The 142,395-nt window shown below is 40.6% G+C and overlaps 6 protein-coding genes, 1 long non-coding RNA gene, 2 other non-coding genes and 1 pseudogene across 25 annotated transcripts; 4 read left to right on the forward strand and 6 right to left on the reverse strand.

Moving 5' to 3' along the window:
• The first annotated feature begins 17,684 nt into the window (after positions 1-17,684).
• LOC103714936 (chitin-inducible gibberellin-responsive protein 2-like) lies at positions 17,685-22,397 on the forward strand. Of its 5 annotated transcripts, XM_039127432.1 has the most exons (4): positions 17,687-17,785; positions 18,501-18,597; positions 20,342-20,388; positions 20,556-22,397. In XM_039127432.1, exon 4 carries the CDS (start codon positions 20,605-20,607, stop codon positions 22,219-22,221), a length of 1,617 nt encoding a protein of 538 aa, XP_038983360.1. In that variant the 5' UTR covers positions 17,687-17,785; positions 18,501-18,597; positions 20,342-20,388; positions 20,556-20,604; the 3' UTR covers positions 22,222-22,397. The 5 variants fall into 5 exon arrangements, with proteins under 5 accessions (XP_038983362.1, XP_038983360.1, XP_038983357.1 ...); XM_039127434.1 differs by lacking the exon at positions 18,501-18,597 and having other exon boundaries at positions 17,685-17,785; XM_039127429.1 differs by having other exon boundaries at positions 20,342-22,397.
• Positions 22,398-36,151: 13,754 nt separating this feature from the next.
• LOC120111067 lies at positions 36,152-40,809 on the reverse strand. Of its 2 annotated transcripts, none has more exons than XR_005512193.1 (3): positions 40,035-40,809; positions 39,447-39,491; positions 36,152-36,711 (listed from the first exon to the last, which is right to left on the reverse strand). It is a non-coding gene; the product is annotated as an uncharacterized LOC120111067 (long non-coding RNA). The 2 variants fall into 2 exon arrangements; XR_005512194.1 differs by lacking the exons at positions 39,447-39,491; positions 40,035-40,809 and adding exons at positions 37,671-37,699; positions 37,810-38,643.
• A 2,121-nt stretch (positions 40,810-42,930) lies between these two features.
• On the reverse strand, positions 42,931-54,393 carry LOC103714938 (WRKY transcription factor SUSIBA2-like). 4 transcript variants are annotated; one of them, XR_003387129.2, is made up of 7 exons: positions 54,022-54,393; positions 52,049-52,240; positions 45,436-46,000; positions 45,171-45,333; positions 44,921-45,079; positions 43,225-43,994; positions 42,931-43,105 (listed from the first exon to the last, which is right to left on the reverse strand). XR_003387129.2 is itself a non-coding variant. In XM_008802418.4 (7 exons), the coding sequence occupies exons 1-7, from the start codon at positions 54,319-54,321 to the stop codon at positions 43,424-43,426; spliced, it is 1,869 nt and encodes a 622-aa protein (XP_008800640.2). In that variant the 5' UTR covers positions 54,322-54,393; the 3' UTR covers positions 43,120-43,423. The 4 variants fall into 4 exon arrangements, 3 of the variants coding, with proteins under 3 accessions (XP_008800640.2, XP_008800638.2, XP_026663441.2); XM_008802418.4 differs by lacking the exon at positions 42,931-43,105 and having other exon boundaries at positions 43,120-43,994; positions 45,436-45,787; positions 45,869-46,000; XM_008802416.4 differs by lacking the exon at positions 42,931-43,105 and having other exon boundaries at positions 43,120-43,994.
• A 5,990-nt stretch (positions 54,394-60,383) lies between these two features.
• LOC120111068 (putative yippee-like protein Os10g0369500) lies at positions 60,384-70,230 on the forward strand. Its single transcript, XM_039127436.1, has 3 exons — positions 60,384-60,836; positions 65,271-65,379; positions 69,963-70,230. Exons 1-3 carry the CDS (start codon positions 60,694-60,696, stop codon positions 70,044-70,046), a joined length of 336 nt encoding a protein of 111 aa, XP_038983364.1. The 5' UTR covers positions 60,384-60,693; the 3' UTR covers positions 70,047-70,230.
• A 727-nt stretch (positions 70,231-70,957) lies between these two features.
• Positions 70,958-75,416, reverse strand: LOC103714940. 7 transcript variants are annotated; one of them, XR_005512196.1, is made up of 4 exons: positions 73,877-75,416; positions 72,238-73,676; positions 71,725-72,146; positions 71,293-71,627 (listed from the first exon to the last, which is right to left on the reverse strand). XR_005512196.1 is itself a non-coding variant. In XM_008802421.3 (3 exons), exons 1-3 carry the CDS (start codon positions 75,304-75,306, stop codon positions 71,197-71,199), a joined length of 468 nt encoding a protein of 155 aa, XP_008800643.2. In that variant the 5' UTR covers positions 75,307-75,416; the 3' UTR covers positions 70,958-71,196. The 7 variants fall into 7 exon arrangements, 2 of the variants coding, with proteins under 2 accessions (XP_008800643.2, XP_038983365.1); XR_005512197.1 differs by having other exon boundaries at positions 71,725-71,807; positions 72,063-73,676; XR_005512198.1 differs by having other exon boundaries at positions 71,293-71,465; positions 71,561-71,627; positions 71,725-73,676.
• On the reverse strand, positions 74,250-74,339 carry LOC120111236. Its single transcript, XR_005512314.1, has one exon. It is a non-coding gene; the product is annotated as a small nucleolar RNA SNORD96 family (small nucleolar RNA).
• On the reverse strand, positions 74,597-74,687 carry LOC120111257. The gene has a single exon (XR_005512332.1). It is a non-coding gene; the product is annotated as a small nucleolar RNA SNORD96 family (small nucleolar RNA).
• Positions 75,417-99,114: 23,698 nt separating the features above from the next.
• On the forward strand, positions 99,115-101,711 carry LOC103713354 (probable serine/threonine-protein kinase WNK11). 3 transcript variants are annotated; one of them, XM_008800252.4, is made up of 4 exons: positions 99,115-99,232; positions 99,421-99,596; positions 99,692-100,251; positions 100,983-101,711. In XM_008800252.4, exons 3-4 carry the CDS (start codon positions 99,739-99,741, stop codon positions 101,433-101,435), a joined length of 966 nt encoding a protein of 321 aa, XP_008798474.2. In that variant the 5' UTR covers positions 99,115-99,232; positions 99,421-99,596; positions 99,692-99,738; the 3' UTR covers positions 101,436-101,711. The 3 variants fall into 3 exon arrangements, with proteins under 3 accessions (XP_008798474.2, XP_008798473.2, XP_017699817.2); XM_008800251.4 differs by having other exon boundaries at positions 99,117-99,232; positions 99,688-100,251; XM_017844328.3 differs by having other exon boundaries at positions 99,117-99,232; positions 99,441-99,596; positions 99,688-100,251.
• A 12,345-nt stretch (positions 101,712-114,056) lies between these two features.
• Positions 114,057-115,494, reverse strand: LOC120111191. The gene is made up of 3 exons (XM_039127750.1): positions 114,911-115,494; positions 114,534-114,839; positions 114,057-114,323 (listed from the first exon to the last, which is right to left on the reverse strand). The coding sequence occupies exons 1-3, from the start codon at positions 115,331-115,333 to the stop codon at positions 114,057-114,059; spliced, it is 996 nt and encodes a 331-aa protein (XP_038983678.1). The 5' UTR covers positions 115,334-115,494.
• Positions 115,495-129,414: 13,920 nt separating this feature from the next.
• LOC120111192 lies at positions 129,415-142,076 on the forward strand (annotated as a pseudogene).
• Positions 142,077-142,395: the final 319 nt, after the last annotated feature.

The following is a 142,395-nucleotide window of genomic DNA, read 5'->3' on the forward strand; positions in this document are numbered from 1 at the left end:
AGAGCCGACTCTTATGCTTACAGTCTATAAATTTAAAGGAACGCCAAGGAAAAAATATGATGAGGGAGATGATCAAGTGAGAAAATCATATCACCCAAAATCCAAGCTTCAAAAGATAAAATTCTCACAAAAGAGCCTTGCAGGAAAAACCATATTGTGAGAAAATCAATTGAAATATTCAACAGAGAAATTGCTGATGTGCTATCAAGATCTTCGACTGCAGCCAACAACCATCTTCAAAGCTTCTGATCTATATTTATTATTTCGTTTACCTTGAAGCTTTGTTTAAATAGTTACAGCTTTTATTACATATTCCTTAAATTCTGCTGTAACAGTTTTATCGGCTCTAAAACTGATAAAGGTTCTTCCAAATCTTAATTGGAAATTGTTGAATTAGGAGATTCAATAAGGTTAAAGGTTTTGGTTGGTAAGCCTGTGAAAACCGACTGGGTTGTTTGTGAATCCGAAAAACAATCGTGTAAGATTTTGGTTGGTGAGCCTGTGAAAATCGACCGGGTTGTTTGTGAACACGAAAAACAAACGGATTAAGGTTATGGTTGATGATTCTGAGAAAATCGACTGGGTTCGTTGTGATCTCGAAAAAATAGCGAGTTGGGTTGTGAGCTCGTAAAACAACCATACTGTAATCTGGGTGGTTATAATGAAATTTAAAAAGAACCAAAAGTCTTGGAGAGTGGATGTAGGTGTGGGTTACACAGAACTATTATAAATTCTCTGTATTTGTTTATGTTTTTCTCCTGACACTATTGCACTTTAATCTCTGCCATTATTTATTCATTTCTTAAGGCACATTATATCTTTCATATTGAATTATAGTTTATCCGCTACATTCTAGTTAAAGATTTTTTAAAAACCCAATTCATCTTTCTCTTAGGCTGGGGCAACATAAAATAATAAATTTCAATAGGGTGTGTATGCGAAAGCAAGATTTAAGAGAATAGAGATCACAAGATAAAGAGCTGGATGCAATATGAATGAACCATAGTTCTTAAAGAAGGCCATAGTGGTTTACTTAGTCGGACATGGGCTCACCCGCAATAGTTACTCGACCTTTGGAACTAAAATGAGGTGGGTTGGGTTGGGTGGGTTTGGGTCACAAAAAAACATTCAGACCTTATCTAATCCACCTAGATATACACCTTAATCAAAGAAAAAATAAGGCCAAAAAGGATTTATGATCGGACAGCCACATAAAGTGAGAAAGTAAGAAGAAAAAATAAAGTGACAAGCAAATATGATAAATGGTGAACATGATATCCCCCTTTACTTTTTCTCTTTGATATATTCAATTGATTCTCTTAACCACTACTACGAAGTCTTTCAAGTCATTCTAATTCTTGACTAAGACATCAGTGGTACTACTGACTCGGTTGCTAAAGTCACTAGATATTGATACCAGTCTAGGGTTAGCATCCTTCCTCACCTGATATCAACAGGGCTTCTCTTATTCTAGTTCTTAAAACAAAAAATTAAAAAAGAAAGCATGCAATGGAGATTTTGTCAAGAGTCCAACAGAATAAATCATACATCAAATTTAAAATCTTCATGCAGTTTTTGGCGTCTCATGTGCTCCCTCCACCCTTGCTTTGCACCATTTGATAGCCAAGAGGTTCTCTAACCTTTGCCAGTGATTTAGGAAGATAACATCTTATTTGCAGGAAATCTCTACAACTATATTATTCCATGAAGAATGCACCTCTCAACACAATTTCTAGGATTAGGGGCTTAGGAGTGATGCTTTTCACCTAGAATTGGACCGTATGTTGTTTTAGATGACCTTTGGCCCAAGATGTTGCTTTTATTGGCCTAGTGCTACTTATATTGGATAAAAATACTGCTTAGTGATACGTTAGTTATGGCTAAATTATCATTGGGATTTAGCAACCATTTGGATGGTGGGGTGGTGAAGAAGGCACTTGTCATGGAGTGATCTCTCATTACCACAAATACCTTTATTTAGAGTTCTTCTTGCAAAGAGCAAAAGTGAGAAACATATTACACTCAAGCAAAACAAAAAGATTTCCATGATTTGGATTAATGGATACATCCATTGGTGGAGACAAATAAGGAAGCTCCACTGCAAGGCCTTAGATATTAACTCATGGCCTCTCTATCCATGCTTTTTTTGTATTCATTCTCTAGAAACCAATAGTTGATATCTTGCATATAAACCTCATGAAAATACAAACAAGTTATCTTTTTTAAAAAAAACGTGAAACAACTTGCTTCCAGTGGGCCTTAGCTTTTTTGGAGGCCTCTATTACCGTCTGTCAAAGAAGCCATTACAGACAATTGAATATATGATACTGTTTCATTAATGTTGTTTTATAAGTGTGCCAAGTTTTAATTTTACTACCAACTGCCACAAGCAATGATAGATAAACATGACAACGAATAATTATATGTCCCGTTGCATATTGTCTTTCATAATTCCAACTTACATGCATCATAATGCCATTAAAATTACAGTTTCCTAGTCACATGTGGCACCTACATATTAATCCGATGACATAGCATCTGCAAAAAGAAATATTGGACTTGGCTGTTTTCACAAGATCTGCAGGAGATCAGGAATTATTTCTAAAGAGACTTCTAACTGCAAGTGACCTTGTTGATGAAGCCCTAGCAGCCCCATAGGTTAGGAAGAGCTTTGTTTGAAGTGGAAGATGAGAAGAATAAGATGTGCAGTGAATTTGTGATGATCTATCCACAAGCCCATGTCCATAATTCTTGGCATCACCAAATCTAAGATCTTGGAAGGGTTTTGAGTGCTTCACCTGGATGTGTATGTTCCTATCTATTAAATGTTGTTATCCACTATTACTTGATGAGGAGATTTATTTGGTAGGCCACAAGTGATTGTCTCTTGATGTTGATAGCCTTTAATTTGATCTTGAGAAGGTTATGGTCTAGGAGAGGGGGTCTCTTAATATGATGATCCTTCTTAATATGATGATCCTTGGCTTGGCCAAGAAGAAGAAAACCATTGTAATCTTATCATCGGCGATAGTGAAAGTTTGATGTAGACTTGGGCCATGTCCCCCATTGTGCTTTTTCATGTAAAAATTATTGGCCTCTTGTTATTTTGTTGATTTGAGGCATTTGTTATTGCTTTATTTTCGTGATCCTATCATTCTCATATAGAGGAAAAGAGATTTCTTGTACTGCCAACATTTTTGGACCAAATGCACTAGCTTTGGGTATATAGCCGAAAACCTCCCTTGTATGTATTGACATCCTTCACTATGTGCACTAGTTCAACAGGAGAGTTTATTTCAAAACTAGTTTGGCCTTCCTTTCCATCTTTATCTTTCTTTAGGAATGTCATTTTCTATTTTTGACCAATTACAGCTTGATTCAACCACTGCCTATATGCACAGAATTTCTCTTGTTATAGAAACTGGCAAACCATTCTAGTACTCTGTCTTTTAGTAATACATCATGTTGCGATAGGCATGGAGAATAATGAAATAAGAAGAAAAAAGAAAAAATAATAAGAGTATACAATATTTATGTAGTTCGGCCTATTGACTAACGTCCATAGGCAGAGATAAAGCAAAAACTTCACTATAAAATTTTATGGAGATTATAGAGTACATAGATTACCTCACAAATTCTAGTCCCCAGTACACCCGATCTCTAGGATACTTAATTACTCTTTTACCTTGGGGTTACAAGATATATATATATATATATATATATATATATATATATATATAACAAAATAAATTGATTTAGATTTGAACTGGTATTCCTATAATAATCAAGTTAGGTCATTATATAACTGGTGCTCTAAGTCGATGTGGACTTACTAGTATTCTAAGTTGACCTTCTAGAACTGGTACGGACTCGACTTTCTAAAACTTGTAAACTCAAAACATACTCTATAAATACTAGCCTTGGCTTGAAGTTTACCAAGTTAAATATATTAAAACATTTTTTACCGTCTATTCCACACCTATCTCTAAGGGTATAAATCTCTACAAACACCAATTAAGTCTAAGAAATGCTTGAGCTTGTCAATTGAAAGTGGCTCAGTCAACATATCAGCAGGATTCTCTGCATCCAGATATGAGGAATGTTTCTTATCCTCAATACTCTTAGCTATTGAAAGATCATAAGCAACCATGTCTACATATCATAAAGATGGTCTAATCTACCTTCTCTCCCTGGGAATAACAATATTGTACTGCTGCTATTATTGCGACAAAATCATTATAGTTAATAATTAATTACTTTTGAAAGATTTCATGTGAATAGATTTTATTAAAAAAATGTCTAACATGACCATAGGTATGACCATGATCTGCCGAACCGGTCGGTACGAACTGACCGGTTTGGCCCGATCCGGCCTGAAATCGGTATCTGGACAGCATAGATACCGATTCCAACTATTTTCGGACTGGTACCAGTCTCGTACCAGCCCGTATCGGTGCGAACTGGCCGGTTCGCACCGGTACCCTTTTTTTTTTAACTATAGCACGTGCGTTGTGGATTTTAAACCACAGCGCGCGCTGTGGTGTCAGAGCGCATGGCCCAAAAGGGCCACGCTCTCCCTCGAGGCAGAGTGCCCTGCGCGGGCGCAGGGTCGCGTGCAGTCCCCCCATCGCGTGTTTTCGCTCGCTGTTCCATCGCGCGCGGGCGCGTTTCCCTGCACTAGGAACCGCCCCGTGCGCAGTACCCTTGCCCGCGTGGGCTAGTTCATCCGCGCAGCGTGCTCGTGCGAGTCATAAATGCCACAGAGTGGCATTTCTATGGCAAGCCTGTACGAACCGGTCTCGAACCGATCCGGTAGACGATCGATACGCTTATCGGTACCAGTTCAACGTACCTTGGGTACGACCATAATATCGAATGATGAAAGGTCTAACAATGTATTAGTACTCATTGACATTCAATTACATTGGAGTGATAGGGGACCAAAAATCTAAGTGCCCAAGTAGAGGTGCCCAAGGAAACCATGGCACCTCTCTCATCTATACAATCATAGAGGAGATGCCCTAGGGTTGTGGTTGTGGCACATGGGACAAGCCTTGGTATGAAGAAAAATAAAGAGAGGAAGAGTGTGGCTTGAGGGAGCTTCTTCTCCAAGAAAAGAGAAAATAAGAGAGAAGAAGGCTTATTCTAGAGTAGTAGAATAAGATCTTTTTATAGAGTTGTTCGCCATTAGATTCTCTATTTAGAGAAAGAACAACATGGCATACCTAGCAAGTTTGTGCAAGTATGTGGATGTGCTATGGGTGTTAAGAATCGAAAATAAGAGAAGGTGAAGGGTTGGTAGCACACGTCTTGATATCTTAATCTTCAAGGACTTGACTACCATAAATCATAATATTGTATGCTCAAAAGAGGAGAAGATAAGTTGTAGCTAGGGCTATGATTCTACTCTAAGAACTATAGATAAATTAAAGAAAGATAACTATATCAGATAAACTAAAGGTAAATACGAGAGCAAAGTAAAATAGAAAGATAAAAAATAACACTAGGTGTCTGATTGGCCAAAGGGGTCTTTCTTTAGAGTTACATCTCCATATTTATACCTAGAATGATAAACAGTTTGGTAAACACCCACTTCTAGTGTTGACACTTGCCACATTTGGTCTCCACTTTTCTTAATGATTTTGCTTACTAGGGAAACTACTCTTCCTATGCCACTTTCCATTACTATCAGGTCCTATACTATATCTGATAACTATCGGGTCTTGTACTATATTATGACCCTTTTTTTTAGGTTGATGGTAAAAGACTCGTAGGTCACCGTACTTGATCAGCCTCAAACTCAACTCAACTAGTGTTCTCTCACTTTGCCTATCTTTGATAGCTATTCAACCTATCCAAGCTAATGGTCTTCTCACTCGGTCTATACGATATGCACGCATTAAGCCACTCTCCTACTACTTAGTCCATTCCTCAAGTAAAACTCTGTAATGTCAGAGCTTTGTCCTCTAAGTACTTGGGCCAAGTACTTGGTCCAAGACCCCCTTGATTTGAGAATCCTATTTGTTTTACCTTATCTTAGTGCTACCATGCGTACATTTATCTTCGGTGTCATGATTTATCTTCAACCTATCAATCATCGATCATGAGGGTGATGAGATGTACTAAACACCATGTCCACATTTCATCGGGTATTAGCAACCAAGTGTTTGAAATAAATACATCTTTTGAGAATCTAGCTCCCCTAGAGGTTTTCTCTCTATTTATGATACTTGCTAATACATTTTCTCTTTTTTAAGGATTGGCCACATATCAGCATGAGGCATCTCACCATTTGATTAGGTTACTTCCTACGATATTGTAATCAGTTAGAATTCTTCTAGGGTATGGTTTAGTACGATGCAAAGATCTTTATAAAGCCTCAAAATATAATTTTCCACCTTTGATTGTCCTCAGCAACTTCTATCTTCTAAAGTCTCCTTGTCTTCGCCAAATTCTTATAGAGTCTTGCTCCTATCTATGGTAAGATGAGTTAGGATTTGTTTCACTTCATGCTCTCACTCGCCAAGGGCAAAAGCAGCTCGAGCTAGCTCGTTGTTTTATAGGCTTTCTCATATTCAGTCGGAAGAGTTTAGGTAAGACTTTCAAAGTCACTCTCGACGGGAGAATCGAGTCTATTCAGGAAGAATCGCAGCAATTCTCCAATCCTAACGAAGTCATTCCTCCGGAATCCAATGAACAACAACGATTACTTAGCAAGTCCTGGTTTTCCAGGTTTGGAGTTGTATTCCGGGGTTTTATGATATGTGGATCCTCAAATATTGACTAGAGAGCTCTCGATCTCTATATGCTTGTTCTTGTCTTTAAGTCTAGTGTGCCCGAATCTCTTTCCTCCATCTTTCTTTATCATCCCAAGAAAACTTTTCTCTATGAGAGGCCAAATTTTAAAACTTTGATTTAGAAGAACTCCAATCACTATTAGCCATGGCCCACCTTGTGCAACCTTTGGAAATATTGGTTTGATCATGTTTCCCAACAAAAGTTATCTATTCGGAAAAAAGAATGTTATCTAGGATATATTGGTCTTTTGCAAATTTTCCCCGATAGCTAATTGATTTTGATTCTTGTTGTTCTGTGTTTTTGGTTACCCTCAACCAATACTTTTTATCTGAATCATGGAATGACCAGCCCTAGTTTGCTAGACCTAGGGATTCTTCTCTACCTTAGATCCACCGGCGAAGTATTTAATGCAAAAACTCCAATTGACGTTCCTAACAAATTTGGCTTGGACTTGAGTAAAAGGCTAGTTATAATACTTATATACAAATCTTTTACCAGAATACCAAGCCATTTTCTCATCAAGATATGCTACTTTTTTATGGTTTGGGTCTGGAAGTATCTTTTATGCTCTTAATCAGTTAAGGTTGTGAATGCACATCTTATATTGGCTGCAACCTTGGTTGAAGATTGACCAATAATGCTAGCTTCTCTTGTACTGACCTATCTTTACTAGGGTCTCAGGGAGATCACTTTGAGAAGCTAGAGGCATGAAGATTCTCTGTAGATCCTCTAGATATTGCTTTATACTTATTTTCTAGAGATTCTACTATATTTATTCGATATCCACTAGGTTACTCTTATCAGTTAGCAATATGCATGCTTGGAGGGCCCTTTTGTCACTTTTGCATATTACTTTAAATGATGGTCAAGCCTGCAAAAGCATAAATCTCTATTTTCCCTTTCTTCCTTCTCCAAAACTTGCTTAGTTAGTGTTCCCATAGACCAACATATCCATAGATGAGACCAAAGCTATAGAGGTTCTCTAGAGGGACTTCCTGGTCCCTAGAGATCTTTATATCTGATTGCTCATAGAAAGATCGACCAATAGCACGTGCAAGATTGTATTGATTTCTTTGCCTACTAGCTTAGTCTCGTCTGAGGAATTTCTTGTCCATCCTTCCATTCTTTGAATACCTTATTCTTTGATCAACTCTTTATCTATGAATCAAATTTGATCTCCTTGGCAGATTTCTTGTATGTACAATTATACTTAGAATATAACTTTGTCCCTTCTACCGTCGGTTTGCCATGACCAAAAAATTTGCGAACTGGTGGAATGTTTATATTATCAGAATCCATTCAAAGAAAGCTACCGCTATCGTGGCCTGAATCAACATTAGCTCACCTCTTGCCTCAGTGGGTGGAGATCTCCTGCTGATTCTCAGCTGATGGAAGACAAAGTTCCTTCAAAATTTATAGGCTAAAGAACTTCGGCTTTCCCTGAGTGCAAGGTATGTTCGCATACTCCTAACTGTGCTAACTTAATTTATTAGATATAAACGATATGTCTAAGCTTACAATATCATATCTAACTAATTCCTATATAATTATTCTTGCAGCTCCAATGAAGGCTCTTTGATTCAACTTGCAGTAGCAAATGCTGAAGTTTCCACTCCAAAGAGAAGAAAAGTGCAAGCCCATGAACTTAAACTTGTCTCTCTTCTCTTGCTATAGCTGAGAGGTAAGATGAGACACTTGACATGTACAGGTAGGGTTGCTTTTTCTGGATCCATGGTGTTGGACATCAGCAAAGACTCGAAAGAATCACTCGGGGATGATGGTGTTGATAATACTACTGATTCGCCACAGACCGAATCTTCTAAAGACTAAACTTAGCAGACCATGGAACTGACTCATCCTTTCAATGGGCTATCTTGTTTATTTTCTCACCCCCTTATTTTAGAAGTCCCTAGGAGCTTCCTCAAATATCGAAGCATCCTTTACTCCTACAATTGATATAGTGACTAAGATGCTCGAAACATAAAAAGAATTTAGACCTCTCATTAATCTAGCCCAATGCCATCTCCAAAAAACATCGCTTTTTAGCTACCATCTATGAGGTATTAATTGTTATGTTTTTGATAACCAAACCTTCTGCCAGTACCCTAACTTTATCTCATTTTCATAGTGCATCTGTAGCTATTCAATCTTTCAATCTTTCAATCTTTAGCTAGTGCCAAAGCTAGACTATTAGCCTGCTCGACCAATGTTCTTTACCCTTCATCTTCTCTCCAAGTTCTGGCTAAGGTGCAGAAGGCCAAATGATTAGTACAAAGTATTGTCGAGAGGTCAATCATTGAGCTCATCTCTCCAAAGATGCCCAAAATCTTGAGTGTAATTGTGATTTTACAGCACTTGGCCTACCTTTCGACAGATCATGCTTCTGATCTTCAAGAGGTTGAAGTTGCTTCTTTGGAAGAAGAGGTTAAACCCACTTTGGATGCATATCGAATGGTCTAAGAAAAAATCGATATCCAAGGGATCTTGATTGCATCCCTCAGAGCATAATTGAATGAGGCACATCAACAACTACAACTTCGGAGGACAAGCGAGCTGAGCTAGCGAATACATTATGGAGAAGTTCTAGAACTTGAATTTGGAGCGCAGACAATTAGAAGAATGCAAATCTAAACCTCCAGATCTCCTCATCAAGGTAGATGAGTCCAGCGATTATCTGAGTAACTCTAGGACAAATGGAAAAGAATAAAGAAAACTATAAAAAGTCTCTAAAATAGAGTCCATACGTTCGTAGAAACATAGTCAATACTAGGTACTTTTCACTTGTATCAGTCTCTTGACCAAAAATTTTATCATACAAGCTAACCAATTTGCTGGCCAATCAAATTTAATATTATTATGTACTTTATTTATAATGTCACTTCTGAACCAAATTCAAGACTTCCACTACAATCCTTATATAGATGCTTGCAAAATATGAGAACCCATCTCATCTATTATTAATGTATATATGGTTCATCTATGAACCTAATTGTGAGGATCCGTGCGGGCGTGTGTTTAGTCCCACGTCAGTTATTCGTTGGGTAGATCTTGGATACTTGTATAGGATCGAGAAACTCAAATAATATCTTTCGGCTAGTCATTTTGGGCGAGGTCTGAATTGTTATAAATAGTATCAGAGCGGAGCTGACCCATAACCTATGTGAACTAGGGGACACTGCAGCACGGATCCATTGAGGCTGATCATGGGCCGATCATGATGTCTGTGATTAGATTTGAATAAATTTGAATCCTTAGCCTGACGAGGACGTCAGGGCTTGAACAGAGGGAGTATATGAGGATATGTGCAGGCGTGTGTTTAGTCCCACATTAGTTATTCGTTGGGTAGATCTAGGATACTTATACAGGATCAAGAAACTCAAATAATATCTGCCGGCTAGCCATTTTGGATGAGGTTCTGAATTGTTATAAATTCTGGGTGCCTCACGTGCGTCGCGCAGGCGAGAGCGTAACACAAATGATTGGATCCTAGATTGAACAACATATTTTTTGAAAAAAACTAATGTGATGTTGCCTCTTACATATGAACTTAGCATGCATGATAACTAGAGAGAGAATGGTGGTATCCATGGACATGGTTTTTCCACAGCTTTGACAATAGAGGTAGATAGTATTACAGGGTGATAGTAGTGTAGCTCCACATCCGCTATCATTAAGAGATGACCGACTTTAATAATAGAATCTTGTGTTGGTGTGGTTCTACCAACTTTCTCAACATCATCTATGAATCAAGATGACCATAACCTTAGATCTAAATGTTGGTCTCATATCGTCCGGGGCATCAATGGCTCCTTTCCTTGGTCTGTGAATTCCTAGGACTCTATAATACAGTCTTTAGCTTCATCCTTTCGGTAGGTTGGAAACCAAAAGTCAGGCTTCTTATGGATCCTAATATTTCTATTTTATAAATATTGATAGGCCAATTTACCCATCACGTGGGTGTGATTGATTGGGTTCACCATAGTACGTACTGGAGTATGTTGGGAACATAATATTGACCCTCAATAATAGAAATGAGCCTTTTGACTTTCCTTGCCACCAAATTCAAAGTTATCTTGCATCCCATCATGGGGATGTGATCGGTTGGGTTCATCACAGTATGAATGGGAGCATGTTGTCGTGCGTAATATTGACTCTCGATAATAGAAATGAGCCTTTTAACCTATCTTGTCATCAAATTCAAAGTTATTTTGTATCATTCAACAAATGACTTTAATACAATAGCCACTTGACATGTGACTACTTTAAATAGATCATGCTTACTCTTGTTGATGTAGAATTTCAACTGTATGACAATCTTTTGTAAAGGACTCGCTAGAGGATGGATTAATTCCATCTGAGGAATTTGGCTTTTGAACCCAGGCTCCTTAGGAAGAATTGCACCAAAGGCTGTAACCCCCTGTCGAGCTGTAGGAAGTGGTCCAAATGGCTTGGGAAACTCTGAGACTCCTTAGCATGGTGTAGTGGACTCCTCGATAGTCTTGACAACTAAACATCAATCCTCTTTCTTAGTGGCATGATGATAGCTACCTGTATAGTCCAGTCGAGTGTGCTAGAAGAGACATGTTGGCCATTGGATCCTCTACTAGGGGGGAAGAATGGCACACACGTCTCTAGCAAGTTCGTGCAAGTCCACAGGCATGTTGCCAATGTCAAGAACCAGAAAGAAGAGAGGGTGAAGGGATGGTAGTATGGCTCCTGATTTCTTGAACTTCAAGAACTTTCAGTAGGTTGTAGCTAGTGCTACGATACTACTAGATTGTAGCCGAAGGGTATGATTCTACTCTAAGAACTACAAATATGTTAGGATAACTAAAGCAAAAAAATTAAAGATAAATGCAAGAGTAAAGTAAAGATAAAGATAATAATAGATATTTAATTGGCGACAAGGTTCTTCTATGGAGTTACATCCTCATATTTACATATAGAATTGCAAATAGTCTACTAAATGCCGGCTTCTAGTGTCGACACTTGCCTGTATCTGATCTCCACTTTTCTTGATAGTTCTAGTAATTGGAGTAACTGTTCTTCCACTTGCCACTTTTTGATAACTGTCAAGTCCTATACTATATTTGTTAACTGTTGGATCTCATACTTCGTCACAACCTTTTGGTTAGGCTCATGAGAAAAGATCCATAGGTTATCATATTTGATCGACCTAAAACCTAACACAGCTAGTCTTTGCTTAGCCTATCTCTAATAGCTATTAAGCTTATTCAGGCTGATAGGTTTCTTACTCGGTCTATAAGAGATGCATGCAGCAAGCCGCTCTCCTACTACTTAGTCCATTCCTGAGGCAGAACTCCATATGATGTTGGAGCTTTACCCTCTTACTTTGCCTAGGTACTTGGCATATATAGCCCATTGCAAGTGTCATCTCAAAATTCCCCTTTGCTAGTTGCTTCTGAGAGAAAGAGATGCATGTGAAGCTCCTCTTTAACATAATGATTATTGCACTTGTGGACTGCAGGGTGGACTCTAATCTCGAATTGTTGTTCAACTCCAAAATATAATAAATTATCAATTGGCTTGTGACGCATGGCCTATTTGAATGATCTTGGTGGAGTTGCTACAATTTGACAATCTCAGACATTTTGGCCATATCACAATTTGAGATATCAACTTCAGCTAAGGTAGGTGGCAAATATAAAACTGGTTGCAATTGACTGGTACAACAACCTCATAATTTACTGTTTACTTCACAAAACGAAGATAATATTTGCGACAATGTTTAACTAATCCATCACATTACCGGGATCATTGGCTTTTACTTTCCAGATACTGATTGCCTAAGAACAGAACGCAGGAACTAGGTTTGCTTTGGATTTTCCTCTCTTTGTTTAACAAAAATTACAACATTGCATGAAAGGGAGAGTGAAAGCTTCATTTGGAAGAAAATAAATAGGGGAGGCGGCTCAGGTCAGAGATAAAGGTATCCAGAAGCTTATGTATGGTCGTCCATGTATTATGTATTATGAGAAGTTGAAAATAATAATAATAATAATAATGTTGATGATGATGATTGATGATGACATTAATAATGATGATAACCACCATGACAACAAGATGATGAAATGATGATGAGATTAAAAAAAAAAAAAGGAAAAAAAAAAGAAAGAATGTGTTGGTGTCGCTAGCATTACCACCAAAAATATTTTTTTAAGTTTCAAACAAATTAATTTTTTCAAGAGACTCCCCTGTCCTTGTCACACACATAAATATATATATATATATAAAGCTCTCATCCTACGCGAGACTCACGCTTGTACGACCCAAGAAAAGGCCCCTCTCTCTCTCTCTCTCATATCGAAGGCAACAAGTTGAAGAGGCGTTGAAGACTTGGGCTGGGAGTGGGCCTTCCTCCATTAAAATCTCTCAACATTCCCATCTCCCCAACTGCCCTACAAAGCGAGCAAGCCATTGGTACAATTAAAGTCAAGCACAGCAATAAGCATTTTTTGTCATTTGTGCCTTGGATCATTGTGATGGCAAAGACTTTTGACTCACCAACTTTAACATATCATTCTTTACATTGAGAGAAGTCTAACATTCCGCTTTACCAGGTTCAACAACATAGATTCCATTTTGACTAATAAGATTGATTGTAAAATTTTGTCTTTTTACATATCATTTATCTCACAACCATTTCCTTTGAGAGGATATTGAGGGCTTTGGTGACGGGAAATGGAAGCAAGAGTTTTTCGTAGCTTGAAGAAAGCAACTTGCCTCTTCCCTTGGGAGGAAATGGAGACCTTATTTAAGTGCTTGTCCATATCTATTTGTTTAGTTAGACTTGGATATGGACAAAAAAATATAAGGTCTAGCTAGGGAATTCAAACATGACGTGCTATGTCAAGATTTCAAAATATAACTCCTCTCCATGGATGGACAATATTAATTCAAGTGGCATAATATGTGAAAGATGGAAAAAATGGAGTATTAGGTGATTTACCTCGACTGTTGATGGAGGCTAATAGTCCAATTGAATCTGAATTTGACTTAAGCATCTTTCAGCTCTGGATCGAGCAGTTGCCCTCCCCCCCCCCGGAAAATTAAAAAGAAAAAAAAAGGAAAAAACCAAGAGGCAAAATAAGCTAGAGAACAGGAGAAACCCTCCTAAAATAGGTCACTTAAACTATGTAAATATACCATGCCACTAAAATTTTGTCATTCCTAGGAAATAAACTTGTAGTTCTATTTTACAAACAAGCCGTTATTTTTTATCAATTGAGATGTGTGATGCGAAGGCACTAAGTAAATTGGTGAAGGCTCTATTAATTGTTAGATTTGGGCTTAAATCCTGCCTTTATTGAGGTTTGAGAAGGTATATAATTTGAGAGAGGTTTATCTTCTATTGTGCAGTCCATTATCTATGAATTTTTTCTTATTTTAAAATGCAATAATGCTTGCTCTCTTTTTTTCTAATTTGTTCGGTTAATACTCCACAATCCAATCGTCTCACCTTGTTTATTGTACCTTTCCTATCCTACCATCCCCCAAAACCTCGTGGCAAAACCATATTCCAAAATATATTTGTTACAATCAATTCATGGTATTCTACTTCTTTATTATGTCAGTTACAAATTCAAGATGAGATTGAATACGACTAATTCACCGTATTTGACCATTACTGCTCTTAAAAATTTATGGATTCTCTTGAAACTATCAAGAAAGATCCTTGCATCATAAAGTGTGATGTCAAATGAAACATATTCATCTGGTTGCAAATTGATTCCAATTTAGTAAATATGCCATACATGCTTTTCTTTCCTGCTTTTCTTCTTTTTTTTCCTTGAGAAGAAGTTGGCTACATCCATTTATAAATCATCGAGATCAGGAATTGTAGTGCCTTGAACCCAAGTCTCTTGTATTAAGATTAGGAGACTTTATCAACTTAACCACTTGGTACCCTCAAATATGCCATACTTAGACAGCATGTAGAAAAATTACAAACTTTCCATGGACAAGTTTGACTGAGAAAAACTGCAAATATTATAATTCCATTTTAAGTGAAAAAGTCGCTAACATTATGTGTTATAGTGTTAGTAATCATATCTTTGCTTAATTAGAAAATCTTAAAACAACCTCTCCAAAAAAACCAATAAAAAAAAGGCAATCCTCAAGGAGTAATACTAAGAATGAGCAATGTTATATGACACTTGTTTTGTGTACATGTAAGTCTACCACATATCAGAGAAAAGTGTAACTGATAAGAATTAGTGTGATACAAGTAGATGTGCAACAAGTCACTAAAAAATTAATGTCCCTAAGCATTTTCCTTTAAAAATTATTCCCCATATGCTTTTTAAAGATACAAGTAGCTATCAGAGAGATAGGAGGAAAATATGAAGTTCCAAAAGATCACTTTCCATCTAAATGGGTTTTGTAAATATCACAACCGAACTTTCCCTTTCCCAATACCCACTAAAAGTATCAGATGATCATAAGCAGTGACTCAGATGTCTTATCTTACAGCGTCCAACCTTTTCGTATGAATTCATCAAACACCAATTGACTTACAAATGGAGCTATCGCTTCACCTTACCTAAGTCCCGTCCTATGGTTGCCTACTTGTCCCACCCAACCCCAACATGAGGGCTATCTCACTTGCCAATCGCCACTTGGCAAGTCATCGATAAAACAAAATAGCTATTTGAGATAAAATGGTCTAGTTAAGGCCTAAATTTTTGCCTACCAAATTTACTTATTTGTGCAAACTCTCTCTCTCTCTCTCTCTCTCTCTCTCTCTCTCTCTCTATCTATATATATATATATATATATATATATATATATATATATATATATATATATATATATATATATATATATATATATATATATATTTGTTGAATCAGACCTTTCTTATAATTATTCTTAAATAAATATAACTATGAGAATCAGCACATAAAACGTTCAAAAATTAAGAAGGGGCTATAAAAGTAGAGGTCGATAAAATGGTTTCTACGTGACTGGCATAATATACTGCAACCTAATCTAATGTAGTGTTCGTCTTCATGTAAATATATATTGCCTCAAAAGATAGAAAAGTAAAGATCAAATGACAGCGGTCCTATAGTAGAATATGAGAATTCAGGTACCTTATATAATTAACATCTGCTAAAATATACCTTATGTTTGGCATTTGAAAGCTAGGTTACCATACTTTTATTATGTACATTACATATGTTAAAAATCATGAACGGATGATTATATCTTTTATAATCATCGAGAAGCATGGCTCCCACCTTAGGAAGAAGTACCATTATGATGTTGGAAAGAAAGAAATTTAACTTTTAGAATCAACAATATTTGCTGCTTTGTTATCTGTCAATGCTATGATGTTTAGCGTCCTCAACCATGGCAAGAGTTATATCTTTCGCACGGAAGAAAGATTTACAGTCGTTGGATCATGCAATAGTTGTTTTAAGATCTGTGCATGTAGATGAGTAAAACAGTCCAAAGTGTTTTTGAGGTCTGTATGTGGTGCGATCCAATAGTTCGAAGAAGACCAATCATTCTTTCAGGCCAAACATAGGTTGTAATAGTTCGAAGAAGACCACTTCATTACAACTATTTTCGCTCTATTAACCTTTTCTTTTTGCCCAATAGCTGATAAGATTAAGGCAGAGATAAGCCTTTCCACGCGCTAAGTGATGATTGTGGATGGAGGAGGAAGCATTTCTTTAGATGCTGCAAAGATAAAAGCATGTCCCGCACTCCACGGTCAAATTTTACACGCTTCCACTGACTTTTGCAACGGGTATGCGCATGTGAGTGAGAGGAAGCTCTTGGTTTTGTTTTCTAGTTTTCTCTTACCGTATGATTCTTTTTCAATTTTTCAGGATCATCCACTGTTGATCTTGTCTTTCTCCATTTCCTTCAAAATCACATGATAGCTTAATTGAATGACCAGATATCCAAGAGTTGTTTGTGGTATATGATTTTATATAGATCATAAATAAACAAAATAATGTGAAAAAATTATCAAGAATTTTTTCCCCAATTTAAGAGCAGTGTAAGAACATGTGCATGCTTATGTTTTGTCCTATATTAGCTATTTGCTCAAGTTTTTGGATATTTATATTAGGTTAAAAAATTCAAAATTTATCTTTTGAATAGATATTTTTGAATAAAATTCTAGTTATTTTAAATGGTATTAGAGCATATTCTCTATAGCCCATATAATTAATAATATATTAAAATATAATATACCATAAATATAGTATATATAACATCAATATAATGTAATATTATATATTATATCATCGAATTGGATAATAATGTAAGGAATAGAGATAATTTAGAGTTATTATTATGTATAATTAAATACGATGATCTCATCGGCCCTCGATTTTGGGATGAGCACCCTCATCAAACCCCTCTATAGGCACGAGAAAGCTGCCATCCGTTAAGAAAAATTATCGGGCACGAATTTCCATGTACCAGTACAAGTATGGGTTTCCGCGGAAGCGTGTGGGTCAAAGCTTTGTCCCGGTCGCCCCCACCTTCCGGTTTCCGATCCCAGTCAACTTACAATATACCCCTCGGTTTGGACAAAACTAGACATCCGCCCCCGGTTTTGGGAGATGCTACCCACTAGCTCCATCACCTATCTGTCCCTGGTTTTATCTTGATACCCAAAAATACCCTCAATAATTGGTTCCAATCATAAAAGTACCCTTGAGAAAATCCACTCCAAAATTATTAACTTTTCCTACCATAAAAATTCTATTTGTTCAAAGTTTAAAAATAACAAACGCAGTGCGAAGGGATAGCCGTGTCTTTACCTGAAATTCCCAGGTGCCACCGAAGAGGCAATATGGTAACTTTAGACAAAGGCAGGGGTATTTCTTTTTTGTATAGTTCTTTAGGATCAGGGGCCTTTCTCTCTCAAAAGGCAGGCTGGAGTAGGTGCCTTGCATTCTTTGAGCTCTGTTGGAAGCTAAAACTGAATCAGAGATATTCACAGGTATGTCAAACTTGATATAGAACCTAGAATTCTTCATCACAAGCCTTTATAGTGGTGGATTTATTTTATTAGTTTTATCCATAAATCTATGTTCTTCTGGTTCCTTAACTTTCCTTTAAGATCTATAAAGTTTTTCACTGAATTCTCTGCTTTGGTAGGTGTACAGAATGGACCTTGTCCGCCGTGCAGTATTATCTTTGTTTTCCATAAATTTCTCTTGAGATCGATGTGTTTCGGTCTTTTGTTTAGATGGTTTTGTTGCTTGATGGTTTTAGTGCCTTTCTTGTTAGCTTCTTTTCCTTTTTTCTTCCCCTTCCCTGCTCTTATTTTGGGTGCGAAATGGATTTCTTGAGTCCTGAGTTCACCAGGTTTGAGTGGGCAAAGTTGTTGGTGGGAATCTGCAAGAGAATTCTCTTCATCTGGGATAAAAAAAAAAACTCTAAGGGAAGATGGTTCCTCTTTACCTTTTTCCTCCCTCTTTTATTCTTCATGTATGATTTTTAAGAGAGGAAATTGCATTCTTGATAATAATCCTGGTATTTTTTTCATTTCATTAGTCTTATGTTTTCATTAGGGATGTTATCTATTTGGGGCTAGGTAATATATTAGTTTCATTAATTATTATTATTTATTTTTATTTCATTCTTTATTTTTATTTTTGTAGTGTAAGTTGCCCCATGTCTGAGCTCATTCTTTTCACTTCTTTGGCTTCTAGATTCTGGATAATGTTGGTGAGGGTTAGTTCGATGTTTGCGACCAAGAATATGTTCTAGGATGGGTGATCTCTTATATTGGAGATCGTATTTGCAGTTGTAAGTTGGACATCTTCATGACAAATAGATCAATTTCAATTTGCTTATGCTACTTTTCTTTGAATCATCAAGTTCTGGTTGGAGTGTAGGTTAAAATGTCAAAGGTATGGACCATCATGAGGTGATATAGCAGATTCTGTATCGTAGTGGAACCCCTTGGCTAATATTCTTCTGTGATTTTTCTTATTCTGTCTATATTGTCACTCGGACGAATTGGAATCATCCTTCGTAAGATATGCCCCATTAGTCCACCCCAGAAACAAATGGAGCCCCAGATGTCAAGCTACTTAAAAGTTTATGCAGCAACAGTAGTGATCATGATATTAATAACATGTAGTGAGTTTCCCTCATGATGTAGAGAGCAATCATATGATTCAAGCTGTATCATTATAATATCATTAAGTCCCTTAAATTAATAACAGATACAAATGTAGATGCAAAAGACTTTTAGCTAGGTGGAATTCATAAGCAAATGATTAATAAAAGAAGAGTTCAGGATGGGTCAGTAAGCCATCATTACTGCAATACTTAGTGAATAATATTCTATATGGTAAATGTGATGATTCCTGAAGTTACAGTTTTTGACCTACAGTTTTTATAGATTTAGTTTAAAAATATTTTTGATGGAAAGTTATTTAATAATTTGCTGCATTTTCTTCAATGAGGCTGCAAGTAGGGTGGTGTTGTTATATGATTCATTCCTTCTTCTAGTTATAGGTCTGAAAAAAAAAACTTAAATTAGCTGCTTTATGTCACTCATAGCTTGTTTGAAGCATTCAGTTTTGATTTTGATGGGTTGAGTGTGCTGGAAAAGCTTGCTTGCCACTTGTTGTGGAAACTGCCTTGAAATCACCTCTAGTATATACATATGTTCCAGAAAGCGAACACTATAATCTAGAGATATCAATGAACTAATTCCAGGGTACAAATGTATGAATCATCCGAATTTATTTGATTATACATATCTTTACATTTATTTCAATGTATTTAGGGGTTTGGTCTGTTGGGAAGACAGAATCCAAAACCCAAGGGACTTGACATACATGTTGGAATCCAAGTTGACTCAAAAACTTGAGCTGTTGAGTTTGGACCCAACTAGTATATCAACCCCTTCACCTTTGTTTTACGATCTGTTGTAGGACTGTCCTTTGACACATGGATTCCTAGCGTTGGTCTACTTTTCAACTGGAAAGGATTCTTCAACCATTTGATTTGTTTAATAATGGATCTTGTGGGAGGCAAATTCTTCTTGATAAGTTTGTACTTTCACCTTCTTAGATGTTTTATTCTCCTGACATAATGCTTTTGTTTGCCATGGCTCGACAATTACTACAGCAGCACGAAATTGTAACTTACCATGACGAAAGTAACAAATGGTAACTCACTAGTAAATTCTTTTGGGATTTTATATACTTAAGAACAAAAATTCTGGATGTTGCATAGTTTCAGTCGATAATCTTGATTTACATTATAAGTCTTGTTAAAGTCCCTTCATAGTAACTATGCTAAGCATACCCCTATTTGCATATCAATTCCATGTGAGGTGATAATGAAGATTCCATTGCTTTCTTACCCTTTTCTGTCACCTTATTACCACCTCAGGTGAAATGAGATTTGAGTACTAAAACAGCTTGATCACTGAGAAACTTTTTAAAATTTCACATGGTGATGCCCACACTACTTGCTATTATGCTGAACCTTTGCAGTTATGGATATACTTATATTTACCTAATTCTCTTTGCAGCTATTAGCTTGCTCTTAAACCCCAGAGGGAGAAGGATGCTGATAATGGTGATAAGTTTTTTTTCCTTATGGCATGCTTTAGTGAGTTTGGTGTGAAAAGAGACGTCTTAATTGTTGTCAGGTTGATTCATATAGTAAGAAACAAAATGGGAGCTCTTGACTGATGACTAGAAATGACCACCATCTCATTCTTGATTTACTCGCTGTTCATGGAGCTTTGAGATGCCAGCTCCTCCTGTATGACATTCGGTGGGATATATATTGATGCAAGCTCCCAAGAGGTACGAACATTCAAATAAGTCCCAGAAATCATACTATCCTCACAATTCCATGCCTGTGAGAGAAGCAGAATCTCATTTGCTTCCCCAAAACCACCAATCCTTAAACTATGTTTCCTCTGATGATGGGTCCAATCAAAGGAATGTTCACCCTCATACAAGTGGACAGTTCTGCACCCTAGAATCCTCCTCGGCAGCTGCTGGGTATGCTACTCACAACTCTCCATCTTCTCTTGCTTTCTCCCCTAACAGTGGGAGCCCATTATCACAGCAAGAATGCCAGTCAGACAACACCTATGGATCTCCATTAAGTGTTTCATGTATTACTGAAGACCCAAATGATCTCAAACTCAAGTTGAGGGAATTAGAGACTGCCATGCTGGGGCCTGACTCAGATATAGTTGAAAGCTTTGAGAGCACCTACCCAAGTCACACCTCATTGGATCCGGAAAAATGGAGACAAGTGATGGGAATTCCCAGAGGAGATTTGAAACAGATGCTCATAGCTTGTGCAAGAGCTGTGGCTGAGAATGATATTCCTGTAGTGGAATGGCTAACTTCAGAGTTAAGGCAGATGGTTTCAGTTTCTGGGGAGCCAATTCAACGGGTGGGTGCCTACATGTTGGAAGGTCTTGTTGCTAGGCTGGCATCCACAGGGAGTTCTATCTATAAAGCTTTGAGGTGTAAAGAACCTACAAGCTCTGAACTCCTATCCTACATGCACGTCCTCTATGAGGTCTGTCCATATTTCAAGTTTGGGTACATGTCAGCAAATGGTGCCATTGCCGAAGCTCTTAAGGGGGAAAATATGGTTCATATTATTGATTTCCAGATAGCACAGGGAAGTCAATGGGTGACTCTGATTCAGGCCCTTGCAGCGAGGCCTGGTGGGCCACCACATGTAAGAATTACTGGCATTGATGACTCTGTTTCAGCCTATGCGAGAGGTGGTGGACTTCACATTGTGGGGCAGAGATTATCTCGGCTTGCTCAGTCATGCAATGTGCCCTTTGAATTCCATGCAGCAGCCATATCAGGCAGTGATGTAGAACTTGAGCATCTTGGTGTTCAACCTGGGGAGGCATTGGCTGTGAACTTTGCTTTCCAGTTGCATCACATGCCAGATGAAAGTGTGAGCACAAGGAATCACCGTGACAGGCTCTTGAGAATGGTTAAGAGCCTGTCTCCAAAGGTGGTGGCTCTTGTGGAGCAAGAATCCAACACAAACACTGCTCCTTTCTTTCCAAGATTCTTGGAGACTCTAGATTACTATACTGCCATCTTTGAATCACTTGATGTGACTCTCGCAAGGGAGAACAAGGAACGTATCAGTGTGGAACAGCACTGCTTGGCTAGGGACATAGTTAATGTCATTGCTTGTGAAGGAGCTGAAAGGGTGGAAAGACATGAGCTTTTTGGGAAATGGAGGTCAAGGTTTACAATGGCTGGGTTTAAGCCATGTCCGTTGAGTCCATTGGTCAATGCCACTATTAAGACACTGTTAGAGAACTACTGTGAACACTATAGGCTTGAGGAGAGAGATGGTGTACTATATCTTGGTTGGAAGAACAGAGCATTGGTCGTCTCTTGTGCATGGAGATGAACTACCGATCTGACAAGCTGCTGATATATCTATAGTTTTCCTAATTTGCATTTTAGTTTATGAGAATCTGTAGCTCTTTCTAGAATTTACCAACTTCTTAATTGTAATCTCGTAATGTTTCCTAATATCAAACATAAATTAAGAAGAAAAGAGCTTGGGATATGATTGTGTCATCAGACTCATTCTGTCTGTGCATGTGTTCGAGTTGTTACATTTTTGCTGATAACTATTGTTCTCATTGGGATATCATTAAAAAAAATGCTGAGAAGGCCATAGGCATGAAGACAGAGATGGCACTTCTCTTGGATGCATGAGAGAGTTTCAGTTGTTTCATATTATGGAAATGAAATTCTGATCTGACAAGCTGCTGGTATATTTATTATTTTTCCTTTACTTGTTAGTTTATAAGCAACTGCAACCTTCTGCCATCTCTAAATCTGAATGGCTGATTTTTAACAGCTAATGTAATTGTAACTTTGTTCGTTATAATTTTCCCAGTTTATTCTTTGTGCATTTGCTTTACAATTTATAGATGCATCAATAAGATAATATGTAGAGAGTGAGCCTTGGCTCAATGGCAAGGTTGGAGATTGCAGACTCAAAATGCGGAAATAGCCTCTTTGCACGTGGGGTAAGGCTATGTGCATCTGACCCTTCCCAAATCCTGCAATAGCGGAAGCCTCATGCATTGGGCTGCTTTTTTTAATCAATAAAATAATGCGTATAGCAGTCTATTTTTTTTCCTTATGTATATATTTTTTTTTGATTCTTTTGTTACCATTGCATGGATGTGGACAGCGTACTCCTGCATTTTCAGGCATTTTTGCTTGTTATTTTGAATTTGTCGAATTTTGACAGGTCTGCAGAAGGATTTATTCATGAACCTTTTGCTGAAAGGTAACCTATGAGGAGATATTATGATATTATTCATTCTGAAATTTGGCTTCTATCAGAGTGCCATATTTTTTCAGAAATTTGGATATTGATATTTTTTTTATTGACATTGAACTGTGTTAGAATTGATCAGTTATAAGGATGGTGGTAAACTGAAAGTTTGACTATGTCATTACAAATAAGCTTCAGGGCTTGTGCCTGTTGAGCAAGAAGAAGAACTTTCAGGTAATGCTGATCTGTTATGCATAACTTTGTTAATTTAATTTTACTTGCAAGTGCAACATATTATATTTCTACTTCTTGTATTTGTCTTTCGTAGGTTCTGAAAGTGCTGGTGCTATCTTTTTTTTTTCTGCTATTCAACCGCCGTAGGATGTTTTGATGCGATAATGAATCAGTGTAACTTTAGTTTATGTTTCTAACTTGATAGCAACTCCAAATGCCAATTCTAAAACCTCCAGATATAATAGGCATTTTGTCTACTTGACATACCAAAAATTCTTTTCATGACACTATGCTCTCAGAATGGAAAAAAAAAATCTGAAAAACAGTAAGGCTATTAGTATTTTATCTAAAAGTGAGGACTAGGGCACTGGACCCTGAGAGAGACAATCATTTTACAGAACTCTGTATATTTGATTAATAAGGCCTGGTTTCCAAGTGAGATGCTTCCGCTATGATAGTAATTGCTTCTGTTACTGGTAAGCTTAGGTTGAAATTTTAATTTCTTCAAATAGCAAGCTACATTGTTACTAAAACAGTAAATATAATTGTTATGCGGACAACAAAATAAAAAAGGAGGAAAATAGCCACCAATTAGCAATATTATTGTTTAGTTTTGAGCAATGATGGCAATAACCATTTGAAAGGATTATTATTGAGAGGCCACTTGATTATCAGGTGTATTTAGTTTCAGTTCAGCAATCTAGTGGAATGGGGTAGCTGCAACAACATCCAGGTGATGAGTTGATACTTGGGGAATCAGTGGATCACTTCTTTTTTCTTCTTTCTGAAGTTAGACAGTGTAACACATGCTAATCAAAGACCAAGTGACCATTATTATAGTATTCTATTGATATGGAAGGCGAATCAACCTCATCAGTGTCCTCCATCACAGTCATCATTTTGGATTTGTCAAGCGGTATGCACAAGAAATACGGAATTATCTTAAGGTAAAATGCAAAGAGACTATTATATACTTGTCATTGCCTGTGGACTTCAATCTTAATATCTTTTTCATGTTTCTTGAAAGCATGAATTTATGTTTGATTAAGTGATATAGATTTTGGTAGAGCAAAAGTTATCAGATGCATGGCAAAAAGGAAGCTTCATTATGCTTGTTGCTGCGCCAGAGGCAAGGGTTCACATTATCTATTACATTCCTTCTGTCTTTTAACTTTATGTTAAACAGGCTCCATTATTTTTGAGTATGTTGCTCTTTTTCATTTTGTTACCCAATTCTCTTATGGACACTGTTTCATGGAATTGATCTGGTACCCAAGCTTGGGAACTGCTTCATCAGATGGCCAACATGGTACGGAGTCATGCTCATTCTAACTTATCTGTGCAAGGTGATAGCTTATATGTGTGTGGTATTGTTGTATCCCGAGATAGAAATGTTATGGGATTGCCCATCATGCTTACCATACCAATTCTCTCAATAGGAATACACTGTGGATTAGTAGGAAATGAGATCTATCAGAAACAAAATGATTTAACTTTGTATTTGGTTGAGAGAGTTCTTTCTTAGTCTTCAACATATTTTATATTGAGGCTTGGATGCTTGCGGTGAGATGCTTCAGCTATTACTAAAGAGAGCATTATTAGGTGTTCCTTTTTCTAAAAAATATTTTATATTGGACCTTTGAAACCTGCTTATATTTGCTCAGTTGTAATGCTAGGCATATTTAGGTTTGGATTCTTTCGACCGAACCTGAATGAAGCTTGATTTGTTAGGAAAGAAGTATTAACCAATATAATAGCAATCCCTTTTATTTATTTCACACATGGTATGCTGTATTGAACTGGGCGGTATAGAGCGTATCGTACCAGTTCGTTATCGATATATAATAGGGGGTGAATCGATATTCCATATGCCAAACCAGTCTTTGTACTGGATGTACCGATATAGTACTATGGGATCTGGCATTGAAACGACATACCTTGATTTTTCCCATTTTTATCAGTATTATCTTAAGCCTTTTCACCGCAATTGAAGGCCCATAAGGTAAGGTAGTTTTACCACCTTGGCATTCTCGGCAAGAATGAATAATTCCATAACTTTGTTTTCATTGGTTTTAAAAATTCTATTTTCTCAAGATTACTGGTGGGAATGCCGCTAACCATTTCATAGAACTGATGGAAGAATTATCAATGTCAGACACAAGGCAAAGTACCTTGGAAGGATCAAAGAGGAACCTCCCAATGGGACAGGGTGCAGTGACTAGGAATATAAAATAGAACCTCATGAATGTTGTTGTGGTTGAAATCTGGTGTGAGGGTGACCACGCCAGAGAAGTCGGGGGAGCCACCGGTCGGGGTGGAAAAAGGTGTTGTCGGCGCCCCGCACCGGAACCCACTCACACCAGCGCCGCCACCGACGTCGGACAAGCAAGAGAGATACAAACGGATAAGCACTCTCTCGCTCCCTCGACTCCGGACTCAAGGATCACCTCTTCGCTCCGCCTACGAAGGGCAAAAGATTACCCCGTGGTATCAGTAGGATAAAACACTTGAGCACCGCAACGGATTATCAAAGATCAAAGGAAGAAGAAGGAAGAAAATAGCAAAGCAAACACAAAAATGTAACGAGGTTCGGCTACAAATAGCCTACGTCCTCCACCGCTCCAAATCTCAATAAGGATGAACTGATTACAGAGATAGCACACACCCGAACGATCACAAGCGATCGATCTACAAGAGATTCACACAGAATTCCCTTTGCACAAGAAGTAGGATCCCAATCCTCTTCTTCTCTAGAACCCTAGCCTCACAAACAAGAGTCTCTCTCAAATATACGGCCAATAATCTTGCCCTAGGGCTCTCATGAGTCCTATATATAGTCTCAAGACCTTCAGATGATCATAGCCGTCGAAACGCCACCAAAAACACCAAAAGAAAATCGTCCGTACGATTTTTCGCGAGCCCGAGTCGACTCGGCTGAAGTCCGAGTCGACTCTGGCACGTCTGAACAACTTCCAGTTTAACTGGCACGATCTCGAGTCGACTCCACTGTATCTCGAGTCGACTCGACGATGCTCCGAGTCGACTCGACTGTAGTTCGAGTCGACTCTGACAGTCCAGACAGAAACATGGTTTTTGCGGCTTTCTCCTCTCGGGTCAACTCGACAGACCTCGAGTCGACTCGACTGTTCCCGAGTCGACTCGACTGAAGCTCGAGTCGACTCCGACAGTCCGCCAGACAGAAAACTATGCAGAATTGATTTTCCTTCAATTCTCTTCATCACCAAAGGTCTCCACATACCCCAACAATCTCCCACTTGGAGACCTTGGGTATATCCTCTTGTTACTTGGCTCTCCTCTGTGCTCCCACTGAAACTAAATCATCCTAGTGAAATAGGTACGATGCCTCCTCAACGTCTTCAAGCATGAAGACCAGCAGAAGCTGAACAACTCCTCAGCTTCTCCACCGTGACGACCTTCGTCAACATATCTGCAGGATTCTGACTTGTATGAATCTTCTCCAACTTGACGAGTCCCTGCTCGAGCAATGACCTCACGAAGTGGTACCATATGTCAATATGCTTCGTCCTTGAATGGAAAGCTGAATTCTTTGCCAGATGAATTGCACTTTGACTATCTGAATATAACATGCAATCCTTCTGTTCCTTCCCAAGCTCCTTCATCAAGACTTGAAGCCATATTAGTTCCTTGCACGCCTCTGTGGCTGCCACATACTCCGCCTCCGTAGTCGACAATGCAACAACTGGTTGCAACCTGGAAATCCAACTGACGGCTCCACTGCCCAAGGTGAACAAGTACCCTATCGTGCTTCTCCTGCCGTCCAAGTCCCCTGCCATGTCTGAGTCCACATAGCCCTGTAACCGGATCTCAGAACCTCCATAGCACAATGACATGTGCTCAGTGCCTTTCAGATACCTCAGTATCCATTTGACTGCGCGCCAATGCTCCAAGCCTGGGCAGCTCATGAAGCGACTCACAACTCCCACTGCTTGAGCAATGTCTGGTCTCGTACACACCATAGCGTACATCAAGCTCCCCACTGCCGATGTATACGGGATTTTTGACATATTGAGCTCCTCCACCCGCGTCTTCGGACTTTGCCCTTTTGAGAGCTTAAAATGGGCACCCAGCGGTGTGCCAACAGGTTTGGCACCCTCCATGCAGAATCTCCTGAGTACTCGGCTGATGTACTCCGCCTGAGATAGTCTGAGGATATGTTTAGACCTATCTCTACTGATCCGCATCCCAAGGATCTGTTTTGCTGCTCCTAGATCCTTCATTGCAAATTTTCTTGACAGCTTCAGCTTCAATTTTGCAATCTCATGCATGCTAGCTCCTGCAACTAACATGTCATCAACATACAATAGCAAGATAATGTAAGATGTACCGAAGTCCCGGAAGTAGCAACAGTGATCCTCCTGACATCTCCTGTATCCTATCTCAAGCATGTAACTATCGAACTTGAGATACCATTGTCTGGGTGCCTGTTTCAAACCATAGAGGCTTTTCTTTAGTTTGCAGACTAAGTCACCCGTGCCAGCTGCAATGTATCCCTCCGGCTGCTGCATATATATCTCCTCATCGAGATCTCCGTGGAGAAAGGCCGTCTTCACATCAAGCTGCTCTAAGTGAAGATCCTCTACTGCCACCATGCTCAGCACCGCTCGAATAGTACTCATCTTGACTACAGGAGAAAAGATCTCTGTGAAGTCGATACCTGCTCTCTGCTGAAATTCTTTTACAACCAGTCTGGCCTTGTATCGCTTCTTCCCGCCTTGCTCTTCCTTCAGCCTGTAAACCCATTTGTTTGACAGTGCTTTCTTCCCCTTGGGCAGATCCACCAAATCCCACGTTTGATTCTGCTCCAATGACTTCATCTCATCATCCATGGCCAACTCCCACTCCTTCCTGGTATCAACCTCCAATGCCTCCGTGAAGCATTCAGGTTCGCCATTATCTGTGAGCAGCAAATAACTAAGAGTCCCATCATACCTTTGAGGAGGCTTCCCATGAGTACTACGAGTGGACCTTCTTAGTTGTGGAGGGGGTGCCAATGCTTCAGGTTCTTGCTCTGACTGAGTCTTCTGACTAGAATTTGTAGACTCCTCTTCAGGATCCACAAAACACGGCTCAACAGGTTTTGTTTCTGATTCAGTGCTCTGCTGCATTTTCTCATTGAATACCACATCATTACTACGAATGATCTTCTTGTGTTCGGGATCCCAAAGCCGGTACCCAAACTGTTGACCTCCGTATCCAACGAAAATACACTTCTTTGATTTGGCGTCTAGTTTGCTTCTTTGACTGGAATCAACATGGACATAACTGGTACAACCGAATACTCGTAAGTGCGCCAAATCAATCTTCTTCGCTGTCCATGCTTCCTCAGGAATCCCAAATTCAAGTTTCTTTGATGGCCCTCTGTTGATCAAGTAGGCAGCAGTGTTAACTGCTTCCGCCCAAAACTGCTGTGGCAATCCAGCATGTATCCTCATACTCCTGGCACGCTCATTAATTGTTCTGTTCATCCTTTCAGCAACTCCATTTTGTTGTGGTGTTCCTGGAACTGTCCTTTGCCTGACGATCCCAGCATCTGCACAGTAGTCCTCAAACTCCCTGCTACAATACTCACCACCGTTGTCCGATCTCAGGCATTTCAACCTCTTTCCTGTCTCGAGTTCTACCATCACCTGCCATCTCCTGAAGACCCCAAATACCTCTGACTTGTGCTTCAAGAAGAACACCCAAAGCTTCCTGGTAGCATCATCAACAAAAGTAACATAGTACTGAGATCCACCAATGGAAGAAACTGGTGCAGGCCCCCACACGTCCGTGTGCACGAGATCTAGCTTTTCTTGCTTCCGAGGTTTACCTTCTTTGTTGAATGAAACACGCTTCTGCTTTCCGAGAACACAATCCTCACAGAAGTCCATCTCAACACTCCTGAGACCCTGCAGCTTTCCCAACTGGTGCATCACCTCCAGTCCCTGATAACTCATGTGCCCAAGTCTACAATGCCATAACTTGGTGTCCACATCTGCTGCAACAACTCCAATAGAGTTCTCCGTGCCGTTGGTGACATAAAGTGTCCCAACCTTCTTGCCACTAGCCACCGTCAACGAACCTCTGGATATCTTCCACTGATCAGCTGTGAAAGTAGCCTTGTACCCCTGGCTCGCCAACTGTCCAACAGAAATCAGATTCCTCTGCAGTTGAGGTACGTGCCGTACGTCCTCAAGCTCAAGTGAAGATCCAGAAACCAACTTCACTTCCGCGCTTCCCCTTCCTTGTATGGTGCAAGGCTCTCCATCCCCTAGGTAGACCTTGCCAAAGTCTCCCTTCTCATATCCTTCAAGAAGCTTCCGTTGGGATGTAGCATGGAAAGACGCGCCCGAGTCTATCACCCAAGACTCGTCACAGGTAGACAAAGATAGAACGAGGGCATCCATATCACCGTCTTCAGCAAGATTTGCCAGATCCTTGCTGACTCCTTCGGTGTGGTCGCCTTGCTTCCCTTTAGGAGATTTGCAATCCCTCCTAAAGTGCCCCGTCTTCCCGCAGTTCCAGCACTTCGCTCCCTTGTTCTGAGGTGCTCGAGACCTGCTGGATCTCGACTTCGAGTCGCTTCGAAATCGACCGTCCTTCTTTTGTCTTCCCCGGTCAGAGGTGTTTAGTGCACTTCCAGACGACTCCGTAGCTCCAGAAGATTTCCTTCTTGCTTCTTCACTCAGAAGCACTCCCACAACGTCATCAAAAATCAACTTCCCCGTTGCCGAAGAGTTGCTCACCGCCGTCACCAGGCCCTCCCAGCTATCAGGCAATCCGGAGAGGATTAGCAATGCCCGAATCTCATCGTCAAAACTAATCTCCACTGACTCCAACTGGGCCGTGAGTCCATTGAACTCGTTGAGGTATTCTGCTATGCTGCCGCCATTTTTCATACGAAGATTAAACAACCTCTTCATGAGAAATACCTTGTTTGATGCTGAGGGTTTCTCGTACATCCGCGACAATGTTGCCATCAACTCCATCGTCGTCTTCTCGTTTTTGATGTTGAATGCCACTTGGGATGCAAGTGACAATCTGATGGTGCCGAGCGTCTTCCGATCGAGGACCTCCCAGTCTTCATCGGACATCTTCTCTGGTTTCTTTGCTCTACCTCCAAGAGGTAAATAGAGATCCTTCTGGTAAAGGTAATCTTCTATTTGCATCTTCCAAAACCCGAAGTTCGTGCCATTGAACTTCTCAATTCGCAACTTCCCTTCATCCGCCATTGCAGAATAACCAATAGCTCTGATACCAATTGTTGTCGGCGCCTCGCACCGGAACCCACTCACACCAGCGCCGCCACCGACGTCGGACAAGCAAGAGAGATACAAACGGATAAGCACTCTCTCGCTCCCTCGACTCCGGACTCAAGGATCACCTCTTCGCTCTGCCTACGAAGGGCAAAAGATTACCCCGTGGTATCAGTAGGATAAAACACTTGAGCACCGCAACGGATTATCAAAGATCAAAGGAAGAAGAAGGAAGAAAATAGCAAAGCAAACACAAAAATGTAACGAGGTTCGGCTACAAATAGCCTACGTCCTCCACCGCTCCAAATCTCAATAAGGATGAACTGATTACAGAGATAGCACACACCCGAACGATCACAAGCGATCGATCTACAAGAGATTCACACAGAATTCCCTTTGCACAAGAAGTAGGATCCCAATCCTCTTCTTCTCTAGAACCCTAGCCTCACAAACAAGAGTCTCTCTCAAATATACGGCCAATAATCTTGCCCTAGGGCTCTCATGAGTCCTATATATAGTCTCAAGACCTTCAGATGATCATAGCCGTCGAAACGCCACCAAAAACACCAAAAGAAAATCGTCCGTACGATTTTTCGCGAGCCCGAGTCGACTCGGCTGAAGTCCGAGTTGACTCTGGCACGTCTGAACAACTTCCAGTTTAACTGGCACGATCTCGAGTCGACTCCACTGTATCTCGAGTCGACTCGACGATGCTCCGAGTCGACTCGACTGTAGTTCGAGTCGACTCTGACAGTCCAGACAGAAACATGGTTTTTGCGGCTTTCTCCTCTCGGGTCGACTCGACAGACCTCGAGTCGACTCGACTGTTCCCGAGTCGACTCGACTGAAGCTCGAGTCGACTCCGACAGTCCGCCAGACAGAAAACTATGCAGAATTGATTTTCCTTCAATTCTCTTCATCACCAAAGGTCTCCACATACCCCAACAAAAGGGTGGCGCCTCTTGCGCTCTGGAGACCCTGCACAAAGCCTCACCGGTGGATTTCGGCGAAGGCCCTCCGATGATTAAGTTAGAGTGGATCTTAGTTGGTCCAAAAGTCCCTAGGCATTATCTGATGTGGGCTATTTATAGTCCCTGTAGAGGTGCCCAGATGGCGGAGGTATGGTCTGTTCTCATCATGAGAGGAGATGGCGTTTGGCCAGGTAGCATGCAGCTAGGGCTTGCTTGAGGCATACAGTATAGGCTGTTCTTGTGAACGACATGGCGTTGATAAAGGTGGTAGAGGTATGGCCCTTGGTTGCCATGTCGTGGAGTGGCCAGTAAGTAAAGCATAGCGTGGTGAGGTTGTAATATACGGCCACGTATGCGAGCGTAGGGGAGCGCGTAGGTGCGCACGTGGATGCGGCCGTGGGCGAGGTTGGGCTCGCTTGAAGGCCGCAGCATTTACTTGGTGAAGTTAGCTTGATGAGCACTGAGGTCGGGCCGACTTGGGGGCCGCGACATATGTTCGGTAAGGTCACCTCGGCGGACTCTGAAGTCAGCCCAACCTCCTCTATTCTTAGTTGACTCTGCAGGACGCTTCCACTCAGATCGGGGCGCCGTTACCTACGGTCGATTAGTATGTTTAGCGAGATCGGCTCAGCGGACTCTGAGGTTGGCCCAGCCTCCTCGATTCTGAAGTCAGCTCGGTAGGGCGCCTCGAACTCGGGCTCGGGGCACCCTGCAGGATCGACAAAGAAGAGGCCCCATCGACCGCTGGTATCTACAATGACGCCCCTCGAGCCGGGCTTGGGGCGCCCTGCAGGATCGACCAAGAGCCGAAGAGAAGTTGCATCTCCGCGCGAGGTATTGTCCGCTTTGAGGTTTGGTCACACTCGGGCCTCTTCAACTCTTTGGGTGCCATCACCCTTCACGGCTTTGTTCTTTAAAAAGGTGCCTCGCGAGGGAAAAGGGGATAGAGACTCCTTTTAAATACAATCATTTCCACTACCCAAGCAATATGGGACTAAGGGTATGGCCCCCCTCCACCCCCAACACTAGCCCCGCTAGTGGGAAGGATTCGTGCGGGGTCATGGTGGGAAGGTCCATGCACCTTCAGGGCGCTCTATCTGTTAGAGCAGGAAAAGGGGTTGCGTCTCCGTGCGAGGTATTGTCTGCTTTGGGGTTCGGTCATGCTCGGGCCTCTTCGGCTCTTTGGGTGCCGTCACTTCTCATGGCTTTATCCTTTAAAAAGGTGCCTCGCGAGGAAAAAGGAGATAGAGACTCCTTTTAAGCATAATCCTTTTCACTACTCAAGCAGTATGGAACTAAAGAGTATGCCCCCCTCCACCTCCAACAAATGTGGACGCAGAATTTTCCATTTGATAGCCGAACAGATGTTTTAGGACAGGAATGCTGTTCAAGATGTGCAATATGAACTGTAGCATGGGTAATATATATCATAGTTGTCTTTGATTAGAGTTGAGACAGTACTGCTGTTAGTGGCTTTAAACCTTTCAATAACTTGACAACTTGGCAGAGTTGAGTGCAACTGGTTAATTTGCTACATGTCCCACAAAATTGCGAGACCGCATAAAACTTCCTGTTATTCAAGACTGTAAAATTGAAGTTAAGGACACACTTTAATCATAATAAGTATGAAAGAGGTTATCTTTATGCCTCGACGAATATCAATCATTAACTTAAATGCAAATTTTTGTAGGTGGAGGAATCACACATCCATGGAAACAGGCTGATATACTTAAATTATCATATCAATCAACATAGAGGGCATATAACAAGGTTGCTGACTTTTAATTACCATAGGAAACAGTTTAGAATAAGCCTCCACATGGATCCTTGAGACCATGAAGACATAGAATGACATGACAATGGAGAGTTACAGGAATGCTACCAAAGCTTCTTTTGCATCAACCATCTCCGTCAGGAGATTGGGAGAAATTCACCATGGTGCCGTCGACTTAGGCCTTGACAACTTAAGCAGGACCTCCATCAACAGGTCTCTAAACTTTAAATTTCCAGAATGTAGTTCTGAATAAACCTCCAAATGAGATCCTTAAAACCATGAAAACATATAACAACAACAAAGAGTAACAGGGATGCTACCTAAGCTTCTATTGCATTAATCATCCCCCTCGTGGAGATTGGGAGAACCCACATTGGACACTACTAGAATCACCATGTATCTTTTGAAGAAGTCACTTAGTCACAAGGATTCAGAAATGATGATCTCTCCTAACATCCTGCTTAAGACGATATCCTCTAACAGTGGATCCATGCAAGAACTAGTATGTATTTGTGGCATAGAAATATGGCCATTATTAGCTACTATACAATAGAAAATACAAGATAATCTATCCATGTTAAAAGGAGAGAGTATTGAATTTTAACCCATATCCATTCAAATTATGCCTTTTTTTTCTGAGAATCAAAACCATGCATCTTTCTTTGACCAAAATACCCACAACCATCTTCAGTTATTATACCATTTCTCCAAGTCAAAATCCTCCTCCTATTATAATAGTCACAAATCTTGCTTAATGTACCCCCTCCCCCTCTCTTTGACTTTCTCTGCCCCCTCTTAATGCTCCGTCATTTATCATATTTCCTTTTCATTTCTTAAATTTTTTGTAATTAAGTCTCCCCACTACAATATTCAATAATTTACCATTCTTTAACTCATCTATTTTTTTTTTATTTTTGAGAACTAATAGTCTAAGACAGATTGAAACTCGGCCGAAAACGATAGTGATGGGAGGACTGAAATTGGATCTCTTGTATCCATATAGGAGACTGTCAAAAACCGATTAGAACCCTTTTTTAAACTCATCTTTTTATGTATACAAATTTCTTGTCCATATAGATTTCATATAAAGGATTATAAATAATGAGTTAAATAGAATATATTAAAGATTTATTTAATTGACTTATGAAATTTTTATTCTCTTTTATCATATTAATTGAAACATTCTTGCAATGCTAGTAAAAGGTAAAACATGAAGTTATCTGATTATATAATTGCTCATTGAATAAAATATTATATTTCAAAATTATATAATATTTTAATTTAATATATTTTATTTAGATGAGATGCAAATATGCCAAATCACATTAATTATTCTTGTTATATAATGGCTATTATGATAATTAATATAATAATATAAAAAATATAAAATTAAAAAAAAGGGTCAAAACATGAGATCAAGCCCTAGCCATCATACAACTTAAATGATGATAACATCAAGGCTGTTTTGAGACATTGAAGAACAAACTTAAATGGCATCCTATGATAAAAGACTCTTGGGACTGTCAAGAAAAATCCCAAAAATAAATTGCATCACCTAGAATAGTCAATAATCACACATAAGATGAGGGAGTAATTCTTTGGAGAGAGGGAGGGGTGGCAGCAGGCCTGGATTTTGTTCTACATCTGAATGTGATGAAATGAACATTTTCAGGCTTCAGCAAATGCGCATGTTCAACAAATTGAAATGTATCTTTTTATAAGGGACTACATTATTCCAACTGCAAAAGAACTAATATACTAATTATCATGTTTCCTTGAGGAGATCATTTACTGTTTAATCACAGTGTTGCTCTTATCTCTTATGTGACGAACTACTATAGTAGAAAGTAATCTGAGGCCACTAGCTGCTGCTGCTGCTTCTTCGAGAGAGAGAGAGAGAGAGAGAGATTAATTTAGGTACTGGTGATATGGGACCAATCATTAAAGATATGGAATACTGTATGGAATGGATTTTGGTAAGTGGATGTCCTCCAAGGAGGAGAAAAATTATTTCATCGAAGGGTTGTCTGACCAAAGATAAGAATTCTTTCTAATCGCATGCCTCCTATAGGTGCTATTTCCTTTTACCTTGCATTTTAGAAAGTTCTGACTTGGTTGCCAATTAGTGGAGCATACACAGTTGTCATTAATACCTCGTTAGTTTAGAAATTTCTATGAACTCTAATTGTGCACAATTAGGTACAATTAATTGGATATAACATGTTGCATCACTTCATGGGTTTGGAAACTTCATGATACTTGCCAGGCATTACTGACAGTAATTGTAGTATAAATTCTAGTAAGGAGGTCCAATTATCCATAGATAAGTACAACTGGTTAACTACATACGTACAACTGGTTAATAAATAAAAATTCTAGAATATGAGCAATTTTAATTCTCCCTCTAAAGGCACTGCACCAGCCTTTTGATTGTAGCAACTTGACTCACCTATAGAGAAGGCACTTTTCCTCCTCAATTTATGTTGTCCTCGTATCGATACTTTCTATGCACATGATAGTCTTGCACTAAAAAGAATTTCTGCTTTGGTGTTTACATTAGAATGAAATATTTCCTATGATTTTCACATCAATAAGCACAAGGCTCAGTATTTTCAAGCATATGGTTATCAGATAGCATGGGAAACAATGTAAAGTAATGATTTGAAGGGAGAAATATAACACCAGAAGAGGATCACAGAGTGAATTCAGCTATGTTGTCATAGAATTAATTTATTGAGAATTTCTTTACAATCACCCAAACCATACATAATGATTCTCTCCACCTCATCTACTTTCAAATACAGAACAGATTAGTGGAAATTATTGTAAGTGAATATCCTGACTTTAGGTTCTACTTACAACAAGAAATTAGTACTGCAAACGAGTATCAATCAATAAAGATTTACATGAGTCGGCTTATAGCCTGCATCCCCAAGCACTTACTATTGAGGAAGCTCTACTAAGAAGAAGTGAGAATACTAATAGATGGTTCACTGTACAAAAAAGTCTCAGAAACCTTAATTTGCCACCTCTAAGTAAGCACACCTCCAGGGAGGCTGATTACCCAACACATGCATGAGATATGTGACAACCAAGTACATGTCATCTCAGCAGAGTCAGTAACTTAACCATAAGCTTGCAAGACTATACAGTTTTGTGTGGACTGACTTCAGCAGCCTCAGCAAATGTGCACTTTATACTGATCGTTCTGAAATTTTTTTAGATTGGTCTTAAGATGTCCTTGTTGCAGCATTTTTCCTGATCTGAATCCTTTATCTTCCTCCCTCCCTGTGGCTACAGTCACATACTTTCTTTGCCTTTAGCAGCCGTTGTTCCTTGTTCTTTTTCCCTGTAAATGAAAAAGAATTATGAGTAATGTTATTTTAACATAATTTTGTTGTTCTAGTGAATAACGTAATAGCCTGATAATTACATTGCTCCTCCAAATGGAGGAGATTCCTTGTTTAAATCTTGAAAAGTGTTTCCCCAAGTATCTGGATCTAAGTAATTGCACCAGGTGAGTCTTTCTTCCTTTTGCTGCCCCCCAAAAAAGGGAAAAGAAAAGGATGTCTGTTGCTTTAGAAAGAACCAGTTATTCAACATAAATACTATTAGTTTTACATACGTGATAACATAGCTAATAATCCGATTACTTATCAGGTCTGGATTAATGGATAGATGGTTTCACTTATGTCTCTGGTAAGGGGCTATTGACAACCAAAAAATCTGACACCTGCAACTGCGTTTAGTGCTTTTTGGTTGTGTATGGAAATAATTTCCAAGGGAGAAATAAGAACGGAGTTTTTTTAGATAAAATAAGCATCTTGAAAAGCTATAGGTGATAAATACATTCCCCACCAAATTCACAAATTCACAAATTCATTACATAAAATTCACAAATTGGAGGCTGCTTCTTAAATCAAGAAAGATTTAATCTAGTGAATTATCTCCCTGAATAAGAATACATGGTGAATTTTTCTCAAAAGAAATATTGCCAAATTACCTCAAAAAATAGTACATGGGAATGATTGGTGAGGCTCGAAACATTTGAAGATGGACCTAGTCTAAGAAATCAAGGGAGGTTAGTTGGAAACAAAACTCATATGTATTTGAATTAATGGAAAAAAAAAATAAAAAAACAGATAGTATGTCAATCTACTTTTAAAAGTCACTAGTATGACTTGGCAATCAGTTCTGTAGAAAGAAAAAAAAAATCCATTGCAAGTTTGAGACTATAGGATGACACAAGGTTATGAGAGAGAGAGGGGGAGAAGGGGGGGGGGGGGGGGAGAGAGAGAGAGGACTTACCTAAGAATAGGTATCCCTCTCTGTATGTACTGCAACATGAAAGAGAACAATTGGTAAGAACCTGAGGACAGGTATAACCAATAGGAGAGAAGTTGCACAAAGTTAGCAACAAATAGAAATGTATTAGAAAGAAAATTACATTTTGGGATGGGATCAAACTCTGGGCCTCAGGGTAGTGCATGCCGCAGTGAGAGGACTTGCAATTGTTGATGTCACAACCTAATATGAGAAGGCACCACCACAGGCTACACTGGTGAAGATCTTCTACTCCTACAGTATATTCCATAACAAGCATCCACAAAGTTGTGAAGGCCGTTCTAGATTATCTACTGTCCTACAAACAAATTGATATGGCTCTTTTTAACCCTATTCTCCTGTGCTTTCTCCATGACCCAATTTATAACCTTCTTCTTCTCATATAGAATCATCCATGTAGGATAGTTGGTAAGTGCAAGGATGCATTTGCACCTCCCAATATCTATTGTCATTGTTTAAGCAAATATAGCTAAGAAATCAAGACAAGATTGTCATTGTTTCAACAAATATAGCTAAGAGTAATGACCCATATTTCCTTGGTAATCTTTCTAGAATTTGGTTTAGACACACATGCATTCACTCTCAAAATATGCATGTGCTCGGGCTCTGAGATGATCTTTCCCCAAGATCTACGTTCCTATTAAGCTTCATCCGCAATTGGTATAGTGTAAATGAAATAATCAGAGGTGATGTCTCCATATCCACTGCATGATCTAGTCCCTATTTGGTCTAGACACAATCAAGCCTTGCCCCTAGTGTCACGCCCCGAGCCCGAGGCGCGGCAGATGCCGCACGCCCGCACGGCGGGCCGCACAGGCGTGCAAGGCAGCAGATTATATCAAAGCAATCACATATGTTTAAAGATGACATAATTATTTAAGTTGGTCAAAAGTAGTTTTACAAAATTTCAAAATAGCATATGCCAACATAATTCAAATGTCCAAGCTAATCTAACTAAAATGTCAATAACTGAAGGAATCATTGAAAAATCTAACGCACTCCCCCAATTCCGTACGATCAAGTCTCTGGATCTGAAAAATAGAAAATAGAATAATGAGCTACACTAGCCCAGTAAGCAACAAAATACCCCAGAGTGGGGTCAAAGCATATCAGATCAAAATATAAAATAATGACTGGGAATAAATCACAAATAACATCATTTTTCTCTTTACAAAATTTATTATCATTTTTACAAAAACTCTAATATCATAATCTCAACATAATAGGCTACGGCCACGTGACCCAGTGGCATGTGTTCCACAAGGTGCCAAATCCACTATTTTTATCCACCGATGGCAGCCGGTGTTATACAAAAGTGTTAAATCCACTATATTTATCCACCAATGGTAGTCGATGTTGCATACAAGTGCCAAATCCACTATATTTACCCACCGATGGCAGCCGGTGTCTAGAAACCACTATTCTAATCACCGGTGGCGCGGTGTCGAAACCGGTTCCTCACAGATTATAAGTCGACAGGTCCAACGTATAATCCCCATTGACGGGGCCAGAACAGAACAGATCATAGCCATACTAAGAATGCATATATATAGAAACAGATTTCATAAATTGTCCAGTCATAGTTTATGGATTTTAGAGCATATAACATAATTTTCAAATAAAATTTAACATACCAGACTCATTTTACCAAATACAAAACATATTTCAAAATTTAATCCACTAATAATTATTTTACTAAATAATTTAGAAAAATGCACATTGAAGCATTAAGTTACTTACCTCTTCTCGCTTAACTCCTACTTCAGGTAGGCGGATCAGGTTCACCTGTTTACATTTAATTAATTTTTTTGTTAATTTCAGGCTAAGAAAAATCAAAAATAATACTATTGGGTTTCGGGTTTCGAATTTTGGCTTTCGGATTTTGGATTTCGGGTTTCGAATTTCGAATTTCGAATTTCGGATTTTAGATTTCGAATTTGGACTGGGCCCAAATTGGGCCCACAAAGGGTACGACCCAAATAGGGCCCAATACGGCTGACCTGGGCCTAAGTTTGGCCCACAATGGGTATGGCCCAACAGGGCCCAAAGTATTGCTCACGGCCTACAAATGGCCTCTCTTCTTCCCGATTCATCCAAGAACAGGGGAAGAAGGGCACAAGGAGGAAGGAGCAGGGAGCCCGCGGGGTGGCCGGCTTGGGTGGCGGAGGCCATCGCCCGGTCGACGGCCAGCCGACCGCAGTGGTGGCCCGCGGCTGCTGTGGCGACCGGCGTGAAGAAGAGGCCGAAGTGGTCTCGGTTTGGGGCCGAAATAGAAGAAGAAAACAAGGCTATTGGCAACGGAACAAATAGCAAAGAGAAGGAGCTTACCGGCGGTCGACGGAGGCGGCGGATCTCGGCCGCAGGTGGTTCAGTCCGGCGGTCAAGCTGCGGCGCTTTCCGACGAGAAGTCCCAGAGGCAGAAGCTCGGAGAAGAAGGCTTGAATCTCGGCGATTCTGGTGATGGAAATCAGAGGAGGGGAAAGAGATCTCGTCGGATCTCAAGGCGGTGGCCGGAGGTGAGGAAGGAGGAGGAGGAAAGGGAAAAGAGGGAGGAGAGGCTCAATGTTGGAACAATCACAAAGGAGGAGAGATTTAAAGGAAGATCCAAACGTCCCACCGCAGAACGGCCGCGGGGATGCTGCGGAACGGTCGTGGCGCCTCCGCTCCCGGTCATGCCGCCGCCGCTCCCGTTCATGCCATGGAAGGAGGAGCAGGGGATCGTGATCGCGATCCCCTGTTCTATTTCCTTTTTGGGCCAAGGGCTGGAGTCGGCTAGGCCTGCCGACTCCAGTCCATTTAGGCCCTATTCTCACACCTAGTATGATATAGGAAGCAACAAAGCCTTGTTTTGAACTAGAGAAGAAAATGTGTGATGCAAACATATAATTGCAGTTTGATGGCAGCTCACAAGTATCTAAAGACCTATAGTGGGTTGGGAAGGTCAATTTCTATCTTATGGGGGCAGATTTGTGCTTATACTATATGTCATTGCTTCCATCACTCCTCATGTACTCTATATGTCATTTTCTTGGATGCTGAATTGTGTTATAAGTTGGATTGATGCCATCCCACAAGACATTTGCAATGGCCTCCTCTACTTGACCAACCTAGAATGGGTTGGACCGGCTTGAACTGGCCGCCTGGCTCGAATCACTCTTCCTCGAGCCAAACACGTACTCTATAAGTGCTGGAAAAGTTGAGGACTCTTGATGGGAGTCTTCTTCTTTCTCAACTCTCAGTAAAAGACGGACACCTAGAGGACCCCAGAGTCTACGAAAACCCTAACCTTTACTTCTATTTAAACCTACTCGAACCCTCCTTCGAGATCCATCACCGATCACTGGCCACCATTGCTGATCTTAAGGCAGCTGTCACCGGTAGGGCCGGCCCAACCCTTAGGCGACATAGGCGGTAGCATAAGGCCCCAGCCCCAAAGAAAGCCCCGGTTGGCCAATTCTCTTCACATCCCCCTCCTACCCGCCTCAATAGCATCAGTGTTGTGCTCCACTGGATCGCACCGTCTTCATCTCCTCTTCTCTCCGGAGCTCCAGCACCATCACCTCACCACTGGTAGCGAGGCCTTGAGAATCTTGAGTACAAAAGTTTGATTAGTAATTTTACATCTCAAAAAAGCTAGACGAATTATTTTTAAATAAAATTTTAAAGTATTTTATACTTATTAAAAAAAATTATCATTTAAAAAAAAAAATCTTCCTTAGTAGGTACGTCTTAGGCCCTAATTCCATTGGGCCGCCCCTATCACCTGTCAGATTACTGATTGATGGATGCGAGAACCCATTGCACAAAAACTCCCATGTTCTAGTTTTCTTCTCCCTTGTTCTAGCTTCTCCATCATGATTCGAAGCTGAGATTCTTACCAGAGCTCTGGGATAGACTTGTTCTAAAACAATCCTATTCATAGCTGAAAGCAAGTTGAATTATATTCATTTCCATATTCGATTTGGATTGAATCGGATACTATTTTTTTATCTGATTGGATTCAAATATGAATTCGAATAGTTGATTCAAAATCTTTCGAATATGAATACGAATGCGGATACAACTGATTTTTTTGGATTCAGATCTAGATCTGAATATATGTATAATAAGAATAACTAAAAAAAAGTTTAAGTTAAGTTAAATTAAAGAACCAATTAAGTGATTAATCAAACATAAACTAAAAGAAACCTAAATATCATATGACCGTCACTCAAGACAGTAGCCTATGGAATACCCAACTTAAATAAAATCCTTCGAATCACCCTGCATGCCTCGAAAAGGTTCAAACCTCTCGTTAGTCCGTTTCATCCCTCTTTTCTCTTCGTTGGCTTCAAGCAACTAGGATTTTCAAGGTCCTGTCCATTTCATAATTTCCACCTTGCAATTACAACTAGCGATAACCGTAAAATGCCTTGGAGGCTCATAGATATCGTCTACTTTGGTAACGACCAACCTTGAGCGATATATCATTTAAAAATTTGTTAGTTTTTATTATTAATAAATTCTTGTTAAAATTATATTTTTTAAGGTCATGTCCATTTCATAGTTTTCACCCTGCGATTACAACTAGCGATAGCCGTAAAATACCTTGGAGGCTCATAGATCTCGTCTACTTTGGTAACGATCAACCTTGAGCGGTATATCCTTTATGAATTGGTTAGTTTTTATTATTGATAAATACTTGTTAAAATTATTTTTTTTAATTGAATTTTTCCTTTATGATCATATTCTTATTGCTAATTTTCATTCTTGAATTTTGCTCAAATATAATTAGTATCTAAGAAAATATTCAATTTATATCCGTATTTGGATAAGAAAATATGAATATATTTAATATCTGATTCATATCAGTATTCATTTATAACAAATATGGATATGCTTAACATCCGATTCGTATCTAATTAGAACAAATATGGATGTTAATTTTAATATTTGTATCTATATTTATTGATAAATATGGATACAAATATAGATTTCAATATACGATCTATTTTCAGCCCTATCTATTTCTTCTGATTCCCAAGTTCACCCTAGCACTGTTTCTTCTGATTCCCAAGTTCACCCTAGCGGCCTAGGACCAATGAACGAACCCTGCCTCTTGTCTCTTGTATCCACTGCAGTTGCCCTGCATCCCTTTGTTTTGTAGCTCCTCTTTCCTCTCTTCCTCTCTCCCCCAGTCTAATAAAAACTATGTTTATCTTTTAAGGATTGCCTTAAACCTCAGTAGAATGTTTAACCATGTATATGTTTATCTATTAAGAAGCAAAACAAAGCTGGCAGATACAATCAGAGAGAGAAAAAAACAAAGCTTCAGAAAGCTGGCAGAATTGTTTGAGCAACCAGTTCAGCTTTAGTTAAAAGCATAGAAGTTTCTTCTCCCCCTCACTTTTTCTCGAGAGCTGGAAAAAGAGAGTTAAATGAGTATCAGACATATTTATATCAACTCATGAAAAAATTTTATACAGCAATCAAGGGATACAAGGTGAATCTAATCATAATAGATGCAGCATCAGCATACCCACAATAAGACCTGATCTGTGAACTTTCGCAGAATTTTGCTACTTGACTACACATGAAGCATTGTAATGAGTTATGGTACAACATGATAAGCCTGCGAAGAACATCCACTGTTTTTATTTTGGCCTGAACAGCAGAAGAAATCTGTAATCGCAGGCAATTTAAGCCCAATGTTCTGTTCAACCAGGTTACAGAGTCTCTCATGGGCCCATTACTAAACTTCCTGTGCTTGCATAATAGAGGTTAGATGAACGGTCTATAGGTGCGGTCCTGAACATAAAACCCTCGCCTTTGTCTTCACTAGTGCCATAGATGCCATTGCTTGAATTTCCATACAGAGTTGATAATGGATTTGCTTGAATTACCACATTACCACAATCAGAACCAACAGATTGAATCTGATGGCTGTGGATTTGGTCTCTTGCTGGAGATTGGTGCAGCTCAGTTGTGTTGCTGTGATTCCGGCTGATCCCAACACCAAGGTCAAGGCTGATTGTGTCGCTCTCCTCCGGTTGAGTGTACTTCTGGGAGATAATCATTGTGTCACAAGTCCTCATAAAACCTCTGAGAGCTGCTGACGTGCGAGTCGTCGTAGTGTTGGAACAATCTGCAATCATTGGTACAGATGTATCATGGTTGACAGTCTTTGCAGCAGGTACATCATGGTTATGCTTGCCCTCATAAGTGGTTATCACCGCTTTTGGATCGTGTGAAGCCCTCTCCACGTGTTTCCTAACAGGGCACCCAGCATTTGTGCATTTGTAGTAACTCCTAAATTCATGCAAGAATAGCATTAGAAAGATTACGTAGCCCTGAGAAGCATTAAGGATGCTCATCAATAACAGGATACGAAATTTAATAGATCTTTGAAAAATGACAGGCAAGTTTAAGATTTAGTATTTGATACCAACAAGCTGGCATCAAAAAAACATTCTTTGCTCTGATTGATACAATACCATATGTTTTGATTGTATAACATCAAAATTTGATATACCCACCTCTATTGTCAAAAGAGCGGAACATTAATAAGTACTTCATATACCCACTAATCTTTTATGTTACATAGCCTGCAAATTTTTCTTCGAAGCAGACAAATGACACATTTTAACAATATCTATCAGCACCAAATTTAGTTTTATGTATCTAAAAACAAAACACGTAAGCTTCCGAAACAGTTCTGGAATCCGTATCTGGCCCGACAACATATCAGATACCATTTACATCAAGGTATGCCGTACCGGCCCGAACCGGGTGGTATAGGGCATACCATGCCATAGTGGTTCGATACCAGTACCTAGTACCAGTGGCGTACCAATACTCAGTATGCCAAAAGAAAAAAAAAAACTATGTACCGCACCGTACTGTCACTGCTAGTGTGGCACTGGTATAGGGTCTAAAATAGACTAATATCCTAATCTATAGCAAATGATTACTGCATAAGCCATGTTTTCCATTGTGTTTTTCCATTGTGTGAAGATGCATTATGCAAGTTCAAGACTATGAAAACTTCTAGTTTCTCATAAGAACAACCATCTCTGAGTTACCTGTTTAAATTTTCTCCAAAAATAAAATGCACCTGGTATATACTTGCAGAAGTTTGTCTACAAATGAACTAAATAAAAATATATTTGAGGTAATTAAGAAAGAAAATGTTCAGGTAAAAAAGAATATCTAAAATCTTCAAAGCTGAGACCTACCGAGGATTTGGATTTCCTTTCACTACTTTCTGCCCATATTTCCGCCAGCGGTACCCATCATCCAATATATCAACTTCACTCACTGTTTGTACAACAACCCGTGGTTCACGGTTAGGTTTACCAATTGGAGTAGCATCAACACAAGTGGCATCCATTTTCCTGTTTACAGATATTAGGAACAGTAAAATATTAAAGCAAGTCACATTGTCTCTCACATGTGATTTCTAAATTCAAGTGTAACCCAGGGCACCTGCGCTTTGACTCCGGATCATCACCATCAATAACCTCATCGCCAGTATAGTGGGAATGTGCACCTCCAATTTCCACATCATCATCACTGGCTGAGATAGGAGAAAGCTGAGGAGCACCATTTGGATCAATTGGATGAGATATGTGCGCAGTGGATGATTTACCTGCAGATATTATTTCATGGTATAGAGAACTGTTAGGTGAGAATACAGAAAAGCAACTCACTCAAGACATATGAAGTAGGTCGGTGGACAAAGTTCCCTTACCTTCTGGACTTGCTACTGAAGGCAACCCATCAGGTTTTTCCTCTCCTTGGGCAGAAAGGATGACACCCACTGCTATTCGACGGCTAGGCTGAGGTTTAGGATGATCATGCCGACCTTTATAAGTAATTTCAGTAATCTGTCCATCATGAGAGCGTTCCAGTTGCTTTTTCATTTGACAATTAGGATGCGTGCATTTGTAATAGCTTCGAGGATATTCACTTCCTTTAACATGTTTCTGCCCATATTTCCGCCAGTTGTATCCATCTTCTAAAGACTTTTCAGTTATAGTTGACGGCATATATCCATTATGATCAGATTGCAATGACTGTATGCCATTCTCTGAACCGTTGATCTGTCGTAACTCATCAGACGCAACTTCCGGGGGTACAACAGCCAAAGGAAGTGTTTCAAGAGGTGGATGTGGATTTCTTACCGACAAAGTCAATTCATGGGAAGAAGAAGCTGCCTTCTCAGCTTTAGCTAACTGGGAAGATGTCTGAGTTTGTGATTGACTTTGAACTTGTAAAGAAGGCTCCTGCTCTGGTTGACTTGGATTGACAGAAGCCTACAGTAGATAGCAGGGATGAAATAAAGCCGATAACAACGTTGGACATGTTATAGAAATTGGATAACAGCAGTCTTCTGGATCAAAATCAGATGAATATTAACAAGCTCACATCACTGATACTTCTCATATGCACACAAAGTAAGCAGACGATACATAATTATAGTAGCATAACTTCAATTTCATGTTATGTTACTTGCATAGAAGCATAAATAAGATGTAGCTATTGAAACAACATATAAACATTCATACAACCAAAGAAAAGGTTCATGACTCTATTTACTTGGAGAGTTCCCGGCTATAAGCAGCATGACTTAGGTACGCAGATAAGTGAAATGCAAATTGAGAATGCATGTTGACTACCAATCCTACCATGTCAACTGGAACCAAAACTGACTCCAGAACTTGGTTTCAATCAGTTTCAGCAATTCCTTGTTTTAGATTTACATAGTTCATTCTCACCTGTTAAAATTATTAAGATGCTTAGATTGTTCTACCAAAATGCCAGGCCTTTTTGCTTCTTCTTTAACGTAAGATTGCATTGGTGCATCATTTTAAGAAAAAATGCCATTGGATAATCAACTCAAACGAGCAGAATATAAAGTTCTAATGCTTTTTGAGAGCATTGGGCCCCAAATACCTCCTCATGAAAATGAATAACAGCTCTCGTAAAATGGGAATCTACACTGTTGATCACAATCTACACTGTTTTTACAATACCTAGATACTAAAAAGTTATATTGCAGCCTCTATAATTTGAAATTTGTTTTGGAGGTCTCCTAGGTCTTTCCTATGTATCAAGTAGGCACAAAATGAATAATAGCAATATAGTTAGTGGAAAAAGTGTAGACTACGTAATCTGAAAATCCAATCCATTGATCTTGATGTAGATATCTTAAAGAGGAACACCACATATACTCGCGCACGTAGGCCTTCCTATCCTCCATGCACTCTGGCTGGGCAACATAGCACTTCGCTAGAGCGATATTGAATGCCCTTGTTGTTTCTTGTTCAGAGATGGTGAATTACAAGCTAGAGGCGGTTTCCTGTAGTGGAGGTCTCCCAACTGGTCAAAAGTGCAGCAGCTTGACTGCAAAAATGACAAGACTATGAACACAAATTTATTTAAATTAGATAACATCATAATGTCTCAAAGCAATAGAAACACTTGATATCGCCCATCATTTTTAAGACTATTCAACTTGACCATCTTGATGGATAGCTGCGACCAAGATGACCAAGATTTTTTATTTTGGCCAAGAAGGAAGGCTGGGATTGAATGGAAAGATCAAATATTGTTCAAGATTTTGCAAGATTATTGGTGATATTAGAGGAACCAAGATATCAGAATACGAATTAATAAAATAAATCTAAAATTTATTACCATATTAGGAGACCTGATAGGTATATTTAGCAATTAAATCTTGTTTTAAATTTTTAAACTATCAATCAGGAAATCTCCTGATATATTGATGTTGTATCTACCAAAATATTGGAATATATCAATATGTATTGACTAAGGTGATAAGAGCTGATAATATCAATTTTACTGTGACAGTGAGTTCCCAATATGAATCCAAATCGACAATGTGACAGAGATATCAGACAAGATGCAAAACTTGAAGTTATCATTTCCTGTTAAATAGAGAAACAACTTGAATATGAGCTATTTCCATTGCACAGGGACATCAAACTATAACGTTCCATATTGTTTTATAATCTTTTAGAGAGAGAGAGTGCTATGCATGATGTTGGTGATGGTATCTTCAAAAGAATAATTTAAAGAAATTCATTTTGCTGGGGTCTTGTTAGCAATTTAAAAGTCAAATGCTACACTTGGTTGGCAGACCTTTACATCTGGGAAAACTCTCCTAGCTGGTAATCCATGGTGTTTGAATTAGAAACAGTGGAGATACTAAGTGCTTCTTGAGTGAAGCACCATTTGCCCCATCCAGCTCAGTCTTGGAGAGAAGCACCTACACATGCGAGTATATGTAGCAATCCAAACATATAAAGATCAAAGTTCAATTGATTTGGACACTCCCGGAGTATAAGTCAAATTAAAACACATAACATATATTAAAGTTGCTCATTTTGCATCCAATTGACATATAGATAGAAGTCTTTATGAATACATGATTTCTTTTTTGTTTTTAGCTAAATTAGACATCCAATCATGATCAGAGGTATGGATTTTATTAGCTGGCTGGCTAGTATTTGTTTTCATTGGGAAGCATTCAGGGCCATATACTCTCAAAAGCATTCTCACTTTCTGTATAAAGCTAGAATACTTTTGTGAATATTTGGCTCCAGATGCCTCCAATGAAATCAACAATAAGTCTCTAAAATAAAAGTCCGCACCATTGCTCATGATCTACAAATGTAGAAAATGCCTAGAAACTTCTTTCTCTCTTCTCTTCCATTCTTCAACCCCTCCCTTCGGCTCCTCTATACCACCTCCACCAAAAGCATAGTTGCCTAGTCCTTGATTACTAACCACCTCTCCAATGCCCTGAACCCTCACCTGTATTTTTAGCCCCTTTCCTTCCATGCCAAACCCCAAAAAACCCAATCCTCAACCACCAGCAATCCCCGATCCAATTACTCACATAACTCACCTACACCCTAACTTCAACCACCAACACACTTTCCCTAACCAAAACCACCAGCCTGACCCCCAGTAACCCTAATCAGGAAATTCTAGGGCAAGCTAGACGCTTGGAAGTTTGAGCTAAGTCCAAGTCCAGGCCTAGTCTGAAAGTCACAATTTTAGTCTCAACCAAGCCAAAGCATGCCAATAGCATTTTGAGCCAAGCATGAGTGCTAGGTAGTTTAGCCAAAGCCATATTAGCCTAATCATATATTGTTTTGATACTCATGCATAAAACATGAAAATGATAGATCCATCAAACTCAACAGATCTAATGATAGTTATTACTAATTTTGAAAATAAAACTGTTGAAGGAGATCAAAAAGACGGTGGACCATGCCTTGTTATAGTACACATGGGCCAAGGCGACCTAGCGACTGGAAGGGATCCCGTGGGAGGTTCGGGGCCGGAGGGACTAGTTTTTACAGGCCATGCGCCGATGTTCGGAGTCCCCACTACTCCGCCAAGAAGCAGCTCGAGCAATTTGTATGTCTTACCAGATTTGGCTGGCTAGGAATGCTCGAACCTTTGGCGAATGCAATATGTCGCCGAGACTTGTAGTGGAGAGTGCCCGTGTGCAGGCGACGACCTTGACAGCTTGGGACATCTGGGGTTCTTATTCTGCTTCGGCAGCATCTCGTACGGTGTTTTTCACCTGGGAGCCCCCACCCCTGTGTTTCCTCAAAGTCAACTTCGATGAGTCTGTTTTGGACGGAAGTACGAGGGGCAGCGCAGGTTTCATTATTCGGGATCCGTTTGCCAGAGTCGTGGATGCAGGAGGCAATCAACTATTTGACATATCGGTTCTGGGTGCAGAGCTGAAGGCCGCTTGGGCGGGCCTTTGTCACGCTCGGTGTGTTTTACGGGCCAGTTCTATCGTCCTGGAGAGGGACTTGGCTACGGTCATCAGCTAGATCTGGAGAGGTCCAAGGGGTAATGGTTGCGTCCACCCTTTGCTCCGAGATATCTAGGCAATGGTAAGGGATGGAGGGGCCTTCCAAGCCAAGCATGTCTTCCGTGAAGCTAATGGGGCCGCAGGCTGGGTGGTTGCTTATGTAGCCAGTCACTCGGGTAGTACACTGTGGGCTGAAGATGGAGAGTTGCCCCTGGCACTCCGAGATATTTTGTTTTTTGATTTTATTGGGTGCATCCATACTCGTCTGGTATGATCCACCCGCCTTAGCCAAAAAAAAAAAAAAAAGGAGATCAAAAAGAAAATCCAGCAAGGCTTGTAATTGTTCTAGTTGATATGAACTTATTATTATCTCTTAAATAATGAAACTTGTTAGGTTGATAAATTTAGGGATGTCAAGAAAACAACTGTAGGCCTAATATTATATTGTTTCAAGTCACATTGCAAAGTTACGCCAGACCATTTTCATGTCTATCACCAAAACCTTCAAGAAATTTCAACGAAAATGGAACCAACACAATGTAAATGGTTTTAGAAGTTTGTCACTGCTCATGCAACCATCTTTAGTTTCTTCTTCATCAAGTGAAGAAACCAGCTTGATTTTTTTCTTTCGTCTTGCTAATCGAAGGTAGAAAAAAAAATGGTTGGTTACCACCTAGCTGTATGTCTGTAATAATCAATAGAACTCTCAACAAAAGGAGTGGATGAAAGCAAGTTGGCTCTTCATGACATGGCCCTGCTTTTTCTGAAAAACTAAAAATTAAGTAAATATAGCTTCAATACCATGGTAATTTTTTTGGGAGAAGATGGCTCAATCACAATGATGCTATCCCTCAACCTAAAATAGAGCAAATAGGTTCGTTGAAATCTCCCATGTATCCCATTATATTACCAGAATCACTGATAATGATGAAGTTTTTAACATGAGTGATGATCTTGACCAGTTTGGACCTGAACTAGAGAGGGCTGAATCTCCAATCATGGGAACGTCCATCACTTGCACGACAGCCGTGATTAGATGGGCTCCAAATGGTCTCATGAGGTGCACTGCCCCTTGTATTGTACGGGGCCTATCCATTCACAGCCGACATGGATCACATACAGTCATAATAGGAAAACTAGCCCTCTCCAGTTCAGGTCTGAACTTAAGAGGATTTGAACTATTTTAGCATCCCTTCTTGATCAGAAAAAATTGTAGAAGGAGAAAGACTTCACTCAAGCCTTGAAGAATGAGCTTGCTCAATTTCTCAAGAAGCAAACTCTTAAAATGCATAAAAAGTTCAAAATCCTAATGTGCAAAGTAACAAATTCAATCTGATTGAAGCTGTAAACTCACTATATTGCTATTTCAAATGAAAGAAATCTTCAAAAGAGATAGCAAACTGAGAAGAGTTATGGATGGAAAAGAAGAGGGGGAGAAAAGGTGAAATACTTGCCCATGAACACATTAAACATTTCACGTAATTCTACATTCAAAAATAAAGTTTACTCTATAGCCTATAGTCTATAACACCCTAAAATGATCTTTATATAAAGCTTCTAGGAAAAGAAAGAAGGGAAGCCCAACATTAAATATATGATATCAAATAAAAGACAAACTATTCACCATTAGAATATTCCAAAACAAACCTATGAATCCTTTAGAAAATCATATTGATGTACTTGAGAAACATAGACATGTTTTTAACCAAAAATAAGGCAACATAAGTTGGCTTCACCTAAAAGCACAATAGCTATGAAATTGTCATTGCATTTAGTTCAACGAGCTTCTCTCAACACCAAGTTCCTTCAAACTGTTCTGCCCATGACATTTAAGTCTGGACTCTATTTTAAGTAATTCCCTATGTATTGGGAAACTTTTCTAAAATAATTATTTAGACATAAATGCTTTAAGTCAAGGTTGATCAAAGAAGAAAAAGAAATCTTGGTCAAGTGTTCTTTTAATTATCATTCTTGAAGAAAAAATTGCATTGCTGGCTGGTACTATCCTTGGACAACAACCCCTACTCATGCACCAAGACCTTCATCATGAATGTCAATTGACATCTATGGCAGGGTTTGCATTCCATGTAACTCTATGATTCTCTTGGTCATATGACATCTACAGGTTTGTTTCACATTATTAGGTGGTTGATTTAATATAAAGCAATTTGTTTTAAATAATTAGCAAGAAGTATGAAATATCAATAGTGGCCATGTTCAATGCACCTAGTCTAGCAATCCAAGGAATCAATCTTATCGAACCTAAAACAAGAGTTTTCATGAGCTGGCTGAGTTTATGTCTGATTCACTAATTAGCACAGTTTTCCACATTCAGAATATGATATGGCTTTGATCCAGAAGTCAATTTCAAAGAAGTCCAAGAGGTCAATTCCCTTATCCTTGGGCTGCCAAACCATGGTGATCATTTCTGGTAACTTAAGCAACAGAATTGATATGCATAATTTATTTTACAAGAAAATAACAAGAAGGCAGTGGGAATTACCAAAGCTCCCAATGGAGACAAGCCCGAATTTATAGATGATCTCACAGGGCGTTTGAACTCAAAAGCTGCAGAATTCTCTTCAACACATGCACTAGTGTTGGAATCCCTTGGAGATGATATTGTGTCAGAACAAACAGTTTTATTCATCACTAAGGCCATGTTAAAGGTACCGGTAGTTGGGGAAGGCTCTGCCTGCATGAAAGAATACGACAAATACGAAGCATGAATTCATTAGCATGATCGAAGTGTACATAATTTAATTAGATAATTTGCTTTTGAGAAAAGGCAAAAGGCAAAGCAACTTCCAATGTTGCAGTCCATGACCGCTAAACATCTAGAGAATGATGGTTTGGTTTGACTATTATATTGAAGAAGAGACCTGGAATTGACGAGAAGTAAATCTTCCTCCAAAAGCAAAAGGAGTTTATTTAATACAATGCACCAAAATTCTTTCTTCCTCTGTATTTACAAAGCAAATCAAAGATGTACAAAGAAGAGGTTTTGCATGGGAAAGTAGAAAAACAAGAGAAATATTATTCCAGCTTGCTTATAGTAAAATTCCAGTTTCAATAGATGCTAGTACTTTTACAAAAGTGAGTAAAAAGATAGAAATTTAAACAGAAACAGGACCTGTATCATGATTATTGGCAGTAACCTACAAGACTAGCTTCAATTTCTTCTGGGCAGCTTATCTTCTATTTATCTTGCAGTGTTCTTGAATCTATAAGATCATAAACGATGATACACCTAGAAGACTATAAAAGAATAGCATTTAGCAAGCAAGAACAACAAAAATCATTTCATTTTACTTGTTACTAAAACAAAGTAGATAGCACATGTAAAATCATTTCCAGAATTACTCCAGGAAACAATCACTAAAGTATCACCCTTCTGCCAACTTCCTTCTCCTTATTTCTCAACAACTTTTCACAAATGCTTTTGCCTTACTGAAGCGACCTCTAGTAACTGCAATAACAACCTAAAGACTCTCACCATAGAAAAGCGTTTCTTGAAGAACCTGCGAGAGCCATATGAAAGAGGCACTTAAATGATTGTTCTCTTCTCTACTTTAAAGCCACAAGTCCTAAAAGTTGTACACATATGTTCATGTGCCATCACAAATTAAAATCACTACCCAGATGAGCTCAGAGGGCATAGCAGAAAAGGGCAGGCACCAAAAAAAGACAGTCTCTGGAAACCCATTTCCATTTTAACAAAAAGAAAGTGGGGAGTTTTTAAGAGAGAGACAGATTCCCCATCAAAGTCAATAACAAAAGCGGATATTTTGATAATAGCTTCATGTCACATATACCAGAATAAAGGTGTAAAAAAACAGAATGGCGTAAAGTGGGCATCAGAATCTAGTTACGGCCACGAGTCATAGTTCTGCAGCCCTTTTTTTCATGACAATAGAAAAGTTCCATTGATAAAAACAAAAAGAAGAATGGAATAATCTTACATAAAGCAGAATAATATCATAATCAGTGAATAAACTCATTACAAAATGCATATCCATTAAAAACAGAACTAATCATGAAATTAAATTTCTTTAAAACGAAACAAAATAAAAAAATTTAAGGTAAAAGCACATATACATGTTTGTCAATGTTACTAGGCTATTCCTACTGTAACTATAACGCCGGTAAAGCATTACAGTAGTTCATAATCCAAGCTAAAAACACTAAATTTCCACATGTACAGTGAGATTCAGAACAATCGTTTAAACTTTCATTTTTCTTATATCAGAACCAAATAAACTGCTAAAAAACGATAGACAGATACCAAGCAACTCCACGTCGCATCGTACCCAAAAATAAATAAAATCAGGAAAAAATGAAAATTACGCAAGTAAGACAAAGATGTCATCGTGAAATGCAGAAATAATAACAGAAAATTCATCGAATTTAACAAGTTTTAGCACCAAAAGAATCATAGATAGAGAAAGGTAGTAGGGGATAGATGAGAGCCCGTGCCTTCATATTGGTGAGGAGGACCGGCGACTCGAGCAGCGCAGAAGGGCTGAGGCCGGAGGAGATTGTGAGGCACGGGGAGCGCGCGATCGGGAGGCGCGCCGGCGACATCGACTTGTACCTCGCCCCGGAGAGCGACGAAACCCTAGGATCCGCCCTCCCTTCCCTCCCGCCCCGCCCCTCCCACGACCCTCCACCATTTCCCTCGCCGAAACCATCGAATCGAAGCTCCGGCGCCCGCGATGCCACCAGCGGCACCCCGACGGGGAGATCTCCAGCCTCGGCGTCAGGATCCTCCGCCATTTTTGGATCCACGAGAGCAAGGAAGCGAGCGTACGAGAGCAAGAGAGAGGAGTGGAGGGAGGAGTAGCTGCTGAGAGAGAAGGATCGATTCGGTTTTAGGGGGAGGTGAAGGGTATTTTGGGAAAACAACTTGTCTGGCAATGTGTTTTGGTCGCTTGTCGGCGACCGACGCTGTTTGACTGAAGCCGATTCATTCATTGCCGGTTTTTATTTGACATAAATGACCTCCTCAAATTCACCGAATTACTCTTGGAGCTTTGTCCCACCAGGCCTGTTGAGCATGTGGAATTGACTGTTATGCCCTCCAAGTTGGACGGTCAGGCTGGGAGCGTGCGTTGCGCAAGCTCAACACAGCTTTTCAATATAGTTCACATAGTTTTTCTACACCCATCATTAGATTTCAGCATAGCATTTTCATCTTTAAAGAAGGATGAGAGATGCATCATATTTTGTTGATCCTAAAAAATTAATTTTGATGATATAAAATAATTGAATAAAAAGATAACTAATCTATTGTCTTGAGATTAATTGATCCATTTCAGAATGTAAAGAAGAAAATCTTCAGTTACTCTCAAATGAAGATCATCTATCTGAAGATCTACATCAAGAAGCATAAAACAATCCTTAGAAGCTCACATGCAGATACAAAAAAATTTATCTAGAACTACCTTAAGAGTCGACTTTAAATTTGCAACGAGTCGACCATGGCACACTGTCGTTGACTGATATACCTTCATAGTCGACTCCAGCAGATTGCAAGTCGACCCAGAACAGTCTCAGAAAATAAATAGAAAGCCATAAAATTCAACATAGTGGCTAGTTGACCCAAGAAATACATGAGCTGACTCCAGTCTAATAAGAGTCAACCTTAGAAATAAGCGAGTCAATCCCTAAATGGCCATAGAGAAAAGACAGAGAGATGAAAAAATTATCACATTGGCGAGTGAACCTATAGGAATCACAATCTGACTCTAGTCCAATAAGAGTCAACCCCAGAAAATAATAAGTCGACTCCTGATTGGCCACAGTGGAAAGACGGAGAGCAGTAAAATTAGTCTATTGAAGAATTGACTCCTGAAAATAACGAGTCTCATGTCACCAGACAAGTCAACTTCTAAACTGAGAGAGTTGACTCTACAGTATATACAGAAAAAAAATAAAGTGTAGCAAAAGCAAAAACAAGTTCGAGTCGACCTCTGAATATGACAAGTTGATTCCTGAAGATCATGGGTCAACCTCTGAAGATATTAAGCCAACTCTTCTGCGCTTGACAACAGTAATAGCTAGTTTTTCTGTGAATCGGAATAGTTGTTTTTCATGTCATAACGGCTCTTTTACATATCTAATGGCTAGGAGTGTGTTCCAACCTCTTCCAAAGAGTATAAATACATAAGAACAGCAAAGGATTAAAAGAGCTCAAGCGGTACAAAAAAAAATCCATCAAAGCAAGAAAGAGAAAGAAACAGAAAGAGAGTTGCAAAGAGAAAATCATTCAAGAGCATTCATAGTAAGCTGAATAATCATATCTTCTATAATTGAGAGTTGGTGAAGCGCATTCAAGATCAATCAAAGCCAACCAACAAAATCAAGCTTCATTTATTTTTTTATATTTATTATTTAGGCGATGTATTTTACTGTGCCTATACTTAATTCTTTCTATACTTTGCTGTAACAAATTTCAAGAACTGAAACTTGAGGAAAGGTCTATCCATACTTTTAATTTGATTGTGTTGAGTTAGGATAGGCTCAGAAAAAAATTTGGTTGATTGTCTGCAAAAATCAATTGGGTTGATTGTAAGCTTGAGAAAACAATCAGTGGAGGTTTTGGTTGATTGCCTGGATAAATCTACTAGATTGATTGTGAGCCTGTGTAAAACAACCGAGCTATAATCCCAAAAAGATTATAGTGAAATTCTGACAAAGAAAGTTTTGGAGAGCGAACATAGGTGTAAAGTTGGCAACGAACTACCATCAATCTTGTGTGTTTGGTTTGCTTGTGTTGCTTGCATTTATTTCTTGTATATCTACTTATACTCCTTTACTGAAATTAATATTCATCTATTAAGATTTTAATTCTGCCACATTACACTTAAATTTTTGAAAAAGCCCAATTTAGCCCCTATATAGCTGGACAAAAAGTGGTATCAGAGTCAGGTTCTTAAGCCTCTCATTGACCTAACCGTCAAGAGTTAAGGATCTATGGCAGCTCCAGTTAGAACCTCTCTTGCTAAGGGACGATCCACAAATATATCTTCACTTTTCAATGGCATAAATAATACTTATAGAAAAGCACACATACACATTTTTGTTTAGGCACTAGACTATAACACGAGGAGTGTCACAGTTAATGGACTTCACACACCCATAAATGTGACGTATCTCGCTTTTTGGACTATATTTAGCTACACCTGTAGTAGCTAAAATAGTCCATATCGAGTTTGATAATCTTCCGGATTAGGATATGAAAGAAAATTCTAATAGTATTTGGTATGTGGATAGTGGTTATTGTAATCATATGACAAGAAAACTAGACTTATTAGTTGATTAAAACAAGTCAGTGAAGGGTTATATGAAGATAGGTTGTGGCTTTTTTAGACAGGTACATGGAACATACATAGCTGAGGTAAAAAATTTTGATATTAATAAATTATGTTCCTAGATTGGATTCAAGTTCATTTAGTATGGGCCAATTGTTGAATGAAGGGTATTATCTTATTTTATTTATGGTGATAGAAGTTACGAAGTTCCCAGACTAAAAGTAAAGTTCTTTTCTTTGCATATTACTACAAAGTATCATTAGATAATAGTTGGTTATGACACTTTAGACATGGATCATATCTTAGTTTTAAACGACTTAATGACTTGTATCAAAAATATATGGTAGAACGGTTATCTTTAATTCGGCATGATGGTATGATTTCTGAAAGTTGAATGCTATGAAAGTGTCGTCAGGATGCATTTTCAAAGAAAAGTATTTCAATGACTAAATATCTGCTAGCTTTAGTCCATGCAAATGTGTGTGCTTTGATGCATATACCATCATCGAATGAAAATGTTTATTTTATTGTTTACATGGATGATTATAGACGGATACTTAGATTTATTTTACCAGAAAAAATCTGAAGTATTTTATATGTTTCGAAAAATTGAATCTCTTTTAAAGCATGAAAGTGACTACATGATTAACCCTTCATAAAGATAAAGGAGAAGAATCTATTTCTAATAATTTTGAAAAATTTTTGTGAAGCTAATGGCATATTGACGCAATTGACAACAAGCTATTCACTTTAACAAAACAATATAGTGAAGTGTGAAAACAAGAGTTCAGTTGAGATAAAAGGTATACTGAAAGCTATAGGACTTCCTAACAAATTTTGGGTTGAGGTAGTATCTACAGCAGCCTATATCTTGAATAGGTGTCATGCATCATCTTTAAAAGACATCACCCTCTATAAAGCATGGTCAGGATGGAAGCCACAGGTAAATCATTTCAAAGTATTTAGTCGTCTTGCTTATATTCATGTTCCCTCTTAAAAGAGATAGAAATTGAATGATAACTCTATTATAGCTTGTGGGCTATTTTGAAGAAGCAAAGCTTATGTATTTTATAATCCTACTTTTTTTTTTTTTGATTATTAGCGATGATGCTATTTTTTGATGGAACAAAATGCACATGAGCAGAAGTAAGTTGTGCAAGAAAATCCTATTGGTGTTCTGGATTAGTTGCCTTCGACAGTGGAAGCAAATGATGATGACAGAAGTCATAATCTTTCTCAAGCTCCATCAAGCCCCTCCTCATCTAGTACTATTTTACAAAATTGTTCTACAAAAGATCTCTCAAAAAGGTTTTAGTCTCTTGCTAAAATTTATGAAAGATGTCAGTCTAGTCAAATTGTTAAGCTATGCAGGTTTGAAGATATAGCAATACCAAAGGAATCGTGCAAGGTGATAGATGAAGAAATTCAGCACCGGAGAAAAACCACATTAGGGAGCTTGTAGATCTTCTCTTGAACAAATAAGCTATTAGTTTGAAGTGGATTTTTGAGACAAAGTACAAATCAGATTGGTCAGTTCAAAAGCTGAAAGCAAGAAATATAGCGAAGGGATGTCTGTAGCAACAAGATATTGATTTTGATGAAATTTTTATTCTAATTTTTAGATTTAATATTATTAAAACTAGTTTGGTCTTGGCTACACGTAATAATATATAGAAAATTTATCAATCTGGTGTAAAATCATCTTTTTTAATAGTTTCTTGGATGAGGAAGCGTATGCTGAGCAATCACAGAGTTAGGAAATTAAACGATAGGTGGAAAAGGTTTATATATTAAAAAATATTTAAAGGGCCGAAGCAAGCACCAAGATTTGGTACGGCAGGATTGATGCATACTTTATTTAGAACAGGTTTCAGTGCAGTAAAAGTGAGCCTGCACTCAACATCAAATTTGAAGGTATAGAATTTTGATTGTTTGTTTTCATATGTATGATTTGATTTATACTGGGAATGATTGATGAGTTTAAGTCTCACACGATTAATAAATTTGAGATGACAACTCTTAATTGGATTAATTTTTTTCTTGGTTTGGAGTTCAAACAATGTGATTGTAGAATTTTTATTTATCAGAAAAATACATAATTGATTTGCTCGACAAATTTAGAATAAAAATTAATCTGGCGTAAAATCCAATAGGCACAAATATGAAATTTTCTCTTTTTTTTTTTAAAGAAAAGGGGTAGGAGGGAGGAAGGGACAAGCCCACCCCCTGTAGCAGCCCCCACTGGGCCCCTGCCCCGCCAGGAGAATGTTCGATGCGGGCAGAAATGGCCGTGGGTTGGGCACCCCGACCGGTTTTACTCATGCCTTCTCCACCCATGGGCCCGGCTCAGCTATCCCTCTGGGCTCTGGCTCGAGTTCCAAGTGTGAGTACGTCACACCTGGCACCACCCCGGCTACTAGCGGTCCAAGAGCGGTCCCATACCTCATGTCCAAGCAGTGGCCGAAGCCATATTTTAGTCGTCGCCGCAACGACTCGAACTTGGAATCATGAGGTTAGAATTTTCGCCCAGTACCACTAGGCTACCACCTTGGTGGCCAAAATTTTCTTTGAATGATGTTAAGGAGAAAGTTGATGCCAGCAGTTACAGAAATTTGATTGGGTGCTTATTTTATGTGACAAATACAAGAAAAATATTATGCAGATAACATGTTTGCTGTCTAGATTTATGGAAAACCTGAGTAGAATTCATTGGAATGCGGTGAAGAGAATCTGGAGATATTTAAAGGGAAGTAGACCTGTTCGCTGGCTGGTCCAGGCTTAGTCCAATGTATGACCTAATTTAGTCGAGCCTAGGTTTAGCACAAAGTATCACAATATGAAAATATCATTTTTTATCAAATTTTTTTTATAAAAATAATTAATTATTAAAATATGAACTATCGTCATATATTTCAAATAAGTATATCCTATAATGTGAATAGTTTGAATAAATATAATAAACCTTGATCATATAATAAAGTAGAGTATTGTTATGATGTTAGGGTGGTTGTTAGTTTTCAGGTATAAATATTTTTATTCGAATCCATTTTGAATTGGATACAAAAATGAATACAATTGGATAATATTTGATCTATTTTCAGTCATAATAGAAAAAAATCTTGCGAGTACAAAAATTTAAGGAAAGCCCAAAGTGAAATTCAATAATTTTAGGATCAGTGTGGAAGCTGCCACCATGGTGTGAAATGTTAAACTCAGGGGCGAAGCTAAACTTGCACGCCAAACTTTGCTTCCACATTCAAATATACAATTTTTTTCCGAAGAATCATATAGATTTGCCGGAGAGCGCTTGCCTCGTAATGTCGCTCCGCCGAAAAAACTGAGACCCGATATAAAATATAAATATATTCTTTTTCGAACAACAAAATCATTTCGATATTTTACCAATGAGAACTCGCCACGTATACCCCCCAACCAAGCGAAACACATGCCTCCGAAATGACCGGCGGTTATCCGAACCTCCCCCTGCTCCCCTCTATAAAATACCTGCCTACCCTGGCACGCTGCGTCCGCCCCCCTTCGTTCCAAACCGTTTTTTTAATTCTTCCAGGGGCATTACATCAGGCCACTTCTCTACCTTTTTCGTGCCCCCCAAAATTTTTCTCGATTCCGAGCGCATACTTCTCATCCACTGTCGATTCCACGAGAAATCTCTCCGACTTCTTCGACTTCGCCTCCTTCGATTGAGGTTTTCCTGGTGCTTGGTTGGTACTTGGTGGGGATCGGGGCCGCTCCGGGGTCTCTGGTTCGAGGAGGATTGGAAATTTTGGGTTAGGGTTGGGGCATTCCGGCTCTTGAGTGCTTGATTGATCCGTCCATGGGGATGCTCTTCGTAGAGTCGCTGCCCGGGCCGAAGGTCTTCAAGTGCGGGCGCTGCAAGGTCGATTCGGCCTCGCACGATGCCATCATCTCCAAGGACTTCAGCGGGCGGTATGGTCGAGCTTATCTTTTCAAGAGCGTGTGAGTTGTCCTTTTCCTCACCTTGAACTTTTTCTTTTGATTTTAATTTTGGTCTTTTTGGAGACGTTTTTGGTTTGGGTTTCTTGGGAAATTTGATTGCTTCTACTATTATGTTAATGAGGATTGCTGCTATACGATTGCTGCCTCTTTATTGATGCACTGATGCTGGGATTTTCGTAATTTGGATTGTGTGAGTTACTAAATGGTGCGGGTATATAGTGTTTACATTTCCAATTAGCCTGAAGTGGATCTTGGATAGGCAGATTATAAATCTTATTCTAAAAGAGTTTTTGCTGATGGTGTATGGCTCGAAGTTGATTGGTTGGACGTGAATCTGTCTATCTGGATTGCGTTTAGCATTTATTTGACAAAGATCTTTTCTTTGTAAGGATGCATGGATGGAAACAGGCTGCTATGATTTCACTAATGAATGACGATGAAAACAACATGAGATAAGATTTTATTAGAATCCTGTAAGCATCTATATTTTTAGGTTGCCTGGTAGCAATTTTCCAGCATATGCCTGGATTGGAGGATACAGATTGCGGAGTGAATGACTGCTGTAATGTCAGATGTCAGATGAAGTTCAAGAAACATTCGTCACCATGAAAAAAGAGATTGTAGAAGATTTCGAAAGATGATGGTAACCTGTAGGAGGAAATAAAAGGGTATCAGTGCGGCAATGTTTGTCATCAAAAAATGAAAAAATTGTATTGCTTAAAGTGTGGTTGGTGGTGAAAAAGATGCCAACAAGAATTCATTTGGCACACATTTTATTAACATTTGAATCTATGATTGTCTCCCTGAATTGTTGCTGGAAAGATTTTTACATTTTGAAAGGCTGCAGATTTACTGGATATTTGTTTGACTTTCTATAGAGAGTAGCTCTCTAAGCTGATTAGTCATACATTGATTGTTAATTTTTACCTGGTTAGCTGCACATTGTCCCCTAATAAGACATGGTGGGAAATAGAAAGCTCAATATGAAATTGCAACATAATTGTTATAAGTTAACCTAGTTTTCTCTTTTTCAGTTAAGAAAGTCTCTTAGTGCTATCTCTGATATGATTTAATACTTAATGCAGCCTATCAAACATGTATATACTGCTATAAGACGAAGTAACATATTTGGGATTACTCTGTTACCTGTTGAGAAACTACAAAAACTTAGGCCTATAGAATCAGTCGGTAGAAGTTCTAATCCAACCTTTTATTACCCTCCTTGTTTGTAAGGTTGAGTATTTTCTTTATTTAGGCAATTTAAACCCTCGATAAGGTTTCTGATACCAGTCCTTCACCAATATGGTACTTTTGAGGAAACTACAGTATTGTTCTTAGAGGAAGTAAAGTCAATAACATGTTAAATATATATTCAATAGAATCATGCCACATCCTTTTTAAATTTTCAGTTCAACAACCCAATGAGCAAAAGAGATTCTAAAGCTGGATTATGCCTAGAGTTTCTAAAGTGGCCATATAAGGGGAGACCTTGCTGTCTAGGAAATCATTTAGCAATGATTCTATATTCCTTTTTCTCGTAATGTTATAGTAGGGGTACCAATTAGGTCTGGTCAAACCAAATATGAGTTGGGTTAGATTAAAGATAGGTCAAACATATATTAACCCTAAACCAACCTGTTTATCAAATAGGTCAAAAAATCAAACCCGAACCTGAACATTTTACTGGCAAGGTAACCCAACTCGATCTACAACAAGTGGAACCAAGTTAAATGGATTAAACGGGTTAAGCATTGCCACCCCTATGTTATAGTTTAGAAAATGCTGACCTATCTGATTATAAGCTATTTCGAATGCTGTATTGCTATGAATGATAACTATTGAAGCTCATGCCTATCTCTTGGCACCGATAAGTCCCCAAGGCCTGATCGAGAATTTATTTCATTGCAATTATGAATTATCCACAAATCTGTTATATTGTTAGCTAAGATAAGATAGATCTACAATCAAACACTTGAATGATCTGAGTCCTTTTGGTTCAGTTGCATCTTGTTTAAAGTAAATGGGATTGCACTTATAGAAAGACTTTCTGACTTTTTGTTTAGTTAGAACTCTATAAATGCAAAAGAAAAATTGGAAATTTTTTCATCTTCCAGTCTGTATATCTAGACCATCTCATACATAACATTTCTCATCTCATAATTTTCCACAATTTGATTTGAACTCATAATGCTTCTCCGAAGTTTTCCTAAGTACTGCTTATCTATAGTTTGTTCTCAGTATTTTATGAACTTATATGCTTTTTTCCTTGACTAATTGGATGTCCTAATGTTCAACTTCTATGCCTTTTTAAATTTGTTTTTTTTCTGCCCATGCAACTTGTATTTAGTTACTTCCAAAAGCGGCATTCCGTACTGAACCGGACGTACGAAGCATACTGTACCGTACTGGTTCTTTACTGATATGCAATACGGGAGGTGTATGACACTCGGTATGCTAAACCAGCCTCTGTACCGGATGTACCGACAATGACATGGTGGCATCGGTATGGGGCCCGGTACCGAGACAACGTATCTTAGTTACTTCAGTTATAGTCATTGGATGTGCTATTAACAGATCTATTCTATGTTCTTATAACATTTGAATCAGCATTTGTTGACCTAGATTTTGTTATATTTACTTCCTAAGATAGCTTTCCTTCAAAATTACATTCATGGTTTTCATTATCTTATATTGGCAATTTTAAGTGTTCGTGGATGAAGAATAGTTTGTTATCTAAGAATTCAGATAATGTAACTTTCTTTGTCATTTTTTGATAAATACTTTTACGTTCATATTTTCTCTGTTAGTGCTGCAGAAGCATAGAGATTTATGGCAAAGTTTTTGTCCATATTGTGTAATGCATTTGTTCATAGAACTGATTTTCAACTAGATTGATTTTTGCTTTTATTTTGGTAATAAAAGTTTTGGATCTTCCATAATGTAATTATGTAAAATTATAATTAATTGGATCCTCTTTAATATAGAGTTATAATTATTATTATTAATCTATGGTTTATCCAAGATGCATTATTTTGTGAACAGAATCCAGATTTTTTTTATTCTAATCATTTGTTATCATTTTGATTCCCTTTGATGATTCAATATTGAATTCTAGGATCCGAAGCTCTTAGTGCAGCCATGTATTTCTGTAGTTTCTTTGAGCACCATCTGTATGTGATAATTCTTGTTAAATAAAAGGATATCTAGTATAGCATAAAGTTGTAATGCTAACCCAGCTGGGGACCTTATCTGGCATTGAATAGTTGAAGTCCAGATTGGGCAAGTTGTATTCGGCTTTTCTCACATGATACAATTTTCCTTCCTGGAATGGCTTGAAGAAGAAGCTTTCCTTATTCCTGTCCTATACAATACATGTATATATCTGCTATATTTACATCAGTTACCTGATTGTATTACCAGAATTTTGCTTAGAGATATATGCAGCTACGAGATTCTGACTTTGGTGAATGTTGCTAGATCTATATTATGAATTAATATCTAAAAGAAAAGGTGAACCAACTTGCTATATTGATATGTCATTTTTAGGGAACACATGCTTCAAGCTTATTAACTAGAGGATCCAGGGAACATTTTGAATTGTGTAAAGCTTGCATTTCTGTCTTCTAGACTATTTTATTTCTCTTGAGGGACAGGATAGCATTACATCTTTGTAGGTGCTAGCAGCATTCTTTCCCCGGAATATGGATTTTGTATAATTTATTTTTGCTTGATGTCTATATAAGATGCAGAACTATATCACTAGTGTACTGTGGAAACCAACATTGAAATCAAAATAGGGCAGAACTGTATCACTAGTGTAGTGTGGAAGTCAAAAAGCCAAATCAAAATAAACCAAAAAGCCAAATCTTTATTTGAGAATATTACTTCGCTAGTGATATCTTGGTGAACGTGCACTTCAGCTCTTTTCTCAGAAAGAAAAGGAGGGAAAATAAAGATCATGTGCTTTCGCTCGCATCATAAGTTTCTTTTGCATATCTTTTTACTTATCTCTAGAATAACTAGGAATTGAAGTCATCAGCTGGATTATCAATTTATGATGGTTTTGCCTTTAAAACACAATCTATCATTTCATTGATATATTGCTGCCCATGTCAAATTTTTGATGTTTTTGTTGATTTAGACCTTTGACTATGAAGGTTTGCCACCTGATTCTCACATTCAAAATTTACATATTTGAGAATATTTTAGTTTTTTATTGAGGCAAAAAAGTTCTTCAAAAACATATATTCTGGAGATTCCTCCTTTGTGTATTCCTTCATTTGAAGATTATCTTTTTATAAAGCTGTTACATCAAGAAAAACACATGGAAATCAAATAATGTTTGATTTATTTTGGTATTGCAATTGGGAAAACTTATATGGTGGATCTTCTTTTTTTAAACTTCTATCTTGAACATTTATTATGAACTTTCAGGGTGAACATTTCCTTGGGTCCCAATGAGGATCGCTATCTCTTGACTGGATTACACACTGTGAATGACATCTACTGTAGCTGCTGCCAACAAATTCTGGGTTGGAGATATGTAAGTGTGAAGACAAATTAATCTTTCACTTTATTTCTTCTGAATACCTATCTTCATATTCATATGCTTATATGTGGGTGAAATATTATAGTAGACATATTTATTAGTGCTCCTTTCATTTCTCCTTTCTATCAGTACACCTGTGGATGATGGTAAATCACCATTGAAACAAATTATGCTAATAATGTGGCATACTTGACAGCAGAGACTTTCAAGTATACCTTCTGCCTTTTTTTCTTTATCTCGAAAACCTGCAAACTCATTCTAGTGACTGCTTTTAGAAAGATATATTACGTTTATTTAACTTTATTTAACAGTTTATGAATGTAGAAATGCACCATTATTATAAGTTCGTATGAACAGATCAAAATTACATTTCAAATGTTCTTTAGACTCCTATGGATTGATGAATGCAGCAGTGTTTAAGCAAGTCGAAGGCAACTCTTTCCTTTTCATTTCCCAAATTTTCCTAACTGAGGATTCTAAGCAGTACATAGTTATGTTAATGTAAAGACTACAAGTATAACAGCTAATTGCACATGCATATTAATTTATTGCACATAGGTTATTTACCATTTTAAATCATTATTGAAATTTTTGTTTTTGAGGGGTTTTCTCTCTTGATTTGTTCTGCTTTCAAATGGTTTACCTTCAGTGGAAAATTTTGAAAGTGCGGAAAATATAAACAATCTACAAGCCCCACATCATCTATCCCTGATGGAACTATGAAAATTCTGACAAGCTACATTGCATGCTTGTAAAGGCATCATATAAGTGCTTCTAAAGAGTGGTAAATGGTAATAATGTGTTTAACCTTTTTTTTAGAAAAATAATTTTTTGTGAGAATGTGATGATATACTTGGAGGCTGAGTAGTGCCTTTCTTCTTTAAGTTGTCAGAAAGATTCAAATATTACTTCTGAAGCATCTTTCAATGGTATTTCTTTTAGAAATTCAGGATTTTTGTTTGTTACATTAATTTGTCATGCTCACATTTACTTGCATCCCCTGAAACCAGTCTTTAGGGGATAGAATGTGGGAGTTTGTTCTCTGGATGTGATATGTCAGTTCACCTACATTGATTTGGTTGCTCCTTCAGTTATGCACTTGCCTTTTTTATTATAAAATATATTTGCTGCCTTCTGTATGTAACTTCACACTTTTTTTCATGATTTGGTGCTTAATCAAGTGTTCAAGAAAAAGTGGAAATGAACTCCAGGAAACATCTATCTAGGGCAATGTACTGTAGTCGCTCTGGAAACTTCCTGGAATGCAGGAAACTGCTGCTCAAACAAGCTTTTCTTGGACATATGTTATACTTCTCTATGGATTTGTGATCCTTCAACAGAATGCTTGTTTGAGTAGGGCTGGCAGTTGATTGAGACTGTTTATGTTTGGTTTAATCAAAGAAGAAAATAAAAAAAAGCTTAACTCAAGCCTGACCTTTATTTGACCAAGCACTAGACCTTGCATAGGTTCTGGACTTGCTAGCTCAATTTATCAAGGCTTAAAAATTTGAAAAATAATAAAATCAATGATGAAATTAAAAACTATATCCCACCAATGACTTCCCTCAATTCCTGCCCCCGCCCCTCCTCCTCCTCCCCACATGCAATTCTACCCCTCCAGCGCCAGCCCACTTTCTTCTCTCCCTACTTCGCAACCTGCCCCTTTTCCATTCAAAGACTACCTGGCCTTGCCTCTTAATTCCTTCTTATGAACTAAAATTGGCTTAGGCTTTGGGCTTGCAACTTGGTACGGGTGTAGTTGGTGTTAGTGTTGATGGAGAGGGGCCTCCTTCCCTCTCTCTCTCACACACACTGGCTTAGGGTTGGGGCTTGCAACAATCAAGTTCCTTGGTTGTGGTGTAGTGGGTGCTAGTATTGGGGTAAAGTTCTCACCTTCCGCCCCCCTTCCCCCTTAACCTCATACTCTCTCTGTTCATATGTGGCTCTCCTCATTCTTGCTCGACCAAGTTGGTCTGTAAGCTTGCTTATAACCAGGTAAAGTTCAAGTTGACCCAAATTTTGGCTGCCTAGTGGAAAAGTATGACCTCTTAAACTTTTTAGGGATTTTAGTTCTCCATGAGTTAATTGGACATCTGGAGCTTGCTTATCAAAGTTAATAGAATCATTTAACTTTTAATTTGTTTTTCTTTCTTTCAAGTATCATTTGGCTGAAATTGGAATATGATGGTTTGCATTTACCTTGGAAACCTTTGTCACTACCTTCAAAATTTCTTTGAAGGGCCTGGACTTTGTATGTTGGCTAGCATTCTTCAAGTCTCAAGTTTTAGCAATTTTATTGGTTTGCTCTACTTAATGCTAGAGATGCTGAAATTACTAGTGTATTTTTGTTACCTTTAGCATAATTTTATTAATGTTCTTTAGTTTTCACCTTTTATTCTCCTTAGTTTGAAAATTTATGTACAACAGATCTTATTATTTTGGTTGTTGGGCTCTCAACTTACCCCTTTTTGACTTCTTGTGCTTGATTGGATTTACTTTGATACACTATGAACATTTTACTGCTTGAAGGACCCCATTGATGATCCTGGGCTTTGTAATGTTGCTTTTGCCTTTAAAAAAATGGTTTTCACCTCTGTACCACAAAATAATGGTTTTCACCTCTATCTTGTTTTTTGTTCTTCATAGTCCAAAGCTTCTGGTGTCATACTTGCTCTTCTCAAGCACTCTCTTTTGTTGCTGCAGTTGTTGTTCTTGATTCTTATACTTTCTAGACCTTTTAGTTGTCAAATCATGGTGGAAATTAGACTTCTTAACTGATTCTTGACATGTCTCTTGTTACCTTTTGTATCTTTGCTCAACCAAAGTGAACCCATCATCATGATCCACCATGGCTAATTGCATCCTACGGGTTCTCGACTTGTTAGTTGAAACAGGTAGGTTGTCAAGATGATGAGTTTGATTACAAACCTAACAGTCCTCTAGACTTCACTATTCTTAAAATGTTTTATGTACTCTAGACTCCTTTTCAAATGTTTGTTGGCCCCTCTCTCTTTCTGCGCGCGCGCGCTTGCTCGCTCCTTTTTCTCTGGGTTTTCAGGCTCTATTGTACCTTTCTTCTCCATTGAGCCTGCATTTCTTTAGAATGACCTACACATTGATTGTAGAAACGAGTCGTAAGAGAGATCTGGATCAAATCTTCTGTTACCAGGTGCAAATCATTCACTTGTTGTGCTCTCTCTCTCTCTCTCTCTCTCTCCATCTCCTCCTCCTCTCACTGATATGGATTATGGACAACAGGATTTTAATGACTATTCTATGTTTGATGCATCTACTTAAAAATGGTGCTTATCACGTTTGGCTGATGAATGACTCTTGTTCAGTATAGTTCTGGCAGCTGCTGTTTCCATTATGATCCTCTGTCCTGTGATGAAGCTCTCTTGGGTCCAAAGTGGCAAACCACCATCTATGAGAAGCTTTAAGGTTCTTAATAGGCACATACACGTATGCACACTTGTAATCATTCAGCCAGCATGCAATCATTCTTTGAGATGTAGGGTGAAGAACTACCTTTAGGATTTGGAGAAGTAGATTGCAGTTGCACCACTTCAGCCAGATGATGCCATTTTGCAACACAGTCAGATTCGAGCCGAAGGAGGTACACTTTTTGCTTAGGAACAGCAGAGAGTGAGCTAGCATGCATGATTTGTAGCATAGCATAATAACCATCAAGCGTTATTCCAACAGTTCCGTATTGGCTTTATGGATGCTTATTTATTAATCAGTAAACATAATTTGTAGCATATGCAGCTAGAATTACTACAATTATATAGCAGGACCCTGTAGGGTATGTTTCTATCTCAGAAATAAATGAGTCTATGAATGCGAATGGCTGTGACTGAATGAAAATTGTGATCCAAACTAAGCTCCTTTTAGTGTATATAGCAACAGGACAACAGAATTTTAGATGCCTATGTGATGCTGAGTGATAAAGACCATGAAGCTTTGAAGTGGTTGTGGTGACTAAGGGGCATTTTTTGCGATATTGTGTATAATAATATATTCAAAGTTGCCTTTGGTAGTCTCATCAGAGCATAAAAGCTTATGTTTATGTATTAAGTGTTATAAACTAGTATTTTTTGTTATGGGGCATTTTGTACTTCTATGCCACCATACTTGTAAGTAGGTGATAGATGCTCTTTGTTGTTAATTAGTTCTGGTTTTGTGGGCTTTAGCCAGATGGCTTAGATCCTTTCGCAAAACTGGACTTGGATAAGAAGTGTTTCTTGTCAACATGTTTCTAGTTGCTTTTCAAAAACTGAAATCGTACTTGGACTCTTTTCATTAAATATTTTCATCGAATAAGTTGGCTGCCACAATGTCCATGAAATCTGAAACATTTTATTTCACGTAAACTTGGATATTAGATTGAATATCAAATATTTTAATTGCAAAAAATGTTATTTATGTTTAGTCTAGCTGATTACACAAGGCATTTTTTTTCCTTCTTCCATCTGATTACAGGTTCTTTCCTGGTTTTAATCACTTTATTATGTTTAATTGGTTGTTCATGCAGTATTTTTTGTTTTTGTCTCTCTTTTTTTACATGTATATTGCAGGAGAAGGCATATGAGGAAAGTCAGAAGTACAAAGAAGGGAAGTACATCCTAGAGAAGGCTAGGATGTTGAAGGAGGGCTGGTGATGTATGAATGAGCTGGACTAGGAGAACAAACCTAGATGTGTATCTAACTGTGTAGTGATAGAAAATCCCAACTGGGGCTGTCAAAAATGAATCCAGTCAGGGACATCTCGGAAGTGATCACTAGAAACTCAAAACATTCTTGCTTGATTATGAAATAAAAGACTGATTGGTTTTAAGTAGTCAATTATTGTTGTCTTATTCATTTGGTTTAGTTTCTCATCTGGTAGGGTTAATTAATCCTGGAATTTCATGTGATGTTTGGTGACGATTATTATTTCTCAACTGTTATATTGTTTTCTCAGATCTCTTTATCTAGATCAGAATTAATAACTCTTTGCTGCTGGAAATGTTGATGGCCACAGTTTGTAGGATTTTTTATCAGGAAGTTCCCTAATAATATGATCATCTGGGTTGGCATTGTTGGTAACGATCTCTTTAGCAGATGGAAGTTTTATTTCTGATTGTGGTATATTTTATCTTCAATATGTATTCACTTCATCGGCATTGTAGGCATAGATATTGCCAGATTGTCGTTCTGCATGAGAAGTTAGCTAGAACGATCAGAACTTTCACATAACAATTGCTCTGTCTTGATACGATCTTGAAGTTATCAATGGTGGATCTTCAGCAAGCTGAATATTGTACTCGCCTAGATGAAGGAGCGTGCGTGCCTCTGAAAAATTAATAAATTTATTTATTAAGAAAAAGGAGGGGATTATCCCTCACCCAGCTATAGGGTGCACATGGGTCGGGTGGGGTCGAGTTTTGAGTGACCCGACATGAGCCAGTTTTTCGTTCGGGTTCTAATTTTAGACTCAGATCTGACCCAATTAAAGATCAAGTCGGGTTCACAGGTATAATTTTTGACCTAACATATCATTTGGGTTGGATTGGGTCCATATATAATCCGGACCCGACTCAAAAAATACGGGTCCGGGTTAGGTTAGAAAAGCAGTGCACATATTTTGCAGTAAAACATCGCGAGATACTGTAAGATCAAAGCACCGGCAACATCATGAGATGTTGCTCAGAAAAAAGAAAAAAATGAAACATCTTCTCATAATGCATAACCATCTCTGAAGTCTAACATGCGAAGAACAACTCTTTCAAAACATGTAAAATAGCTTCACATCAAGTAATTAATAAAGAATCAGAATAGCTTCCCATCTTTGCAATAAACCTTCCACCAAGTCTTCGAAATATGTAAAATAGCTTTGAAACGAAAAAAAAAGGAAACAGGAAATGCTACCATGTAATTCCTTCGTGACCCTTCATGTAATTCAGCATCATGATGCATCATGTTTACATCAAGACAAGTAGGCATATACATCACAGTCTCATCATCATGTTCAGTGAGTTTTAGAATTACATAATTAAGAATATGCATAATGAACCACAATTTCCTCAATATAAAGTGACCTACAAAGAACAAAAATGCCTTGAATGCTGCTGCGAGGTAGAACTACCTATACAAAATTTGTTAAAAATCTATTCGACCACAGCTAAAAGATCACCTGCTCGGCAGAAACAATACTTTACATCTTTATCCTCCATGGCTTCAGTTAATAAGCACCCATACAACTATAGAAAAAAATAATAGATATAATTAACTATGCATAAAAAGCACAATATTCTTAACAATGTAAACATAATAATGAAGATGATTATTACCACATACCAGCATAAGCTAATCATCAATATTAATAACAACAGCAGTTTCATAATTTTCAACCTTGTATTTTGTATGAGGAGGTGGAACATCTACAAATGAAAAAAATACAAAATTAAAAATCTCAAAGTTTTAAAGCACTAGTACAAGATAAAATTTATGAATGTTCTAGAAATTGAACCTATAAGATAAGGCAAGATGTTTCGAAGCCAATTTTATGTACATATCAATACCTCAATTGTATTCGGAGATAGACTACTATGAAAATCATCAAAAACCTACCAACAGTGCTGAAGGCAGACTCATATGCAAAGGTAGAAATTTTTGATTATCAAGATATTATGTACCATCTTAGACAATATTAGATATTTTGATTCATTGAATCTCCAATACTGTAGAATATCAAAATTTTGATCTTCTAATGGATAAACCTGCTCAAAAAAATTACATGGCAAGTTATTTTTATTAGTATTATTGACTCATATTTTAATGTACGCATCCATATTAGAGATCATAAAATACCTTTTCTTCCAAATAGGTCTCTAATTCTGACTTGGATGGTTGGGTAATTTTTTCTTCTTGGATAAATTCTTCAGTTATGCATAAAACAATTCTCATCTTCTCTACTTTGGGATGTAGACACCATCTCCTCCACTTGAACATGAGAGACATTTGCATCATATAAAATTGTATAATTATCATAAAAAGTTTGAAGAACATCACATACTTTGATCTCAAATGAAGCACGATCACCATTACCATAGATTTTCTAAAAGCAATACCTAATAAGCTTCATCTTATGTCTTGGATCAAAACAACCCCTATAGCAATGAGAGCATTCCTTCTAATACTTGTCAAATTTTTCTTGCATCTTTAAGACTATCATCATCACAACTGCATTTGAACTCCTAGATTCTTCAATCAAGAACATATATATTCTCCAAATTTCATAGAAATACAAATTTGCAGTTTGATTTTTTGTTTGTGAAAAAATTTCAATTATAAGATGGAAAACTTTTAAAAAGTTAAAATAATGATGCCTTGAGACTAATCTTTCTCAGTTGGCGTATCTTCAAAATTAGGATCCTAGGCCACAAGTCGCACAAATATATCGTTAAATTGTATAGCATCATTTAACATGAGATACGTAGAATTCCAACGAATATTTTCTTACCCTTCATCTTGAATTGTTTCACAATTTCCATAAATAATTCCAACCTTGCTTGAAATAATTTTATATATTTAACAGCCTCGCGGATCCTATGAATAGCACCCTCCACTACTTCAACCCATCCTTCACAATCAAATTAAGAATATATGCACAGCAGCAACGCACATTAAAGAATTCACCATTTAAGAGTAAATCTTTTATAAATTATTTTTGAAGTTCTGTTACTACAACTGTATTTGCTGACAAATTATCAAAGGTGATTGAACCCAACCTTCTCTCAATTTTCCAAAATAAATTATAGCTAGCTATACAATCACTAATGACTAAACCCATATGTGGTGAAGGAACCAACTTAAAATTGTTAATATGCTTTTTAAGTTTTCAATCATTAGTGATGTAATGTGCAGTGAAACACATGTATCCCAATGTTTGATTTGATGTTCACATGTTCAATGTTAGACTGATTCTTTCATAGTTTGTCTTCAACAAATCTTCAAATCTTTGTTTTTTCTTTTGAAGGAATCAGAAGCCAATATTGTTCTTAAAACAATATGAAATTATGGTCTAAAATTCCTAATAAATATCTGAAAAGCTGGGTGTTCAACTGTTGTAAATGGCTTACACTTTCTTCTTACACTTTCTTACAGCAATTGTTATGTTAAGAAGCTCATTGCATCAATTAAGGGTTCACCTGAGCTGTGTTACTGTGTCACATCTGCTCTCAGCATAATCATCTCTGATCTAATGCATCACACTAGGATTTTCATTGATCGAGTGTTGTCTTGAGCACCTAACATATAACCAGAATTCAGTAAGTGAACATGACCCTTGTGTACATTGCAGTTTTGTTTTTAGTTAAAAAAAGTCTCGAAGTCTCAAAAGTAGATCTTTTAATATAGTAGATGAATTATTACTAAGTTTTATGCGTGTCTGATTTGGTATTGTAGTGCTTTTCTCATTTAGTTAATACACATTGACATGATTAATTACATGGTTGGAGGAACGACATGCTTGAACTCTTTAGCCCATTCAAATTGGAGTAATTATGGCTACTATACTCATTAGCACCCCTCCTGCCCTTGTCCTTGGGAGATGTTCTAAGTCTGAATGCTCACAGATTTGAATAGATACTGTCACCTCCACCATTGATCTCCGAAAAATAATAATAAAAAAACTACTAGTATGACCTATTTCTTAGTTGGATCTAAATGTTTAAATCTATTCAAATCTAATCTCAAACATCATGACTCAAAAAAAAAAAATAGCGAGGATAAATGGAGCAGGCTTGCTCTTGGTAAAATTAGTCTTGAATGACAAGTAACTCCTTGGGATGCAATAAATGGCCTAGGCACAGAAAAAACATATGCCTCTGAATTGCAGAATAACATCATGGCCACAAATGCCAATCAGTCCCAAAAGATGGTATTTTCGAATCAAGTATCTTCATAGGCGAAAAGAATAAAAATAAATGAATACAAGAAGATAAAAACATAAAGTTTCAATAGGACAATTTACAATAAATAGAATATATGATAGAAAACGCATATCCCTCTCAAATGCAGAACTCCAGCATGGACAAAACACCAATCAGTCCTGAAAGATGGCATATAGGTACAGGTAATCCTTGGCCAAAAATAATACTAAGAAGAAGAAGAAAGAGATTTTGACAAGAAAGAAGGAAAACATAAAACTAAAAGATGGAAATCATATATGCCTCAGAATTGCAGAATATCATCCTGGTTACATACACCAATCAGTCCCGAAAGATGGTGTACTGATAATAAGCTATCATCACAGGCAACAGATTACAAAAAGAAAATAAAAAGATTTACAAGATTGTTAACAAAAAATATTAGAAAGTGGGTTATCAAAAAATTAAAAATTGTTGCAAAATTAAAAAAAAAAAACATATTAAAATGCTCAAGTGTACCAACCTACAGATCCAAGGCGATCTGTAGGTATTAAAATTTTTGAAGAACCAAAAAATCGATTGTTAAATAAGCAAGTTACCTATTTGTTAATGCATAGAATTTAACCGTTACTGGTTGCGTGGAAATGCATGAAAAGACTACGAAGTGGAGTTAGAACATAAAGCATACCAGACAACGGAAAGAGTGAGAAATTAGTATACGAGATTTTTTTTCAAAAAAAAAAAAGACCATTGAAAAGATGATCATAATAAAAATAAACTATAAACAAATTAATACATAAAAAGTGATGACACGTCAACCAGAAACATGGAAATATCAATCTTCCATGTTTATCACTTCAAAGCAAAGATCGCGTACAGGGAAAGAGGCGGGGTAAGCAAAGATCTCAAAGAGCTGCAATGGAGACTCAACAGGACGAGGGATTGAAGGGCTTCGAAGGCCTTCGGGGGGGATGACTTCGATGGCCATCGTGATCTTCGCCCTGGCCATATCCGCGGCGAGAGAGAAACCCTAACCCTAAGGGACTAAGGAGAAACCCTAACCCTTAGGCGAGGACAGGAACGCAACCCTAACCCTAGAAATGAGCGGGGTTACGCCACGGGGGGCGGGACGAAGGGAAAGGAAGCGATGGTGACGGTTACTTATAGAATGGAGAGATTTGCTTCTCCCGTTGGATTTTCATCGTACGGTTCCCGTTTTTTCGACGAAATGGCCGGAAATGGGCTAGTCCGGGCCCCTACCCAAGCACGAGCCCGACCCGAAACCCAATCGGGCCTACCCGCATTAGCCTATTTGGTCCAAGAACTGGGCCAACCTGATTCGGCTTGATTGGGATTAAGCACCTACTAGTGTGATAAAGCTTAGGAAAATTGCATTTAAACTATAATCAACCTTGGTTAGGTTGCCCATCTTCTAAAGCGATCGAAGAAGCTAACATTTCATAGTTCAATATCATCTTTTAAATGATATATAAAAGGGAACGCATTATCAAAATAAACACTTGTTGAATCTTAAACAAGTGAAAAGAGATAATAGCATGCATCCAACCTTGGATCGACCGATCAGATAAATAAACATGCTTATATCGACTTATTTCATGCACTCACTGAAGCCCTGCAAAAATATAAAGAATCTCAACGCAACCTTTTTCACGCTTTTACACCTTGACATAGTTTGCAAATCCATTAATATTTAATATATCAGTATCTCTTCTAAATCTTTTTTCATTGATTGGTATAAGAATATTGAATAATAAACATTTGAGAATTTAAACACTTTTTTTCGTAATATAACATGAATATAAGAAATGCTTTGAATGTTTGAGTAGCTTCAATGAATCAAATTGATTTTGCCAAACCACATTAAGCTATAAAATGGTCATGCCTCAAGCCTAATTTGTACCTGATTCCAGGCTGACTGCTGACCCAATTTCGGGCTTAGTTTTCAGGCTTGGGCTGGGTCAAGTAGTTTCCTGTACAGTTCATCCTAGCAAGCATTCACGCAAAAATATTAAAACATCCGAAAAGAGACTAGTCTGATGAGGAGCACGTAATTGTTAGTAGCAAAAAGCAGCAAACCACATTAAGCTTGCTCGGAATCCACAACGAACACAAAAAGGAGCAAAATAGCATTCAAATCAATAACTTACATTAACTGATAATAATAAGGGGCGCATGGGGGGTATTTATCGGCTCCGAGAAAGTAATAAAATAGAGTGGGTGTCCTTACAGTCCAAGAAAAACTCAACAATTAAACCATAAATATACTAAAACAAAGTAAACTTGCTTTAGGGGTACTTCCAGAAGCAAAACAAATTTGCTGGCCCACTTACAACATTCTAAATTAATATGAAAATATATTAATTATCGTCCGATTGACCTGGACTTGGTATGCTACAATGTTGCAGGTGCGTGTTTAGTCCCATATTAGTTATTTGCTGGAGAGATCTTGAGTACTTATATAGAACTAATGAAGTCAAAAAATACAATCCAGTTAATATTGTCTGATTATCCCATGACAAATACCTTGCTGTTTAACTTCTGCTCTCAGATTGCACTGACACCACTTCGGTTTCTTTTTCCCATAACTTTCTAATCTAAGCTGTGGTTGAGGTGATTCAAATAGCATAGGAAAAGCTTACTCAATGAAGATATAATGGATGTGTTTTGAGATGAAATTCAGTTTTGTTGATTAGGGTGAAGCCATCTTTTGGACTGATGATCATAGAATTGCTTCTGACATCGCATCTTGATGTACCATTCTATAGTTTTAGTCAAGTTTCACTTGTACTCTTCATCACTCAAGCCTTGGATAGGTTCGAGTTGCCAAGGGCTTTATGACAATGTAGGAGGCTACGTCTTTGCTTCTTCATGTTGTTCCAGCATGATTTTGGGTGCATCCCTGATGTCTTCTAGATCTTTGGAGATATCTGGCCTATTTCATTCTTCAACTAAGGGCTTTGGTTATGGATTTTGATGTTCAAAGGGCCAAGGTCATCATACCATAAGCACCTTCAGTCTACATCACCTCCCCTAGACTGCGAAAACAAAACAAAAAAAACTCTGATGTTTACAAAAAATATCTTAGGATGTAAGATATAAAGAAGTTAATTTGAAGAGTTATAGGAAGTCATATCACCTATAATCTCAATTCGTTTCACTAGTCACTATTTTAAGAAGCGGGGAGTACAAGATATACCTATAATGTTTTAAGATCCTTACACCGATAGAATTCCATCGAATTCCTTAGGACTTGATTAGGATTGCAAAAGCTTGCAAAAGAATGCTTCTTAAAAAAAAATCCCATGCCTTAAAGAGCATTTTGAATGCTTCAGCATTAGATCCCCTATTATGGATCTCCTGGTTTGAGAAATATAAGGATATATGACCTATTTACCATCAGGCATGATTGGATTGTTGGGAAGGAGTGATAGATAGATAACAAATATGAATGGCAAACTTGTTTTATTTCTAGAAACAGATGAAAATAGAGGATGGTTTTCAGCGCTCAAACTTCATAACAGATAATACCTCTTTATAGGCTTACAACCAATGGAAACACTAAACAACCAGATAAAAACTATAAACTAGAAAACTAAGGGATAAGTCTTATCTAGAAACAAACTAGCAAAGAGATAATCGTCTAGAAACCAGCAAACAAAGAGATAAGTCTTCTGAAAACATGCCGTCAAAGTTTGAATCAGTCTTCAATACTCCCCCATGATTCAAAATTGCACAAGCCAGGCTGTGATCTAAAGTACACATGCTTCTCACAAGGGAGTGACTTTGTAAATATATCTGCCACTTGCTCATTTGTGCTATAGAACTTTAAGGTTATCAAACCATTTGCAACTAAGTTCCGAATGAAATGGAACCGAATGTTAATATGCTTTGTTCTTCCATGGAATGCAGGATTTTTAGTCATTGACATTATTGATTTATTGTCATACAAGATTTCAGTTGCTTCTCTTAGTTTTTGATTAAGATCTGTAAGAAGTCTCCTTAGCCATACGGCTTGACATGCTGAAGAAGTTGCTGCCATATATTCTGCCTCTGAAGAAGATAATGCAATTGTTGTTTGTTTTCGTGAACTCCAAGTGATAGCTCCTGATCCAAGACTGAAAATGCTTCCTGAAGTGCTTCTTCTATCATCAAGTGACCCTGCCCAATCGCTATCAGTAAAGCCAAATAATCTGAAATTAGGAACATGAAAATACTAGATTTCATAATCCACAATGCCAGCAATGTAACACAAGATCCTTTTAGCTACACCAAAATGTTGCTTTGTGGGACTATACCTAAACCTGGAAACCATACCAACAGAGAATGCTACATCAAGCCTAGTATGAATTAAATAAATTAAACCACAAACCAAGCTTCTGAAGTTTCTTGCATCTGCCTTTTCTGGCCCGTCTTCAAGCTGCAACTTGTCATTTACATTCATGGGAATAGCTGCCATCTTGCAATTCTGCATATTAAATTTCTTAAGAAGATCTGTTGCATACCTTCTTTGTGAAATAAATACTCCATCTTTTTCTTGCTTCACCTCAAGGCCAAGAAAATAATGCAACAAACCCAAATCTGACATTTCAAACTTTCTCATCATACTACCTTTAAATTCGGCTATAAGATAATTAGATGAGCCCAAATAGATTATATCATCAACATAAAGGCAGACTATAAGCAAATCAGTGTTACCTTGCTTCTTCAAATAAAGAGTAGGCTCATTCTCACTTCTATCAAACCCATTCTCTCGAAAGTAGGAATCAATTTTGCTGTACCATGCCCGTGGAGCCTGTTTTAATCCATAGAGAGTCTTTTTCAATTTGTACACATTTTCTTCCTTACCATGAATAATGAAGCCTTCAGGTTGAGAAACATAAATTTTCTCTTCCAATTTACCATTCAAAAAGGCAGATTTAACATCAAATTGATAAACAGGCCAATGTAATTGGGCAACCAAGGCTAAGATAATTCTCACCGTTTCATATGGAGCAACAGGAGAAAATGTTTCTTCAAAATCAATACCTTGCTGCTGTGAGTACCCCTTTGCCACAAGTCTTGCTTTGTGTTTTTGTATCCTTCCATCAGCATCATACTTTGTCTTAAACACCCATTTCAAACCGATCGCATTTCTTCCTTCAGGCAGGTCTACTAACTCCCAAGTTTCATTTTTCTCTATTACCACAAGCTCTTCCTTCATTGCATTGCCCCATTCTTGTTTTTCTGCTGCTTCTTCAAAAGTTGTAGGATCTGCAAGATATAAAGCAAATGTGCAAGTCTCATAGATTTCTTTCAAAGATCTATATTTTTTTGGAAGTGTCCCATCTAAAGATTCTACTAGAGGAGCCGAATTGCTGATGCTACAAGTCGAAGGAGATAAGACAGGTGAATCTATGGGGCTGCTAGTGCTTGAGGTTGACAAGGAAGAAGCTGGATATGCTGTTTCATTTGATGGACTCTCCCCTCTTTTCTAAATTTGAGCTTCCTCATTGCTGCCATGTCAATTCCAGCTTGCATCTTCATCAAACACTACAATTCTGTTGATAATCACTTTGCAACTAATTGGGTTATATAACCGGTATGCTTTGGATTGGGAACAATAACCAATAAAAATGCAATTTTCTAATTTTTATCTAGCTTATGATGATTCTATAAATTTACCAAAGCATAGGCAATACAACCAAAAATTCTTAAGTGGCTTACAAAAGGCTTTGTACCTCTCCAAGCTTCATATGGCGTTTGGTTCAGAACAACCTTTGTTGGTGAAATATTCAAAAGATAAACTGCTGTAGCAACTGCTTTTGCCCAAAACTGATTTGGAAGCTCCTTGGCTTTTAGTAAGCTCCTTGCCATTTCAACAATAGTGTGGTTCTTATGCTTAGCAACTGTTTTGCTTTGGCGTGTAGGGTTGATGTAAACTCCCTGCAAATACCATATTCTTCACAAAAATGGTTAAATTCATTAGACAAAAACTTACCGCCCCTATCTGTGCGAAGAGTCTTTATGCTAGTATCATTTTGCTTCTCAATCAAGGCCTTGAACTTCTTGAAATTCTCAAAAGTTTTTCACTTGTACTTCAAAAAATACACCCAACTCATATGACTGCAATCATCAGTGAAAAGCAAAAATACCGACTCCCGCCAAATGATTCGGTGTTCATAGGCCCACACAAATTAACATGTTTTAATTCAAGGCAACTAGAAGCCCTCCAAGATTTTCCAACTGGAAATTATTTTCTTGTTTGTTTACCATAAATGCATTCTTCACATAAATCGAAAGAATCAATTTTAGTCAGTCCAAGAACCATACCTTTTTGACTCAACAATTTCATACCTTTTAAGTTCAAATGCCCATACCGTAGATGCCATAATTTTGATTCAGCCTTTTGACCAGCAACAAGAGCATAATTCTCCACATTTGAAACTTCAAGTGGAAACATGTTATTTTTTGTCATGCGAACGCCCTGAATTTTTATCTTTAATAACAGATGACTCATCATCAAACAATATTGAATATCCACTAGCCATTAGTTGCCCAACACTTAACAAATTATGTGCTAAAGCGGGAACAAAATGAACATTATAAAGTAATTTTACCTTACCATGGCTAGTGTTGACTGCAACAGTTTCTTTTCCTTCAACTTGAATTTGCTTATCATCGCCAAGCCTTACTATCTTGTTTTGGGTTTCATCAAGCTCCTTGAACATTAACTTCATGCCACACATATGATTAGAGCAACCGCTGTCCACAAACCAAACATCATTTGAAACCTCATCGGCATCAACATGGGTCATGAACAACCTAGTTTCTGCTTCATTTTCTTCTGCATAGTTCACTTGCTTCTCTCGATGCCAGCAATCTTCTTTTATATGTCTGAATTCTTGCAACAATAGCATTGAACACCATTCTTATAGCTTCTCTGCTCATTGGAGAACTGCCTAGTTTCAGCTTGCCCATCAAACCATCCTCTGCCTCTGCTTCTGCCACGACCTTTGCCTCGAAAGCCACCTCTACCATGTCCTCCTCTTGCTGAATTTTTATGCTTGTCTTTTTGAGTAGATGGTTCACCTTTCACCTGGAATGCTTTCTCCTCAGACTTTTCAGTTGGCCTATTCAACCTTTGTTCATGAGCTTGCAAAGAAACCATTAGTTCATCAAATGAAAAAACAAATAAGTCTTAGATTCCTCTATTGCAGCAACAACATGATCAAACTTTAGAGTTAAGCTTCTTAAGACTTTTTCTACAATAGTTTGATCAGAAATCTTTTCACCATATGCTTGCATTTGGCTAACTAAAGCAGAGGCTCGAGATAGAAACTCTTGCATGGATTCATTATTTTTTATAAGCAATGTTTCAAAGCTTTGACGAATAGATTGAAGTTTTACAGTAATTACCTTCGACGAGCCTTGAAACTCCCTTTGCAATATCATCCATGCTTCCCTTGAAGTAGTTGCTGCTGCAATTCTGGAAAAGATTGTCTTATGCACAGTTTTGAGTCATTCTTTTTGACTTCTCTTAATTGATTCCTCTAAGCTGCAGTAATTTGCTCTAGATCCCCTTCTATGTAACCATACTCAATCAAATCCCATAAGTGTTGAGACATAAATAAGGTTTTCATTTTAATGCTCCAAAACTCATAACAATCACCTTTGAAAATAGGAAGGGAAGGTTGAGAAATAGACATGAGATTACCATTTGCTGCCATGTTTGCTTTCTCAAGATTTTTATCAAACACCTGGTGTGCAGGATATGCTTACCCTCTTTGCACTTGGTATAAGCTTTAATCTAATTTGCAGAGATCTCCTTTCACTTGCAATGTTTCTCCCACGTATGATCGAAACAAGCTCTGATACCACAAATTGTTGGGAAGGAGTGATAGATAGATAACAAATATGAATGGAAAACTTGTTTTATTTTCTCGAAACAAAGAAAAAGAGAGGATGGTTTTCAGCACTCAAACTTCATAACAGATAATGCCTCTTTATAAGCTTACAACCAACAAAAACACTAAACAACCAGATAAAAACCTTAAACCAGAAAACTAAGGGATAAGTCCTATCTAGAAACAAATTAGCAAAGAGATAAATTTCGCCTAGAAACTAACAAACAAAGAGATAAGTCTTCTGAAAACATGCTGTCAAAGTTTGAATCAGTCTTCAACATGGATGGCATAGTAACTACTGTCCAGTGACTCACAAATTGACTTGGACATAAACCAATTAATAGTAGGATTTCTTCTATCCCAATTGTCTTAATGATGGTCTTTTTACCATCAACTGTCTTTTGATAGTAAGTTATGACTATTGATTCACTACCTCATATTGCCCTAATATGGGTTGGTTTTCTAGCCATAAGTTTCTCATTCTCCAATTGATGCAAACCCGGATGTGATCATGTTGCCCAAGGTCACAAGCCAGGGGGGGGGGTGAATTGGTTTCTTTTAATTTTAACTATCTTACTTGTGTTAAATGATGAGTTAGTGAACTTAAACAAATCACAATACAAACAACAAGAAGTATAGTGGTTCGGTGCTCTCCTTAGCACCTACGTCCACTCCCCAAGCGACCCCTTGGGAATTCACTATAATCCCGCGGATTACAGTTGGATTGTTTTCCGGGCTCACAATCCAAAAACCTTTACACTTTGGTTTTCCGGGTTCGCCAAAAACCTATGTTGGTTTTACGGGCTCACCAACGAACCTATACAATTGGTTTTACGGGTTCACCAACAACCTACGTTGGTTTTACGGGCTTACCAACAACCTATGTTGGTTTTACGGGCTCACCAACGAACCTTTACAATTGGTTTTCCGGGTTCACCAATCAACCTATTCCGTTGGTTTTGCAGGCTAACCAACCAACCTTTACAAGTAGTCTAATAAACAAAGGAAGAAGATTTAAACTCCTAGATGAGCAAATATAACAATATAATCTACAAAGAAGAGTTTAGAGAATATTTATCGCTTGATGTGACTTCTCTCTTCTTTGTCAAGGATGCTTCACTCTTCAAGGGTGGATGGAGCTCTTGATGACTCTTTGAATCTGCTCAACTACTTTCTTTTGATTCTTGAATGAAGCACTTGGATGAAGCTTGCCTTGCTAGGGTTCTCTCTTGAATGCACTTGATGTATTTTCCAAAGCTTGCTTCCTCTGATGAATACTCCCTCTTAAATACTTCTCCAACCTCCAAATAGTCCTTCCTGACCGTTGGATTGAAGAAACTAGCCGTTTATAGCCGTTGGGAGTCCAAAAAGCACTTCTGCACAACTAGCCGTTATACTTCTGCCCGTGCTTGGGTCGGCTCAACCTGTCCTTGGGTCGACCCAACTTTCACTTGGGTCGACTCAAACATTCCTTGGGTCGACCCTCTCAGAATCCACAGAAACTTGAAATTTAGCCTTCCTTCACTTGGGTCGACCCAACCTTTCTTTGGGTCGACTCAAGGTTCAATTGGGTCGACTCAACTTCTTCTTGGGTCGACCCTAACAGGGTTTCCAGAGAACCTTTTCTGTCTTCTGTTCTGTCTTGCCTTTGGGTCGACCCTCTCAGGGTTTGGGTCGACTCAAGCTTGGGTCGACTCAACTACTTCTTGGGTCGCCCTCTCAGTAAATCCAGAGAACCATTTTTCTGTCTTGTTTTGAGGATCTTGATCCTTGGGTCGACTCATGCTTTTCTTGGGTCGACCCAACTCACTGTTCATCTTTGCTATTTTTGCAGAAGTGTGCCAAATGTTTTCTTGATGTGCCGGGGTCGACCCAATCATTCTTTGGGTCGACTCAATCCACACTTTGCTGCATCTCAAGGTTAGATTCATTCAAATGAACAATGAAATGTATCTATATCAATTAATACAAAATATACTGAGAGTAATAAACTTATAAATGAAGTATCGATTTAACTTATAACATACTCTAGATAATTGCTTGTTAATCATCAAAATAACACTATCATCCTCAATCTCCCCCTTTTTGATGATTACAAAATAAAGAGTATGAGCCTATTGATACTTATCTTAAATTCAGTTTTTGAAAGGGTTTAATTTGCTGAATTTCAGCTTTTCATATATAAGAGTGAAGTCTCCCCCTATATCATTTAAATGTTGCTAATTTGACTTTTTGTGTTACTCTCCCTTTCATTTATAATTCATTAAAGATGAAACTCCAAAAATTTGAGATAAAACATGAGTTTCAGGTTATGTATCGAGGTGTGAAAGGTGCGTACCAAATTCTGAATTTATGTGTGCCAAATTCTGAAATTTGATATAAATTGTTGAGTTGAACATTTTCATTGTTGCAAATTGCTCCCCCTTGGATGTATATACTTTCCTATATGATTTTCAATTTGTTTTACAAATTATTTTACTTTCTCTCTTTACTTCTCCCCTTATTACTCTTTCTTTACTTCTCCCCTTTTTGTTACTCTATTTACTTTTATCTTTACTTCTCCCCTATTTACTCTTTCCTTACTTCTCCCCCTTTTTGTTATCATCAAATAGGTACATGGGAAAAGATGCAATAACAACCATTCAAACTTCATTGATCAAAATAGGAACATTTTAGTACAATCATGCCAAAAACAAAAGCAAATACAATGTTCCTCAATCAAGGTTCAAAATACATGATCAACACAAAATACATATGAGAACTAGATACATATCCTAGGCTCTAAACAAGATCGTGAGACTCTCTCGGATCGCTTGGCTATGGCTCTCTTGGGTCCCATTTCTCCAAGATATTGAAGTAATCTACTGTTTGGAGATGATTGGAGAAGATTTGAGAGTGGGGAATAGGATTTTCGGAAGAGGACAAAGGGTAAACAGTGCCCTAGATAGCTCACAGGTTCCCCTTTTAACAGTGGGGTCTCGACGTTGGGTCGACTCAAGAATTTTCTTAGGTCGACTCAATGTTGGGTCGACCCTATTCAGGGTTGGGTCGACCCAAGTTCAGAAATTTTTCCTTTCTCTTCCTTTTTGCTTCAAAAAATTTTTTCCTTGCTTCCAATCCTTACAAATTCTTTCTGGGACAATGATACATGAGTAAGGAATCTATAGATTACAAGTTTGACTCATGTTTCATGGGTTTTTAGAAATGGGAGGAATGTATCATGAGACTGCTTGCTCCCTTTTATATCTCTTCAATAAAAAGGATCACATATGCCTAATTCCCTCCTTAGCATGCAGAATCTATCTTCACTCAAGGGTTTTGTGAATATGTCGGCTAATTGTTTTTCAGTGCATATATGCTCAATACATATGTTTCCATTTTGCACATGATCCCTAATAAAATGATATCTTATTTCTATGTGTTTGGCTTTAGGAATGAGATATTTAGGATGCAAGCCAGAAGTGATCTCTAAATGTAGATTCCAAAGATAGTTTTGAAATCAAGTGTAGATGGAATCCTTTTCAAGTTATTTCAAGGAGTATCAAGAATAATATTCAAAAAAAGCACGAATGAAAATCCAATACCCTTTTTTTTTTTAATATATTAAGTATATAGCAACATGAGAGCAATCTAATTAATTTTTAGAATATAGTATAAGAGCAGATAAAGATCAAAATTTATATGCTCGAAAAACATAAGATTATGTTGAATCCTTAATTCTTAATGACTTCAAAGTTCTTTCATGATATAAAAGTATTGGAGCATAGATACCAAAATATGAATTTATGCAATGTAGGATACATAAAATTCAGGGTTTTGGAAGTTCTTTTAAAGCTCTCTTAAAGACTTTCTTTTACTCCTTTAAAGATCATAGCATCAAAATCAATTAAAATGAATTGGCTCAGGATTGAAACACTAAAGTGCAAGCCAATAAGAGCTCATTAGTGGATTCCAAAGTAAATTTTCAATACTAAGACAAATGGAATTCTTTTCACTTAGTTTTCAAAACAAGTGATTTACCAATTAAGTACACATGAAAATCCAACTTTCAAAAGATATTCAATAAAGCACAAAGTCTAATACCAAAATATGCTTAAATTGATATCAGTTTGAAACCAATTTGACATTAAAAGCATGCTAAAAGTCCTTTGCCAAATTTACATAGAGTAATCTTTAATGATTTAGCTTTAAGTCATGTCTCTTTCTTGTATGCAAGGCTCTTGATATTAATTCATGCTTTGTAAGTAAAACAGTTAAATTCAGAAATTAACAAGAATGATCATGAATCAAATTTAAAACATTCAAGGTGTATATTTATAAATTTCAATTTCTTAGTCATAGTTTCTCAGCAATGTATACATGAAGCACAATAAATCTTTTTAATATCAAAATAACATCATATGTTTAGAACCATTTGTTTGCAATCAAGATCATTGAAAAACGCATCATTTAGACTAATTTTAATAAACTTATAAGATAGAAAATGATATGTTTTAGATGCGTATCGAAGCAAACAATCAAGGCATCAAAAGTAATTCTATTTTTCTTAAATCGTAGTTTTTATCTAGAAATCATATTGAGTTATTTTCCAAAATGATGCAATCATTGAAGCATATAATGAAAGTTACAAAAATGCAATGATAGAAACATTTTTAAATTAAGTTTAAGCTTTTATACAAAATCAGATTCAGAATTTCATAAAAATTTTCAAGGAGGCTTTCAGGATTATAATTTGAGATATGCATCTTCTATTGTAGCTTATCTTAAATTATTAAGATTGAAAACACATATTTCAAGAACATTAGAGCACATCCAGAATCTTTGTAATTCATATTGAATTTTGGTACAAATTGGAGGACATTATGTACTAATGTTAGGCAAGATAAAAGATAAATCGGAATCAATTCATTTTGCCTAATTTACAAATTCAAATTATTCTTTTCTTTTATTTTTCAAAATATATTCATTAAAACAAAATGATGTTGTTGTTGGTAATAACATATTTCAATCAAATTTTATAGGCATGAAGCATTACAAGTTATATTTAGGAAAGATCTTTGTTATTTGAATATTGAAAACATATAATTCAAAACATCATGTGACATGCAAAATATATTATGCATTAAAATATTAAGAACAAGCATGTCAAGGATCAAAATCAATTCTTTTCAAATAAACTCTCCCTATTTAAATATAATCTTGTACTGATTTCATCCTTAAAGTGTGTTTTCAAGTGATTAAAAAAATTGACTTGATTCTTCTTATATACTTTCATTTACTTTGTCTTTTATTTTTACCTTCTTATGCTCTATACTCTATTTGCTCCCTATCCGGTGGAGTTGGAAGGGGCACGAGGTACTACCACTAGCCTCCCTCTTGTGCCGTCCCTAATATACCCTACACCGAATAGTTGGGTCAAATAGTGCCGGGTACTACCACTAGCCTCTCCATTGGCACCATCCCTATGATGAGCAAAATAGAAATGTTAAAATGTTCACTTCAAACTTTTTATGTAATTAATTACAGATTTTATCTCTTCCAAAAGGAATGTTCATATTAGTCTCACAAATGTGCCAAATATATTATGCTTGTTTTGCTTTTCCTAAAGATTGGAGTATTCCCTTGAATAATTGTTCATTTTCTTTTCTTTATCTCTCTTTCTTTTTATTATTTCAAGTAATTACATGAAAGAGCAGAATAAAAAATTAATCTAATATGCTGCATATAAATATATACCATGCAAACAGCATTTTCATTATGCCCAATGATTCATAGCTTATCACAAGTTATTTTGAATTAGAGGTTTGAGGCATAAGCTTGTGTATTTCATGGTTATGCATTATATAGGAAAAGGTAGTTTAATCACACCATGAAACAATTATTACTAGCATGAGAATGAAGCATGATATCAAGATGATCAACAATTAAAGGTTTAATCATGCTACCATATAATTTCACACTATTGATTTTGCTCAACTAACTCGCAAGAGAAGAGTTTAGATTACCAGTACATTTAGCATTCTTCAAGCCAAATACCTTTTAGATTCTTTACACCCTTGGCTGAAGAAAATCTCTCCCTTTTTTTTTGTTTGCAAGGGAATGTTTATTGTATCTTTCATCGATGTGTCCTTCAAGTTGAAATTTCTTGCTCATAAATTCTGTATCATTAGCAAAATCTTTTTCTTTTTTGAAAGAAAATCATTAGTTGCTTCAACATACAAAACATTCATACAACATATTTCTTAACTAGATGACTCAACATAAGATATGACAATAATTGAATGTTGAGTCACTTTACTCAAGAGATTGCCTAAATATAAGCAAGCACATGTCACTTGAACTAAAGAGATAGTTTCATTAACCAAGATGGTTCAAGAACAAGCATGTGAGGCAATAGGAAGATTCATCAAGGTCAAATCAATTTTTTGTTTTCAGAATCAATTTAGCTTAGATTCTATTTGCTTAAGATAACTATCAATAAGACGTGCTAGCTAAGTTTTAATCAAATTATCTTAAACAGTTGTTTCTATCAAAATTCAGATTGTTACATAGAATCAAAATGATAAACTATATTCTCAATAAAGGATCTAGTTTTAATAAGAATAGTATGAATTGATATATCTACAACTAGTATCTTTTCATTGAATATTCTATATGCATTGCTTGAAGAGTAATATCCAAAGAAATATTTATTTTATCAGATTTGACATTATTTTCATAAGAACATATCAAGCATGACATGTATGACTGAAAAATATAAAAGATATACAATATATCATTTTCTATTTTTTAGAAGATCAAAAGGAGTTTTCTAATAGAAACCATATGTATGACAAGCAATGATGATAGCTTTTAACAGAAATCATTTAAGTAGATGACTATCATACAACATTGTCTTTTTCATTTCTTCAAGGATTCTATCAACTCTATTTTATTTATGGTGTTCTTGGTGTAGAAACAATTGTATTCAATATTATTTTCTGTGCACAACTCAATAAGAAATTGGTTTTCAAAACTATGCCATGATACAATTTTATTTTCATAGTTTGCAAACCTTTTTCATTTGAACCCTTTTTGTGAGTTTGTGCCAATGCAGAAAATATTTTAATTTAAGTGCCAAGAACAAAACCAATATTAGCTTTGAGAAATTTTCCACAATTACAAAATCAGAAAGCTTATCTCCTAGGTTCACAATCCTAGAGATCCAAACAAGTTCTTATGGAGAATTTTCAAAGGCTAAAGGTGAAAACAATATTTTCAGATTTAGAAATGATTCTAGTTTATTTTTCTAGATGACATACATAGCAAACTTTGACCTTGCAAAAATTAATCTAAGTGAACCAATGACAAGGTCTTTTGAGATTAAGTCCATACTAGTATGAGTTGATTTTATACGCCAAAACTAGTCTATTTAATCTTGGTATTCTTAATGTATATATATAAAAAAAAAATACCAAGTAGACATTCTTGTGTTTATGATCAATAGAAGATAATGCCGAGGATAAGAACTCTCAATCAAGTATATAGAGAATTCAAAGAGTTATTCTAAGAGTATTGATTAAGTAAATTATCCATCAATAACTGAAGCATAATATAGGAAGATGGAGTGATTTGGATATATTTTCCTTTTTTTTATACCAAAAGTATCACTTATATCACAGAAATGATTAATACTAGCTACAATTTCAATATGAGAGGATGCAAGGATTACTAATTTCATTATTTCTTCCATTTTGGTCACTCTTCTTAATTATATTTTAAGTTCTATTCTTTAACACGTGTCTAGAGAACCCATTGTCCAGATTCATTGGAATCTTGGGTAGCTAGACACATTTGCTAAAAATGATCATGTTTTCAACTTAGAAATCCAAGCTCTTTTGGGTCCTTGCAGGTTAGCTATAATTGTTCCTTTTGGAACCCATATTCTCTTAATTACCATTTTGTCTATTAGTTTGCAGGTTTTAGGATTACAAGTAATATACTTCTGCATATTCTTGCTAAATTTAAACAACATAGATTTAGCAAAAACAGATAATGAATTTTCAGTTTTTTGTTTCTGTTTATTAGTTTCACCAGATTTGTGAAAAATTGTTTTAGGATGAATAGTGGAGGATTTACGAATTATATTCTCGAAAGATTTTTGAGTGTACCAAGGTTGATATCCCAATCCAGCTTTGTCATATACAGCTCTTGAATTTTCTATCATTAAATTCAGTTTTTCAAAGCTGAGAGTGAATCTTTCAACAATAGGTTTCAAATTATCAACTTCTTTAGTTAATTTTTCATTATCTTCTGAAAGCAGTTCATTGTTTTTCTTAAGTTTATCATGGCTTTCAGTGAGAAGTTGATTTCTCTGATTTAGTTCTTTATTTTCTTTAATTAAGATTTCAATTTCATTAGTCAGTTTTAGTTTTTCATCTATTAGGATTTGATTTTCATTCTTCAAGTTCTTGTTCCTACAAATAAGTTTCTTATGTTCTAAATACAAATCAGAAAAGATATCATGAAGTTTATCAAATATAAAATCATCTTTAGTTTTAGCATGTACCTCATATATCTCATCTTCATGTGCCATTAAGCATGAATTTGCAATATGATGCTGCTCTTCTTCTACACATGATGTTTCAGATTTGTTAGTGCATTCATATTTAACTTCAAGCATATTCCATATTTTCTTAGCAGTTGTGCAAAAAGATATGCAATTAAGTTCACTATCATCTAATGCACAAAATAGCACATTCATGGCTTTTGCATTTTGCTGATCCATTTTCTTATCATGATTAGTGCTTGTGTGTGGTCCATTGACTATGATACTCCATAAATCATAGTCATGTGCTTGAATGAAAATGCACATGCGTGCTTTCCAATATGTATAGTTTATGCCATTAAAAAGTGGAGGTCTATCAATTAATTGTCCCTCTCCTATAGAACATCCCACTTGGATTGTCATGATCTTTAACTATTGATTGTGAGATCAATGAGTACTATTGGAGCACCTTGCTCGGATACCACTTATTGCCCAAGGTGACAAGCCAAGAAGGGGGGGGGGGGTAAATTGATTTCTTTTAATTTTAACTATCTTACTTGTGTTAAATGATGAGTCAATGAACTTAAACAAATCACAATACAAACGACAAGAAGTATAGTGGTTCGGTGCTCTCCTTAGCACCTACGTCCACTCCCCAAGCGACCCCTTGGGAATTCACTATAATCCCGCGGATTACAGTTGGATTGTTTTCCGGGCTCACAATCCAAAAACCTTTACACTTTGGTTTTTCGGGTTCACCAAAAACCTATGTTGGTTTTACGGGCTCACCAACGAACCTATACAATTGGTTTTACGGGTTCACCAACAACCTACGTTGGTTTTACGGGCTTACCAACAACCTATGTTGGTTTTACGGGCTCACCAACGAACCTTTACAATTGGTTTTCCGGGTTCACCAATCAACCTATTCCGTTGGTTTTGCGGGCTAACCAACCAACCTTTACAAGTAGTCTAATAAACAAAGGAAGAAGATTTAAACTCCTAGATGAGCAAATATAACAATATAATCTACAAAAAAGAGTTTAGAGAATATTTATCGCTTGATGTGACTTCTCTCTTCTTTATCAAGGATGCTTCACTCTTCAAGGGTGGATGGAGCTCTTGATGACTCTTTGAATCTGCTCAACCACTTTCTTTTGATTCTTGAATGAAGCACTTGGATGAAGCTTGCCTTGCTAGGGTTCTCTCTTGAATGCACTTGATGTATTTTTCAAAGCTTGCTTCCTCTGATGAATACTCCCTCTTAAATACTTCTCCAACCTCCAAATAGTCCTTCCTGACCGTTGGATTGAAGAAACTAGCCGTTTATAGCCGTTGGGAGTCCAAAAAGCACTTCTGCACAACTAGCCGTTATGCTTCTGCCCGTGCTTGGGTCGGCTCAACCTGTCCTTGGGTCGACCCAACTTTCACTTTAGTCAACTCAAACATTCCTTGGGTCGACCCTCTCAGAATCCACAGAAACTTGAAATTCAGCCTTCCTTCACTTGGGTCGACCCAACCTTTCTTTGGGTCGACTCAAGGTTCAGTTGGGTCGACTCAACTTCTTCTTGGGTCGACCCTAACAGGGTTTCCAAAGAACTTTTTCTGTCTTCTGTTCTGTCTTGCCTTTGGGTCGACCCTCTCAGGGTTTGGGTCGACTCAACTACTTCTTGGGTCGACTCAACTACTTCTTGGGTCGACCCTCTCAGTAAATCCAGAGAACCATTTTTCTGTCTTGTTTTGAGGATCTTGATCCTTGGGTCGACTCATGCTTTCCTTGGGTCGACTCAACTCACTGTTCATCTTTGCCATTTTTGCAGAAGTGTGCCAAATATTTTCTTGATGTGCCGGGGTCGACCCAATCATCCTTTGGGTCGACTCAATCCACACTTTGCTGCATCTCAAGGTTAGATTCATTCAAATGAACAATGAAATGTATCTATATCAATTAATACAAAATATACTGAGAGTAATAAACTTATAAATGAAGTATCGATTTAACTTATAACATACTCTAGATAATTGCTTGTTAATCATCAAAATAACACTATCATCCTCAGATCATTTGCACTGATGTACACTAGACCACTACTAAAAATATTGCAAGTTAATCTGGCCTTCAAAACTCTTAATAACTTTTTCATAGTTATGAGTCAAGTGTCAAGTTCTATCCTTCTTTTAGTTAGACTAACAATGGCCAGGAGGTCTCAAGGCTTTATGATGGGAATTGTATAGGCAAATAGTCTTTTTAGTAGAATAAATGCGGGCAGATGGTTGAAAGTAGTCTAAAATATGTTTCAACTATTTGTGCTTGAATTCGGAAGTTGGTTCAGCGATAGATGTAGTCGATGGGGTAGAGGGTCTGCAGATACTCGTCGAGCTCCTCATTGCCCCAATCTTCCCTGTAGGCTCCCTGCTCCGCCAGCGCGACAACTGTCCAAATCATTTGGCGCAATGGTTGGTTGGTTAAGTAGGATGCCTTCCGCTATGTTATTTATATCTAAACTTTTTATTTCCCTTTCATGTAGCTTGATCTAACTTAAGTTGAGATTAGTAATATCTCTAACCTAGTTTCTTTTTAGTTGCACAATTAGATATAATAAAATATTAGAAAATTTATATTCAAGTTCTTGTGAGAGTTATATTAGAATGAACGTATTTAAAATATTGATGGACCTTTAAAACAATGAATTAATTTTTCACTAGGTGGAACTTAAGAATTTATATTAAGATCTCATAGCCAAATTTGAATTGGGCTTGTCCAAATTAAGATTGATTTGGATTTAAAAGTTCATAAAACTAATGCTTGGCTTTTCCTACAGTAAAATGCTAAAAGATATATAGTGTTTATCTGGTGGGGGATACAATTATATTGCTTTGTGAGAGTTAGGTCAAACCAAATTAAATTTTGTGCTTAGTTTATTGAATTTTACTGATAAAATTATTCAAATTTGATAAACTAAATATGTTATACGAACAGAAGCAAATTTCAAAGAAAGGAGAATAGGTATTAGCTCAGTTGGTTGGCATCCTCTCCTAAGGGTATGCTTATTGTAAAGATCCAAATTCTAACTTTGTAATGACATTTTAGCACTATAATTTAGAAAACACTAGTTTTTTCGAAGCCTCTTGTTCATATGTATCATCAAAAAGGTGCTATTCTATAATATTTGTTTAACAATTAAAGAAAAGAATTCAGGAATTGCTTTATTCAAAAATTAATTGAAAGTCTTTCAACTTATAGCCCTCATGTGCCATCTTTTTATCTTAAATTAAGATGTAGTATAGTTTAATTTGTACTAATTTATAATTTGTTTTAAATTTTGATGAATCAAGTACTATGTAATTAAATTTTCTTTATAATATATTTGTGTCATACCTCGTAGAACCCTCTATATTTGTGCAAAAATTCGGACTCATACAAAAAGCTCCTTTTAGATACTTCTAGGTACAAGTTTAATGCACGTAAAATGCTTATGACTCCTAAATATTTTGGATATAGGATAAATTGAATACATCTTAAATTTTAAATATTTAAAATTATATGTTATTAGTTCTTAAAAATTGTTTAAGAATGATTAGAGTTGAAATATTTTTAGCTCTAGTTTGGATGAATTAGAGAGCAAGAGAAAGATTGCTAGGCAAGAATGTTGGGAAGGAAGTCTTGTGTTAACATATCCAGGATCAGGAAGAGATTGATGATACTAAATCTGATTAGAGATATTATGGGAGTTGAAAGTCGAGAAATTTTTCCATTATTATGTAGGATGCTTTTGGAGATTTTAAATTTAACATCATGACTTTAATTTTTCTCATGAATTTAATTTTTTTTATTTTTAGAATTTTGGATTCTCTATGAGGTGTTTGTTTGTTAAATAGAGAAAGTTCAAAACTGGGAATTTTGAAATAGAAGAGGGACAGAAAACATGAACTTGAAAAATTCTATTCAAAGTAGAAGTTTTTAGTGTTATTATTGTAGAAAAATTTTGAAATTTTATTTTACAACCAAATACTCCATATTACTCAGTTATGATTAATAATTATAAAAACATGAACTGTCATGATTTTCTAGTATACTCAAACACATTGTATATTGTTAGGATCTAGATTAAAATTTCTTAAATCTAGGGGCATATATAATGTCTAAATCTTAGGAGGCTTTCCTATATGATGTTATAGGAAGTCCCTAGATTGTATCCATGTCAACATATAGTCTACGTAAAGTCCTTATACAAATTTAAATTATTATATATAAGTAATATATGAGTAAAAATTTCATTTTTTATATTACTAGTAATCATGCAACTGTAATGCATGTTTAAGGAAAGAGGCAAGGAAGGGCAAGTGATAGTGTTTGATATGTTTCTGAGATGATCAATTCAAGAATCCAATCAATGTTTGGGTGTTCAATCAAAGAAATAGGTAGAGTCTAATTGGTTCGGTCTAATTTTTGGGCTACCCTTTTTGCACACACGAGCAATTCTCTTGCCACATGGTAAGTTGGATTTGGGAATTTATTGCCAAATACGAGGAATTGCTTCATTATGGAGATGTCAAATAATAGTTATGGGTTTTATGAACTTTTCATGTGTGGTGCTTCTCAACATTTTCCTTTTTGTCCATCCTTTCAATTGTTTGTCACCGTTTTGACCTTTAAACTATATGACATTTTGTTTTTTAATTCTCTACACCGTCCATTGGAGGAGGTAATAGTTTGTACCTTGAGTGACGCATGAATATATCTGAATAGTTATATATTCTTACAAGGTTATAGCACATGCATCCATTCAAAACATATACAAGGAAACACCCTCCCCAATTTGACTTTCCTCTTTCAAGAAATCTTAAGGGCTTAGTTTAATCATCTACAACCTTGAAGCATTCTCTTCTTATCACTAAAACAGAATGTGTTCTCATAGAAAATATGAATTTGACTTTGTCTATCTTATTTCCTCATAAAAAAAAAGACTTTGTCTATCTTACGTATTTCCTCATCCGAAGCTTCTTAACCATCACCAGTTGGCCTTAGATACAACTTCCCCTTGCCTCCACAATGGCAAAAAAGGGCTTCACCTTCATACATTGCACCGTTCTACGTGTCAGGTCCGATAACGATCCCTTGCTATCACCGGCAGTATCTTGATTAAGAGCTATAATAAACTAAGGAAATATCTACACTTGATGACAGAAAGCCTATCACTTTCCAGTAGTTGAGATGCAAATCAAACAATTAATACACTCAAAAGCATTCCATTCGAGCATGGAATGGTATCATTTATTTTGATAACTTTTGGTTGTAGAATTGCTAATCTCTTGAAAATTACAAGGGGTGTGGGTTCGCATGTATCTACCTAGGCAAAGTCACGAGATGTTACTATCCTTGTTAGGGGTGGCAACAGTTCAGGTCAATTCTCGACACAGATCAATCCCTATGATGTTACTCGATCGACCATACTCATTCATAGCCCACTTTATTTTGCTTGAACTAATCTGGATCTAATGACTGACTTGACCCAAATAAAGCTATATTCTCGTGACAATAGTTGATCATGGGTGATCCTTGATTTGTTTAAAATCAAACAAAAAATGAAAAAAGGATCCATATTGAGTTAAACTTAAAAGATATAGATCCAGATCTAGCTATCAAACAATGTCTAGAAGGGTCATCTTTTTGGATTCTCAATTTTTTTTCTTTTCTTTTGGTAAATGGATTCTCAATTTTTACTACCACAAATTTAAGTAACATGTACTTCAGCTAGAGGGTGTATCGATATGGATTTTACTGCTTGTTGGTTTTTAGTATACTATTCCTATTTAGAGGAGGGAAAGCGAAGGGAAAACAAGCCATTGGCTTCAAGATAGACAAGTCACGTAAAGCGCCATCCAGTTCATGCATGCATTTATGCGTGTTCCAAGTGCCATGCATGGAAGAGGAGATCCTCTCCCAGATCTCCCAAACCCATCTCAGCCTTGCATCAGTTTGTTACCTTTTCTTTGGATTCCTTTCGTTTTGGGTCACTCCCTTTAGAAAGAAAGGAAAAGATAAAGTGATGGCACATTCAAAGAATCAGCAACTAGACCACCTTAAAGGTTACACAAGATGTGAATGTGACCTAATATTACATAGCTCCACTTGGACATGCAATTAATACTGACTAAACATGCTGCTGCCAGCTGGATGACTTTATCAGATAAAATGTAAATCGATCCACATTGCAATTTCGTCGAGATTATTTTTTTCATGAAATGGAATTGATATTATTTGGTTTAAGAAAAAAATATCAGTTGGTTAATTACATACTTAAAGCGGTTTAAGAAGAAAAAAGGTAATTATCATGTTTTTTGGTAAGGGAAGGTTGTTTTTGGTTCTAGAACAGATAAATGAGAATAATAAAAGCATGACAATGAGAACAGTGATGTGATGGGTTATTCCAATTATTTGAATAATATTTGGATGATTGTGTTTTTTTATCTTAAAACAAAGTTTGTATGAATATATGATGCCTTTGTGCTAAATAAGTATATAGTTTATGATAATTCTCTCACAGAATATTGTCTAATTAACAAGTTTGATAAGGTGTACTACTGCAGGGTTATAGCGATTTTTTGAAAAATATTTGGCCACCGTAAAGCCTATTCCAAGACTTGCTCAAATCAAATACCACCTAACAAGAAATATAAATAAGTTATAATTAATATTGTTTATTCATGTATTATCTTTTAAACAATAATCAGATGTTATGTTCTCAAATCAAAATTGGGACCTCTCTCCAATGCTCGACACAAGCTCACAAAACATAGTTTGAGAGTTTGAGATTCGATTTTGAGTAGTGTTGGCTCTTGCTTCGACCTTTAATTAGTAAAACTCTAACTTTATAGGTTCTAGTATGGTCTACCCAAGGCATCGGTTCTAGCCTCGGTAGGTCGGGACAGGTTAATAGTTGTAAATAAGGTTAGAGCTTTTTTTGAAATAAAAATATATAATGGTAGACCATAGTCTCACTGGCTACCCATATTCTACTGTAATTAGATTTAGCTAGTTTCCATAAAAAAAAAACAGATTTAGCTAGTTATGAATCACACGGAGCTAGCATAATCATTTATCGATCCCACCACCGAACCTTGATTCAGATGATATAATCCTAGCAATAGGCAAAAGTTTGGTCTCAAATGGGATCAGCTTTTACTTGGACCCATTTACGCCAAGCCTTTGTTCACCTTTTATTTGACTGGCTGTGCTCCTCCAAGACGTAAAGCCCATCATATCATGGTTGGTGCTATTGGAAGCTTGGTGACCTAGGCTGGTGGGATATCTATCCCATGTCCAAATCAGAATAAGAACCAACATCTATCACCATTCTTACATGACACGAAGTTCAAAAATCCTAATGGGAGCATGGCCTTACTTCCAACCAAATGATTTTAAGTTCGAAACGCACGGACATCGATTAAATTGTGGAGACCGGATGCTTCCTGTTCGGACACGGAGTATGAAAGGACGTATCGCTCTACTGGTTGTCTCGATGGTGCCAGGTGGGACGTACTCACACATGGTATTCGTGCCGGAGCCCAGAAGGATAATCGAGCCGGATCCACAGGTGGGGAGAGTATGAGTAAAATTGGCCGGGGTGCCCAACACACGGTCATTTCTACCCGCATCAAATATTCTTCTGGCAGGATGGGGTCCAGTAGGAGCTGCTATATGGGGGTGGGCTTGTGCCCTCCTCCTCCCTTTTTTTAAGTGAAAAAAAAAACCCCTATACACGTGCCAGTGGTTTCACTCAAATCCAAGAAGGCTCTGATAATATCCAATATCTACAGATTTTTCCAACCACCTAATTTTATCCTGACCCCAAATCTGTTCAAGATTCCAAGTCACCTTCCGCCCCCGTCACCTCCAACCTTGTAGGACTCTTCCAAAACTTGGTTTCCAAGCCCCGAAAAACCTAGGGCCCCACGATAGCCTCCACTCCTCTCCGTCCGATCTAAATCCGACGCGTCGCGTCACGATCCCCCACCGACACCATCCGATCGAACGGCCGCCACCGAATCATCCGCGGTCTTCCATATTCTCGGCCCCGTCGATTCGAGCCGCCGAACACGGAGCGGAACTGGGATTCCCAATCCCGCTCCAACGACTCCAAAGTGAAAGCGTAAGACTTATCCCCACCAGCCAAATATTGAGCTCCATCCCAAAGCGGAATATCTCTTCCATTGGGTTCACGGATGTTCTGCACGTGTCCATCAAGATTCACTCTTGTGGTAATATCACATCAAAGCCTTACGTGTACCATCACCCAATGGCAGTGCGTTGACGGTTCTTCCGCTGATGAGGTGAGCTAACCCGTCATATCGTCTCCTGCTCCTACTCTGATTGGGTCGGCGCACCCCTCCCCAGATCGCCTCCTATAAATATCGCCACCGCTCCCTCCTTTTCCCTGACTCTCTGCGATCTCTCTCTCGTGTCTTCGTTTCGAGGCCTTTCTTCAATCTAAACTCTTCTGGTAATCTCGTGATCCGATCTCCTTTAATTTTCTACTATAGATGTTTTTGCCCTTTTCTTTTCCCGTTAATTTCGATCAAGATTCTAGGGTTTTGTTTGCGGATTCGGATATCTGGGTCACGGAGTGTCTCTTATTGGAGGCGGCGATCGTTTTCTTATTTATTTTCGCTATTTTTTCTTGTTTTTCAGCACTTTCGTTTGATTTATAGAGATTGGTGGATCGGCTTCCATGGCTCCGACGACGCAGTACCTGAAAGAAGCTCGAACTTTGTATTCTCTCTTGATCTGTTCGTCCTCCACCTTTATTTGATCCGCCCCAGCTCTCGCGATCTAGGGTTTCTGCGAGATCTCCGCCGGATTTCGAGGTATTCTTCGCTCTATCTTGCTTCCCCGATCTCAAGATCGGCGCTCCAAGCTCGGGTTTTCTGATCTGATGTTCTTTGTTGGGGGAAAAAGCTAGGGTTTTGATTTGATTTCATCTGTCGGAGAATCGGAGCGATAGTGAGGATGCCGTGCGTGGAGGCGACGGATCCGGCGGCGGCGGACAAGGACGCGGAGCCTTTCGTGGAGGTGGATCCGACGGGGAGATACGGGCGGTACGGGGACCTTCTTGGTGCCGGGGCGGTGAAGAAGGTGTACAGGGCGTTCGACCAGGAGGAGGGGATCGAGGTGGCGTGGAACCAGGTGCGGTTCCGGAGCTTCAGCGAGGACCGAGCGATGATGGACCGGATCTTCGCCGAGGTCCGGCTCCTCCGGGAGCTCCGGCACGAGAACATCATCGCGCTGTACCGGGTGTGGATGGACTCCGAGCGCAGCACCCTCAACTTCATCACCGAGGTCTGCACCTCCGGCGACCTCCGCGAGTACCGGAAGCGCCACCGCCACGTCTCCCTCAAGGCTCTCAAGAAGTGGTCCCGCCAGATCCTCATGGGCCTCGACTACCTCCACAACCACGACCCCTGCATCATCCATCGCGACCTCAACTGCAGCAACGTCTTCATCAACGGCAACATCGGCCAGGTACTCCTGCGAACCACACGCCTTCTCCTCCCATTGCTGGGAAACGGGTATTTATTCCATTTGGGAAACGCATTTGTTCTGGTGGCGGCCGCCGCTGCCGCCTCCCTCGCCCTCGTTGATTCCCTCTGGAATATTCCTTTCGTTGCGAGAAACGCGGTAGAAAATAGAATTTTCCTTAACTTGTGCCGCGGGACACTCTAACGAACTTTCGGGGTCCTCCATGGACCGCGTTAAATATCTGGTTTTTGTCACGGTTGCACCCAACCAGGGAGGAAAAGTCACCTGAAAATATTTTTTAAAAAATCGTAACTTTTTTATTCAACTCGTTGCTATTTACGGTCAAATTACTTATTTTATATATATATATATATATATATATATATATATATATATATATATATATATATATATATATATATATATATATATATATATATATATATATATATATATATATATATATTGCCGGTTTCACAAAGTTTTTTTATCGTCTCGGATCGTCTTAGATGTAATACTATATTTTGTATGATATAAAGTTTTAGTTTTTCCTTTTGTTAGGTTTTTATTGTCTCTGTTTATCTCCAGATAGTTTGGGTTTATTTTGATAGAAAAAGAGAGGTCGGTGAGAATATGCATCGAGAAAAGGCAGCGCCTTTTCGTGAAATCTGCTCTCTTTTTGGTCTGTTGGAGTAGATGCCGATGCCAGTGCTGATGTAGCTGGGTGGTTGCAGGTGAAGATAGGGGACCTGGGGCTAGCGGCGATCGTGGGAAAGAGCCACGCGGCGCACTCGATCCTTGGGACGCCGGAGTTCATGGCGCCGGAGCTGTACGAGGAGGAGTACACGGAGCTGGTGGACATCTACTCGTTCGGGATGTGCGTGCTGGAGATGGTAACGCTGGAGATACCCTACAGCGAGTGCGACAGCGTCGCCAAGATCTACCGCAAGGTTACGGCCGGAGTGCGCCCGGCGGCCATAGGCAAGGTCCGCGACCCCGAGGTCCGGGCCTTTATTGAGCGCTGCCTCGCCAAGCCCCGCGCCCGGCCCTCCGCCTCCGAGCTCCTCAAGGACACTTTCTTCAGTGGTCTCGATGATGACGAAAACCCGCCTCCCCCGAGCCTGGCCGCCACCGAGCACTGCAACCCGCCGTCGGCGCCGGACATGTCCGGCCTTCGGCTGGATTGAAGGGAATGCATGCATTGGGGGCCGGCTTCTTCGCTAACAACCTTACTGACTGTTCTGTCCTGACGGGTTCTTTCCTCTCTATTTGCCGGGCGCAGAAAGAGACGGGCTGTGGTGTTTTTTTTTTTTTCTTTTTTCTTCTTTTGGTGAACGTCTTTGTAGTGCTTTTGGGGATGAATCGTTGCAACAAGTGTTTTGTTTTTTTATCTCTTTTTTCCATTAATTTGGTTTTATATGCATATACATACGAAATTTAATTGGATGTGGTTGGGCGTGTAAGCATCGTTTATTCTTATTATTACTACTATTATTACTATTATTTTAAATTCCTCAGTTCTTTTCTTTTGTTAATTCCATGTTGGAGTCTGGATGCCGTGATGATTTTTTGAGTTTTTTATATTTTTATTTGCCATCTTCATTGGCTTTATTGTGGGCCCCTGTGGTCTTTTCCAGGATGGCGGTACATAAAAGAGCAAACGTGTCTCACATGTTCCGCAATCAGAAATTGTTTAATTTTTAGGTATATGGCAGACAGCTGGAGACAGCTGGACCTGCAACGGTTTCGCTGGGGTAGCGGCTTTGGCCATGAAGGAATCCAACTAAAGTTGTTGGCTGGATATGATTTTAGTCAAATCTCTGGGTGGGCTTATACTAGCAAACAAAATAGTCTCCAATATATTTTGAGGGAGGAGTGAAATAATTTATACTCCGGTAAGAGCTAAAGCTATCCCTCTCCTGATTCCACTTACCGTTCCGCCGCGCACACTTTCTAGTAGGAGTGATTTTTCACCATGGGCTACCCATGGAAAGGGAGGGGAGACCGGGAGGGCTCCATGGCGCCACGCTCCGAGTCCTCGCCTCCACAAATCCGGGCCCCAGCCACCTTGGCACGTTCCAAATCGGCATTCAGCCCACTCTTACAGCCGCACCGTGCTCCGATTCATGTTTTTGTGACGATTGGCGAGGATTGCATGGTCAGCCTCCATCTCTTCCCCCGTGGTCGTGAATGAAATGAGTTCTTCCAACCGTGCAATTCATACGAAGTTTTGCAATTCTTTTCTTAAAAGAGTAAATTATATTTATTAAATTTCCATATATGATCAGCAATTATCGCAAGATAGATTTAGTGGTATAAATGGAAATTGGTGTTCTATGGAATTCGTGCAAGTACACCTGAGTGATTGAAATGTCTGCTCCTCTCATCTCAACCTTCCGGATACTAATATTGACTCTCGATGCTCTCTATTGAACAGAGGGCTGAGACGGGTGGACTAAAAATTTTCATCCACTTCTAAATTTTGTATGCTACAATCTATCGAGAATCACTCTAATTTTTATGAATTGCACCAAGGCTTTCATGGCACACCATCAGTATAGAGCTTTTCTTTTATGAATAATTATTAGAGAGCTTTTCTGTTTCACTCGTTTATAAAATGCTTTCCTCGTCACTTTTTTTTCATGGTAGCAGTAATTGGTTTCTTAATCTAAAGTTCCTGACAATCACATATGGGGGACATTGATGGTGGCCTCTCTGCTTTCCTTTTTTTTATGTTTATTTTTATACCTAAGGGGCCTTAGGCCAAAAGGAAAATTAATCCAGCTAAAAAATTGCACCGAGTGCATCTGCCGGTAGAATACTGTGCAAGAGAGTTGGAGCATGGTCCTCGATATCCCAGACCAGTTTCCTTTCCAATGCTTGTGTAGCAACCTGATCAGCCACTTGGTTCCCCTCGCGGAGAAAATATGGGTTGCTTTAAACACAGCCATGGCCCTCCTCCGCTTCAATATGTCTTTCAACAATGGGTTGCATGTTAGGGGAAAAACCCTAAGTCATATATCCACAGAGGTGCTCGGCCGAAGAGCGCCGACCGAAAAGCTGCTCGGCCAAGAAGTGCCGACTGGAAAGCCACTCGGCCGAAGAGCGCCGATCGGAAAGCTGCTCGGCCAAAAGATGCCGACCAGGAAGGCACTCGACTAGAGGGCGTCGACCAGAGCGCGCGCCAAGAGGTGCCCCACCCAAAGCTGCTCGGTTAGAAAGCGCCGACCAAAGACAGCGCCAAGGCGCTCTGCTAGAAGGTGCTCGCCTAAAGGGCGCCGACCAGGAGTACTTGAAGCAACCCCGCCACAGGGCGCCCCATTGGGCGACCAGCTCGGCTCGGCACTCTTGCCGAGCCGATGCCTTAACCAAATGTTCAACCTCCGCCTAAAGTCCAAGGGACTGACAACTCCTACGGCTTGCGACCTGCCACTATCTCCAAGCCATCAAGGCATAAGATCTTCACAGGTATTCGGCACGACCTGCCATTAATGCACGAGACTCTCTCAAGTCTCCGATGCACTCAGTCATTTAATGAACACGGCCCAAGACGATCTCCGGATCACTGAACCATCAGAGCGCATGGCTCTACCTGACCGCCGGTTCATTCGGTAATAAATGCACTTACCATCCACAGACCCCAGGCCCGCTACGGCCGGCGGTTCAACCACTCCAACAGGTCCGATCGACCGTGACAACTCCCTGGTTCCGGTCTGATTCGGCCTTATTTTCCACCACGCCATTAATGGGCCAAATCGTGCCCAATTATCACATAACAGGACAAACCTCATGCCACCTCCCAGGTAACCGAATCCTCCTATAAAAGGGAACCTGGGGGAAGAGGAAAGGGGGACCAAAACGGGAGGAAAAACCCGAAGCTCTCTCTGTCTTCTCCACATACTCTCTTCCCTGCTCTCTCCACATACTTGCCCCCTCTGACTTAGGCATCGGAGGGCCGGCGCCGGGGAGCCCGGCCACCGGCTTTTTTGCAGGACAGGACAGGACTGGACGCACCACCCCTCTTCGGACTTGCACACCCCCCGCGGCGGAGGACGCAGCCGGCCGGCGCACCGCCGTCCGCCCCCTGCAGCAGCGGAGCTCCTCCTTCCCTGGCTTCGCGGCGGCCCCCGGGTCCAATTTCCAGCAACAGTTGGCGCTAGAGGAAGGGCCCGAGTTCGCTACCATGAAGCTAAGAAGCAAAGGGGCTTCCAACGCCTCTCGACGTCCTCCACCAAGCCCAGAATGTTCCGTTCGGAACTCATCACCCCCGGTTGAGCCAGCACCTCAAGTTCGACCAGAACAATTTGATGCCCTGGTGCAGCAAGTGCAGGCGTTGGCTACCGCCGTTCAAAGCTTGCAACCCAGGGGCATCCCAGCAGCACCGCCTCCCCCGGCTCCAGTTCAACTGGGGCCCCCTACTAGCGGGCTTCCTCTTCGAGGTCAGGACTCTCAAGTCCAGGCCTCCCTCTGGAGAGAGCACCCAGTCAGAGATCACGGAGGCTGGCCACAGCCTTCAGAAGCCGAGTCGGTTCCAGGGCAACCTGCACCCAGAGGAACCGCTGTAGCGATCCTCCAGAATGATGAACTCGACAAGAAGGTCGAAAAGCTGGAGCGCCAAATCCAGGCACTCCACGGGAGAAAATCGGGACGTAACGGCGACTTCGAGTTCAATACGAAGTCGCCCTTCTCCCAGGAGATTGAAGATGAACCGGTTCCCCTCCGGTTCAAAATGCCCCAGGTGGAGCCTTACAACGGCAAGGCTGATCCCTTTGACCACCTGGAGAGTTACCAGGTCTTAATGGCCCTACAAGGAGCCTCGGAAGCCATGATGTGCAAGGCTTTCCCGGCGACACTCCGAGGACCAGCCCGGCTTTGGTTTACCGGGCTGAAGCCGAGTACTGTCTCTTCCTTTGAGCAGCTCGGCAGACAATTTGCTGGCAACTTTGCCGCCAGCCAGCCCCAGCGGCGGACATCTGACTCCCTCCTTGATATCAAACAAAAGGAGGGAGAATCCTTCAAGGAATACTTGGACCGGTTCACCGCCGCAATATGGAAAGTCCGGGAGCTTGACCAGTCAATCGCCATGTCGGCGCTGAAGACTGGAGCCCGGTCCTACAGATTCCTCTTCTCGATTGAGAAGAATTTTCCAGCGGACCTTACAGAAATGTTCGCTCGAGCCCGGAAGTATGCCAAGGCTGAGGAAGCCGTGGCCGTCAGGCGGGGCGGGACCGAGCAGAACCCCAAGAAGAGGCGCCGTGAGGAACGCAGCCGACCCAGAAGCCCGTCTCCACGACGAGCTAAGAATCCGCCCCGCCCGAAAAGTCCACCCCGGTTGAGAGGACCGCCGCAGCAGAGGTCACTCCGCCCGAGGTTCCCACTGCAGGCCCGTGCACCTGAAGGGAGGTATGAAAAGTATACTCCCCTCAATGCTCCTCGGGCTGAAATCCTCATGGAGATTGAGAATCGGGATTGCATCCGGCTCCCCCCTCCAAAGCCAGACACCAGAATCCGGCGTGATCTCCGGAAGTATTGCCGTTTTCACCGGGATCACGGCCATGATACCGAGGATTGTTATCAGCTCCGAAATGAGATCGAAGCACTCATTCGCCGAGGGGTGCTCGATCGGTTTGTGCAAGGCCGGCGCGAAGGGAAGAAGCCAGCCGAAGGAGCAGCACAGCCTGAAGGTTCTAATGCCAACAGGCCCATCGCCGGCGTCATCAAACTATCCGAGGAAGGACCTCGGCTGGGGAAGCCTCAGGGGAAGGAGCCTCCTCGAAGCGCCCGCGCACCTCTGATGCCATCTCCTTCTCAGATGACGATCTAGAGGGAGTCGAAACTCCCCATGATGATGCCATGGTCATCTCCATGATCATAAATAAATTTGATGTAAAACGCATCCTGGTTGATAATGGAAGTTCGGCGAATGTTTTGTATTTTGATGCTTATTGTAAAATGGGGATGACAAAAGAACAGCTACGGAGGATGAATGCTCCGCTAGTTGGATTCACTGGGGATTCAGTCCCAGTAGAGGGCGAGATCGACCTTCTGGTCACAGCCGGGCTCGCCCCTCGTGAAAGTACCATGGGTATGAGCTTCCTTGTGATACGCCTGCCCTCGGTTTACAACGCCATCCTTGGAAGGCCAGGACTCAACGCCCTCCGAGCAGCGGTCTCGACTCACCACCTGCTGATGCGATTCCCCACCAGCCAGGGAGTCGGTGAAGTCCGAGGGGACCAAATGGTGGCAAGGCGATGCTACCTAGCGACCCACGAGGCAAGACGACCAGCCGAGGTGCCCGCCCCAACGACTGACCAGCCCTCAACTGAAGTTATGGAGGCACGGGTCAACCCCCAGAAAGAGCGGGTAGAGCCTGGTGAGTTGTTAATTCAAGTTCCCTTACGAGAGAACTTTCCCGAGCTAACCGTGCAGATCGGCTCTGGCCTTGGCGAAAACGAGAGGAGTCGCCTCGTCGACTTCCTACGGGACAATATGGATGTCTTCGCCTGGTCGCCTGTAGATATGCCGGGGATAGACCCGGAGGTCATGGTCCACCGGCTTCAGGTGAAGCCGACCTGCAAGCCCGTGCGGCAAAAGAAGCGAGGCGCCGCCCCTGAGCGACAACGAGCAGCAGCCGAGGAGGTCGGCAAGCTCCTTGAAGCCGGTTTCGTCCGGGAGATATCCTACCCGGAATGGCTCGCCAATGTGGTCCTCGTCAAAAAAGCTAGCGGAAAGTGGCGTATGTGCGTGGACTACACCGACCTGAATAAAGCCTGCCCGAAGGACAGCTTTCCACTTCCCAGCATTGACCAGCTCGTGGACTCCACCTCGGGTCACGAGCTGCTGGCATTCATGGACGCCTTTTCCGGATATAACCAGATCCGCATGGCGCCAGAAGACGAGGAAAAGACAGCCTTCATCATCGACGGGAGAACCTACTGCTACAAAGTGATGCCATTCGGTCTAAAAAATGCCGGGGCGACTTATCAAAGGCTGGTCAGCCGGATCTTCAAAGACCAAATAGGCCGAAACATGGAGGTCTACGTGGATGACATGCTGGTGAAAAGTAAAGCGGTGCAAGACCACATAGCCGACCTCAATGAAGCATTCTCCACACTCCGAAAGTACCAGATGAAGCTCAACCCAGCTAAATGTGCATTCGGGGTCACCTCCGGCAAATTCCTCGGCTTCATCATTACACAACGAGGAATCGAGGCCAATCCAGAGAAGATCCGAGCCCTCCAAAGGATGACGCCTCCCAGGACGGTCAAGGAGGTACAGCGGCTCACGGGCCGAGTGGCAGCCCTCGGGAGGTTTATCTCCCGCTCGGCCGAGCGCTGCCTTCCATTCTTTGCAGCCCTCAAGAAGCCGAAGAACTTTTTGTGGTCGGACGAGTGCCAGCAATCTTTTGAAGAGCTCAAGCACCTGTTGGCTTCCCCTCCCCTACTCACGAAGCCTCAACAGGGTGAGCTCCTCTACTTGTATCTAGCTGTCTCCCCTGTAGCAGTAAGCTCGGTCCTGGTCCGAGAGGAGGGGAAACTTCAGAAACCGGTGTATTACACCAGCCGGGTCTTAAGGGATGCTGAGACCCGATACTCCAAGCTTGAGAAGACCGCCTATGCTTTGGTCATCTCAGCTCGGAGGCTCCGACCCTACTTCCAAGCTCACACAGTGGCCGTGCTGACTGACCAGCCGATCAAGCAGATCCTGCAAAGATCGGATCGTGCGGGTCGGATCACTAAATGGGCCATTGAGCTCGGGGAATTCGACATTGAGTACCGGCCCAGACAGGCGATCAAAGCACAAGCACTCGCAGACTTTATGGCCGAGTGCACTATACCAGATGAGGTCAAGCCTGAACCTGAGCCACCGCTGGAGCAGACCCCGAGTTTTACATGGGCTCTACATGTCGATGGCTCTTCAAACTCGGGGGGTAGTGGAGCAGGATTTATTCTCACCAGCCCGGAGGGGGTGGTCGCCGAGCAGGCCCTGCGCCTCGAGTTTCCTGCTTCCAATAATATGGCGGAGTATGAAGCGCTCGTCGCCGGGCTTAAGCTAGCCAAAGAGCTAGGAGTGAAGGACTTGAAGGCCTTCAGTGATTCCCAGCTCGTCGTCAACCAAATTGTGGGCGACTTCGAAGCTAGAGACCCGACCATGCAGAAGTATCTCCAGAAGGTACGGGATCTCGCCTCGACCTTGGACTCTTTCCACATCCAACATATTGCCAGGTCGGAGAATCTCAGGGCCGACCAGCTATCAAAGCTGGCGTCCTCTCGCATGAGCGAGCTTCCCAAAGGGGCAGTCCTGGAATATCTCCAAAAGCCCAGCACGGACGAGACCGAGCAGACCCTCTGCACCGAGCTCGAGCCAAGCTGGATGGATGGACTCATCAGCTATCTGCAAGACGAAACTCTCCCTGCTGATGTACGAGAGACTCGCCGAATCAAGCGCCTCGCCCCCCGATACATACTATACGAGGGAAAGCTCTATCGAAAATCCTTCACCTCTCCCCTTCTCAGATGCCTTCGCCCAACGGAAGCTAATTATGCCCTGCGCGAAGTCCACGAAGAAATTTGTGGAAACCATCTGGGAGGACGAGCCTTGGCCCATAAAATTCTGCGCCAAGGGTATTATTGGCCGACACTCCAGAAGGATGCTATGGATTTTGTCAAGAGATGCGACCGGTGCCAAAGGAACGCCAACGTTCAGCGCCGGCCCTCGGCTCTTTTGACTTCTATCAGCTCCCCTTGGCCTTTTGCCCAGTGGGAAATTGACATCCTCGGGCCATTTCCTCTGGCCACCGGGCAAAGGAAGTTCCTGGTCGTCTCCATTGACTACTTCACTAAGTGGGTGGAAGCTGAGCCCCTCGCCCGGATAACCGAACAGAAGATGCGGGATTTCGTTTGGAAGTCCATCATTTGCAGATTCGGGCTTCCCCGCATCCTTATCTCTGACAATGGTCGCCAGTTCGACAACATCCATTTCAGAGAGTTCTGCTCCGAGCTTGGCATTGACCACCGCTTCACCTCGGTCGCGCATCCTCAGACAAACGGAGAAACCGAGGTAACAAATCGTACTATTTTGCAGGGTCTCAAAACCAGGCTCGACAAATCCAAAGGACAATGGGTCGAAGACCTATACAATGTCCTGTGGGCTTACCGGACTACGTTCCGCGTCCCCACCGGTGAGACTCCCTTCAACCTGACATATGGGACGGAGGCCGTCATTCCACTAGAGATTGGGCTCCCCTCTCCAAGAGTCGAGCACCACGATGTGATAAGTGCTGATTAATCTATAATTTAATATTCTTTTTTCAGCACTTATCAATGTTCTTAAACGGATAACTACTTGTTTTACCATGAAATCGAATAATCATTGAAATAAATTTAAATTATGGTAAGAAGTAAATAATTCTTTTCTTAAAACCGACTCTGAACTTGTCCCTCTTCCGGTTGCGATCTTTCATGAAAACTACAAAAAAACATATAAGGAGGAGATTGTGTTGACCTGATTTATTAACCTAATAGAGTTGTAATCAAGCCGAGGTTATAATTAAATGGGTTTTTGTCCTGATTCGATCGAAAGTTATAATTAATTATGTATGGGGCAAAAGTTTGATTAACCCTTTTTATTAGGTCACGGTCCGATTTTTAGTCTTGTCGGGTCGAGTTCGATCTGAAGCAGCTCAGGAAGAATTAAATTTAAATAACATTGGGCTCGAGAACAATTTCAAGCAAATCAACAATCATGACCCACCTCAAACCCAAAGTCAATTCCCAACCAATGCCTTGCGTGCCTTCATATAAAATTTGTAATTTTAAAACAAAAAAAAATATAATAATAATAAATAATAAAATAATAAAATAAATAAAAAATAATTTCGGGACGAATTACTGGATTCACTGTTCATATGAACAGTATCCCGTGAAAACACTGTTCATATGAACAGTGTTTTTACAAATATATATATATATTTATGTATATATAAAAATTAAATAATAAATAAATAAATTCACTGTTTAGCTTCTTCTTCTTCCCGACTAATCCACTGTTCCTCCCGTTGCCAAATCTTCCCGTGATCCCGCCTCGCTCACAACAAACGCAATCCTCCCCCGCGCGATCAAAGGAGCTCGCCCCAACGTCGTCGTCGGCCACCTCTCTCCGCCGGATCCCGTGGCGCTTCTTCCTCCCAGCGTCCGCGTGCCACACCGTCCGCTTCATCAACGCCTCCGCCTCAGCCCGCGCTTCCTTCCTCCCATCGATCACGACCCCAGATCCATTCCTCTTCAGCCATCAAGGATCCCGCAGCCAGCCTCCCATCTCAACTTCTTCCGTTCCAAGTCAGCCTCTCAGCATCCCGTGATGCTTTCCCATTAATCCCGCAGATTCCTCCTTTCCGGATCAACATCTCCAGCATCCCGTGAGATCATGCGTGAGCCCAAGCATCTAGCCGTCCCTCTCTTCTGGATTCAAGCCATTCGCCAGCCGTCCCAGCTAATCTCACGGCAGCTCCCATCGAACCAGCTCCCTTGATCCAGCCTTGCGTGCAGACCGTCCCAAGAATCATGCGTCCGTTCCCCATGAATCCATCACCAGCTTCAAGGCTCGGGCGATCTATAAAAGGGGGGAGAGGAGCTCGGATCGGAGGAGGAGGAAAACAGGGGAGAACCCCTGTTTCGGTGAAGAAGAAGAAGCCACCAGCCGAGAGAAAGAAAAAAAAAAAAGAAAAAAAAAAAAGAAGAGAGAGAGGAGGAAAGAGAAGAGTTTGTGTTATTCTGGGAAGAATGAGAGGTGAAGGCTTTCATTTGAAGATGGAAGGACATCCGGCCACCATGCGCGGCTGAACACCTAGTCTAGGGCTGGATGAAGCCCTAGCAATGTAACAGGGCATTGTAGTTCTTACTCTTTTAATCTTTTTGGAGTTTGTTTAAATTCTCATTCTCAATGAAAAATTATTTTATGATGTTTAAACCTTGAGCATGCCATTTACTATTCATGTTGCTAAAGTAGTCTAAGATGATCCATACCTAGGAAGATGAGATGTGGTACACCCTATATTAGCATACTTAGGTAGACACTTCATGCTATACCGAAGATGGATCTTCCTAAAACTCTTTATGCTTTTATTTTAAAAGGCTTGTAGCCAAAATTGCATGCCTCTCCAAAAGATAAAAACTAAGAACACAATCCTTGATGCAATGCTATGTGGTGGATTCCAAACCCTAGATCTATTTACCTTGATAAAATTTCAATTCGTACTCATAGATTAATTAAGTTAAATCAAGTTATCAAATCCTTCTTTTTGATTTATTTTTAAAAGAAAAATAACTTGTCTCCAATCCCTGTGGACCGACACCCGTAATCACTATCCTACAAGATACGTGCTATTGCGTGGTTTATTTTCAAAATTGAAAGAACCGATCACGATGCTAGCTCCAACTCTTCGCAGCTCAGAGGCAACCTCGACTTGATCGAGGAAACAAGGGAGGTCGCCCGAGTGCGTATGGCGAGGTACCAACAAAAGACAGCTCAGTACTACAACGCTAGGGTCAAAGTCAAATCTTTCAGACCAGGCGACCTTGTCCTAAGAAGAGCTGAAACCTCCCGACCAACTGAGCGAGGGAAGCTGGCCCCGAATTGGGAAGGACCATACCGAGTCACGCGCATTCGCCGGCCCGGAGCTTATCAATTGGAGTCTCTAGATGGGACTCCCATTCCGCGGAGCTGGAGCTCTGAAAATCTCCGCGTGTACCACCAGTAGAACCCTAAGGGGTCCCTCATCATTCAACCATTAAATTTCATCTTATGAATTTCACTCTATAAATTTCATTTCACGGTTAACTGATGGATTGCGAACTTATTCCGAGCTCACCAATTTTCTTGATTATCTCATGGCATCAGGTTTATTCTTCCCTAACCACGGTTGGGATGCCCTGATACCTCGGGATGATGGAGTACCTGCGTGGACTCCCTAAAGATGTCCATGAGTTTATGGTGCGCTCTCCATGGACGAGCTCGGCTCGTGCTCCATCGATTATTGAGTAGCGGTCCTCTCTGACCGGACGAGCTCGGCTCGTGCTCCATCGACTATTGAGTAGCGGTCCTCTGACCGGACGAGCTCGGCTCGTGCTCCATCGATTATTGAGTAGCGGTCCTCTCTGACCGGACGAGCTCGGCTCGTGCTCCATCGACTATTGAGTAGCGGTCCTCTGACCGGACGAGCTCGGCTCGTGCTCCATCGATTATTGAGTAGCGGTCCTCTCTGACCGGACGAGCTCGGCTCGTGCTCCATCGACTATTGAGTAGCGGTCCTCTGACCGGACGAGCTCGGCTCGTGCTCCATCGATTATTGTGTAGCGGTCCTCTCTGACCGGACGAGCTCGGCTCGTGCTCCATCGACTATTGAGTAGCGGTCCTCTGACCGGACGAGCTCGGCTCGTGCTCCATCGATTATTGAGTAGCGGTCCTCTCTGACCGGATGAGCTCGGCTCGTGCTCCATCGACTATTGAGTAGCGGTCCTCTGACCGGACGAGCTCGGCTCGTGCTCCATCGATTATTGTGTAGCGGTCCTCTCTGACCGGACGAGCTCGGCTCGTGCTCCATCGACTATTGAGTAGCGGTCCTCTGACCGGACGAGCTCGGCTCGTGCTCCATCGATTATTGAGTAGCGGTCCTCTCTGACCGGACGAACTCGGCTCGTGCTCCATCGACTATTGAGTAGCGGTCCTCTGACCGGACGAGCTCGGCTCGTGCTCCATCGATTATTGAGTAGCGGTCCTCCCTGACCGGACGAGCTCGGCTCGTGCTCCATCGACTATTGAGTAGCGGTCCTCTGACCGGACGAGCTCGGCTCGTGCTCCATCGATTATTGAGTAGCGGTCCTCTGACCGGACGAGCTCGGCTCGTGCTCCTACCCCGACCTCGGCCGGGATGCCCCGATACGTTGGGATGTTGTCTTTATTGGCCAAGCAAGCTCGGCTCATTCTTTACCGGCTTCAGCCAACGAGCTCGGCCCGCTATTCCATTTCTGGATTTCTCTGCCGACGTCCTCGAAGAACGGAGTCCGAGCAGAGAAGCGTCCTCAGTCGCCTCGGCGCATGGACGCATACGGTACAAGGTACCCATTTATTTAATGTTTTTTACATTATCTACTCTGCTTCTGGATTTCTCTGCCGACGTCCTCGAAGAACGGAGTCCGAGCAGAGAAGCGTCCTCAGTCGCCTCGGCGCATGGACGCATACGGTACAAGGTACCCATTTATTTAATATTTTTTACATTATCTATTCTGCTTTTGGATTTCTCTGCCGACGTCCTCGAAGAACGGAGTCCGAGCAGAGAAGCGTCCTCAGTCGCCTCGGTGCATGGACGCATACGGTACAAGGTACCCATTTATTTAATGTTTTTTACATTATCTATTCTGCTTCTGGATTTCTCTGCCGACGTCCTCGAAGAACGGAGTCCGAGCAGAGAAGCGTCCTTAGTCGCCTCGGCGCATGGACGCATACGGTACAAGGTACCCATTTATTTAATGTTTTTTACATTATCTATGCGTTGCTATACCATTGGTCGAAGAACCGAGCAATGGAGCTCAGCAAGCCAAAACTTAAGCTCAGGCCCTAGAGCCCATATCCTCGGAACCTAAAATAGATCCGAGCAGAGAAACTTATGCTACAATAGACAGGTTTCCACACATGAATATTCATTTCAAAAAGCCCGGAGGCCTAGTACAAGAGCTCGGACCCGGCCTTAACAAAGTATAGAGGCCGCTCCGGCTTACAAAAAGGAAAAAGAAGATAGGAAAAAGGGGAAACTACACAAAGGGCTCAGGCCCGGCGACTTCAGGAACAGCTGGCTCTTCTGCGGCCGAGGCCCCCACGATGGCTTTAGGAGCTGCCTCGGTGACCTCGAGAACGATCTCGCCTTCTTCAGCTTGACCCTCCTGGTCAGTCCCGCCAGAGGTTGGAACCTCTACCTCCGCCTCCGCTTCTGGGTTTTCGACCCCAGCGCCTGGTTGAAGCAGGCTAAGGTCGAAATCTGGGAGAAGCCGCCGCAACTGATTGCGGAAGTCCTTGAAGCCCTGGATGAGACCATTGACGCCTTCCTCTTCCATCAAGTTGCGAAACTCTTCCGATTCACGGAAGAGCTTGACGGCGTCCTGGGCCTGCTCCCGAGCCTCCTTCTCCCGAGCCTCATGGTAGGCGGCCTTCCGCTCCAAAATCTTTATTTCTCTTTCGCGATCCGCGAGCAGAGATTGCACGTCAAGTAGACGGATCTCGAGATCTCGGACCTTTATTCGAGCCTCCCCCACCTCCTGCTCGCGTATAGCGAGCGACGATTCGGCCTCCGTCCGGCGGGCCTCCGCGGCGCGCACTTCGGACCTAGTCAAAGAGTGCGCGCCCTTCTCCTCTTCAAGTTCGGCGACCAGAGTCCGAACCTTGTCTTCGGCCGCCCCTAGCTTCGCTTGAAGCACTTTCTGCTCGGCCTCAGACGCGAGGAACTTTGTTTCGGCCTCCTCGCGCCCCCTTTGATGCCTTCGGGCCCGGTCCCGATAGTCCTGGATGATGTGAATCATCGTCTCGGTCTCGTGGAGGCGCTGCAAGAGGGACATGTAAGAAACAGTTTAAGCCAAAACACAAATTTGCACAGAGATAAAAGCTGACTTACTCGGATGGAAGAGCAAATAGCGGAGTCCATGAACTCGCCGTAGTTCATGGACCGAATTTTGGCCTGGTCGGCCGGGAGCAGCGCGACCCGAAGAACTTCGCGCGCCACTTGTACATTATCGAGGGCCGAGTCGCCCTCGAAAACAGCCCATCCAGGAGCGTAAGGCACCCGCTCCTGAGGACCCGAAGGACCCGCCAGACCGGCCTCAGCTGGCCTGGGTGCGGCCGACCCCGTTGCTTCTTGGCTATTCCCCGGCTCAGAGCTGGGGAATTGGGGTCGAGTAGACGGCTGACCGGACCGCTGCGTGGTAGAGGTGGGGCGTGCGAGCGCCAGATCTGCTGAGGTCCTCCCTCCCTGGTCGGAATTTGGAGCTTCCCGCCGACCAGGGACTTGCGAAATCGGCACCGGACACGGAGGTGCCATCGTGGCTCCGCCAGAGCCCACGCCCTCTCCCCGACCAGCCTCAGGGCGCACGGGGCGAGAAGCGCGCGCCTCAACGGTTGTGGTCGTCGAGGTCTTCGCCGAGGTCTTTGCTTTCTTCCTCGGCTCGGTCGGTTCTCCTGAGAGTTCAGCCGCCCTCTTTTTGGAAGCGGGCGTAAAGGACTTCGCTCTTGGTCACCATTTTTGCGATGTCTGCAAAGATGAGCAAAATTAGAACATTAGAACAATAAGGAAATAAGAAGTTGCTGTAACTATCCTTACCCTGAGGACGTGCCGAGCTCAAGCCCACGTTCACCAGGGCGTCCTCGCTAATGAGGCCGTTCAGCAAAATCCCGTCCCCAAGGCTGCGGATGGTATCGAAGATCTCCTGCTCACGCGGAGAAAGCTGGGGGAGCCTGTTGATGGATTTAAGTTGGGCCGGCCTCCACCTGGGGTCAAACCCCCAGGACCGTTCGGAACCCAGGAAGAAGAATTTCTCCTTCCAACCATGAATGGATGAGGGGGCACCATGAAAAAGTGGACGACCCACCCGGAGGGCGATGTAGAGCCACTCCCCGTCTCCCGGGTTCGACTTAAAAATAAAAAGTCGCCGGAAGACGTTGACAGAGGTAGGAATCCCCTGTAGTAAACACAGTGATAGGAAACCCATCACTGCCCTCCAAGCGTTTGGAGTGAGTTGCGCCGGAACCAACTGGCATACCGCCAGCAACTCATTCACAAAGCTGTGAAGAGGAAATCGGAGGCCGGCCCAGAGTGACTCCGAGTGCACTCCGATCCGGCCTACCGGAGGATCGGTTACCCGATCCCTTCGCCTGGCGGGTTCCAAATGGAACCCGTGAAGAGGGAAAAACCACTCTTCGGTCATCTCGACCTCCAGGACACTCATGGTGGATACTACTTCGCTAGGCAAAGAACCCATTACAAGAGAGGGAAATCAAAAAGAAGGGGGACCTGGGAAAGACGCCGGAGAAAAGGGACTTCGGTCTGAGGAAGGCTGGGAGAATAGGAAGCTGGAAGCAGAAGGCAATAGAAAGAGGACAGGGGGCCGGGGGAGAGTTTATATAGACCTCCCCAATGGCCCGGATCAGCGAAGAAAGCGCTGCGTCCTGGTTAGATGATAACACGTGTCGGCCTAAAAGACAGAACGACGCATTTAATTAGGGCTGGCGCTTCGACATCGAAGCGCCCCATCGGATCGTGCGGAAAGGCATCCGCAATCGAAGATCGTGCGGCCCCATCATGAGCCCACGACGCGAGGACGCTTCGCAAAAGGTGTCCCAATAATGAGGCTCTTCGGGAAAGAAGAGACGCCGCCTATTAAAGGCTCCTCGAAGCGTTCGATAATTCAAAACGCACAGTAAATCAAAATTTTCGGAATTCGTGATGACCCAATTAAAGCTACTTCCCGCGCTCCAGCTGATAGCCAACTGGAGCTCGGAAGTCGGGGGGTAGTGTTGGGGAAAAACCCTAAGTCATATATCCACAGAGGCGCTCGGCCGAAGAGCGCCGACCGAAAAGCTGCTCGGCCAAGAAGTGCCGACTGGAAAGCCACTCGGCCGAAGAGCGCCGACCGGAAAGCTGCTCGGCCAAAGGATGCCGACCAGGAAGGCACTCGACTAGAGGGCGTCGACCAGAGCGCGCGCCAAGAGGTGCCCCACCCAAAGCTGCTCGGTTAGAAAGCGCCGACCAAAGACAGCGCCAAGGCGCTCTGCTAGAAGGTGCTCGCCTAAAGGGCGCCGACCAGGAGTACTTGAAGCAACCCCGCCACAGGGCGCCCCATTGGGCGACCAGCTCGGCTCGGCACTCTTGCCGAGCCGATGCCTTAACCAAATGTTCAACCTCCGCCTAAAGTCCAAGGGACTGACAACTCCTACGGCTTGCGACCTGCCACTATCTCCAAGCCATCAAGGCATAAGATCTTCACAGGTATTCGGCACGACCTGCCATTAATGCACGAGACTCTCTCAAGTCTCCGATGCACTCAGTCATTTAATGAACACGGCCCAAGACGATCTCCGGATCACTGAACCATCAGAGCGCATGGCTCTACCTGACCGCCGGTTCATTCGGTAATAAATGCACTTACCATCCACAGACCCCAGGCCCGCTACGGCCGGCGGTTCAACCACTCCAACAGGTCCGATCGACCGTGACAACTCCCTGGTTCCGGTCTGATTCGGCCTTATTTTCCACCACGCCATTAATGGGCCAAATCGTGCCCAATTATCACATAACAGGACAAACCTCATGCCACCTCCCAGGTAACCGAATCCTCCTATAAAAGGGAACCTGGGGGGAAGAGGAAAGGGGGGACCAAAACGGGAGGAAAAACCCGAAGCTCTCTCTGTCTTCTCCACATACTCTCTTCCCTGCTCTCTCCACATACTTGCCCCCTCTGACTTAGGCATCGGAGGGCCGGCGCCGGGGAGCCCGGCCACCGGCTTTTTTGCAGGACAGGACAGGACTGGACGCACCACCCCTCTTCGGACTTGCACACCCCCCGCGGCGGAGGACGCAGCCGGCCGGCGCACCGCCGTCCGCCCCCTGCAGCAGCGGAGCTCCTCCTTCCCTGGCTTCGCGGTGGCCCCCGGGTCCAATTTCCAGCAACAGGTTGCCTGCATGGTGAGAGACTGAGAGGATGGGAAATTAATCCATGCTATTATAGTTACAGGATACCCCTCCATCCAAAACTGCAGTACGTACCAAATCATGAAGCTTTGCCCAGCTGCCCACCAGCTCGGCAAATGGGATGGCACAAGTAGCGAGCTACAGTCCAATAGCTTACATTAAACGGCCCTGTTCATCTCCAATACCAAAGCCTGCTGCAATCTTTCCATTAGAAACAGACCTATCAAAGTTGAACTTACAAACACCGAGGGAGTGGGAAGCCGCCGAAATAATATTTGTGCTGCATGTGAAGACACGAGAGTGTTTAAGACTTCCCCAGAACCAAGACTATGTTGTGAAGCCTCCCGTGGACGTATTAATACTCATATTATGACAGAAATAGAGAGCTTTTCTCACCAATTGTATTGGAGTGCTGCTAATGGCCTGATACATCCGCTCATTTCTTGCATACCATATCAACCACATAGTATAAGCAACTACCAACACATGCCATGTTTGGCAAAGCTTTGGAGGGCCAGAAAGTATTAATTTTTTGGCCCTCCAAAAGCACCTTGGATGATCATAGGCTTCGTTTGGGATTGCTATTGATAGTAGAGCTTTTAGGGCTGATGTTAAAATTTTCAAAAAATAAAGATTTTGGAAGTAGAGTTTTTACTAAAAGTTATTTGCTGTTTGGTAACTATGTTTCTAAAATACTGTGAAACTTTAACATATGTTTAGAAACTAAAATGAGAAAGTGCTTTTGGTATGATAAAATGATAATAAAAATATTGTATAGTAGAGCACACCTCGGAATCAGGGATGCTAGGCCGACCTCAGCACCCGATAACCCGACCTCATCAAACACGCGATGCGACCTCACCGAGCTCGGCCTCGCCTACAGCCGCATCCACGAGCCTGCCTACACCTGCCTACGTGGCCGTATGTCGCAACGCCTCTGCACCATGCTTCGCCTGCCGATCAATGACAGTCAAGGACAACGCCATGCTGCTCCAGCTATATCCTGCTACGACTGTTAATGTAATGTCCGGGCCCACAACCTACTAGGCCCAATAAGAAATAGGCCCAGTTAAGGGTTGGGCCCAAATTTCACTGTAGCCAGCATAATTATTATCAGGAATAAAAAAAAAAAAAAAACGAAGGGATAAGACCGACAGGGAGAGGTTACCGCACCCCCTGCTGGCAGCCGATGCCGGCGCGCCGGAGACAAGGGGGGGCGGCGGCCAGTCCCGAAGTATGGAGGAAAGGAGAGGATGGGACCTCTCAGAGGGGGGTTTCATCCTCTAAAAAAATATTTAAGCCTCTGCCGGCAACCCCAAATCACAGACCCCCCTAAACACCGAACGAGAGAAAGAGAGAGGGAGCCGAAGCCCTGGAGCCTAAGGCCAAGGAGCCCTGAAGCTCTGAAGAAGGGGGGACTACCAGGGAGGAAGCACTGCCCGACTACACCCGACTAAAACCAGGTATGGACTCCCTGTTAATAAAATTATAAAGCATGGAGAAACCCCTCTGTGGGGTGCTCTTCCCCTCTGTGTCAACAGTGACATAGAGGGGAGGAGGCCGGCACAGGAGAGGGAGAAAAACCCACAATCCCTGGGTCGGGCCGGACTCACAGGCCGCGACCATCCGGACCGAACCCAACCGGGTTCGGCCTGTTGACGAATCGGACACCGCGGCCTCGGCCGCGGGTACCTTGGGGTTCGGGGGGGCAACCCAGGCCGCCATATCTGGCCGGGACGACAACAGAGGCGGCCACAGGGCCGCCAGCCCCGGCCGGACCACCACCTCTTCTCCGGCAAGGGGTGGTGGTGCCGGAAGGAAGGACCAAGGAAAAGAAAAGAAAAGAAAAAAAAATAATAGTAATAATATAAAATGAACTCACCGGACCTTAAGGCTTCATCCCCTCCGGCCATGCCTTGCCGTGGACGGAGCGGGTGGAGGCTCTCGGGTAAAGCCGGATCCCGACCCACCTCCGAGCCCTTCCCCTCTCCGGCATCACTTTGGAGGGAGGAAGGGCTGGCCTTCCCTTCCGCCGGTGCACCGGGGGGAAACCCCCCGCCTCGGTCGGTGGATCGGGGGGAGCCTCGTCTCCCCGGTTGCCTGCGGGAGAAGAAGGGGAGGAGACAGTGGGTTTCGGAGGGGGGACAAAAGGGGTCGGAGGCTAGGGTCTCGGCGAAAACAAAGAAGAAAAAAAAAAAAAGAGAAAGAGAGAGAGAAGGAGAGGGAGTGACCGAGAGGGAGAAGGCCACAGATCTGGCCGGAGGAGAAGAAGGGGGCCGGAGGACCGGCCGGAGGCGTGGGTTTCGGTGGAGACGAAGGAGAAAAGAGAGGAGAGAGAGGAGAGCGGGAGATGAAGAGGCGGAAGCCTCTGGAAGGGGGCAAGAAAACCTGATAACGGGTTCGCGGGTCGGATCCGAATCCGAACCCGCAACCCGTTAAGCCCAAAGAAAAAGAAAAAGAAAAAGAAAAAGAAAAAGAAAAAGAAAAAAAAAAAGAAAAAAAAAGGGGAAGGGTTTAGGCAAATTTGACTAAACCCGAGCCCAATCAAATTTGGGCTAAGTCTGGACAAGCCAGACTATAAATTTAACCAAAATTAAACCCAAATTAAACTTGGGATTAAGCCTAATGACCAATTAGAAGGCCAATTAAACCATATGGACCCAATCAAGGCTCCAATATGAACACATTAGACTTGGGCTAAATTTTGGGTAGAATCCAAACAAGTAAAAGGAAATAATATGCTCATTATAATGTGATTTTAGGTGACTCAGGATCCGTCACCAGGACGTAAGAAACTTGGGAGAAAACGAATCACTGTAAGTAACCTGTCCTAATCCTGTTATGGATCATGTTATGTTATTAATGGTTTCTAAGCATTTATTTTAAGTATATATGTTTCATACATGATATGTTACAATGCATAAGTAACTTTAATGATCCCAGAAGCTATGGCTATGTATGCAACATGATGATACTGATATTATAATCATGCATGTAAGTTTATAAAGTCTTAGCTAGCCCAGAGGCACTATAATGGGCTCAAAGATGCTACTGAGAATGACTGAGCCGCCAGTGGCTGAATAGTAACTGAGCTGCCCCGCCAGTGGCTGAATAGTAACTGAGCTGCCCCGCCAGTGGCTGAATAGTAACTGAGCCTGCCCGCCAGTGGCTGAATTGGAATTGGGCCTGCCCCACCAGTGGCTGAATAGTAACTGAGCTTGCCCCGCCAGTGGCTGAATAGTAACTGAGCTGGCCCCGCCAGTGGCCGAGTCTGACTTCGCAGTAGCATCCGAGAGTAAAAGGACCACGGCATGCCGGGGGGCACGGTTTCATATGCATATAATATGAAAATTTTGTGATTTGCACTACTGCTTTCGTTTAAATTGCATACTTATTATGCCAGGATGATTATTAGATAAACATGCATGTCAGCTTCTCAAAACCCTGATTTACATGTTTAGTCTACTGGTTGATCCGGTAGGATTATGCAGGATTACTTACTGAGCCGTGTAGCTCACATCTGTTTATGTTTCGTTTTCTTTCAGATCCTCACCAGTGATCGCCGTCAGATATGTTTTTATTTTGTTACAGAGCTTCGTATTTTTGGAGAAGCTTATATACTTCTGTACATTTGAATAGCATAGAAGTTCTGTATTTTTGGTTTCAAACTTGAAGGTTGTACTGCAAACTTTTAATATATATATAAGGATGAATCCTTTTTGGCTACCTGTTACCCCTGTATGAGGCTGCGTGCTACTGTGGGCGATAGTCGGCAATAGCACGGCCGTGTCACGGATCCGGATCCGGGGCGTGACATCTAGTGGTATCAGAGCCTTAGGTTAAACAATAGAATAACCATAAAATGCCTAAGGAAAAGGGTAGTTAAGAATGTCACCGTCATAGAAAATGTTATAATATGCTAGTTTATCATAACCTCACTTTAAAAATTTTTGACTGCTAGGTGATCATTAGGAAGATATGGATGACGACCGGAGACCACCCTCCCCGGAGCCCAGCGAGCGGTCAGTTTCCTCGGATACTCCACGGTCTGCAGCAGGTCAGGCAGGCCTAGCCGGAGTGTATCAGCTTATGGCGCAAGTGCTGCAACAGCAGCAGATGATGCAGTTGGCCGCTATGCCATCAGCAGACTCCTGCTATGAGAGGTTCCGCCGACTGAACCCCCCGACCTTTGAGGGTGGGTCTGACCCTATGGCGGCTGAAACATGGATCCGGGAGATAGAAAAGATGTTCCGAGCCCTCCACTTTCCTGATGAGGTGACAGTCCGGCTGGCGACCTCTATGCTGACAGGAAACGCCGAATACTGGTGACGGCCATGGAGACGGCTTATGCCGTTGACAGACTCACCTGGAGGGACTTTAAGAGGATGTTTTACAATCAATACTTTCCGGACTCAGTGCACCTGGCGAAGCAGAATGAGTTTTTGACACTAACCCAGACTGACCAGATGTCCGTTCTGGAGTACGCCAATAAATTTAACGAACTGGGACGATTTTGCCCCCAGTTCATGGAGGATGAGAGAAGTAAGGTGAACCGGTTTGAGCAGGGATTGAGGTACGGGATTCGGTCCCGAATATCCTCCCATTTATTCTCAAGCTACAAAGATGTACTGGACCGAGCCTTGAAGGTTGAGGCTGACCTGATACGGTCCGGGAGAGAGAGGAAGGACCTGAAGAGGACCCGGTCATCAGGAGCACCGAGTAGTGGGGCTGGAGGCAGCAAGGGGTCTGTGCCCAAGAAGAGACAGAGCAGAGGCTGCCCCACCTGTGGCGGAAACCACAGGGGTACCTGCATGAAGAAGACCGGAGCTTGTTATTCTTGCGGGCAGACAGGACACATCGCCCGCAACTGCCCTAGCCGAAAGAAGGACGAGCCCAGACATACTGCACCAGAGGACCAGAGATCGAGGGGTAACCCTCGGGTTTTCGCACTGACTCGACAGGATGCCAGTGCTAGCGATCAAGTGGTGACAGGTACACTTCTGGTCAACTTGGTTCCTGCCCTCATTCTATTTGATTCTGGTTCTACGCATTCTTTCGTGTCGGTTAGCTTTTCCAGACAATTACATAGCACATCTGAGAAATTAGTGGAACCATGGCATGTTGCTACACCCCTTCAGAAATCGCAATTGTTGACACTAAATATAAAGATTGCATAATTCAGATAGGGGAAAAAGAATTAGAGACAAATCTTTTACAGCTTGACATGCAAGACTTTGATATTATCTTGGGCATGGACTGGATGTCACAGTATCACGCCCACATTGATTGTTACCACAAGAGGGTGGTATTTCGGATACCTGGGGAGCAAGAATTTTTCTTTCAGGGCGATATACCCCTTCAAGATGCTCCTACACTACACTTTATTTCTGCCTTGAAAGCTGGAAAGGCTGTGAGAAAAGGGTGTATGGCCTATCTGGCCTGTGTAATGGATGCCCAGAAAGAGACCAAACTGGAAGATATTCCAGTAGTCAGAGAATATCCGGATGTCTTCCCGGAGGAATTACCAGGATTACCTCCAGACCGAGAGATCGAATTCACAATCGACCTCGCACCAGGAGAGGGGCCAGTCTCCAAGGCTCCTTACCGGATGGCCCCTGCTGAGTTAAGGGAATTGAAGGTACAACTACAAGAACTCCTGGATAAAAAGTTCATCCAGCCCAGTGCGTCGCCATGGGGAGCTCCTGTCCTATTTGTGAAAAAGAAAGACGGGAGTATGCGGCTATGCATCGATTACCGGGAATTGAACAAGATAACCATAAAGAACAAATATCCCCTACCTCGGATCGATGACATGTTTGATCAGCTGCAAGGCGCCCAAGTCTTCTCCAAGATAGATTTGAGGTCAGGCTACCATCAGCTGAAGATCAAATCTGAGGATGTGCCAAAAACTGCATTTCGAACCAGGTATGGGCATTATGAATTTCTGGTTATGCCTTTTGGACTGACCAATGCCCCGGCTGCATTTATGGACTTGATGAACAGAGTCTTTAAACAATATTTGGATCAGTTCGTGATAGTTTTTATCGATGACATTTTGATATACTCAAAGAGCCGGAAGGAACATGAAGACCATTTGAGGGTGGTGCTACAAATCCTTCGAGAGAAGAGGCTGTACGCCAAGCTGAACAAATGTGAGTTCTGGCTGGACAGTGTGGCGTTCCTCGGCCATATAATCTCCAAGGAAGGAGTGTCAGTGGACCCCAAGAAGATAGAAGCGGTAGTGGATTGGCCTCGTCCCACCAACGCCAAGGAAATAAGAAGCTTTTTGGGATTAGCCGGGTATTACCGGCGATTTGCGGAAGGGTTCTCCAAAATAGCTACCCCCTTGACCCAGTTGACTAAGAAACGGGCCAAGTTTATCTGGGACAGCAAGTGTGAGAGGAGCTTCCAGGAGCTTAAACAAAGGTTAGTTTCTGCCCCAATTTTGACATTACCGTCCTTAACTGGAGAATTTACCATCTACAGTGATGCTTCCAAGAACGGGCTAGGCTGTGTGCTGATGCAAGATGGCAAGGTGGTAGCCTATGCCTCGAGACAGCTGAAACCCTATGAACAGAACTACCCGACACATGACCTAGAGTTGGCCGCAGTAGTGTTCGCCTTGAAACTTTGGAGACATTATTTGTATGGCGAACACTGTGATGTGTACACCGACCACAAGAGCCTGAAGTATATATTCACCCAGAAGAAATTGAATATGAGGCAAAGAAGGTGGTTGGAACTCTTGAAGGATTATGACCTGAGTATTAAATACCACCCAGGAAAGGCCAACGTGGTGGTGGATGCCCTAAGCAGAAAGTCAGTTATAAGCTCCGCCGCTTTACTCGCCACTCAACCACAGATTCAGAAGGATCTTGATAAAATGCAGGTTGAGGTGGTTACCCAAACTACAAAAATTTTGCTGGCCGCCTTGAGTATACAACCAACCTTGATCGATAGAATAAAGGGTTGCCCAGCAGTCTGATGAGCACATTTGCCAGCTCAAGGATGAAGTGGAGAAAGGGTTGCGACTCGAACTCCAAATGCACCCAGATGGCACTCTAAGGTTTGGCCACCGACTGTGTGTACCGGCAATGTTGACCTAAAAAGAGAAATCATGGAAGAAGCCCACCAATCCCGTTTCTCTATTCATCCAGGCAGTACTAAAATGTACCGGGACCTTCGGGAACATTACTGGTGGAAGGGGATGAAGAGAGAAATAGCTGAGTTTGTGGCCCGATGCTTGACCTGTCAGCTAGTAAAAGCAGAGCACCAGAGGCCAGCAGGGTTGCTGGAACCAATAGAAATTCCTGAATGGAAGTGGGAGCACATCACGATGGATTTTGTTACAGGACTCCCCAAAACGGTGAGAAAGAATGATGCAGTGTGGGTGATTGTTGATCGCCTTACAAAATCAGCTCATTTTCTGCCATTCAGAATTGGTACTCCTTTAGACAAGCTGGCCCAATTATACATCGATGAGATTGTACGCCTGCACGGAGTACCAGTGAGTATCATTTCTGATCGTGATCCCCGATTCGTGTCCAGATTCTGGGAAGCTTTCAGAAGGCCATGGGTACCGGACTGAGGCTCAGTACAGCATACCACCCCCAGACTGACGGCCAGTCAGAGCGGACAATCCAAACTCTGGAAGACATGCTGAGGGCTTGCACTGTGGACCTAGGTGGAAACTGGGATAGTCACATACCACTGGTGGAAATTTTGCTTATAACAATAGCTACCATTCCAGTATCCAGATGGCCCCATACGAAGCTCTCTATGGGAGAAGATGCCGATCCTCCTTACACTGGGATGATGTCGGGGGAGCGGAAAATGCTAGGCCCCGAACTGGCCCAGCACACCAGAGACAAGGTACTACTAATTAAGCAAAGGCTTCAGGCTGCCCAGGATAGACAGAAAGATGGGCTGACAGAGGAAGAAGGGCCTTGGAATTTTTGGAGGGGAACTTTGTCTTCCTAAAAATTTCACCATCAAAGGGTATTACCGATTCGGAAGACACGGCAAATTAAGTCCTCGCTACATTGGCCCATTTGAGGTTCTTGCTAGAATAGGCAAAGTTGCCTACAAATTGGGCCCTACCTTCAGAGCTATCAGGCGTACACAACGTCTTTCACGTCTCTTTGTTATGGAGGTACGTTCCGGATCCCAGCCATGTGGTACCACATGAGCCTCTGCAATTAAATAAAGATTTAACCTATGAGGAGGCTTCCCTGCGCATCATAGACAGAAAAGAGCAAATTCTCCGAAGCGCCGCACCATTCCCTACGTTAAAGTCCAGTGGACCAACCACACTGAAAGGGAAGCTACCTGGGAATTGGAGGAAGAGATGCGACAACGCTACCCTCAGCTCTTCGAGAACCGAGGTATGTTTAATTTCGAGGACGAAATTTATTTAAGGGGGGAAGGATGTAATGTCCGGGCCCACAACCTACTAGGCCCAATAAGAAATAGGCCCAGTTAAGGGTTGGGCCCAAATTTCACTGTAGCCAGCATAATTATTATCAGGAATAAAAAAAAAAACGAAGGGATAAGACCGACAGGGAGAGGTTACCGCAACCCCTGCTGGCAGCCGATGCCGGCGCGCCGGAGACAAGGGGGGGCGGCGGCCAGTCCCGAAGTATGGAGGAAAGGAGAGGATGGGACCTCTCAGAGGGGGGTTTCATCCTCTAAACAAATATTTAAGCCTCTGCCGGCAACCCCAAATCACAGACCCCCCTAAACACCGAACGAGAGAAAGAGAGAGGGAGCCGAAGCCCTGGAGCCTAAGGCCAAGGAGCCCTGAAGCTCTGAAGAAGGGGGACTACCAGGGAGGAAGCACTGCCCGACTACACCCGACTAAAACCAGGTATGGGCTCCCTGTTAATTAAAATTATAAGCATGGAGAAACCCCTCTGTGGGGTGCTCTTCCCCTCTGTGTCAACAGTGACATAGAGGGGAGGAGGCCGGCACAGGAGAGGGAGAAAAACCCACAATCCCTGGGTCGGGCCGGACTCACAGGCCGCGACCATCCGGACCGAACCCAACCGGGTTCGGCCTGTTGACGAACCGGACACGCGGCCTCGGCCGCGGGTACCTTGGGGTTCGGGGGGGGGGCAACCCAGGCCGCCATATCTGGCCGGGACGACAACAGAGGCGGCCACAGGGCCGCCAGCCCTCGGCCGGACCACCACCTCTTCTCCGGCAAGGGGTGGTGGTGCCGGAAGAAAGGACCAAGGAAAAGAAAGAAAAAAATAATATAATAATAATAATATAAAATGAACTCACCGGACCTTAAGGCTTCATTCCCCTCCGGCCATGCCTTGCCGTGGACGGAGCGGGTGGGAGGCTCTTCGGTAAAGCCGGATCCCCGACCACCTCCGAGCCCTTCCCCCTCCGGATCACTTTGGAGGGAGGAAGGGCTGGCCTTCCCTTCCGCCGGTGCAACCGGGGGGAAACCCCCGCCTCGTCGGTGGATCGGGGGGAGCCTCGTCTCCCGGTTGCCTGCGGGAAGAAGAAGGGGAGGCAGACAGTGGGTTTCGGAGGGGGGGACAAAAGGGGTCGGAGGCTAGGGTCTCGGCGAAAACAAAGAAGAAAAAAAAAAGAGAAAGAGAGAGAGAGAAGGAGAGGGAGTGACCGAGAGGGAGAAAGGCCACAGATCTGGCCGGAGGAGAAGAAGGGGGGCCGGAGGAACCGGCCGGAGGCGTGGGTTTCGTGGAGACGAAGGAGAAAAGAGAGGAGAGAGAGGAGAGCGGGAGATGAAGAGGCGGAAGCCTCTGGAAGGGGGGAAGAAAACCTGATAACGGGTTCGCGGGTCGGATCCGAATCCGAACCCGCAAACCCGTTAAGCCCAAAGAAAAGAAAAAGAAAAAGAAAAGAAAAAGAAAAAGAAAAAGAAAAAGAAAAGAAAAAAAAGGGGAAAGGGTTTAGCCAAATTTGACTAAACCCGAGCCCAATCAAATTTGGGCTAAGTCTGGACAAGCCAGACTATAAATTTAACCAAAATTAAACCCAAATTAAACTTGGGATTAAGCCTAATGACCAATTAGAAGGCCAATTAAACCATATGGACCCAATCAAGGCTCCAATATGAACACATTAGACTTGGGCTAAATTCGGGTAGAATCCAAACAAGTAAAAGGAAATAATATGCTCATTATAATGTGATTTTAGGTGACTCAGGATCCGTCACCAGGACGTAAGAAACTTGGGAGAAAACGAATCACTGTAAGTAACCTGTCCTAATCCTGTTATGGATCATGTTATGTTATTAATGGTTTCTAAGCATTTATTTTAAGTATATATGTTTCATACATGATATGTTACAATGCATAAGTAACTTTAATGATCCCAGAAGCTATGGCTATGTATGCAACATGATGATACTGATATTATAATCCATGCATGTAAGTTTATAAAAGTCTTAGCTAGCCCAGAGGCACTATAATGGGCTCAAAGATGCTACTGAGAATGACTGAGCCGCCAGTGGCTGAATAGTAAACTGAGCTGCCCCGCCAGTGGCTGAATAGTAACTGAGCCTGCCCCGCCAGTGGCTGAATTGGAATTGGGTCTGCCCCGCAGTGGCTGAATAGTAACTGAGCTTGCCCCGCCAGTGGCTGAATAGTAACTGAGCTGGCCCCCACCAGTGGCCGAGTCTGACTTCGCAGTAGCATCCGAGAGTAAAAGGACCACGGCATGCCGGGGGGCACGGTTTCATATGCATATAATATGAAAATTTTGTGATTTGCACTACTGCTTCGTTTAAATTGCATACTTATTATGCCAGGATGATTATTAGATAAACATGCATGTCAGCTTCTCAAAACCCTGATTTACATATTTAGTCTACTGGTTGATCCGGTAGGATTATGCAGGATTACTTACTGAGCCCGTGTAGCTCACATCTGTTTATGTTCGTTTTCTTTCAGATCCTCACCAGTGATCGCCATCAGATATGTTTTTATTTTGTTACAGAGCTTCGTATTTTTGGAGAAGCTTATATACTTCTGTACATTTGAATAGCATAGAAGTTCTGTATTTTTTGGTTTTCAAACTTGAAGGTTGTACTGCCAAACTTTTAATATATATATAAGGATGAATCCTTTTTGGCTACCTGTTACCCCTGTATGAGGCTGCGTGCTACTGTGGGCGATAGTCGACAATAGCACGGCCGTGTCACGGATCCGGATCCGGGGCGTGACAATTAGTACTAACAATCAGAGTTTCTCCATAATTTAAAATTTTATTACTTAATATATAAGAAAATTTTCATCATTAAAACTTTTATTTATTATAATTTATTGTATTATTATACTGTATTTCAAAAATAGTTAAAAAAAAAATCGTATCTCGCGTATGAGTGAAATCAATGCTTCGCCCCCAGGCCCCAGCGACTTATGCTGCGGGTAAGCTCACCGGCGGAGGACCCGACCTGGAGTCCTTCCGCTTCCACACCGTCCTTTCGCCTCGCCGCGGTGAGAGTCGGAGGATACACCGAGTGTGTGGGAGAAGAGAGAGATGGGGTTCGTTCTCCGAGCTCTCCGGCGCTCCAAACCCTTGCTCCAATCCCACATCTCTCGCTCTAGGTTTCCATCTCCCCCAAACCCTACCCCCATCCGATGGATCTCCTCCACCCCCGATCTCCAGAAGCCCGAGTCCTCCGCCGCCGCCGCGGTGGAGGAGCCCCCGGCGCCGCGGACACCCGTCGGCGGTGCTCGGATCCACTTTTCCAACCCCGACGACGCCATCGAGGTCTTCGTGGATGGGTACCCGGTCAAGGTCCCCAAGGGCATGACCGTCCTCCAGGCCTGCGAGGTCGCCGGGGTCGACATTCCCCGCTTCTGCTACCACAGCCGTCTGGCGATCGCCGGCAACTGCCGCATGTGCCTCGTCGAGGTCGAGAAGTCCCCCAAGCCCGTCGCCTCCTGTGCTATGCCGGCCCTTCCAGGTCTACAAAGATCTCATTTTTCTTGGTCATTCGATCTAAATCTTTCTTTCGAGTTGAAATCGTTTATAGTTTTGGACGGCAGGGATGAAGATCAAGACGAACACGCCGGTGGCCAAGAAGGCGAGGGAAGGGGTGATGGAGTTCCTGCTGGCGAACCATCCACTGGATTGCCCGATCTGTGATCAGGGAGGGGAGTGCGACCTTCAGGACCAGTCGATGGCCTTTGGATCCGACCGTGGTCGGTTCACGGAGATGAAGAGGTCGGTTGTTGATAAGAACTTGGGCCCCTTGGTAAAGACGGTGATGACTCGATGCATCCAGTGCACAAGGTACTACATTTTCTCATTGTTCCTTGAGATGGTCTGACCTTGACTTGTAAATTTTGGCACACATAGACTGCTGACTTGATAATTGAGGCCGGAATGATTTATGGATTATCAAAAGTCTAATTTTCACAGGTGTTACTAGTTTAAGGTTATCCTTTTGGTGGCAGCTTTTGATGTTTTTCTCCTCAGTTTTGAATTGGAAATGGTATACATTGCCTACGACATGCGATGAAAAATATCCAAGAAACTGAATGTAAGAAAGTGAAAATTATATGATTAAGTTACTGGGATGAATGGAGTATGACCTCCCTCAAAATGTGAAATGTCACTCCAGGGTGCTCATCTTGACCCTTTTAAGGAAGACATGATGTTGGAGGGACCTCATATTAAGTTGAGCAATCATATAACAAGGCTAGGTCATCATGAGACATTGAATCATCTAAATGTGGCCTTTTGTCTTTTGCCATCTTTAGACAATTTGGCATATATTCCTCATCACATGCAGTTTAACATTGTCTACCAGCAGGCTTCGCTTCACTCACATGCAGCAACGACTACCTTTTTTACATATTTATCATAACAATCATATTAGTCTAGCATACCCAATTACTACTTGGTCTTATTCGGAGTGTATAAAGCCACCTGCTGCTTATGAACAATTACATTTGAATGAAAAATTATTATTGGAAAAAGGCAGTAGTGGAAAAAGCCCTTATTAAACTTGATGTAATTTTGCAATAGTCATCTAATACGTACAACATTTTCATTGGTTTGTGCTTTTGGGTCTGGTATATGAGTTTGGCATTCTTATGTATAACCTTCTTTTGTTACCATTAGGAATTTAGGGATGCCCTTGAATTGAGCTGACCTAACCTTTCCCACAGCTTATTATGGTCTTATCATGCTCAATGCATGGTTTTCCATCAACACTAGATTAATGTTAGTCCAAAGCCTCAAAACACTGTTTTTCTTAAAGTCATGGAAACAATTTTAAAATCTATAAGTTGATTTTGTTTTTGGTAAATTTTATAACCTATATATGTAACTAATTTATATGAGTTATGGACTGATGCTTGGTACTTGACCTTGAACATTCAGCATGTTTCAAGGCTCAAGTTGAGCACACAAACTCAAACTCTGAGCTTAGCCCAGGGGTAAAATAAGCATCTTAGGTGAGCTGCACTAGTTTGTATAATTAGAACCCTAATCTTTAGATATGATACGATGCAAAATAAGCATGGGATTATTAGGTTGCTCTTCTATTTACTGGTGCTTGCTTGATATTTGTTAAGGTGAGTTTTGTACTTTTATTTGTTTATGGGCCCAATGCCACTATGTTTCATGATTTGCTCAATCTATTTAAAATATTTGGTCTTTGAAATATGATTATGCATTACATGTCGTTGCTGAAAGATGCAGAACCAAGCCTAAAACGTGCTAGATAAACCGTTGTCCTGCATTAGGTATAGCCCTATTCATTTAATTGCTTTCTTGCATTTGGACATGTTCTGAACGCTTAAACATGATTCTCAACCTATCTTAGAAGATTTAGCATTCCTAGGTTATATCAAAGACATTACAATTTCTTGAAACAGTATACTATTGGCATGTGCTTACACATTTGATAAGAAATCCGAGCAACAAACTAACAAAAGCTAGCTTATGTCATATAAAATGAAAGAAAAGCATTATAACACAAGTAGAAGAGGTTGAAGGAATTTATAGGAGGGAAAGGAAGATGGGAAAACCTAATCTATTCTCTTTTTTGGCTGAAGAATCAGGGCCAGAAAGGTTTGACTGGTAGATTTGGGGGCTCCTCAACTTATAGCACAATGGAGATGCGGTGCCTCCACCGTTGCCTTGTTATTGATCGGTTTGCACTGCTTGAGCAGGGTTCAAGAAGAGGGGGTGGTAGTGGTTGTTGAGGGGTGAGGTTGGAGGTTGTACATGCTGGGCAGAGGTCTAGGTGCAGGACTCTGAGAATGGTTAAGTTGCTGGGGTTTAGGTCGAAGTTGACGTCGAGATAGAGTTTGGGTAGCCGGAATATGATCATGTTGGTCGGGACTGAGGGTGGATGAAGTCGGGGTAGGAGAATGGGGAAATTAGAGATGAGAAGGGAAAGGTGGATGGACATATTGGTAAATGGGTCGATGACATATTGGTAAATGGGTAGAGGTAAGGTTGAAGATATTTTAATAGTATAGGGTATTGGTTCTGGTTGAACTGCTATTGAACCATGGTTGAAATGCTAACCATAATTTGCATTCTAAAAGTAGTTTGGTCTAGGTTATTGGGTTTTGGACACTGATTGAGAATTGAAATAGTGATACTCTATGGTGTCATTTGGCATCAACTTCCATTTTTTGTATTTTCAAAATTAGAAAAAAAAAATTGGTTGCGTTTTTTCTGATGTTAAAATATAATTATGTTTGATATAGTTAATTATCTTTAAAAAACAACCATGTGCGATAAAAGGCAGTGACAATGGTAGCAGTGGTGGAGGCAGTAAAGGTGGAGATGGCGATGATGGCAGTGGTGGTGTGGTAGAAATGACATTGGTGGTGGATGGTGGGCGGACAATGATGTGGCAGAGGCGACGATGATGGTGGCCATGGTGCAGAGGAGATAGCGATGACGGTAGGTTGTGATATGGCAGCGGCGATGCTAGCAATATGGGCCTGGTGGCAACAATGGCAGCGGGTGGGTGTGATGGTGGCGACAATGATGGTGGCAAATGGTTATGGCAGTGGCAGCGGCAGCAACGACGATAGCGATGGTGTAGTGATGGCAGCAACAACAGTTGGGAGGATGACAATGGCAGTAGTAGTGTTGGTGGCAGTAATGGCGATGACGGTGGTGGTATGGGTGGTGATATAAAAATGAGTTTCTTGTCTTTAAGAATTTTGAAAGCAAGGATTTCTTACTTTCATTTTTATAAATATAAAATAATTTTTTTTTAAAAAATAAAAATAGCAAAACAAAACGTCTGTTTTTGTCCTAGTTTCCATAATTTTACTTTTGAAAGTAGAAAACAAAAAATAAAAAACGAAGCCAAACATCCTTATATTTATATATTTTTTGATCATGCCTGATGCACATCAATATGGACCAGCTTTGACGCAATTTGCTATGTCATCGCCAAAACCTGTGGTATGGTACATATTATACAAATAGGTACTCATGGGAAGTTATTTTGATCAGGTTTGTGATCTGCTTCACATGCTGCTAGTAGATATTTTTCTTACCACCTCCGAAATTTTGAAATGAAAAATAAATAACTATTATGTTTACTGTTGTTAACAGTCTTAGTGCAGTTCACAATTCATACATTTCCAAGAGGCAAGCTTTAAAAAGGTGCTTGATTTCCTTCGACATTGGATGTATCAAGGAGAGGATATTTGCTAATGGTTATTAGCTGTGTCTACCTCATCTGATATTTCCTTCAAGGAAGTTCTACAACTCCTGATTGCCAATCCTCGATTTTCTTTTCCATGTGCTAGTCAGTGTGGCTTTTGAAGATTTAGCTGCACTAAATATCCATGTAGTTAGTTTTTATGATTGTATTTCAACAATTTATTGTTTCATGCATGAGAAGTAAGGCAGTTCTTTTCTTTTAGTAAATTTTATCTAAGTGTCTGATGGATGCACAGTTATTTTCTCTGTGCTTTTCAATTTTTTTTCTTTCTTCCACAATGTATATCTTTCTGACCGAAATATGTTTAGTCATAAACTGTACCCTGGGCTGATTTTTTATTTATTTTGATTTGTCAAGGACATTTTACTATTTTAAACACCAAGATATGTTACTTGTGAAGGGTTTGCTTTTTGTCACTACTTCCATTTTGAGACTCGGATGTGATAGCGAGTTTTTTTTTGATATAAAGAAATATTAACAAAAGTTTCGTTACCTATGGCAGGTGTGTGAGATTTGCTACTGAGATAGCTGGTGTTCAGGACCTTGGCATGCTAGGTCGTGGTAGTGGAGAGGAAATTGGGACATATGTAGAGAAACTTATGACAAGTGAACTCTCTGGAAATGTGATAGATATATGTCCAGTGGGAGCTCTCACTTCTAAACCCTTTGCTTTCAAAGCTAGAAACTGGGAGTTAAAGGGTACAGAGAGTATTGATGTCACAGATGCAGTTGGGTCAAACATAAGAATTGATAGTAGAGGTCCTGAAGTCATGCGCGCATCGTTCCACGTCTGAATGAGGTTTTTTTCCTTTGCCATCATTCTAATGGCAATATATGTTTTCTTGTCAGGGAATTGAGATATTTAGTTAGTCACTTTTTTGTATAATCATTTACGTGATCAATGCTTCTCTTTCCAGGGTGCAATTTCAAGTTGTAGAATTTTGCTGGTATCCAGGAAATGGTTGCGGTGCAAGCCTTTTCGATGACTGCCACATATTTCTAGAAACTTTCTAAGTAGAATAAGTATTAATTAGCTGAAATACTTTCAAAAAAAAAGATAGAATTTAGGTCCCCATGAGTTCCTTAAATAATCAGAAAGCCATCCAATAAAAATCTAATTTTTACCGAAATGATTATCTGGTTCTTGGGATTTAAATATGCATGCATGTTTTTTTAAGATGAATACATGGTTTATTTACCTAGAACATTCAAGCATTTCCCTTTGAGGGTTGAACTATAAGATAATAAAAATCTAAGTTTTATGCTTTGCATTGCATTTCTTACATCTATGTTCTCTTATATTTGTGTTGTTGCAGCTGCTGCCATGAAATTTATGGTTGCATCGTATTTTGGCACATGCTTAATTGTTGTGTAGTATGAAGCATAAGTATGCAGGGCTTGGCCTCTGAAAGAGTGTATGTCTTAGTTAGCTTCCATGCATGTGATTCATTATTGTTGCGATGTGACATCTTGACATCTCTTTGGGTTCATTGACATCATGTTGGTAGCCTGAAAATCATTGTTCCCCCACTAAACAATTTTTACAGCTTTGGTGGCTGCATTCCACATATTTATGCACTTACTGATGTTGTTAGCATTATCCTTATCCTGCCACCACCTACTGGCTGTAGCCTCCTGAACTAGTTTCCATAATCCAGCACTGAGTCTTGTTGATGCAACAGCCATAGAACTCTGCTGAGTGACATCACCACAATGCACCATCTTCAAGCTTGTTTTAAAAATATCTCTATTCAGGAGTCCGATAAAAGATTGGCTCACTTTGATTGCAATACCAGTTTACTGCCAGACAAGATTTATCCCAATAACATCTTTGGCTAGTTCTGGGGCTTGAGTTTTATAGCTGATCCATTTGACTGTTAGAGACTGTGTCAAGCTAGCCATGGCCTGATTAGTGTATATCTACATACATTTAGATTGATAACTTAAAGAACTATGAAGCATTAAGTTAGCAGTGTCAACAAGTTGAGCTGAGCAAAGTTTTGCCCAACTAGAGTTTTAGTTGAAATCCTAAGAGTTGTGATTTTCTTGCATCAACTCTTGAAGATTTTCCTTGATTCAAGTTCAACTTGGTTTGGATTATATTGGCTTTTGGCTGGGTGCAGCAATGTACATCTAAGATTTAGCGTACTTGGTCCCAATTCTGGATGAAATATGTTCTGAAGCCAATGAGCTGGTATTGTCATTTCCCAGGCCTTCCACCACCAATTTAGGGTCACCTGTAGAACGTTCCTTTTAGCTGAGAAGGATTGATAAAAGGTTTACCAAGACTACTGGTCAACTTGATAGCAATCCTGTAAGAATGGTTCCAATTTCTTGGCCAAGGCAACTTTGGACACAAGTGGCCTTTAGTTACGAGAAGTTGGAACAGTGTGGTAATGGATAGGTGTGGGTATAGGAAAGTAGATCTCTTAAAAAAATAATTAGAATGCGTAAACACTTAGGAAACAGGTCTGGAGATGAGCTTCCTGAGTGGATGTGATATCCTAAGTTGAAGTCTCTAGTTACCAAGGGCAGGCTTGTCTTAAAACCTAGAAAACCAATTGGCAGGCAGAGACCTGCATTATTGGAAGAGATTGCTTATGCAATCTGCGAGCAGCCCTCTAAATTTTCTTAAAGTTGGGGACTTTTTAGTTGAAGAGGGTTCTTGAAACATTAGCCTAGAGCCAGCTTGAGACATCAGTCTCCTCCATAATGTGATGCCATTGGATATAATCAATTTTATATTAGTTTCTAGGCATATGAAATGTCTAGGTTGTTACAAAATAAATACTAGGTTTTAACTCACTGGGTATGCATCTGTCATATCTAGATAAAATACAAATTGATGTGAGCCTATATTTTGCCTAGTCTATAAGCTGATTCAGGCTATTTTTAACCAAGCCTGATTTAAGCTTGTTTTTCAGGTTATGAGCCCAACATCTGAGTTCCAGTCTTGAGCTCACAATAAGCCAAGCTAACTTGATTCTTTGTTGTCCCCTATAGTTGATGGACGTACATAAAAATAATCCCGAAGAGAGAACTCAGAAGTAGCCTTTTGGTAGTTAGACCAACTGACTTTTTAAGTCAAATACCTTTTGTTCAATACCTTTAGTTCTTTCAGTCCAAGGAGAAGCTTGGGCTCACTAACAACTCAAAATAGATATGTCTTTCTTCATTTTTGCAACTTAACACAAGCTTACTATGTTTCAGATTTTGATTGCTAGTTGAGAATACTGCTTGCCTCATGTAAAAGCTGCCTTTTGGTTCTGCATTAACATGGCAAAAATATTGTATGTGCGCTTCACAGTGTGCGAGCACAATAGAAATATTCCTCAAGCGCAATGAGTATGGAAGGGTCTTGCAGGAAGTTGGCATTGGCATGACGCCGCCATCTGGTCATCATATGCAGTTTGGCATTTGTGTGTTGTTAAAACTTTATGCCTAAAGTTTGTTGAACCATGCGGACTGGCTGGTTCAGGGTGTACTGAACCGGACGCATCGGTGCTAAACGTTGTTCAGTCCATCAGAAACAGAGGGGGAGAAGAGGAGAGAGAGAAAAAGAGAGAGGGAAGGGGGGGAGAGGAGAGGATGGAGGAAGAGAGAGGGCTTGAAAGCCCTCATCTCGTTGGCCTAGGTCGCCCCTGTTTCGAAAGGAAACAGGAGAGGGGATCCATATTTGTTTTGTCATTTCTGAATTCTCTCCAATCCCCGACTCTCCCTATCTTGGTATGCCTCTAGAACGGCACAGCTACGAATTCATACCGTGTCGAACCAATCGCTGGCCGGTGATGCCCTTTGGTACTAGTTCGGCGAAACCCTGCAACTTTATATATATACAGGACACTGTTCTCTTAAATGAGGTTTTGATGCGAAACAGTTTATTTATTTGTTTTGAGATAAGTTTTTTTGAAGGAAACTCTGCCATAGTTATTTAAAAAGACATTCCTAAATCAGGGTAGCAACCCCCCCTTCCCCTCTTCCACCTTCTATGTGTTGAATGTGAAATTATTATGACCTCCTGTTCTCAAAGCTTATAATTTACCTAGTGTAGTAGTACATCTTCATCCCAAATGCTGGAACTCTTAAAACTAGGCAATCATAATGTTATTATTATCAGGTTTCTACGTTATACTTTATTTGGAAAAAAATATCTGACCGAAGGTGTTTATCAGTGAACCATATGTGGTTTTGCAGGATATTAATGAGGAATGGATATCTGACAAAACACGATTTTGTTATGATGGCCTCAAGAGGCAAAGATTAAATGACCTATGATTCGTGGCCTGATGACGATTTTAAGTCAGTTACTTGGCATGATGCCCTTGCGTGGTTGCTGAGGTTGCACATCAAGTTAAACCTGAGGAAATTGTTGGGATTGCTGGGTCAGCTTTCTGATGCTGAATCAATGATGGCACTGAAAGATTTCTTGAACAAAATGGGGTTCAGATAATATATTATGCGAAGGGAATGCTAAGTTCCTCAAGCAGACCTGCGCCCTGGTTATCTTCTGAACACAAATATTGCTGGTCTTGAAAAGGCAGATTGTTTCCTTTGGTTGGTTCTCAGGTTTGTACATTTGACTAAAGCTCTCTCTCTCTCTCTCTCTCTCTCCTCTCTCTCTCTCTCTCTCTCTCTCTCTGCGCGCTGGCGTTGCACCTTTCTTCATATTGTTACTGGTTGCCATTATAGTCTACCATACTTTTTCTTTTCATGAAACAATAAATTTTCAAGATGTGTTTTAGCTAAATGGACCCTGGACCATATATTAGAAGTCCTCTGCGGAAAATGAAATGGGGCCTCGATCCACATTATAGAGTTCCTTTTCTCTGCAGAAAAAAGAGAAAAGAAGTCAATAGAATATACTGAATTTATAATTGTTTATCGGATGCCTTTGTGTCCTTTTCAACTGTTCTTGCTTTCTAGGAGCATATGAGATGACAATTGTAGCCCTTATGTTAATAACTTTAAAAAATGTAATAATTAATGTAGCTTATATGTAGAAAGAGAGATCCTGACATTTCAAGATGTATTTATGCTTATCCTACTTTAATCAAAGCCAATTTAGATGATGCTAAATCTCTGGACCATATGTGGAAAAAATTCAGAGATTTACTTTTTGGTTTCAACATGTTCTTTCTGTGTAGCATGCTCATTTTAAAAAAATGTGCTAATAGAAAATTACAACTTAATTGGAAGCAGCTCACTGCTATGTGAACTTTTAACTGTCAAAGAGATCTACAAAATGAAAACGCAGTCTCTAACAGGTTGATAATTGATATTTTTAGTAGCAGTATATTGACTATTAAGAATTGAATCATGGTTGCTATGACCAGGTAAAAAATATATAGGAAGACTGGACCATGTGGTGTTTAATCTGTCCTTCTGCCAGTTCTATCTGATTTTACAATCAATTTTTGTGCTTAGTTGTGTAGAGCTAAAGATATAGCCGTATGCCATATCTTCACACAAGCATGTATTGTTAAAATTACTGATTTTAACAATGGTATCACCACACAATTGTTTTTTCAGAAATATACTGCTGAAAAATCAAAATTTTAGCACCATATTTTGTTGTATTTATCATATTGAGAGGACTTGCTACTTACGAGAGTGAGCATTGGTGCAGTGGTAAGGTTGGCTCAATTGGCGACCCAGGTGTCAGGTTTCGAAATATGAAACAGCCTCTTCGCACATGTGGGAGTAAGGTTGTATGCATCTGATCCTCCCCAGGTCCCACAATGGCGGGAGCCTTGTGCACTAGGCCACCCTGCTGAGAAGTCTTGTTGCTTATGTTGTGGTGTAAATACATCAGAGTAAATCATTGCTTATTCTGCAAGTAAAGCAAATTTTGTGTCACAACAAAAGAATACTTAGGAAAACCAGCTCACAGATAAAGTGATAAAAACAAGTTTTCATGTTGCAGCATAAACTTTGATTAGTTAGTTGCCACACAATAGATATTCTGGAAGCACCACCTATCATATTTCTCACCACATTTTATGCACGAACATCATAGATCCTGAAACTTTGTTCAACTTAAAGAAACAAATATGCCCTGAATAATGAGCCTGTAGATGGACAGCTAACATGAATTATGCAGGAATGGAGGACTATACCCCCCTAGCAATGATCTGTTTAACATAGTTGGATAATATATGGCACGCCAAATCTCCCTGAGAATAAAAACAGATCCTGATAGGTAAAATTGTGATTGCTTAGGTTCCATTTCTGATCAACAAATAAGACTCTGAAACTAAATTTGATCGAAACCTTGGACTACTTATCTGGGCTACTATCTATTTGTCCTTTCATTTACAATCAGTTTTAACCTTGGGTTTTTATGAAAAAATTGAAAGGAAGAATCACTAGAATTCTATATTGTTATTCACATAATAACAACTTCATGATCCATAAAGAGTTAACACCATGATTCATGGAAGAATTAAGTGCAATCATGCTATATACTACATGCATGAAAGAAATTTGAAGGGTTAAAAAAGTGTTATATTTGTGGATCAAGGCCACGTCCTGCAAACAGAATTCCATGTCAGAACATCTAGATTTGCATTTTATCCTTTTGCTCTTGAATTAAGAGGCATAGGTTTGCAAGAAAGGTGTGCTAGACACATCAGCCAACCGTCTACCAAATATGTCCACTTTGTATTAGTCGGACCCAAATATATTTGCTTCTCCCATTCTATTTATATCCATGCCCTTTTTTATACAGATGTCTAATTCATATATCTGATCCATAGCTGCTTTTTATACATTGCTGTTGTTCGTGAAATCTATTTTTCATTATCTTTCTATATTACCTTTTCTATCAGTGGCTATTTTTATATACTACCAATCAAGTAATCTAGGACCTTTAAAGCAATCACTTGAAAATACCATCCAAGCCCATAATAGCCTCTTAGCATTGACTTAGAATTGTATGCCACGCATGATTAATCAAGCTGGAATGTCTATTTTATGCTGTTTCTAATTTCTTTTGTTTCTATTTTTCTTTCTATTGTTCTTTCCCACTGAACTCTGTACTATGATGTCTATAGTTTTCATATTGTGTTGTGATTATTACCCTATTCTGTAACTCATAATCAGTGAAATGTAATATTTTTCATGGAAAAAATTAATTAACTTTTTTTTTTTTTTTTGTTTAAATGGCAGCCAAGAGTAGAAGCTCCCATGGTAAATGCTAGAATACAGAAGACAGTTCGAGCGACTCAAGCAAAGGTGGCATACATCGGTCCCCAGTCAGATTTCAATTACGACCACCAGCATCTGGGTACAGGCCCCCAAACCCTTCTTGAGATTGCTGAGGGCCGTCATCCTTTCTGCTCGACTCTCCTGTCTGCAAAGAACCCTGCCATTATTGTTGGGGCTGGATTGTTTGGACGGAAGGACAAAGATGCCATTTTTTCTGCTGTTGAGACCATAGCAAAGCTTGGTAAAGTCACGAGACCTGACAGGAATGGCCTCAGTGTCCTACTCCTCAATGCTGCTCAAGCCGCTGCTCTTGACCTTGGCCTTCTATCCAATCCCACCAGCAGCATACAGTCTGCAAAGTTCCTCTATCTTATGGGAGCTGATGATGTGAGCTTAGAAAAGCTTCCAGATGATGCATTTGTTGTTTATCAGGGGCACCATGGTGACAAAAGTGTTTATCGAGCCAATGTCATTTTCCCTTCTGTGGCATTCAGTGAGAAGGAAGCCACATATGAGAACACCGAAGGTTGCTCGCAGTTGACGGTCCCAGCAGTCCCCACGGTTGGTGATGCAAGGGATGATTGGAAGATCATTCGAGCACTTTCGGAGGTGGCTGGGGGTCCGGCTGCCTTATGATACCCTCGATGCTGTAAGGGCTCGCATAAGGAATGGTGGCCCCCAATCTACTGCATGTGGATGAGAGGGAGCAACCAACAGTTTCTGCAGCACTGGAAGCCAGAGTTCCACCCAACTGTTGAGCTTAGCTCCATTTGGTAACTGCTGTGGAGAACTTCTACATGACGGATTCAATAACTCGAGCTTCAAAGATTATGGCACAGTGCAGTTCAATGCTGTTGAAGAAGTGATGTTTTTGGAGTCACTGCCACTAGAGCTGCGCTTATGTTTCCAGACATCAGATGCTTACTTCAATTTATGTTAGTGAATTCTTATAAACCCGCACTTCCAGCTGCCTTACCCATTGGTGCTTATAAAAGCAGCCAAACTAAACTATTTTTTTTGTTTTTTTGCTTGTTTTGCAATGTAAGAAAGGCGGAGCCACTTAATAAGCAAAAGGCTATTTTTGAGGCATGATCCTCAGCAGTCAGAACCTGTGATTTATTGTGTTATTTTCTTTGTTGGCTTATCTTTCGTAAACATGGAAGAACTATAGCTCTTATATCTATGAATCTATTTCTTTGTAAAGAATTGCAGATTTTGAGCAAAGGACCTGATGTTGTTGAACTCAATTACATATATTATGGAATTTAGCATTTAGCCTGCGTTCGACACTGTCCTCACTCATCTGAGGTCTTGCTCTGTTTGCCTGCCTGGAGCCATGACCTGAGGGCTGTCGAAATTTAGGAGCTGAAGCCAGAACCGAGTGCTGGCTTGGCTCTTAATCTTGCAACCTTGGATGAGCTATAGAGACCGCTATTCTTGGAAGATGGGTCTGAAAAGTGTGATGCCTTGGCCCGTTTATCTTGGGCTGCCTCGACAACTATCTAGACTCTGCTATGTTTGGGTT

Source organism: Phoenix dactylifera, chromosome 6, assembly GCF_009389715.1.
Source record: "Phoenix dactylifera cultivar Barhee BC4 chromosome 6, palm_55x_up_171113_PBpolish2nd_filt_p, whole genome shotgun sequence".
Lineage (NCBI taxonomy): Eukaryota > Viridiplantae > Streptophyta > Magnoliopsida > Arecales > Arecaceae > Phoenix > Phoenix dactylifera.

What these genes read in the sequence shown, in the direction of transcription:
- LOC103714936 (XM_039127434.1), top strand. Translation starts at nt 20,605, where the DNA reads ATGCAAGCTCCCAAGAGGTACGAACATTCAAATAAGTCCCAGAAATCA.
- LOC103714938 (XM_008802416.4), bottom strand. Translation starts at nt 54,321, where the DNA reads ATGGCGGAGGATCCTGACGCCGAGGCTGGAGATCTCCCCGTCGGGGTG. An exon ending in TTCAGTAGCAAGTCCAGAAG is followed by an intron (nt 45,334 to 45,435) that starts GTAAGGGAACTT and finishes TAATATCTGCAG; the next exon opens with GTAAATCATCCACTGCGCAC. An exon ending in AAAGGAAATCCAAATCCTCG is followed by an intron (nt 43,995 to 44,920) that starts GTAGGTCTCAGC and finishes GCATGAATTTAG; the next exon opens with GAGTTACTACAAATGCACAA.
- LOC120111068 (XM_039127436.1), top strand. Translation starts at nt 60,694, where the DNA reads ATGGGGATGCTCTTCGTAGAGTCGCTGCCCGGGCCGAAGGTCTTCAAG. An exon ending in GCTTATCTTTTCAAGAGCGT is followed by an intron (nt 60,837 to 65,270) that starts GTGAGTTGTCCT and finishes ATGAACTTTCAG; the next exon opens with GGTGAACATTTCCTTGGGTC. An exon ending in AAATTCTGGGTTGGAGATAT is followed by an intron (nt 65,380 to 69,962) that starts GTAAGTGTGAAG and finishes TGTATATTGCAG; the next exon opens with GAGAAGGCATATGAGGAAAG.
- LOC103714940 (XM_008802421.3), bottom strand. Translation starts at nt 75,306, where the DNA reads ATGGCCAGGGCGAAGATCACGATGGCCATCGAAGTCATCCCCCCCGAA. An exon ending in CTTACCCCGCCTCTTTCCCT is followed by an intron (nt 71,628 to 75,174) that starts GTACGCGATCTT and finishes TTTTTTCTATAG; the next exon opens with TTGTATGGGTGCTTATTAAC. An exon ending in GTATTGTTTCTGCCGAGCAG is followed by an intron (nt 71,466 to 71,560) that starts GTGATCTTTTAG and finishes TGTTCTTTGTAG; the next exon opens with GTCACTTTATATTGAGGAAA.
- LOC103713354 (XM_008800252.4), top strand. Translation starts at nt 99,739, where the DNA reads ATGCCGTGCGTGGAGGCGACGGATCCGGCGGCGGCGGACAAGGACGCG. An exon ending in TCAACGGCAACATCGGCCAG is followed by an intron (nt 100,252 to 100,982) that starts GTACTCCTGCGA and finishes GGGTGGTTGCAG; the next exon opens with GTGAAGATAGGGGACCTGGG.
- LOC120111191 (XM_039127750.1), bottom strand. Translation starts at nt 115,333, where the DNA reads ATGGCACCTCCGTGTCCGGTGCCGATTTCGCAAGTCCCTGGTCGGCGG. An exon ending in CTATTTGCTCTTCCATCCGA is followed by an intron (nt 114,840 to 114,910) that starts GTAAGTCAGCTT and finishes TCCCTCTTGCAG; the next exon opens with CGCCTCCACGAGACCGAGAC. An exon ending in TGGGGGAGGCTCGAATAAAG is followed by an intron (nt 114,324 to 114,533) that starts GTCCGAGATCTC and finishes GGTCTCATCCAG; the next exon opens with GGCTTCAAGGACTTCCGCAA.